The 144179-nt window shown below is 39.0% G+C and overlaps 3 protein-coding genes and 1 long non-coding RNA gene across 7 annotated transcripts in view; 2 read left to right on the top strand and 2 right to left on the bottom strand.

Moving 5' to 3' along the window:
• Window positions 1–39841: 39841 nt before the first annotated feature.
• On the bottom strand, window positions 39842–46401 carry NDUFS6 (NADH:ubiquinone oxidoreductase subunit S6). The gene is made up of 4 exons (XM_042869363.1): window positions 46223–46401; window positions 44027–44080; window positions 41014–41136; window positions 39842–39986 (listed from the first exon to the last, which is right to left on the bottom strand). The coding sequence occupies exons 1-4, from the start codon at window positions 46364–46366 to the stop codon at window positions 39921–39923; spliced, it is 387 nt and encodes a 128-aa protein (XP_042725297.1). The 5' UTR covers window positions 46367–46401; the 3' UTR covers window positions 39842–39920.
• A 41-nt stretch (window positions 46402–46442) lies between these two features.
• On the top strand, window positions 46443–47031 carry MRPL36 (mitochondrial ribosomal protein L36). The gene is made up of 2 exons (XM_042869364.1): window positions 46443–46514; window positions 46635–47031. Exon 2 carries the CDS (start codon window positions 46645–46647, stop codon window positions 46948–46950), a length of 306 nt encoding a protein of 101 aa, XP_042725298.1. The 5' UTR covers window positions 46443–46514; window positions 46635–46644; the 3' UTR covers window positions 46951–47031.
• Window positions 47032–63815: 16784 nt separating this feature from the next.
• On the bottom strand, window positions 63816–125274 carry LOC122179370. Of its 4 annotated transcripts, none has more exons than XR_006178672.1 (5): window positions 125154–125274; window positions 118997–119094; window positions 115429–115474; window positions 114741–114843; window positions 63816–63984 (listed from the first exon to the last, which is right to left on the bottom strand). It is a non-coding gene; the product is annotated as an uncharacterized LOC122179370 (long non-coding RNA). The 4 variants fall into 4 exon arrangements; XR_006178674.1 differs by lacking the exon at window positions 63816–63984 and adding an exon at window positions 89702–89835; XR_006178671.1 differs by lacking the exon at window positions 63816–63984 and adding an exon at window positions 113314–113334.
• Window positions 125275–137569: 12295 nt separating this feature from the next.
• LPCAT1 (lysophosphatidylcholine acyltransferase 1) overlaps window positions 137570–144179 on the top strand; it is a 60644-nt gene continuing 54034 nt past the window's right edge. Inside the window, 3 exon segments of the mRNA XM_042868900.1 lie at window positions 137570–137604; window positions 138657–138801; window positions 138803–139069. Of these exon segments, the coding sequence (XP_042724834.1) occupies window positions 137570–137604; window positions 138657–138801; window positions 138803–139069 (447 nt within the window).

The raw sequence follows: 144179 nt of genomic DNA, 5'->3' as shown, positions 1-144179 counted from the left end.
AAAGTCGTAGGCTGGCTCTGTGCCTAGTATGACCTCCACATCTCCTCCGAGTGACAACACTTCCCTTTAAGGCTCTCCAAAGGTCAAGGCAGATAACTTGTTGAGTCTTCCAGATACTTTCTTATCTGCAGCTCTTCCTCCTAAGCTCACACGGTAGAAGAAATATGCAAAACTGTGAAGGAGAATAATTCAGGCTTTATAAGGAATAACTTGCATTAGATCTATTGTATCTATCAAGTTTTTCCTTACTATACGATACTTACAACATCCAAGAGCACAGGTCACGAAAATCAGATATGTGTTCTATACAAGATTTCATGGCCCCTCTTCATCTTGCCCTAGTTAATTTGCAATTGAAAGCAACTTTCAAGCACTTAAAATGAGAGAGCTGGGGAATTAATGATATGGTGGTAAAGGAGTTCATTGTTATAAAAAGACCTGTAATATTTGTTTAACAACTGTTCACCTTTGAGAAAAAAATGTGAAAAAAATAATAATGATAGGCACAGTCTTTTATCCTGGTATTAGGCCAAAGATTTTTACGAAGAAATGTTGACATATGTGAGATTCACAGAGGTTAATAGATTTTTAAGACCAGAATATCTCTGGTTTTCTGTACGTTTTAGCTGTTTAACTTCATCTGTGTTTGTGCTTAAGAACGTGTGACTGACTGCAAATTATCCTTTGGGAAAGAAAAAAGAAAATGTGTTTTGGAAAAAAAAAAAAAAGAAAAAAGAAAAAAGAAAAACAAAAAAATACAATTTTGATTGAACTTTTGTAAAAGTTCAAATAAGAAAAAAAATGTTCTCACATCTTTCTATACACAGCGTTAAAATTTTGTATTCTGACTACTGCAGCTGGTGACATGGTCAGTCTTGTGTCTTGGCAGTCAAGTGCCATATTAAAAAGAAACATATTCTGTAGTTAGAGAATTATATGCAGGGCTCATACACACCTTGAGCTATGATTATCTAAGACACATTGAAAGCTTGAAGCTTTCGGTAGGCTTCTTTGTAAGGTGGAATTTCCTGACTGTAAAATCATTCCTGTAGCTCTTCTCTGAACACTCTCCAATCTTTTACCATGTGTTCTGAGGAACAGATATCAGACGGCATTTTGCTGGTGGTTTCAGTAACTTTGTGGGCAGAGATAATGCAGTTCTCTTCCTCTATTTTATTATTTCTTTCCTGTAAATCCAGGGACTCACACTAATTCTTTTGCCTGGACCATCAGATGAGAAAATATTTCCATTAAAAAAGTATTACCACCTTTTCAGGATCAGTGCTTCTTAAATTATTGTCTCCCTAATGTTAAGTCCTTTCTACCTCAAGGTGTTTGGGCTTGTGCTTAGTTATATTAAAATGCATGCTTTTTCTTTCCAGTTAACTAAATGCTACAGAGAATCCTATACAAATGACTCGTTGTCAGGATGTTTTCACCATTCCATCTGTTTTTATGGCACCTGCAAACCTTATCAACAATTATTTTATATTTTCTTATGTGCTTTTGTCAATGATTTATGGCCACACTGGTGCAAGAACTGGTCTGTGTGAGACCTTGGTGGAAACACACTGGATTATGATTCTGTAGTAATTACTTTGTTGGATATTTATCATTAGTATATCACATATCATATCATCTTATGATACTGAGAAATCTGCATGGTAATACGTGAAAAATTGTACAGACATTCAGTCTGATCAAGCTAATAAAGGTACCTTTAATCAGCCCGTCATCTCTTAGGAATAGAAATGAGGCTAGCAAAGACTATTTTATGTAAATAAAATATTTTTTTAAATGTCAATTGAAATTAATTATATCCCCATCTTTTATTTTTCATATCAGTTATTCAATTATTTTGGCAGACACAGTGTCATTTTTACAGGTCTATTCTCATTATTGCTTTTAAATAAAAATTTACTTGCAATCCTTTAGAACAGCCCTGACATTCTGAAATTTTAAAATGTTATCAGGAATGACCCTCACAATTATGTTATAAGTCTTGGATTCAAGTGGTCAGGACTCTATTATTTTGCTTACAAGAAAAAAAGGGGAAAAAAAGCCTTATTAAAATTGTCTGACTTGTTTCTGAATCCTATTTTATTCTAGGACTGAAAGAAACTGACATTGTTTCTTTCCTTCTGCTAAACAGAACTGCATCTGAGATGAGCATACTAGAGCCTTTTCCATTTAAACCAAATTGAAACAAGAAGTTGCAAAACCAGTTACCAACTCAGAAGGTAGCTGTGAGTTACATTACTGGCGCAGTGAATTCAGTAGTTCTTTCTCTGAAGCCACAAACGAGTGACCTGAGTCTCCAGCAGGTTTGGGTCTGGTTTTTGCCCTTTTGTAGAAGAAATTCAAGCAGGAGTGGGATTCAGCCAAATGTCCAACAGCCATAAATTCTACTTTTTGTCTTTTCTATATGTATTTATCTTTGTGTACTATAATGAAATATTTTCTTCTACCTTAAACATGATATAGAATTATAGAATCATAGAATCACAAGGTTGGAAAGGACCTACAAGATCATCTAGTCCAACCGTCTTCCCGTTACCCTTGCTACCTATACATGTATAAAACATTTTATATATACATACCAAAACATATTGCCAAAACATATGTTTTACTTTCTTTGTCAGTGCTGGAGAAGATTTGGGTCCAGAAGGCAAACTAAGTCTCACTAGTGGTTTTACCAGGGCTCCCAGCCCTGTTTCAGTCTTGTTCCTGTCCCTGTCCTGTGAGCATACATATTAAATACTTTATGCATCAAGTATCATAGGCAGATGGCCCTTGGGGCACAGGGGTCTCCTCCACTAACTACATTTTGTAGCCACTAACTTAGCAGGTATATATGTATTTAGTGAGGTATTGACTCGCGGTGCCACATTTTCTGCTCTGTAGTCGATACACAGAAAGGTTAAAAGCCTGTGGGTTTATATAAAAATTAAAATTTGCATTTTAAAAAGCTTCCACATACTTAAAGCTAATTTTCCTAGGGGACCTGTAAAACAATTTGGTGAAATTAAGTACCCATTGATTTCGATTCTGGAGGAGTTCTAAGCAGGCCAATTCCTACACAGAGTCATTACCCAGTGTGCATTTCTGAGTGTAAAGAGGACAATGGTTCAACAAGGAATGAAACCGAATTTCATGTTTTAACATTAGAGAGAGTAAGGAAGATCATGTATTAATTAAATAAAAGACTAAACAGGACAAACCTTTGGAACAACAGACATAACATTTAAGAATAAAATCAACATGGCAGGGTAAAGGTCGGAGAAGATCAAGTAAGACGCTAATAGTTGTGCTTTTTCCATTTTCTTATCGATCAATATTATGTTTTTCCCAGTGAAAATGCAACAGCAGAGTTATTGCTGACCTTTTCCTCACCCTTCCATTCCATATAAAATCACAGCAAAATAACAAACAACTTCATAAGCTGCAGATTTTTTTGAGACAAAAAATATGTGTCCAGAAAATCATTGTTTAAAACATGGAGAGAAAAATGTTCATATGGTAAAAAGCAATCCACTTCTCTTCTAATTGTGTGTGAAAAACTTTGTGCCAGCTAACGCATCTTCCTTGGAAAATTCAGGAACAAACTTTGCTAATAATTTAAGCAAGGGGGAAGAAATGGCCTCTCACTAACAAGAAGAAAAACACATGGAACACATATCTCAATTAGGAAGAAAATTGGACATTGGCATTGCTGTTATTATGTTTTTTTTTTCCTGAATTTAACACAATAATTATTGCCTATATTTCCTTTGAAAAATATAGGAAAAATCTTTCTGTAGAACTTCATGAAATTATGTACTAATAGGGACATGGATGGCCACAGTGAGCAAATCAATAAGAAAATTGTATTTTGCGTTCCAATGAAATGATACTTGCTTTCTATTTCTTGTCCCTGCCATCAGGAAGAATGACATAGAAAGTGAGGCAAAGAATAACAGAAAATTAAAATTAGGAAGCAATTTATTTACAGTGATTTCATTTACTCCAGAACAAGGGGAGTATTTTATCTCTTTTTATAGTCTTCTTTTGTTCTAGTTAAAATAAGATTAGGAAAAGAATGAAAGCTTAAATATGGAAAGCCCAAATGATTTATCATTATACGGATCAGCATAAAACACTGAGACACTATAACATAACTTAAAGAAACACTACTTTCAAGTGAAGAAAAAGGTATTCATATTATCTACTGTAAACTGTTTCCAGATCCACTGTAGAAATAACAATTTTAAAAACTAGCTAACTTGTTGAATTACACTCACAGTTGTCCTTTCAAACATATATACCAAAAACACAATCCAAACTTAATAGCTGCCTAGTAACATGTTATTTCCATTTCAAATGTGCATGGAGAGAAGATAATAACTGCTTCATACACAAATTAGATAATCTCAGGACTACCTGCAATGAAGTTTAGCTTGATGAACTGTATGGTCTGGTACTCAATAATGCAGTAAGGATATGTTTTGTTGCAGAATGCGATATGCTCACTAGATGTGCCTTTATGTGACATATGGGGTGTGGCAACTCGTAGACAAAGGAAGCCTCTATGTCTGCTTAAAAAATACAGCTATTTCACTTATTAAAAACCTCTAAAGAAAGGAAACACATAAGGTAACTTAAGCATCCATGAAAATCTCAGTAATATATCTTAGTTTTCAAAACCTTGTCATTGGCTAGTAAATTTAAGATGTGTACAGATAACAAATGCTTTGCAGGAGTTTAAAAGACATCATCAGTTCTCACAGATTTCTTTGAAGCACTGATACATGTGAAATCAGTTCTTAAGCCATGACTTAAAAAGATACGTGATTGCTGGGGAAACTTGTTAAGAAATGCAGGGTGCAGCCAACCTGGTTGTGTGACAAAGCTTGAAAATATGAATTCACTGTATTCAAGGGCTCAAAGTTCAGATGACAAATGCAGGGTCCCTAGATATATTATTTATTATTAAATCTCATTTGCTTCGCAATAATTTAATTGTTTTACAGATCAGAATTGTTATTTTTAAATACCTGCTTGCAGATATATAGAAACTAACCTAACAAAATGATAAAATGCCCCCATCACACCTTACTGGGAAAGACCAATTACCGTAGGCAGTCTGCAGCTCTCACTTGCTTGCTCTCCTTCTATTTGCTATCTTCATCTCTGCACCAAGCTGAAACAGAAGCCACTGCAACTTACAGAAAACCACACCTAAGGACAGGTTTCCTGTTAGCCCAGCAGTTTAACATTCACTTGAAACACTGGAAACTCACTGAAACTCGGAAACTTGAGACCACTTACATTAAGATCTGTACAAACAAGAAAACATCCAAATACATAAAACATTGTGATGGAGAACTGGGAAAATGCAGAACCTTTTGTACTCCTTTCATGCTATTTCTTGCTATTATGTCACTGTTTAAATCCCAATTTTTTCCATATTTTTAGCAATCTCCAGAATTCCACTATACTTGCAAGATGATACGAAAGCAAGTCACAACACCTTTATCTGGTGAGACAGTGGCTTTGTGAAAGATATTATTTGGAGGAGTATCAAACTCTAAAGGTAAATTTTTTTGGTCAGTAGGCTTCATACTGGTTCCAAAGTGTTTTCTTTCCTTCACAAAGTTACTGTGCAGGGACACATCTCCTGGGATGCTACAGTTTAGGAAGAAGCACGCTACTCCTTCCACTGAGTAAGGTGCACAAAAAAGCCATTTCCACAGTCAGGAAGAGCAATATTTCTACTTGGTGAGGGACTTCTGGTTGCCATAACACTGCCAGGGTTACAGCTCTCTCTGTACTGCTTCTTTCCCCCTGCATTTTCTCATCTGTTTTGGATATTTTAATTTCACTCTTTTCCTCTTCCTTCCTCATGAGGGTAGCCTTCTTTATTCCTTTCTTTCTGCATGACTGCCTTTCAACTTGTCATTTTTTTCATCTGTCCTCAGTAACAATGGCAAAATTAGGAAAAATATGTATTTTTCAAAGCTATCAGCTAGATTGGATATTTAGAAGCCCTCACAGGGCACACACAATAACCATGAAACTGATCATTGGGGATAGGTTGAGGCAAGGCAGAGCATCACTTGAGCTTGTGAAGATGGCTCAGGTGTCCACTGATCAGACAGGACTCAGCTGGAAGACCAGCTAAATTCCAATATTCATTGCTTCCCCTGCAGTTTAATTGGATTTGCAAAGAGACTAGAAAAGGATATGAGAACTGTGTTGTTCAGCATTGATTCAAACTATGAAGGAGATAAGCAATAGCTTCCCACAATTATTTTTCGCTATTTTCTTTGTTATTTTTGTGTAATTTGATGGTTATGTGTTTTTTATATTTCGTTTTTGTTTGCTTTCGCAATATATGTGCATTTACTTTCTCACAGAATTCCCATCACGTGTCAGAGAAATTCCTAATAGTGAAGATCACTGAGATGCAAATTCCCAAAATCCTGAAGTGGATAAGGTATTCCTGGGAAACCAAACAAAGCATTGCATTTTGAAAATGATCTCTTGAAATAACTGACAATTTTAACTCTTATTACTGTTGGTCGTAATGGGCTAATGAAGGCTAAGAAGGGGTAATGAGTGGAAGAGGAAAGTATATTTTGTACACTTAACATTTAACACAAGAATAAAGGATAAAACCTCAAATCCTGTCTTCCTCTCCTCCTCCCCCCCAAAAAAAACAGCAAAAGAGAAAAGCATTTTCCAAGAACAGAAAATGCAATGCAGCTGTTTGCAAGTGAGAAATCTAGTACGGTTGCTGTGTGCCCATCAATCAGTGGCTGAGATGAATCCATTTGTAAAAGTTAATAGAGCAAAGTATAATGAAAGACAAATTGGTGTCATTAGTCTAAACTTTATGGTTCAATTAAGCTAATAATATGCAGTAAAGCAAAAAGAATAATTAGAAATTATGATAAATATACATGGGTTTGTAAAAATATGACAAAACTTTACATATTTTGTTCTTCTTTTTGAATATACTATCTCTTTCTTTCTTTTCCTCTTTTTGATAGCTCTATACACAGTTGCCTTGGGGCATACACGAAAACTGCAAGATTTAAAACAGATAATTACTTGAAACCAAATAGTATTAAATATGCAACGTAAAATTTACAGTGAGAATTATCCTGAGAGTAGAACCAATTTGAGATTTTAGAAAATAAAAGGACATTTTAAGTTGGTTTTCTGAAATTACTGGTTTATCAGCTTTATGAACAGATATATTCTAAATATTTTATAAATAAGGATTATTATTCCACTCTCCAGACCTTCTAATATTTACAAAACATATATGATAAGCTAATCTATCTACAATGAGTCAAACCATTGATGTCTTCAATACATTTCTTTTTGGGAATGCATAAAGGAAAGAGAGCCTTTGCTATTTGACTATAAACTTCTGTCCTCCTCTATCCAGAAATCCAGGCAGAGAGGCAGGAAGTCAGGTCAGGAGATTTGCTTGCTGTTTAAACTGATTTTTCTCCCTAACCTCTGTCAAAGGTGTTCACAGAACTGATCTGATCCTGTGAAGATTTTTTACTCTATCGGGGCTTTCCAACGAGGCACACTGTCATCAAGTACCCTATTAGCAAAGGTTGGTCCTGTAAAACAACAGTTTTCTCAGCTCAGAAAAAACACTTATTACTTAAACATTCCTGTCTTCAGTAAGAGAACAGATTGGGTGCTATTGCTGTAAGCATAGATTGAGCAGATAAGGTTGGAATGAGTAGCTGAAGTTGTGACTTAGATAACAGAGAGCAAAAATTGATAAATATACCATCAGCCAAATCAACATTATTCTTAGTCTGAGACTTTAAGTTTATAATGCAATTTAAAATAAATATAGATAAATAGATAGTTAGATAGATAGATAGATGAATAGATAGGTAGGTAGGTAGGTAGGTAGGTAGGTAGATAGATAGATAGATAGATAGATAGATAGATAGATAGATAGATAAAGAAGTTATTAGGATGCCAGCAATCGTGTTGGGGGTTTTAAAAGATGGATGGGGACTTTGCATAAGCAGAATCAAACAAATTCTATAGAAATAACTCAAGTTTAACATGTATATTTAATCTGTATCTGACTCATTCTGCAGTTATTGGAACAGGAGGCTTTGTTCCATCTAAATAAGGAAGATCAACACTGGAAATGTGCAGCAAAAAGTTTATAGGAGAGAGGTCACTTCTGAAATGTGTTGTGAATGCTCCAGTGGGATTTTGTTAAGAGAGACATTGAGAAATCAACAACAGAAAAATAATTAAATCAAGTCTCTGAAGAACAAACTATTAATTTAAATGTTTTCTTCAAAATTTTCTGGGAGGGGGTAAAAAAAAACAAACAGAAAAAAGACCAAAAAACAAATAACCAAGTAAGCTCAAGCCCATTCATCAGGGTATTTTGATACATTTGACGAGCACAGAAGGAATGATTAGATCATCATCTTGGAGAAATTAAATATCACCCAACTTTAATTAATCAAACACCTTCCTTCAAGCGCCAGAATTGTGTGTTTCAGTTAGCAGAAGTCTGAGAACAGCAGAAACCAAGACACTACCAGGATGGGAAACTGATTAGATGTACACCCAATAAATGCTCAGTTACACTCACAGTAAATACACTGATTGCTCCAAAAGTAATGCCTCCTACTTATTTCCTTGGAAATGACAGTGGAAACGATGAGCACCATAACACTGTGTGATATGGAAAATTCTGATCTACAAAGCACTATTTTTCAATATAGCTACCACCATTAGCTATGTATTTTTTTGCCAGAATTGAACAAGATCCTCCATGCTGTGTTCGTAAAACTGCACCACTGGAAGTAACCCACTGTGGCAGCCACCACTGCTGAAACCACCCACAGGCTCACTGTGCTCACACCTACTCTTTGCTCTCCATCAACATTCAGAACGCATCGCTTAATGTCAGTAGATGCCAATTTTTCCCCACATGGAAGAATTCAATGATACATCTTTGCTTCATGCCTAATCCCATGTCAGAAGCTCCTCTGCTGCCATCTGTCACATGGTGACAAAATGCACTGGGATCTTTGTGGGAAGGTTCATCCTTTACTGCCATACCAACATCCACCTCTGAGGTCGTGGGCCAATATAACAAAATAGGAGGCATTACTTATAGAGCAGGCCTCATAAACAGTATTGTTTCAAGAAATGATGTCTGCTTCAGTAGGCTCTCAGGGTTCTTTTGTCAACAAGACTGTGAGCCCCTACTGTCAGAGATCTTTTTCACAATGAAATTCCTATTGCCAGTGAGAAGGTCACATCTCAAGCTTCTCTTCAAACAACCTGAGCAAGGTGAGCTCTGAAAGCTTCAGATTACAGGACCTGAATTTTTTTTTTACTCACATGGCCAACTATTTTGACAGACAACATCCTGAAAAAATGTCATGCTTTCCTCTCAAAATATCTAAGTATAAAAATCATCAGCTTCCATGAAAATTTTAGACTAGGTATAATGTTAACCACAATTTAGACTAGAAAGAAGTAAGATGTTGAGAGAGTCTTACTTATTTTATTCAGCATTTCCATTCTCTCACCTTCTAGATGGGTAAGTTAATTGCAACAACTCAATCTATCTCATATTCAAAACCTCTGCCATCATTTCTTTTTGTATGTTTGTCATTTGAAATTGTATAGCAGATTGTTTAGGCAAAGTTATTTGAACCTACGAAGTAACTCTTACCTACTGCAATCAGTAATCCAAATATTGTCTCACTCAAACTTCTAATTTCCATCTGTGATTGATTACTTAAGTATCAGAAGATGTTTGGGTACATTTCCCCTTCCTATTAGTTGAAAGACTGTCAAATTTACAAAGAGCTTCCTGCAATAGTTTCAATTAGAACTGAACAAATATTCTCCATATAACAATTCAGGAAATGCATTTCCATCGTCCTTCTTGCTGACTCTGGGGAAAGACCTTCAAATAGAGCTGGTGTATTGCTAGACAGAGGTGTTCTTCCCTTTCTTCCCACATACAGTTCACAGAAAATATACAGTTATCTGAAATATTTCATATTAAAAATTCAAAGTTTTTGAATGTTTTCACAAATTTTTCTTACCTGGGCTGGACAGGAACATCTCTGGGGAGAAACACTAACTACAATACAGAGGTAAGGATGACATGAACAATAGATACACGGGAAGGCAAGCATTGAGCCTGGAGGCTGTCTCTGAAACAGTTCAAAGAACAGAATCTCTTCCTGCAAGAAGTATTGGATGTGGCCTCCCTATGGATTTTCATTTACTAGAAATGAGGTTTTAATTCTTAGAATTAGAGAAAAAACAGAAAAGTTTGAAATTGATCCCGTTCTTCCACCTAACGTTGTAGAGTCTTGAAAGGATTCCTCTGAGAGCTGTGAGATGCATCATTCCTTTTAAGGAGATTTTGAATTTGCCTTGGAAGCACTCTTCCATTTCCCAATTTTTTTCCTAGAGAATATCAGTGTCATCCCAAGATAAGGTCTAGGACATTTTTTTTAAGAATAATTTAGCCAGTAGAATATTTAATGGAAAGGATAAGTGTTTAAGTTTTCCTGCTGTAAATTAGTAATGAATTTTCCAAACCATTTTCAGAGTACTTCCAGACATAAGAAGATCTCCATGAGCTTTTATCTTCAATTAAGCGAGCTGAAATTACAATCCCCTTGTTTATCAGAAACAGCACAGGCCCACCTGCCTCAGCTTGAGGACATCTAGAAGCTCACTAGCTTCTTCTATGACTCTACATCAAATACCAGTCATACCTAAGAAATCCCAGGGTTGCTTTGAGTATCTTTAGGAGACATAAAGTTCCTTCAAGGTATATGGAGAAGTTCCTCTAATTTGTGAAGATCTAGGCCCACCTTCTGTTTGTGCAGCAGGAAGGGCACTCAATGGTGATGGGAACAGCAAGAGCTCAGCAACAGTATTCCCTGGGCTACCAGGAAGTTCCATAAATGCCAGGCTATTTCTGGGATTGTTCAATCTAGAGAAGAGGGGGCCTGGGGAAGATCTTACTGCTCTCTGCAACAACAAAGGAGGTTGTAGCAAGGTGGGGATCAGTCTCTTTTCCCCTTCTGGCTAGAAATAGGACTAGAGGAAATGGCCCCAAGTTGCACTAGGGGAGGCTCATGTTGTATATTAGGAAAAATTTCTTCTCCAAAGAGTTGTGAGGTGCTGGAACAGGCTGCCCAGGGAGTTGGTGCAGTCATCGTCCCTGGAGGTGTTCAAAAAACATTTAGATGTTGTACTAAGGGACATAGTTTAGTGAGGAAATATTGGTGGTAGGTGGATGGTTGAACTTGATGATCTTGATGGTCTTTTCCAACCTTGGTGATTCTATGATTCTATTCTGGAGCAAAACTGGTGAGTAGAAAGAGTCAAAATGTTAATGGTAGCATGAGAAATGAATTGTCACAGAGAAGTCAGTATGATGTTTGACTGCCTAGACGAGCAGACAGAGCACTTGGTGGACAGAAAGGAAGGCCTGGAGTACATTTAATGGCTGTTTGATTACTATTCAAGCAGAAGTTTTAATGATGCCTTCCCCCTCCTTGCTAAATGCCTAAGCTCACAGACTCAGGCATGCTTTTTCATACCTATTCTGTGTCCAGAGGACTCCTTCTTTGTATAATTCAAAGCACAAACAGGAAGGTGTGTGCTACGTCACCTTCTGCTCAAGGGATCCCACAACAATCTGCTGAGGGCTATTGGGTGTCAACTTTGATCTTCAATGGATAAAAGAAGGGCTACACACTAGACACCCTAAAAACTGGTCCCCAGTCATAGTGGAAACTGTAAGAAACTCTTAGATAGAATTAGAGGAAGAAAAGAGTGTCTGACAGACAAAGAAAACCTCAGCACATTTCCATGGCTTTTTCCTGCGAATGCTCTTGTAAGGTCTCAGCTCCGTGCTCTGGCTGCTTGGACTGCTATTTGCAGCATGTACCTTTCCCCTTGGTTGTGTAGATACTGCTCAAAGAATCAGAATTTCAGCCAAAGTACATCCTCAAAAAGTCACTCATTGCTCCTGAGGCAGACAGGTGTCCTTATGTCCTTAGAAGGCCTCTCAAACACTGCAATCTGATATTAATGAAGGTGCCAGAGACCTCAGCCAGACAAGGCATACCGTAGGTGTGTATTTAATACTGGATGTAAATATATGCTTTGTAAGGGCTAATCTTCTTGTTGTTCCCTATTTCATTTCTGCATTTCAGCCAGGTCTGTACGTCTTTTCAAACAAATTACAAAAAATTTTCCCTGTTTGCCATTGTAGCGACACTTCCACAGAGCATGAAGAATTTCCTTGGCTTTTAATACTATAACAATACCTCAGTTTTAATTACTTGAACAAAAGGGTTTCAAGTCCATCAGAGTACCTTTCAAGGCCTGCAAAGATATTAACTGATTCCATAACCAATTACCTACATTTTCCTTTACTTATTGCAAATGTGACCTTTTGTTAGAATTTGATTGCAAGTTTCCTGCTGTGAGTATATAACTATCTGTGTGTCTGAAAACGGCTACCCTCCACTCATGTGATGACTGCTGTTAATTTTAATACACTTTGATGGCTGGAGAACAAATAAGTGTCTGTGACACAGAGCAGAGACATTTGAAGGTGGATAAACTTCCACTCTAATGAGTAGAAATCAGCAAGTAAAGGAGCCTTCCAGTGACAAACCAGAAGACCTTCAACCTAAGCAGGAAAAAGTATTTTTCAGTCTGGAAAGATTAAAAAAAAAATCCTACTTTCTGTTAATGGTAGAATAACGGGATGGTTCATAAAAATGACACAAATGAGAGAGAGTACATAAATAAATACTCTCAAGAGATAACATTTCTTTTATAAATTAAACTGTACAGGAGAAATATTTCAGAGAAACTACTGCAGCTATATCTTTGTATTACCTGTTGACAGTAATTCTCCGAGATACGAACAAAATTGGGTTGTAGAGCTGTGGGTGTTGTTTTTCCCCCATACTGCTACTGCATTACTGTTGCCTTTTCGTGTGTGTAGTATTTTTTCCTTAACTCCAAAAGCGATCCTTGGGCTAGACTCCCACCTCGGAAGAAAAATATACTGTCAGATTTGCTGGAGCCCAGAGGAGAGCAAAAATGAAAATGAAGAAGCTGAAAGAATTTGCTTGCAAGACAAGATTTAAAAAATGTTACATAACCCAATTAAGTAATGATCAAGGTGGCACACATTAATTCTTTATAAATATTGAAACAGTATGAAATCCTCAGAGTGAGAGGAATTAATAATCAATATTTGAGGGAGAAACGGGATATTGGAAAGTTGTAAATTATCTAAAAACAAGTAGAGAGGGTTATTTATTATATGGAAATTTTTAAACATTTTCCAAAGAAAATGAAGAAGAAACACTACCTGCTTATGTAGAAAGACTTTAAATTAAACTCCAGCTTTAGAATCTATATTCTTTTTTTAATTGTTATTCCCTCTGAAAATGCATAATTGCACACAGGGATTGTGTGCTGTATTGTGCAATACCAGGAGATAGATGAAAAAAGCTTACAGCAGTGCTTTTTCACTCTTCATTTTCTACATTTCCTCCACAGCTTGTGGGAAAATGCTGAACCCTTAATACAGGCTTTTACCATTATTATAACAGTTTGCAGATCATAGAAACAGCTCCTCTAAATAAATGTTTTAAAAATTAAAAAAAAAAAAAAAAAAAAAAAGGAGCAAAGAAAAACATTCTCTGAATTTATCCTTTCCTACTCAGTCACTATTGACTGGTTTCTCAAACTGATGAAACAATCAATTATTAGCCTATAGAATCACCTCTCCCTATGTTCTCAATCACCGATTAGAGAGTTTTGTATATCTGCAGGAAAAAAGAAACTAACAAACAAAAATAGTCTTCATCATATTGCTTCCCAAAAGAAATCCCATCTTTATCCTGGCTCCAGTATCTACCACTTGCCTTGACCATCACTCCTTCTCTTGTAGCTGACTTTTTCTGCTGCCACCATTAGCTAAATAAGGAGAGCACAGGCATTGCCTCTGTTTAAAATTCAAAGTGCTTCCCATTATAAGGGGTTTCTTTCCATAACAATAATTTTAGCTAAGCTCTTGACAATTCAGTTTGAAATTGTCCATGCCTGGTCAGGTAATTTTATCCTCATTGCTGGAAGAGAGAATTTCAACAAAGATAACACAGCTGAATCAAAGAGCCAGATGAACAAAACTACTGTGATGCTGATCCCAGCTCTTCCATCCAGTGACAGCGCCAGGGGATGCCCTGTAGTAGCTGACATTCTTCTCTGAAGGCAGTAAAAAGGTCTCAGACTTGCACTGTTGGCACACATTTGCAGAGCCATCCAAAACGGATGCTGTTTAGCTTCAGTCCTGGTCCTTAGAAGAAGGCTGCCTTTGGCCCATTACCTGAATAGGTAATGGGTAGGAGTTGGCATCCACCAAAATTGCATTTCTGCTCTTCTGGTGTTAAAAACCTGCCATGATAACAGCTCCCATGTAGCTCTTCAATTCAACCGACCCTAGGAGTGCTATTGCTTTGACGAATCGTCACAGAGCTTTCTAAGCCCCCTGCCTCGTGCAGTGAAATTCAGTCTCAGAAAAACACCCTAGTTTTTCTCTATGCATGAATATTCTCCCTTCCCCTTAATGCACAGGACCAGAGCACTCTAGATACCCTGTGCAGCTAAGCACTCAGAGGTTTTGGGAACAGAAAGCCACGCTCCAAAGCAGTACTACAATGGTAGGGATAATCTGATGGTAGTATGGCACTTGGGTGTAAGCTCACTGCCAGCTTGTATGCAGACTTGGCCTTCCTTTGCAGTGCAGTCAGCTTTGCAGTACACACATAGCATTTTGGAATACAAATTGACACAATTGTAATTGATCCAGGAGAGGAGGAAGAACAAGGTTTGTACTCAGCGACTAATTCTGACTGCAGTTAGCTCATCAAACAACAGACACAGGCAGAAGAGATCTGGCAGACAGACCCAAAGGCCTGGGCAATGTTTCCAAGAAGAATGACTGGTAACTAGTAGTTCCAGTCTGTCTTTCACCATTAAATCCTGCCCACCTGTTTCCTTCTGTTCCAGTCTTATTAATTTTCAAAGGGAAATTGCTCATACATTTCACCCTATCTGGCCTCTTAAAAATGAATTTATCATCATTTTGTTTTGTTTTAGTTTTGCTACATCACAACCTTCTAAAATTAATTACAAAAATATCAGTACATCCAGTAAGGATTAAGAACAAAGGAAAAGATGTATTTCCAGTACACACCTAACAAAATGCAGTCTTTCTATACTGAATCTTCAAAGCTGGACTGCGAACCATGAGGTTTCTTAATGCACAATAACAAGGAAAGCCTGATTTTTTTTGTATCAGTGGAAAAATGTCACTGGACTAGCTACTAGATGACAAGTGTTTTCAAACTAATTTACTTTTTACTCCTTTCTCTGCAACAAGAAACAATTTTAACCACCTTAAAAACTGAGAGAGCTCATTACATGAGTAGCCACTGGTCCCGCTGCTGAAGCAGAATGACAAGAGTAATCACATTGCTTTCAGAAGCCAGGGGCATCTCTGAAGACAGACGGGATGGGTGGGATTCAGTTGCCTAAAAACAGTCACCTCGTGCTAACTGAGTTGCCCTGGGGCAGTTAAAATAAACTCCTCTGGGCTGGCAGTTCTGCAGCAGGACTTCAGGGAAAGCCAGAGCTGCTCCCCTACAAAACTACAGATAGGGTTCAGGCAGGCTTAAAATGTCAGGGCCAGTTCCAAAAGTGATACCTGACACGTGTTTACGCGACTGAATCTTCCCCTCCTCCTTGAGTATTCATTATTCTGAACTGCTTGGAGTGCCTGGGGGCTGCAGCTCACCTTTCACTCCATTCATACCTGAAATTTGACTTTTTTTTCAGAGATTTCAGTGAAAACAAATCAAGCTCAAGCACTGAGAGAATTTGTTTCCCCAGTTATATAGCTGGGAAAGGATTAAAAAGACTTTCTGATTCTTTCTTTCTTTCTTTCTTTTTTAATTCTTCCCATGTTTCACAGAAATGATTGGATGTGCTAGCTGGCTTCTCACACCTCACTGGCCACATTGGCAGAGTGTGGTGAAATCCTTCCTGCAGCTTTTAGGGTGCGCTAACAGTTTTCAATCTCTTTAGAAATGAAATGCTCAAGACATGTAACTTTTCACAGAAGAAATAAAAGGTACGGAAATCTTTGCCATCTTATAATATTTGTTCAGTTGTGAGTGTTCTCATTTGAGAGGTGAAAGGCTTGCGCTGAAATATCTATTAATTTTGAAGCAAGGACTTTAGCTCAGTTCTCCTACTGTCCAGAAGACCACCCACAGCAGAAAAACATTGCAGAACTGCAGGTGCAGCCTTCCCAGGCTTGACAGAGCTGTTCCATCTCATGTTAATAATTAAATATTCATTGGAGCATGGACCAGAACCTGACTCTCCCACTTCCCAGGTGATAGCCCTAATTACATGCCTGTGTCATCAATCTCTGTCTCCGCTGTAATGAATTGTCATTATTTGTGTATACTGAAAGAGTTTTAACAGGGGAAATGGAGTATAGCTCTCTTTTCTCCTCCTCTGTCCTCTGAATATCCAGCAGTCAAGAGATTACAGTACTCCTGGCACAGATGAGGAGCTAGGCTTAAGTCTTTCTGAATTACACAGAGTAAAGAATCTGAGAGATGCACAGAGAATAGCACTAGTCGCTGCAAGAGAGCTCTTGAACCTCTTCCTTTCATTAAGCAGAGGGAGACTGAATCTGGTAATAGTATGATTGAAGTCATTATGAAGAAGGTTGCCAACCAGGTTAGCTGTGGGTGAGCTTCTGTGTATTCCCACTGGCCACTGAAATTGGGCTTAACAATTCTGTTAGTTCCTTATAAATAGAGTTAAGCACTAAAAGGCACCCAGGAATGCCTAAGTCTCTTTGCACATCTAGCCTGTTATCTACAGGATTATCCACAGAGGTATATATAATTTCCAATAATTTGCTAGTGGAAAGCAATATCAATAACTGATATTGCTCCTCTCTGCTCCTCACTACCCAGGTGCCATTATATAGCCCTTGACACTGACTTGAACAGCAGAAGGATTTCATGCTAATACTCACACAAAAGACCCTTCAGACTCTGCAGTCACATATTGCCTCCCCAGAACATTTTCTACAATGGAATACCACATTTTCATATCCATTACTCACATTCTCTGTTGTGTTTTCATAGAGTCATAGAGTCATAGAATATTTTGGGTTGGAAAGGATCTTTAAGATCATCTAGTTCCAATCCCCCTGCTATAGGCAGGGACACCTTCAGTAGACCAGATTGCTCAAAGCCCCATCCAGCCTTTCTCTGAATACCTCCAAGGGGGAAAGGGGGGGAGGGGGGGAAGCATCCACATCCTCTCAGTGTCTCCCCATCTTCACAGTAAAGAATTTTTTCCTAATATCTGGTCTAAATCTTCCCTCTTTCAGTTTAGAGCCATTTCCCTTCATCCTACATGCCATTATAAAAGGTTCCTCCCCATCTTCCCTGTAGGCCCCCTTCAGGTACAGGAGGGCCACTATAATGTCCCCCCCAGAGCCTTCCTTTGGAGAAGGGAAGAGAACTAGCAGTACTGAAATTGCTTGCACAGGCTTTAAATAGTCTGTTTTTATAATGCTCAGTAGGTGTTTCCCTAGAGCTTTCCATAGCTAGATGCCTCTTGAAATGCTGTGCAAGAGAATTAATCCGTCACAAGTTCAGAGTCTATTAGTGCTTACCTTTTCTTCAAGAAAACAAGTGAGATTAGAATGGATACACTTGCACTATTTATAATAGACACACTAATTCTGTGCATCCTCTGTACATGCAGAATTACCAACTCTACAGTGCAAAAAAGCATTTCCTATTACACTGCAGTCAAAGGAGAACACAGATATTTTAACATGAACATTAGCCTATTTAATACTGCAGCCTCTCCCTTTAATGCCTGAATGCTTTGGCAATTCAAGCTGCATCAGGGGCCAGTGCAGTCCCCGTGTGGCTAGGGGAGGCAAGGGACAGATGATGAGCTTTACGCCTTGCACACCTGATCATATGCTGGAGCATGATCCTTCTTGCACCACCATGCACCAGCCAGAACAAGGTTTTCACTTGCCATCTGTTACACGGTCCTAGGGATTCCCTTCAGCAATCTGTGTCTGCACCTTTTGACCGAGATACAAGGGACAAAATGCAGTGCTGTGCTGTGAATACTTACCTCCTACCACAGCAAGAAGCTGGAGATGGGGACTATTGCTCCCTTATCCCTGCCTGCAAATATTGACTGAATTCTATTACAGATAACATGTCCATGGCTAGTTTTATCTTCACACATTGGTCCTTCCCCATTGCATCTATTATGTTTGCCTTAAAAGTAATTACTATGTAGGCCAGCAGTAATTAAAACAGTACTTTAAAGAACCCATTCAGAGCTGTAATTTCTGAAAATGCTTCCATGTAAATCTTTTACACTCCAATTGTGCTCTTGCTAACAGCATTTACAACAGCGTCACCACAGTGAGTTATTCGAATTACTCTTAATTTCACACTAAAAACATGACGGGAGAGTCAGACTTTCTGAGACAGGCTATAGCACACTCAAAGGGAGAAAAACACTGAAGGCAAAACTGATATTTTTTTTTGTTAATGTCAGCACGTAAATGTCACACCATCATCCCAGCATAATCTTTGTCAATCTGAGATGTGCAGCAAAACAGGGTATAGAGATTTACAAGATTTTATGATACTAAGGAGTAAGTTCCACCTGCAGCTGGGTATGAGGGAGGTTATCACAGTGCTAGAGCTTGGTTCATGCATTTCCACAGCACTGAAGGTTGGGGAAAAGCCATGAGAACATCTATTAGGACTTAAGTGTGCTTTCTGTAGTACAGCTAAGAGCAGGAGATATCATCTCTATTTGCATAGGAGGAAGACAAACTACCTCTGATTATCACTGTTTCGTAATTAAGAAACTAAAAGCACAGCTATAATATCCCACACATAAATAAGAAAATATGATGAAAAAGAATAAATAAAAAAGGGAAGGAGTAATGATGGCTGAGCAGCTGACTAGGCATTTGTTCAGATTACATTCTGGTATAATTCTGGTACATCTGCTTTAACACATCATTATTATTGCGGTGGCTTGCTCTGCCATCTAGCAGGGATTTTAGGAACTACCAGCTCTTGGGAAGAATTGAAAAGGCATCACATCAGGACAAAAAGTTCTGGACTTTATAGAAAGCAAATACAAGCTGTTTGTTTTTTTTTGTTTGTTTGTTTGTTTGCTTTTGTTTTTTCCCTTCCCTAATATAACAATTTTTGAATGAAGAGTAGCTTCTGAGAAAATGGTCATCTACCTTTAGTTCTGTAATACAGACTGCGTTATATTGTGGAGCACTTTCACAAGTTAACCATGCATTGAGCATGAAAATATTTTTCTGCTAGTAGTCTCAAGTTTGATCATTTTTGTGGTATTTAAGAGAATCTACAGCTAGGTTTGCATGTATCATGCACTAACATTACTGTAACTGCACCTTTACTATGTTCATCTTGTTAATCCCTTCTCTGAACATTTTTCTGATGCTTCTTTGAATTGAATCCTTCGTGCTTTCATGCTCTTTTCTTTCCTCTCATCCCATTCCCTTTTTTCCTTTGTGTTTTTGAAATTAAAGTTATTTCCTATGAGAGCAGTGAGCATGACAACATATGGTATGGGGTGTCCCTTCGGTCCGTTGAGATCAGCTCCTGATTCTATCCTCTTTCACCTTCTTGTGTACTCCTAGCCTCCCTCTGTCTGGGCTGCATAAGAAGTAGAAAAGGCCTTGCTTTTTTGTAAGCACTGTTCAGCATCAACTGAACTAACTCTGTTTCCATCTCAATCTAAAACAGCACCATACAAGCTAATTATGAAGAAAATCAATTCTACCCCAGCCAAAAAATAATAAAGCTGCATTTTTCCCATTGCAGCCGTCAGGATCACCACTACCACCACAGACAGTTCAGAGAAGAAATTGCAGACATGCCATTTGTTACTGACTCCACCACTGTTTCCCCCATTCTTCTTGTTCAGCGGAATGGTGAGAAATAAAGGGCACAAGCTCCATCTAACCCAGCATGTGGCTGCAGCCTCACCCAGTCGTGTTGCTGACCACAGACGTTTTCTCTTTGGTCCCCCTGTGAAGACATTAAACCCTAGAGTGTGTATCAGCTGTGTCATGGTGCTACTTGATAGAATCCATATCTGCAGCCACATCTCATGCAATACTATCTAGAAATGCCAGGATCTATCCCCACCCTGCATCTATGATCTCCGGATTGTCAATTCACCCATCAAAAATATACGCACAGGAATTAAATATAGGCCTCTTGGCCACAGCAACACTCTCCAAGACACAAAGAAGAAGAGTTTTCTCACTGATTTTGAAGAAATACTCTACCAGACCTGAGGAAGAAGGGGGATCCAGTTGCTGGAATATCTTTGTCCCTTTCAGTATATGAGGAATCTTTAAATCTTACTCTATGACTGTCCTGAGTTGCTCGTTTCCCAGTCCAACCCTCTCTCTGGGCTAGACCAAATTCACTACCCGCCACTTGCTCTCTTGCCTGTACAAGTTACAGACAATACAATGGTTGTTAAATGGAGAATCTTAAAGAGTCTTCACTGACAATACCAGGACTCCCTCTTCCAGATTCATCATCCCACTGAGAAAATGCAGTGAATTTCTTTGAAATTCCAAGGCCAAGAGGGAGAAACTGGCTTGTAGCCTAAGGAAGAGATCAGAATCACAAAGGATTACACTACCCTGTCATCATGCTGCCATCTGATGAATCTGGGTAGGTACTGGCTCATATTTCCTGGCAAAGCACCATGGAAAAACACCTGTTGCGACCTTGGATGATTGGAGATTGCCAGGCACTTCCTGGAAGACTTCACTGATATCCAACTTTTATTTGCTTTGAAAATTTTAGCCTTATTCCTACCCCTCCTTTTTTAGTTGACTGACCACACAAGTTTGTTGCCGCGTTCTGGATCTCCCTACCATGTAGTCATTTATATTTCTTCCAACCTGAATAATCATAATCTAATTTTGCTTCATGCAGAACTTCTTTATTTCTGCCCAATGCTACTGTGAGACACCTTGCTACAGGATTATGCAGATGTTGTAAATTTACACAGGTTCAAAAAAGGATTGAACAAAGTGAAAAAAAATATGTATCTCCAGTGCTACTAGTTACAAATATATATGACACCAGGACATCCCTGAGCTACAAATAATAGTGACCCATTGCTAAACCCGGCCTAGACTCTGCATCTTAATATATTTTTACAACTCTTAAGTTTTACAGCCCTTGATAGTTTTGCACCATCAGGGAACATTTATAAACTACTTTTCATCCTCTTCGCCAGAATGCGTGTGTACAGTGCATGCTAATCCAGTTTTAAGCTGGACAAACTGAAAAATTTGACCTTCTAGAAAAGTAAGTTTTCCTCTTTCTTCTGGATGTTTTCAATATACAAGAGCATCACACAATAAATTCATTGTTTATGACCTTGCAGTGGTTGACATAATTCGAAGTACTGCAGGTCCTATGAAAGATGTGTGGTGAAATACTTACCTTCTGTGTCTTACCCACAAAGGCTGGATAAGATGACACAAAAAGTAGATTTATTATTTCAGTTTTTTTTTATGTGAGTTGTTTATAAGCAAGATGGGCAACAAACACCTCCCACAGAGATGACCTGGCATTACTTCAGCATTTCTGCACTCTCTGCAATGAGATCACAGCAGTGCAGCTGCAGAGAGCCAGGCAAGTTCCCTACCTAAACCCCAGAACCTACACCCACCATTAACTCATGCATAACAAACACTACTGATATCCCGCAGGCTCCCAGCAACATTCTGGAAGAGGGAAGAACAAGACCCTTCTTCTTTTGGACTGCTGCTCTACAGGGCTCAGGAGGAATGCCCCAGATGGCCATCACAGGCCTGAGATGGAGTGTCTCAGCCCAAGGATAAGAAGGCAATCAAATGGGTGCTTAAAGATGAACCAAACCCTCTGTGGAGATGCACAAAGCATAACAGGAGGTCAGTCAAAGAAGCAAGAGGAACAGCTGTTCCTCTGAAGAAGACTTCAATTCTGTCAGAAAGAAGTACTGGACTTCAGCATTAAGGTCCCTTTGAGATGCTTCATGAGTTTTTCCCAAGACTGGCAACAATAGTGCAACAACAATGAATGGGTAAAAAAAATGCTCTCCTCTCCTGTTTGGCACTTTGGGAACAGCATGCCAGCTTCTTTGATCCCCCCTGGTCACTCCAGTACAGGAAAGATACTAACGTGTGTGGTGTGGTCTCAGCCCTGAATTTTTAGGATGCTATGGAGTCCACGCACTGAGGCTCCACGAATAATTAATTGATCTGAAGGAAATCTATCTGAGCTGGGTTTTACTGGAAAACTTCATCCGTCCTTCCTCTCTCTTTCCCCCCTTTCTCCTTCCCCCATTGCCTTAGATCCAGTTTTTTAGACAGTAATAAGAATAATTGGCTTTTTCTTTTTTTTAACTGGAGTAAAATCATCACAACAAAAGCCATGGTACTGCCAAAATTTCTTCTGGTCAAGGATACTGTAGATTTAAGAGATCTGATTTTTTTAAAAAACAAGGTCACGTCCATAGAAATGTTAGGTAAACACAAAGTATTTGCCTGTCCAGAATTTAACGTATACAGTTTTAGACAAATTCCATTCTTTAAATTACTGTTACTTCTTATGTACATTTTCTGCTTTCAGCATATAGCTGACACTATTCTATTGTCCTTCATCTCTGATTTTCAACATTTACTACAGTTCTCAAAGGAAGAAGGTATATGCTCTAATATAATCTTATTATGCTTTAATATGAGCATAGTATGGAAACAAAAGTCCTGTGCCTGTGGTACTGTTTTAAGTTAAATCATTTTTCCTGATAGTATTGGCTTTGTGCACAACTGAAGTTTTGATATTCTCGTGCATACTGGGGGACAAGATGATATAAAAAACTGACATGAAAAACTGATCATTTATATAGAGATTAAGTTGTTATAACAGATCCAAAGACTCTTCCTAAATATTTTATGAGATTTTTATGCATTTGCAGAGTGATTGCTAAAATTTAATTTGTTTGGACTTTATCATTTTAAATTTTAAATAACTGCACAAAAATAAAAATTTAAATTTATCCTTGTCTAATAAATTAGTACAGTAATACTGATACTACCTCTCAGGATTCAAAATTCAGTTTAGCGTGACTAAAGAGGTCTTGTCAAATACGAATGGTCTGGCCATCTGTCGTTGCTAGAGACCATAACATGCTTGACATGGCTGAATTAAAGTTCTGTGCATAGTTTCCACAATGTAATTTAAGTTGCATTTTCAGTTTCAGACAGGTTTATCAGATTTTAAGCACACATGATATAAAAGCTTTTACTTTAATTGTAGCAGGGATATGCAGAGACACTTTACATCTTAATTGCATCCAATGAGTAAATTTAGAGTGATATTTTCACAAATTCAGCGCTGAACACTCAACACTGCCATAGCTTTTGCGTCTCTGGGTAGCAACTCAACTTTCAAGAAAGGACTGCATAAAGAAAGCATCAAAGAACTTCATTTTAAAAACCTTATCTTACCTTCTTTTAACAAACTGCATGTAAATAAAGCTGAGAGGTTCTTTGGGTGTCTAAAAGCAATTGCAGTCAATAGAACTTACATGAGTAATCACCTGAAAAAGTTGATATACGAGTGGTGGTGAAAGCTGATGACTTGTCCTTGGCACTTTCGAGTCTTCTCAGGCTTTCCTAGTTATGAATTAAAATATTTATAAGTGCCTAGGTAATCAGATGAATTCAGTGAAAAATAGATAACAAGTCCTTTGTGAAGTAGGGTCTGTATTTTAATGGTCTAGATCTCACTACAGCACTTTGTACTTTTCTCTGCAGAGTCAGGGCTGCTTCTGAAACACCCACCTTATAAAATAGCCCCTGAAGCTGCTGGGTTTTTTGTTTGGGGGGGGGGGGGGCCCCCACTGAACAACTCACACAACGTAGCCTTTTTTTCATAAGGTTAAGGATAATTTTTTTCTCTATGCCATTTAAAGCTAAAGAGTCAGGACCCAAATGGTATGTAAATGTCCAAGGCAAGATGCAGAATTGCAATACGCTTAAATTTAAAAATATAATCCCAAAATAACTTGCTCATCCATTACCTAGCTCTGGAATCATACATATTTTGCAGAAAACTTGTTTACTTTAACAGTCCCCAGGCACCTGGAACTATGCCTCTGTAGTACCCTAAGCCCAGCTGTCTGGAATAAGCATGCACTATTTCCTCCCCAGAGAGTTCATTATGAACCGATTTACCCATACAAGAAATACTCAACAAAAGATCAGGATCCACACAAAAATATTGTTGTAGAGGCCACTTTTCTTCTGCCACACTTTGAGGGCCCTCCACATTCCTGTGACACAGAAAATATATCACAGAATGGCTTGGGTTGGAAGAGAACTTAAAGCCCTATCCATTTCTAATGGCGCAGGCATGGCTGCTCCCCACAAGCTCATGCTGCCCAGTGCCCCATTCAACCTGGCTTTAAGCGCTTCCAGAGATGTAGCAGCTACAGCTTCTCTAGGCGACATGTGCCAAAGCCTCACTAGTTTCCACACTCCACACCCTCCAGAGCCTTATTTTCTCAGACTGAACAAGCCCAGCCCAACAGATCCTCATCCTTCCTGTGCTGGGAGCCCCGGGCCTGGACACAGTACTCCTGATAGGACCTCACGAGGGCAGAGCAGAGAGGAGCAATCACCTCCCTGTCCCTGCTGGCCACTCCTCTTCTGGTGCAGCCCAGGATACAGTCAGCCTTCTTGGCTGTAAGAGACACTGCTAGCTCACACCATTTTTCATTCACCAGGATTCCCAAGTCCTTCTCCACAGTGCTGCTCTTGGTCCCTTGCAAACTGCCGCTGATCCAGTCAAGCCTGAGACTTTCTGGTTTCAATAAAGCTTCACAAGATCCACGAAATTCCACTTTTGGGGCTCCCTGAGCCAATGTCTTCTCATGGAACTCTGGCTGTTGTTCTCAGTTTTCCTTTAAGATCCACTTAGAACTGACAGCACAAATTAAAACATAATCTCCAAGATGCTGTAGTGCTTGTGCATCTGATCTGATCCCACATGTGAAGAAAAAGAAAAATAAACAACAAAAAAATCCACACTTAATGTGCTCATAGAAACTTACCAGAAACACTGCATAATAGTTCCATCAAATAATTTATTCCTAGTCAGTTGACAAGAAATATGGCATTCCTGTTTCCTGGGAAGAATTTTACCTCAAATTATTACAATTTCTAGAAACTACAAGTAACTAATAGCAGGAGTCTACAAAGGAGATTCATTTTACTACTTCAAAGATGTGACACCCAGATTGATACTGCAGGCTTGGGGCAGAGTGGCTGGAAGCCCGTGTGGAGAGAAAGGATATGGGAATGTTAGCTAACAGGCAGCTGAAAGCAAGCCAGCAATATGCCCAGGTAAACCAGAAGGCCAACAGCATCCTGCCATCGTCCCCTTTGTACTTGTCACTGGTGAGATCACACCTTAAGTACTATGTTCACTTCTGGGCCTCACTCTAGAAGAAAAACATTGAGGCCCTGAAGCATGTCCAAAGGAGGGTAATGAAGCTGTGAGGCGTCTGGAATACAAGCCTTATGACTTGAGATTGTTTAGTTCAAAGGAGACTTAGGGGAGACCTTATATCTCTCTACAACTGCCTGAAAGGAGGTTGCAAAGAGATGGGAATCAGCCTCCTCCCCCAGGTAATCAGTGATGCTACAAGAGGTGTGGCCTTAATTTATACCCCAGGAGATTCAGACTGAATATTAAGAAGAAAAAAATTTCTTTGAGAGTGGTGAAGTATTGTAACAGGCTGCCCAGGGAAGTGGTGGAGTCATTATCCCCTGAGGTGTTCAAGAAACACACAGATGTGGCACTGAGGAACATTGTTAGTGGGCATGGTGGGGGGAGGGTGATGATCGTACCAGATGATACTAGACATCTCTTCCCATCTTAATGGTTCTATGATTCGATTAACTAGAGATTGTTTTATCTGTGACTTCTGGAGTGCGAAGAAGGGAATGAAACACAAAGACAACATAGATCCTTCTTTCAAGGTCATAAGAGTTTATGAGATAAATCTCTGCTGGTTTTAGTGGGAGAACTGTGCTGAGACTGCCAACTTAGCTGCAAAGCAGCTAACTCCAAGGCAAAAGGCAGACTGGCAGCGTCAGTGTGGCACTTCACCTGCTAATTAGCCTTGCTGCCTATGTTCAGATGTACAGGAGCAGAGTGGAGACTTAGACAGGGAACATTTTGTAAATCAGTGGTATGCTCTCATCTGGAAATTTATGTAAAGCACAATTTAACTCATTAAACATTTCTGGTAGTGTTGCAGGATGAAGGTTAACAATGAAAGGCAATGAGAATGATTAGTGCAAGAAAGTTCTTCAATGAGAAGTGGCTGGAATCACTAAGCCCAGCAAATAGAGGAAGAAGAACAGACACATGACAAACTACACCAAATTCATTGCAAGGGACTACATCGGGAGATTGATACTGAAATGTGAAATATTAAAAAGCACTTTCACTGCTGCTCTCACAACCAGCTTTTCAACTCCTTTGTATTTCCACTCTGGACTGTACATGAAGCAAGATTTATGTGGAATCAAAATGTCACATGACTATGAAAATCAAAATCAGAATTCAGATGCAGAAATGAGCCAAAGGAAACACAAATGTAATTGTAAGCTCTGTTCTAAGTCCTAAGTGCCATAAGCTATGACAAGTTAAAAACAAACAAACAAACAAACAAAAAAAAAACATAGATTCAGCAGGTAAGATAGATTTATTTATTTATTTATTTATTTGCTTGAAGCTTTAAGAAAACGACCAAAACCCAAAAGCACTACACGTAAGTATAGTAGTGACATTTCAGCATTTTCAGCTCAGAAATAGCAGTTCTGGCTTCTGGAACAGCATCCGTTTCTGCCTTGGCATTAGCAAAACCTAGAGTCTTCATTTGGTCATCTCTTTTGGACAGACCTGATGCCCCTAAGAGGAAATGAAAGGAGAGTAGCAGTTTTACCATTATAAAGGAATTAAGTTTTCCAGGGAAATTTAAAAGGCGCTTCTAGAACCTAAAGGCATTTCCACTTGAAAAGAAAAAATACAGTCAATGCATACAATAGCAGCGAGACTTTTTTTTTTCTTTCAGATAAATACCTAAAAGCATCCTCCAAGAGATCAAGAAATAATATCTTAAAATACAGGGGATTAGAACAAAGAATGCAGTAAAAGAAGGGAGAATGTTTCTAAAGTTGATGGGAAGTGGTGTTTGTAGAATGAAATAAAAAGAAATGAAGCAGTCTGCAGGTATGAAACATAGCTTCTTGATAAGGAATGCATGCACAAGTAGCCCACATAGACCAGGCCTCTGTCCAAAGGAGCAGAGTAGCATGCAAGTACTTCAATACTACTCACCTACTGTTAGACAGCCAAGGCTTCTCACTCCACCAACTAGGCTGCTTTGTGAACTGCTTTGCACTAGGTAGTGCAAAAAAACAAAACAAAACAAAAACCCACAACAGTGCTGATGCACAGTAATTTTTTTAGTTGTTGCTGTACAGAGCTTGCACAGCGTTAAGGTCTTCTGTTTCTTGAACTATCCCCCAAGTGAATAGTCTGGGAGTACACAAGAGTTTGGGAGTGGATACAACCAAGCAGATGACCCAGAATGACCAGAGGCATCCTGTCTTGTTTGTAGGAGCCAAGGGGTCCTCTGACCAGAGCCCAGAAGTTATCTCATGTTAGATAAGGGCAGTTGTTCCAGAAGGCTCTAAAGGGACCCACCGCTGCAAAAGCCGAGAAAATGAACAATACTGGCTGCACCTCTGTGAAAGCAGATTAAAGAAAGGGAAAACTGCTGCACAACAGCAGGTTGGGGAGTAGAGTGTGAAAAATGAGAGCAGCAGCCCTGCAGGCACCACGGTGAGTGCACAAAGACAGGAAATGCTCCAGGCATGCAACAGCAGCTCCCTGCAGCCCAAGAGAGGCCCGTGGAGGAGCAGGCCATCCTCCTGTAGCAGATCTCCCCATGCAAACATGGAGGAGCCCTGTGGGCAGCAGCAAGGCCTCAAGAATCTGCAGCCCATGGATACCCCCTCCCCAAGAGGACGCCTGTAAGAGGCCATGCTAATCTACATTGTTTTATTTCACCTAAATCAGGTAAACTTACATGTAGGTAGGTTAGAATACAAGGTTGGAACAAATCTTTGTCTCAAAATGCTTTAAGAATCAGAAAGTGTTTGAAGAACTCTAGAAGAGATTTTATGCCTAAGCAAACATGGCTACATTGCATGAAGATCTCAGTAAGAGGTTTTAGTACAGATACAGCAATTAGAGAAATAAGTCAGACCTGTAAAAGGTTTTTTTGCAGGACGTGTCACCAGAGGCACACACTGAAAAGTGAATATAAAACAAAAGCATAAGCATATCAGAAAGATAAGGTACAAAGCAAGATTTTGTTAACCGTGAACATTAACAGCAACAATTAGTTTATAGCTGTACTGACAGAAATGAGTATGTAGACTCATTAACTAGTAGGAGAAGTAGCATCACAAGTCTGAAGAAACTACTCATTTTCTTTTTTGTAAAGATTCAAGCAAAGAAATGATGACCACATTCAACAAGACCGGCCTTAAGGAGACAGAAGCAAGCCAGAAAATCAAAAGATCAGATGGTAAGGTCTTTGTAAAGAAAACAGACAGGGTGAACATCCTTAGACGATGCTCACTTGACCCTAGGAATCCACCAATATGATCTCCTAAGCATTAGCAATTATCCAAAGAACTCAAGGGACAGGAAAGGTCCTACAGGACCATTGTTCAAGCTTTCATTGAAGGCTACAATCTGTGGGCTCCAAGAGCTCCTACTTGAAAAACTGTGGATTTTTTATTTTTAGTCTAAGATGCTGCCTTTGGTACCATGTGAAGATATTTTATGTTTTAAGGAGTTACAAGAGAGAAACAGCAGTCTGACAGGCTCTGGATCAGATTTGAGAAGCATCCTATAATTGCCTGCTCTGCTTGCAACTGCTGCCTCTCCTGTTTACTACTCTCAACAGGAAGACCACAAAATGCTATAAAATAAGTTTTATTTTATTTAGATAATAAAAAAAACATATGGTAGAATATAGCAACTTAATACATTTGCTGTTTTCATCTTATGCTTGTTTTGCCTACTTTCACTTCCTTCTGTCAAACTTTATTTAGGGTGTTTTTGTGTGCGTATAGTCATGCCAAAGACTTACAGAGGGAGACTACTAAATCTGATTGCCTTGATCAGAATCCAAGACACGACTACCCTTGAACTTGCAACATTCTCTGTATTTGCACATAACCACAATTTACTTAGGTTATTTTTTCCAGGTAATTCTTAGTTACATAAAATGCACATTTTTACTGTTATATTTATATTTCCTGGTAACGTAATTTAAGACATAAAAAGAATGAATACAATTTTCTTTCTGAGGTAGCTGAGACAGTTTATTTTTAAATGGAATTTGCAAGTACCTCTATTTGTACCTGGCACTGAATGATTTCCAAAAATTCCTTCATGGAACATCTACAAATATTTCTTGTATGATGAACAAATTCAAACAAATAAAAACTTTTACTGAAAGCTTGCTACCTTCTAAATCCTCCTCTTTTCCTTAAATACTCACTAGCTATCACTTTCTTTCATTCACTTCTGCTTTCCCTAACCCAGTGAGTGCCACTGTCTCTAATTCTCCTTTGCTTCTGCTTTTATGTCACTTATCAGTGGCTTATGTCAGGATTTAAAGTGCTGTTAAGATGGAGCAGATGAGGTACAGATTTTATGATTTAAAATACTTTTGTCTTTGATGCCATTGCAAAAAGCTAGACTGGTTATATGAAAGGCTTACAGATATATGCATCTTTTAGGATCAAAGACACACACGCACATTTTTCTTGGCATTTTGTATTCAAAAGTAATGAAGTTGGACAGAAAATATTTCACAGGTGACCTACTGCCAAGAAGAATTTGAATTTTTTTTTGTCATTTTGATTTTACTAGGTCTCAAGATAAAAGAAAAGAACATTAAGAATAAGCCATTAAGTCACTTATCCAAACAGTCCTAAAGGAGCTTACTGCTAAAGTGAACTGCATTTCAGCATTTCCCTATCTGCTATAATGAATGATACATGAAACACTTTCGATAGCACCGGAATGATGAGCTGACAATGGGACTTTCCTTGGCTTCATTAGCAAGTGACCAAAGGAAAAAAAAAGTACTAGGAGTTTTGTTCCCCCAGACTTCACCATAATTGCTAGTAATCACATACATACTTTTACTTGGATGAATCAAGGTTCTTTCCCCATTTCTTAATAATGAAGGAAGTACTGCATCGTGTTCACTTTGTAACCAACTTGAGACTTACAAACATGAAATTAAACTGATCTATTTCTGAGAATGTTTTACAGATCTTGTGATTCTGTGATATAACAAAATCCCCACTTAGTGGATATTACTAACGGAGACTACAGTATATAAGAGTAGAGTGGAATTTTTAGGAAATAGCTTAGAATATACTTTCGTGATACTTTTGCTGCATGCACTCTAGATCCACCTCATAACTGATAATTTCTCAGAAAGAAAAGAAAAAGGTATTGGAATAATAAAACCTTATTTGGAAAATTAAGCCAGGATCCAAAGGAGTATGGCAGTTACAAAATTACAACACAAAGATCACATGCTTCGAGATCAGAAGTCAGCTGTAGTGTGAACATTCATATCTCCACACCCCATGACCACAAGTCATATGGTAATTCATAATTACCTTGACCATCCATGACCTTGGATGAAGGACAAGTAATACAGGACAGAATGTTTGACTTGTTCTTCCTCTTTGACTTGAATGGGTACAGCACAGCAGACCAACCAGATGCCCTGATTCACATTTTATTTCCTTTTCCCCCCATCATTTTTGTTCCAATAATGATATAGTAAGTCAGAGTTCATAAGAACTGCAAGTGTGTAATTGATTAACCAATGAAGGAAACAACTACAGTGACTCTGAGAGTCACTTTTTAAAATTCAATAGATAATAAACAAACGCTACCAAAAGTGCTAAAAAAACCTTTGTATATTGTTAGGGAGAGTTTCACTTGTCAGGAATTTAATGAAATTCTAGCTCACAGATTATTCCCACCTCTAAACACACATCCCAATATTTTAAAAGAAAACAATCAAAGGAGGGAAAAAAAAAAAAACAACTATTTTTCATCTGAAGTTTTCAGCACTTTTCAGCCAACCAAGAACTCTGGGTAAAATCTTGTTTTAAGGAGTAACAGATCACAGACACAAATAACTACACAAACTGTTATTCTATCTGACAATAACTGAAATTAAACAGTAAAAATAAATTAGTCACCCCTTAAAGAATAAAGGGCATAAGGAAAGATTCATACCTTAAGAGATGTAAGGCCATTAAATGTTTTGGATGTATCAGTACCAAAGTTCTACACTGAAGTTACACTTCTGTCATTAGACAAAATTAGAAAAAGCTAACCATACTTCAGTAAATTTATCACAAATGAGAAAATCTCTGCCAAACAAGGATGTTTCTCATCAGGTGAGACCTAACACCAAAGAAAATTATTATCCAGAATTGGAAGCAAATAAAACAAACAAACAAACAAACAAACATGTCTTATTATGCAAATATTTTTACAGGAGTAAAAATGACAGAGATAGAACTGTTCTAGTTTAGAACTGCTCTAGTTTGAGGATCATGAAGCGCACTGCCAATCTTGGCTGGACTGTCCTACCACACCCACCATATAGACCAGATTTGGCTCCTTCCAGCTTCCATCTGTTCAGGCTGATGAAAGATGGACCACATGGGCAACATTTTCCTAGCAACGATGCTGTCACAGCAGCTGTGAAACAGTGGGTCACCTCCATTGGTACAGATCTTCATTAGAGCGGCACGCAGGCTCTTGTTCATTGCTGGCAAAAATGCATAGCTAATTGTGGTGGCTATGTTGAAAAAGAGTGCTTTGTAGCTGAGAACTAGCTCTGTCAAATACTGTTGTTTTGCTCTTTGTATTGTAGTTGTCGTGGCAGAAAGTAGGAGGCATTATTTTCAGAGTGACCTATACACTTAAAGAAACCTTTCCAATTACTCTTACCATTAATAAGGACAGATGTTTCATCAACACTTTTCCCTACTGTCTTACGTTACCTTAAAGTGTCCTAATCTAATGACTTTTGACCTATACTAATTGGAATAAATATCAATCATTCCATGACTGTCCTTGAAGATGCTACTAGCCTACACATAATGAGATGCTGGAGCTACTTCATCAAAACCATAGAACATCTGAGAAAACACTGTAATCCAGAGAGCCACTTAAGATAGTAAGCAAAGCTTAGAAAAAGTACAAGTCCATTTATTATAGAATCTAGTATAATGTCAAGAACACCACAGAAGAAATATTGCCAAAAACAAAATTAGAGTGAATGGGGGACTTAATTTTAAACAGAAAGCAATCCTTTTTGATTTTCAACCCCAAACTGTAATGCAGGTTTCACTATGTTGTTTTAACTGGGAAGGTAAGAGCAGGTAGGAGGAAATCCTTCAACTGCCTACCTCTTAATGCTCTATTTTTTTGAATTTCTGTTTGTCCAGCTTTTTATTAAGCACTGGCCAGACTATGACAACTCCTTGTAAGTGATAAACATCAGGATTAGATATTTGCCTTTCTTTAGCAAAAGTAGCATTCAAGTCACCATCAGTCACTCAACTAGAGTATTTTTTTGTGGGAAAAAAAGTTGAAGTCCTTCCTGTACCTTATTCAGAAGGTCTGGAATGTATTTCATTATGTTCAAAGGAACCAGCATCTCTTTGGTGTAATACATGCTACTACAGATTGAGCATGGACTACTGCAATCATCCAATCATCTTTATAAAAGTTCATAGTGGTTTATAGGCACTGTCATTGTTTCAATTAATACACATTTTAGAAAATACCAACTCTAAAAATAGAATCAACAATGCTGTACAATCTATTGCAGTCCTTGGTAAACGATGCTCATGACTGAATCTGTCTGTCTTCATCTTCCTGCCACTACATCTTACCTTTTTTTCAGCCAGACTAAAGAGCCCATTATCAGAGCTTTGTTCTTTACACATGTACTGGTAGACCCTGATCAACTCAGCCCTTAACCTCATTTATGAGGAAGTGCAAAGATGAAGCTTGTTAAATCTTTCAATATACAACACATTTTCTACTCTTGTAATTAGTGCCATTGCTTTCTCTGAACTTTTCCTGATTTACCCACATTAATTAATGAACTACAGACCTCAAAAAGGACATAGTATTCAAGTACAGATAAAGGCATGCCAAATTAAGAAAGATATGCCTACTCAAAGAAGTTCTATTTATTCCACTAAACTTCACAAAAGCTGAGACAGAACTCACCTGTGAAGTCATATCTGATGATCACCACATCCCCCAGAGAAATATAGTAGTCAGCGTTTCCTATTACCTGAGGTCATATCAACGCTGATATTTATCTAGAATAAAAATATAACTCAGATAATTACAAGAAATGCAACTTTTTCCACAAATATGTACCTCTATTTTATTTTTTCTTTTAGATTTTATCCTTTGCTCCAGCCTCTGCTTGCTTAACAATCCTTCAACCATTCAATTCTCAAACCACCAGTAGCTATTACATTCATAGTATCAAAGGGGTGAGAAAGGACACCATCAGGAGTCTAAGAAATATACCTTCCCTTCCACCTAGAAATTTGCTACTCTTATTAAAGAGTACAGTTGGTCGCTCACACAAGATTTCCACTTCTAAACCAAAATACCATGGAGTACTATTAAATATAATCTTCATAGGAATCAGAGTATTTCATTAACACTTTCAGCTTTTTCAACCGCTACTACTAATTTCATCAAAAATACATCAAGCTAGTTTGAAGTGGCCTGGTTTTTCTGTAACTTGTGTTGATTGGCACTAATTACATAACATTTCTTTAATTCATTATTAATTAAGTCCCTTATTATTTTGCCCAGAAGTGATGTCAAACTGACAGACGTGTAATTATCCAGGTCATGCCTTTTACCCTCTATGAATGCTGGCACATTAGCCATTTTTCATTCTCTTCCTCACAAAGCTAATCAAAATACAATTTTAATGATCTAGGAAGCTCATTGGACAGTTCCATGAAAACTAACTATCTGGGCACACCAACTTAAAAACATCTAAATTTAGCAGCTATTAATTACCTGTTGCAATGTAATTGTTTTGTTGACTTCCTGTTACATAGTTACATAATAAACAGATACATTTTTTAATCTTTGTATCTTTTAACATCACTCAATTTTATCATATCCTTCTCACGTTAGATCAACACATCTGTTAAGACTCTGTTTCTAAAATAATTATGTGCCTCCTATTAGCCTTGATTACACACACTATTGGTCTTGTTTCACCTTTGTTTTCTTCCTTTTCTTTCAGCTTTTCACGATACACCTGCTTAGATTTATAGCCCTTCTAGCTATCCTCTGAATACGGGATTAGTTTCTAACAGTAGGACTCCCTCAGTGTGACTCTAGGCCACGTTTCCTTTAAGAACTCCCAATATATAGATTTTTTTAATCAACTTCTTTATTAAATCTGACCAGGAACTCTCAGAACCAGTTCATCATTTGTACAAACATCCATGGTATAACTTTTAAAATATCTGATCTACTTTTGCCAACCATTCAGGATTTTGTAGACCTCTATCATAACCCTAAACATGCTAAAAAACATTCCAGGCTACTTAGTCCATCCTTCTTCATACGCAAACCTTTCGTGTCTTTGTCTCATTTGCCCTTCCCTAAAATTTCTCCGATTATAATACTTAAAAAATATATATTATTTTTAATAGGAGGATCACAACTATATAGAAAAATACAAAGCATGGTTTTAAACTAAAATTTTACCTAATTTGAACTCCCACCCTTGAGCCTCAGAATCTGTTACTGAATCTGAAAATACCAGATTTCACCATGTTCAAGTTATAGGTACCAATTTGAAGTATTCTATACCTTCAGAGACACAGCTGTGTATCTATGTAGAAGAAACAAGAATCCTAATAAGCTCAAGGAAGTTTATAAATCAATCAATATATTAATAATACTATAGGTAAGAATATTCTACGTGTAGACAGGCAATAGCATCTTTCCTGATCTTCAAGCTAGTGCTTCCAGCTCGCCTTTATTACACAGAGAGAATGGCATTCAATTATCTTGATAATTAAAATTCAAAGCAACTCCCTTATTTGAGGTTCTGCTAATCTTTGATACTCCGACCTGTTTACAAATGCATTTTTCACATGCAAAACATTTCAGATTTCCTTTCAGCAGTTGATGCATGAGAACCAGGTTTCATAATGTCTAAAGCTGAAAAACTCCAAAGAGGGCCGCACAGTGCAAAGATTGAGGTACTTCCCAAAGTCTAATTAGGTACTAAATCACAGTTCCACCTCGAGCAGCAGGAGAAGATGCATCTTATTGAAGGGAAGAAAAAAAGATTACAAGTCCTTCCTGGAAGGAAAAAAATGCTTTACTTCCAAGTTTTCTTTGAAAGAGACTCTTTCTTACACATCAAAGTTCAGAAGAACATATATGGTCATTAAAATGATGTAAATTTTATTCTTACGTTCTTAGCTACATCTTCTGAAAGAAGCTATCTTGTCCCAAGCAAACATACTTACACAGGCCTCTACGTTATTTTCTCCCCTCTTCTCCAATAGAGAAAATAAATTTCAAAAGACAGTGACTAAGGCTTAGATAAAGTTAGCACAAATGGAAAATACTTGATGTTAAGATAAAAACACTATGTGAAGGTTAATAAAGATTATGCAGTATTTTGCCAAGTTGCAATGCCATGAGGTCTCGAATTTCCTATTAGATTTTTCATCTAAATGCGTAATTATTACAAGAATAGAGATTTCATTCTGATCATTAACCACTGTAGTGAACAGAGTTTTAGATTTCTTGATCCAGACAAGCTTAAAAGAAAATCTAGACAAACGACTGCTTCCTTAGATCATTTCAATGTATGCTTTAAACCTACTGATAGTTTCATTCTGCAGAAATTGCATTTTTGGTTCCTCTTACATAATCTGTTCTTTCACATGACAGCGTTTGGTTTGTCATCTCAATTTTTGACACCGGAATGCTAAGTATTTCAGATGGCAAAACGAGTATCAAGTCATTGGATGGCAATGCAGACCTGGAGTAATCAAGAATGACTGCAGAACTTTTAGGTGCAGAAAAATAAAGCTCCTGTTACTGTGCACCATATCTGAGCTCCATGAGCTGTTCTCAGCATGGCAAAAAACAGTCAGCACGTTCAACTTGCAACTTCACGCTGCAATCACTCAATAGAAAATTTGGAGACTTGTGATCTAGAAAGCCTGGAACAAAAGTTGCCACTACTTGGATGTGCATGTTCTTCCGTGCATCTTGTTGCACCAGCTGTTAAATGCTGAACAACGCTTGACAAAAAGAAAAGTATGTGAAAGTATCATCATCCAAATCAATGACATTTACAGCAAGGATATGTATTATGGTTTTGATTATACTTTTCTTGTTGTGATATATTGCTTCTGATGAAACTGCTATTCTTCCCTAATTACACAAGTTCTGGTGGGTGTCTGACAAGGCATAATAATTTACACCATAATATTCATGACAAGTTGAATACAAGGTCATTTCTACCCCAATCAATCCATTCCACTAGCAAGGCTGAATTGACAGATGCAATTTTCAACAATCCTTGGCTTCAGGTTTAGAGAACACACTCAGAGGCCACCACAAAAATTAAATTACTCTTAAAGCTTTGCAGATCAATAGCAGAGAACATACCAAAGAATCCCAACAATGCAGCTATTACAGAACTAAACATTTCTACTGCTATTACTGTATGCTGTATTTTATTTAATATTTGCACAGGAGGTGTAGGGGTGCTGTCTGCTAATTTTGAGAAGCACATTACAAGAGCAAACTCCAGAGTACAGTCAGATGCTCTATGATTCAAAGAAACTTTAAAAAGATGCACTTGCACATTAAAGTCAGTTAGATAAAATAGTGCTTTATACTTTTTACAGACTAACTAGACTCAGTCTATAAACCAATTTTTAGTTGCTTTTTTTAATTAGAGGATGGAGAATACTCCCTATTTTCATAGTATCTGAGCATACGTTATGGTTTGTACTATGGTAACTGGAACAAGAGTCTATACTTCCAACCTTGGAAGAAGTTATCTATGAAAAACAGAACAGTGACTGAGAATTCAGGTCTGTATGTTTTACTCCATACTGCCTTCTAATCAGAATTTTTGTCTAAGAAGCATAATTCTGCTTTAATAATTCAGTGTTTTAGTCTACAGTCATAAATCCATTTCCACACACATTCACTTGTAGCAACAATAATTTCTGGTTTCCCTCACTTTTTCTTCATGCTGATTAAAGTTGTTTTTTTCAGATATGTGGATGGTAGGACCTGAAGTGCAAGAGTCTTCATATAAATAGCCATGCACAACTAGATATGTAAACCTAGCCGCCAGGAAATATGTAGTGAAGTCTGGAGTTTTCCTATGACAATTGTCAGTGCAAAGTACAGACCTTCCCTGCTTCACCAGTGGAAATCGATAGCTCTACATGAAACAAGTACTTTAGGGAGAACAAGAACAGAATTCCATAGCTGAGACCAGTGGGAAGGGATTTGTCAAAGAGTCCTCAGCAGATGCCGTGCCAACTTAAACATTGTTAATTTATTATGAACAACAGTGACCCAAGTAGATAAATTATTCATAAGTAAAATCAAAGGCACAAAGAAGATGACCACATACAACAACGTATCTTTTTGCAGAGATGATAGCACATAAGTGAATTTCATCAGTCATGTACAGCAACATACTTATAAATCATTACCTCTTTAGCCTACATCATTACAAAGAATGAAGGCCAGTCTGATGATCACTGAAATGAGCAGCAATGGAAGTGACAAAGAAGAAAAGTGGAAAGAAATAGACAGGAAGATTAAGCTCTCTGACATGGAAGTTTGTTGCTTTTTTTTTTTTTTTTTTTTAAAAAAAAGAGGTGCATATGCATCTAAGGAACTGCAGTGATAGCCTGTAAGTATAACTTCTACAGACAGAATAGTTTACACCTTCCCTTAAGACTGATTGCAGTAGTTCAGCTTCATCTACAGATTGACACAAGTTAGTTTAGTAGCAATGATTTGATTTTATTCAACTTGACACCATTACCAATTTAGTTAAAGTAATATGAAGAGCAGCTTTAGTAGAATCTATCCCACTGAACTTCAACCAAGCAGCAACAACTGCCTGGGACCACTTCTCATTACTAGTTTAAAAAAAAAAGTCACCTGACAGCAAGAGATCAAAGCTCTCTCTGAAGCAGAAGTTCCCATCCTTCTCTGGGCACATATCTTATCTGAAAGTCATTCTGGAATGCTACAGAAATAAAATTAAGCAAGAAGGCAGCAGTGCAGAGCAATGAAGTTAGTGAGGGATCTGGAGCACAAGCCTCGTGAGGAGCAGCTGAGGGAGCTGGGATTGTTTAGTCTGGAGGAGGTTCAGGGTTGACCTTATTGCTCTGTACAACTACCTGAAGGGAGGTTGTGGTAAGGTGGGAGCCAGCCTCTTCTGCACAACTAAAGATAATATTAGATGGAATGGCCCCAAGTTGCACTAGGGGAGATTCAGGTTGGATGTTAGGAAATTCTTCTTCTCTGAGTGGTCAGGCGCTGGAATAGGCTGCCCATGGAGGTGGTGAAATCACCATCCTGGAGGTGTTCAAGAAATGTTTAGATGTTGTATTGAGTGACATGGTTTAGTGGATTCTATTCCATGGTTCTAAGATGATGTCCTTCAAACAGCCTAACACGGCCTCAGTGGCATTACACAGCCTGACAACTAACAGCCCCCACCTAACAAAATATTGGAGAAAAAGATGGTATCTGAAATGGAGCAGTAACTCTACTTTCTTGAACCTGATGAGACCAATTCCTAAAGTGGCTTCAAATGTGTGAAATCCAAGCAAAATTAGTTATTTATGTTCTAATCTTCTCATATGGAAGAGAAGTGCTTATATCCACACCCTTCAGCTCACACTTTTTATAAAATAAAGGAAGCACAGCTGCTTAATTCAAAGACCACAGTCTTGCTTCTGAGATACACATCTGTAAATGTTACAGTGCTGAATATTCTATTTTTCTATCGTTTTTATTTTTGAACATAGCTAGATTCAAAGCCATGAGCAAATTAACAGTGTCAAACAACACCAAAAAACAATATTCCAGGATAATCTACTGCCCAGTCATTTAAATCCAATTCAGTGTTCAAAAGAATACAAGTCCACTTGTCACAAACCACCTTTGCTGTAGTCTAATGCCACCTTCAAGTCCAAAAGAAGCCTGCCAAACAAGACACTTGTGCCATAAAAACAAAAATAAGTACCATACAGATAATATGCCTTTTAGGTCATCAATAATTATAAAGGTAGGTTTTAAAGATGTGCAGACTGGACTTTCCATAGTTAAGATAAACACAAATGTTCGTCTTGAGCTTTTAAGCACACTGTTTATTTATAGTTAAGCATTAACATCTTAACAGATATGTGCAAGCATGCAGGTAATCATTCAGTGATGTTTCTGTTTAAACTGAAGTCCACAGTAGCCACACGTTCCAGTCTTTGTGTCTTTGTCCTGCAAAAATATAAAAACACAGAAGCTGCTAGTTTCACTTTACAGAACTTTCTGCAGGTATTAGCATTCAAGATTTAAACTACAGATGTTGCAGAATTTGTCTGTTAACACAAAGATCTCAAAAGTAACAAAAGCTAAAGAATTCCTGAAGAAGAGTGCAATGCAGGGCAAAAGGAGTCAACAAATCAGCAGTGTGCTATAGACATTAACTTCCTAAGACTAAGAAAAGCTTCCAAGTTTGAATTAGGATATCAGAACATCTGCTTTGAAGAATGTAAAATGATTCATTATAAAATGCTTAGTTTGTTCAAATATAAATGTCTGTATTTGTAGTTGAGAGTTGCAACAACACTGCTGCTAAAGAACACTAGCGTCTCCCACTATCCTGAGTATTAAATACCAAAGTTTAGATGAGCAAGCAAAGACAAAGTCATCCACTGCAAGAGTTTGCCTGAGAACAAAACTTAATCAGCTGGAACTCTACTGAGTTCATTAGTAGTCTCAATGTTATTACTCCCCAGAAAGACACTGTATCACTACTGTCAAGGACAATAGAAAGATATAGGCCTTATTTCTTCATTGATTCTCTACAATGGAATCTTTCAATCTTCAGAACTACCAGGATTCTCATGAACTGAAAATACATTTCATTTAGTCCTTGAACTTGAAACACTCAGTATAAGCTGCATGATCCAAAATATGCAGCATTTAAACACCTAGACTAAGCGCCTTAAAACAGAGCAAGTATTTCTGCTTACAAGGCACTGCTTGTTCATAGTACTTTGCAGTTAACTTCTTTTTTCAGAAAAGAAAAAAACACCATTTCTAACAAATCAACATCACAAGAAAAATTTCTGGTAACTTCAAGCGGAAACTCTCTAACTTCTCTTAATTTTACATCAAGCGCTAAATAAAATGAGCTGCTCTGTAGTTACTCTTTTACTTTGTTCAATTAACATGCTAAAAGATCATCTTACAGATAAGAATTAACAAGTAAAACAGGCTATATGAAGAATAGCAATATTACCAAGTTTATGTACACTTTAGGATGTCCCAAAGCTCCACCACCTCCATCGCACGATATAATTCTGCTTTCAACCTCACTCACAGGCTGCTCTGCTATTAAATCAATTGCAAAATTCTTGTTCACCTGCAAGAGGGAAAACAAACAAAAAAAAAGCTTTTGAGTGGTAAAGTTAACCAAACAGAAAACAAGTGCTGTTTACTGTTTCCCCAAGTAGCTCCACTGCAGCCATCTAGAGAAGCTCCAAAATGTTTCCTTCCACCTTGCCCACAGCTGCAGCAATTTAGGTGGTGCTGTAAAATAGATCAGCAAATTGAAGATATTAAATGCAGCAAAAACCATCCCCTTTCCCTGACACAGTGCTCAGGCTTACAACATGACCTAGCCAGATTCAGCAAAGAGGTGAGCAGGAACAAGCAAGCAGCTGAAAATAGAAAATATTTAACTGATGCTGCCTCTGTACTGTACTTTTGCCACTAGATGATAAAACTGCAAAAAGACTCTGCGCTGATAAACTCAAAAATAACAGTGGGACAAGTAAGGTTAGGAGAGAAAACTGCCAATAGCTTAGAGCCTCCTATCATACAAGTTATTGCACCAGCACACATGAAGCTGAAAAAAACCATTACCATGGTGCCTAACAATTAGAAAAGCAAATTGTTCCAAATCAGAAACAAACAAAAAAAAAAACCATCTGAACATTATGCTGCTCTGTAAATTCACCTTATACAGAATTCCTGAATTGGATGTCACTGGCTGTAGGACTTTTACTTGAGCATGTCTACACAACTTGACAAATATAACCATTCCTTGAGTGTGTCAGAGGCATGCAGCTGAGTGACTTGCACCTGGGTAGAATCCATAGCATTTTTTTTTTTTCTTCCATTCAAGCTACCTTTGTCCAACGAGGTCACAAAACTATTTCTATCAAAGATAACGTTACACATACAAGTTTATTAAAAAAATATATGAAACCCCAAATAAGGCATTGTCTATTACACTGCATGTAAAATTCACTAACATGCAGGAATCTGAGTTTTAGGAAATTTTTTTTGTTAGTTAATCTCACAGCTTCAGCTGCTGCGCTGGCACAATAGGAAAGGTAGCGCTGAAGTGGAAGGTGTGTGTGGTATTAGATTCTCTGGTATCTTTGGGATTACACAAGAACAAGATTACACTGTTCTGACTGCAGCAGATGCAGTTTAATAGCTGCCATTCTCAGTCTTCTCACAGTGACTGTTTGAGATCCTTACCAGAGATCATTAATCCCCTGGTTCTCTACAGTTAAACATTCAAGACGCCGCATAGGGAACAATGATTTCAACTAAAACACATGGATTCCATTAGTCAAACAATTAGACTGACAGAACTGAAGGGACAATATACAAATAACCTGGACCTTGTCTCCTAGAGCCTGGCATGAGCTCAGAGAAACCATGTGCCAAACCAAGGCATGTAGTCAGACTTCATTGAGGACATGTGTAACCAAGGACTGCAGTCCAAATTGTGCAGCCATTGAGACCATTTGTCTGGTAAGTGCTCCAGTTTGATTAAGGAGAGCACATTAAGGAAAAGAGAACTGAGAAAGCACTATCATCAACTCAGCAGGCTAGCGTCAGAAACAAGACAGCATTAAGACTGTAGACACTTCTGCAAAGTTTCAACACCACCAGTCAAAAAGCATTTGGGAAACTACTAAGATAACCGTAAAGCCATGCAAATTTGATTCAGGCATCACGATTAAAACCAAGCATTTGATGGTGCTTAACAGACTTGCAGTTTGCCATTTGCTGGGAAAAGTGGAGCAAAGGATGAACTACAGAATTCCTTCATACAAAAAGTGAGACAGAAATAAACTGTTCACAAAAGCACATCAAGGGACCCACAGTCTCTAGAAAATTAAAGCCAAAGTGCATCTCCTACTAACACAGAAACAAACATGGCATTTGGAAAAGACTTCATCAGGATTCTCTCAGAAGTAAACTGCTTAATACATGTTCAGTGGCATTCTCATTTAACTATTTCCCATGTAGAATTCCTACTTTTGCTATGCAGTATGAGTTAAATAGCTCATATCTTATGAAACTCCTGAATGGAGGAAAATTCAACATAAAAACTCAAAAATATAGTTAAAATAATTAAGTTAATTAGAACGGTAATATTTACGTGTGAACACGTTAAAAATCTACCACATCTTAATGTCTTTTGTATGCATACATATTTACAGCATTAACACTAAGACATTAATGAGATATTCAGGTACTGGTGAACACCGACGAGTTAAAACAATATTTAATTCTCTCCTAAAGGCCAGCAAGTGAACAAGACCAGATAAAACATCTGAGGAAGTCTTTATTCAGCTTATTCCAGTTTTGAAATTTAACTGATAGTTTGGAAAAGAAGAAATATTAAAAACATGTTTGAAGGGCCTAACTTCAGTCAGTAACCAAGCAACGTCACGTCGCACAATCCCTACAGAAAAACAGGGCCAGGTATTTCTCACGAATAATACAACACTACTACATGTTGAGAACTTTCTGAATTTAGTTACTCTTAAAGGACACCTTTCTTAAACAGAGAGAATAATCAAGAGTTTTGGATTTCTTTGCTCTTCTTAAACGTGTAAGTCACAGAATTCTTGTTACCATAATTATGCATGGAAACATAACCATACTAGCATTGTGATTTCACTAAAATCTGAGTTTCTAGGACAAGTCACAGGTAACATATAACCTGAAATATCAAAATACACATTAAAAAAAAAATTACTGGTATCCTCAGTGTACTACTTACCCATAAGATAGTTTCAGTATTCAAAAATATGTCTAGTATGTGTTTTCTGGGTAGCTATTATTGATTATCTTTTATAATATGCAATGTTTTCCTGCCTAAAGACATTGTAAGCACATAAAAGATTGTCTAAAACTAAAACATGCTACAAATCCAAGTAATTGACAGGTAGTTCACATTAATAAAGTTATTCCCACTCCTCGGAGAGAAAGTAGTAGTAGGTTACCTCCTTTTGCCGTCCAACAAATCTAACTCTCCTGTAATCCTTTTCATCATACACCTGAAATATGAAGCAAACTTCATGTTATTTAAAAAGCCTTGACCACAAACAAAGCTTACAAAAGCTAAGAACACTATCATGATTAAATTATTTAAAGCGCTTCACAAGTTTCATCTTGCCAGCATGCACTGCACAGGAAAAAAAAAAACAACAATTCCCCTTTCTCCTCAAGAAAACATAGGTTGGAAAACAGAAGATAAGGGGTAGGAAGCAACAAGGCAGAGGTGGTTAAAGCTGGTAAATAGAAGCCTTAGCAATGACCAGAAACACCAACAGATTTATTACTTGTTCCTTGATCACAGTGTCATCTGGAAGGTGAACTGAACTACGAAACTTAAGTTTTATTTTTTTATGTATGTACACATATATATATGAATAAAATAAAACTTTCTAATATATATGAAAAACAGTCAAGTAGCCATATATATGGCCTTCCAACATCAACTGCACAGCCACACCTCTGTCAGAACTCCACAAAACATTACATGGCTCTCTCTAGTTGCCATACTCAGCTTGTATATATTTATTGAAGAATACAAGAAATGAACTTAAACAAGATTACCTCCTATCTGCCAACATGTTATTTTTGTTTTTTAACTACAATGCTTATGACTAAAAAAACATGCACACAAGTTTTGACTACGTAGCATCCAACAACAACGAATTCTATAGCATGCATTAAATAAGGAAGCATTCAACTCTACTGTAAGCCAGTTATCTGACAGAAATTGTATGCTGTCTGGATACTCTGGTTCATAACATTGCAAACATTTAATTTCCAAAGAACTTTCTCTGCATTTTTCATGGATCAACTTAAAGATTCAACCATCACCTAACAGGAATAGGTTGTCAAGAATTAAACGTGTTACAAGAAGGTTCTAATCAGAACTAATGAACTACAGAGTTGCAATAACTCAGAATTAATATCCAGGGTTTCTCTAAAAGTAATGCCTCCTGTTTAATTACACTGGCTCACAACATCTGAGGCAGATGTTGGTGGTACGGCAGTAGAAGCTCACAGAATCACAGAATGGTCAGGGTTGGAAGGGACCTCAAGGATCATGAATCTCCAAACCCCCTGCCACATGCAGGGCCACCAACCTTGCCATTTAATACTAGACCAGGCTGCCCAGGGCCCCATCCAACCTGGCCTTGAACACCTCCAGAGACGGGGCATCCACAACCTCTCTGGGAAGCCTGTTCCAGCACCTCACCACTCCCTCTGTTAAGAACTTCCCCCTGACATCCAACCTAAATCTTCCCTCCCTCAACTTAAAACCATTTCCCCTTGTCCTGCTGTTATCTATCTATCCTTTCAAAGAGCTGACTCCCCTCCTGAGTTGAACCTTCCTGACAATATTCCATTACATTTTCTCACTGTGTGACAGATGACAGCAGTGTGGCAGTCTGACAACACGGCATCTAACAAGGAAATGAAGATGAAGCGAGGACATGCCATCAAATTTCTCTATGAGGAAAAAGTAGCACCCACTGGCATTCGTGGATGCATGCTCACCGTTGATGGAGACCAAACAGTGCATAAGAACACAGTGAGGCAGTAGGTGCTGCGTTTCAGCACTGGCAACAGCAAATCACCTTGGCTGGTGCAGAGTTTTATGAGTTCAGCATGCAAACGTTCGTTCATCATTGGCCAAAATGCACAGCTAATAGTGGTGACTATACTGTTAAGTAGCTCTTTGTAGCTGAGAATCTGCTCTACCAAATATATTATCACACTCGTATCTGCTGTGGGTTCTACAGAAATAAATAAAGACATTCATTATGGAGTGACATACATACACTCAAAATAAAGGGAAACAAGTAGAAAATGCTTGCCTACGGAGTACTTTGTTCAGGCCACAAAAAAAGGGGATTTGCAAGATGGCTACATGAGCATAGAGGGAAAAAAAAAACCAACAACACAAGATCATGGATGGGTTCAGTCTATCCAAGGTTTCTGAGGGCAGAAAATGCAAACAGTGTAGCTTCGCAACGACATAAGATAAAAACGTTCCCTCAGCTACTGCCTGCCTGGCTCCACGCCCAAGAAAATCTAGAGCTCCCCGCACCCAGCCAGCTCCCTAGCGGGCTGCTCCCAGCCCTCAGCCTACAAGCACTAGACCCTCCGCCACAGCCCCTCACCTGCCCCGTGTGCGTCACCAGCTCGCCCGTGGCGGCAGCCCGCACACCATAGAACCGAATGGAGACGGCAGCAGCCTGACGGAGCAGCACCGACCGCCCCCAGGGCCGCAGCAAGCAGTGAAAGGTCGCCCAGGGCGCCGCCATCTTGAGCCCGCTTCGGCGGGCGGGCGCACACGCGTCCTCCGCCCCTTCTTCCGCCTGGTCTCGGCATTGCGCGTGCGCGCGGCTCACGCGGGAAGGAGCCCTCGGCCCGACGGGAAGAGGAGCGGTTGTCGTTCTTTGGGGCGGCGGGGTCGGTAACGGTCGGGCTGCGCGCGCTGCGCCTCACTGAAGGGAGGGAGAAGAGGGGCAGGGTGGAGCAGGGCGAGGAGCTGGTGGCGGTCGGTGCGCTCATAACTTGCTGTCCCCGCAGGGCGCGGATCATGCTGTCCTTCCTGGCCAGGGTCACCGCCGGGCCGCTCCGCTCGCTGGGCCGCTCGCCCTTGTGCTCGCTGGCGCCACCGTGGCGGATGGCGGCCATCCCCGTGCCGCTGTGCAGTGGGGAGACCGCCCGCAGGCGGGTACTGCTGGCCGGCCCGCCGCTGCCTGGGCTGCTGCAGCTCTGTGCGGGGCTGAAGACTAAAACGTCGATAAAAAGGCGCTGCAAGGACTGCTATATTGTTCGCCGCCGGGGCCGGCTGTACGTCTGCTGCAAGACCAATCCCCGGCACAAGCAACGGAAGCTGTAGCCCCGTGTGTGCGGCGCTCGTGAGTGGCTGGGAGTGTGTCCCAAAAGGGAGGAAAGCAATAAACGTGGTGCTTGCGTGCAAGGCCTTGAATTGTATGTACGTCCGTGTCACCGGGATCGCTCCCTCTTCCCTGGTTGTCCCAGCTGGCTGCTGGGGACAAATCAGAAAGTGACGGTGTTGGATCTTGGCTCTAAAAGCGAAGTAACCGAAATTTGTAGTGTAGCAGTCACTGCACTGACCCTGTTTCAAACCGCAGATGCTGAGAAATAACATGGAAAGACACAACTCCGGACCTCTTAATTTCTTAGCCTCAAAGTCTCTCTTACTATCAGCTTACTTTTAAGTTAGAGTGAAGTGAAATCCTCTGACTCAGAAATATATTTGTGCTTCATACCAAACAAAACAAAAATAAATATGGTTGATAGTGCCTTATTACAACACACTATAATTCTTCCATTAAGAAAACCTTAATGTTGAAAACTGGTTACAGAACCAACAGTATAAAATGTAGTTGGGCTCTATAGTGGGAAAAAAAATATGTTATACTGAAAGTTGATGTTTCAACTTTTGATTTATAGTGGGCTGCTCCTCCTGCTTCATTATGTTGTCCCACAGTGTGAGAGGTGGATGTTGGTGGTATGGCAGTAGAGATAGAACCTTCCCACCAGTATTCCGCTGCATTGAAAAAGTGTTTTCATGTCTTTCACTTCACTGTTGCCACTGCTGAAACCTTAATAAATGCATATTTCTACATTATACCCCATTTTGTCATACTGTTCCTTGTCTGTCTGTCTCACAGCATCAAAATGTAATGGAATATTTTTGAGAAGGTTCAGCCTCTACGGCCATACCATGCCAACATCTACCTCTAGTATTGTATTCCAGCATAGTAAAATAGGAGGCATTACTTTTGTAGTAATACTTTCCAAATGCTTGCGTGCTTAAATGTAAGCAGAAGAATTTCCTGGAAAATTTTACTCCTGCTTTAATGCACATTACCAATTAAGCAATCTAACTGGAGTCTTTAAAAGCTCTAATTTTCCAATTCAAGTTGACAGTTCCCTTTTATTTTAGGTGTCTGGTGTATATTTTCCTTTGGCAAAAAAGTCCCATATGTTGTAAACCCCTATAGTAGTTGATGAGTGTAGCTATTAAGATCCCTTTAAGGTAAACAGCATAAATAAGTTTAGAAAACCCAGTGATTTTCTCAACCCTTTTTCTAGATGATCATGGGGAATATGCTGGGACTGAGCCATGGGTTAAACGAGTTGCCCATCTGATGAAGTGAGTCTGTGAGATTTCTGGGGGAAGGTAATAGCCTCTCAAACAGTTCATCCAGCTCCATGATTCTGTCAGAAATAAAAGACTGGTGCCCTGTTAAAAGACAAATGTATGAGAATTGCTGAATCATGGCCTGAACCTCTGATTGACCACCTGAGGTGAGCAGTGAGTCAGCCCTGGGAGCACAGGTGAAGGCAATTCAGCTGCGCCACGGGAAGACCCCATTTAAGAGCTGACTACCAGTGGGGAAGGATCTCTTCTGGAGATCACTCCTCTTGGAGTCCTTTTGGTGAGCCCAGGACAAGGGTAAGCCTAACTTGTATATTTCTTAATTATAACATCTGTATATTCATTGATTATATAACGAATTGTGCTGGATTTCAGACTGAGCAGCGTTGAATGTTGAAAAGGGAGATCTGTAAGTTTGAATTGTTAGGGATAGGAGTAGCAATTGATCACAAGTTTGAATCACAATGTAGTTGCGTGTGGAATTCAGGGGCACGTTTACTCATATCAGCTTGGTATTTGTTAAATCCAGTCATAATTCCTCTCTGCAACAGGGAATGAAACTTATAGGTACAATTACTGTACTGGAGAGAGGTGCACAAAACACTATGCTTACATTTCCTCTTCAAGCCCAAAGCATTAGCTTAGGTTATTGTAGAATACAGACTCAGCAGCCTGTTTCAACAACTTATAATTAAGAAAAAATGTTTTTTCAATTAAAACTGTTGAATTTAGTGCTGGTCAAAAACTTAAAATTTGAAGTAATATCAATTGTTTGATACGGCTATGGATTATTCATGTGTCATCATCTGAATGGTCGATTTGTGATACCTGGGTGGAGGGTTCAAAAGAATGGAGTGTTTATGGCCATCATTTAGACAGTTTAGTTGGTACCACATACAGACTCTTGGAAAGAGGATTATAGGATTATAAACTAGAAGGCTTGGAATTGTGATTATACTCTGCCATTTACTTGCTCGATAATCTTGAAAAAGTGATTTTGCCTTTGTCTCTGTTTTTCTGTCTATTAATTGAGAGTACTGAATTTCATGTTTCTCAGTAGGCTTTTGTTGTTGATGATGCCCACAAATTGTTATAGAGGTAGAAAAATAAAGATTTCATATCTTTTTGTAATCTAGGTGATGTTGTGAAGGTGACTAGAGCTGGAGGAGCTGTGTGTTCATTTTTGGTTCATCCGACTACTACGAAGTCAGATGTCAGTTATGTCAGTCAGCCCTGTTGTTGATAGCTAAGGGTTTACATCTTCCATTGCAGACTTTCCAGGTGCTGTGTTACTTAATAGCTTTTTACAAAGATTAGGGTATTCAGCTGCTGCTTAAGCTGCTCAGGCCAAAAATGTAGTCCTGAAATACTAAAAATACCTATTGATATTAGTTCTATAATTGTATGATTTTTCTTTTTATTTCATTTTTTTTTTGCACAATGTTCTAAGGGCGGAAGATGAAAGGTAGGCAGTGATGAGAGGTGCAGTTAGACTGAAATGTGGTTTTGGGGGAAAATAGGACCCAATAGCATAAGAAGATGAATTCTTACACTAGGTAATGAATAAGACACGGGCTCCAATTACAGTTTCAGCCTCTAGTTTCTTGCTGATACTGTGTTAGGATACCCCTTCCAGTAATTCTTCATTCTTTAAATCCCCACAGTGGAGTGGGAGTGTGACAACTGATGTCTCCTGTGACTGTCTCCGTTGTACAGTTATGAAAATAATTTGCAGTTGTGAGTGACTGAACTTGCTTAATTCCTCAAAACTGTCCTAGGGAATGAGACTGTCACATTCTCGATACGTAACAGGTGGATGTGTATTTAGGTCAACTGGAGGATAAATTGTAGCACTCATGTATATTAATGACTGTCAGACTTTATGTGTATGGGAATTGCTGCATTGGTTGCTGAATACAGAACAATGGCTTGTCAGTAATGACAGGTGGGGAAGAAATCTTTGGGAAATGTAATACTGGGGGAGCTGTATCTGCTTGGATCAAGGAGGTACACACAGAGGTGAGCTGATTGACAGGTGACTTTCTGAGATTCTGACACCTCCGAAGTCTATTTCTCAGACTCAGTTAAAATAGTAGCTGTTTTTTGGTTCGGTATGCACCTTGTAGCTATTCCAAATATTTTATCATATATCGATTGGAAAATAAAAAAAAAGTACAAATGAAGGGCTAACTTTAAAGGTAGTTGCTCATGCTTTTATGAAGTACTAGCGTTTGGAAGCTTTCATTTGTAGGGAAATGAAATGTGTGATTGAACTGTCTGTAATATCTGTGAATCTAACTATGCAAAGAAAACAAAAAGTTGGAATTACAGATTTACAACAAGAAATACAAAAAACAAGTGCTCTTAATAAGGCATAAGGTGAGTAGCAGGCTGCTTTCTAGTAGGAAGCAATGTGAATGGATGCAACAGCGCCATGGGAGCATGTTCAGAATGTGTTCAGAGTAATGCCAAAGTCTTCCTCAAGTTTCAATGAACTCCATGCATTTGATATGAGATAGACTTCATTACCAAAACTTGGTGACGTATATCTGCAGCGTAAGCTCTTAAACTCTGAATCAGCAAGGCTGGACGTACTTTGTATGCACTGATGAAAACTATCAAATTACTTTTAAGGTACAAAATAAGAATGCATTTGTCCCATTCAATTTAATAAGGCTGATCATCCATTCAGATATTGATATTCATTCCATCACAGCCTATCAGATTATTCATTTAGACCTCAGAATCTGTACCAGTAGCTTAAATGTAGTTGAACATGATAGTCCTAGAAAGTGAAAGTGGGCTGACTTCCTTCTGGCTTGAAAGAATGATTTACATCACTACCCATGAGAGATTGTGCCCTCATCCATCCAATCTCTCCTGCTATCCAGGACAGGATTTTTCTTCTTGCAGGAATAGCTGAACTGCACAAGAAGCTGCTATTGAACTGTCACAGTTTCTGCCCAGTTTGTTTAGGAACGTGGTATTCTTTTACTTTTATACCTCTGGGAGATAAACTGCAGCGGTTTAGTTATTGCTCCATATCCCACTCATAGTGGAGGCAGAAATCTTTATAGGAGATTTATCACAGTGAGGACATTGAACCTGATCTAAAAATGATGAAAATGGGTATGGAGAGAATATTGGTACCCTAGATTAAGCTGTCACTTACTGGAGTTATCCACCAGCCTCCAGAAATGGAAAACTCACATTTCACTGAAAAGCTTGGGTGTCAAACTTTGAGCTCTGTTGCCTGTAAATGTGAATACAGTATTGAAATAGAACACTATTTTTCAAGAAAGAACCTGTTTTTATGTGCCATATTGTGCAAGAAGGCAAGGGGAAAAAGATGAACTGCGTACTTGGTGGAGCTGTTTGATCTAAAAATGCACGAGTTCCATTTGGTGATTGAAAGTGAGCGAAGAAGCAGATAGGAAATAATTTAAGCCTCTCTCTGAGATTAAAGATTGGTAACGGACAATGTCCAAATGAGACTACTTGTTCCTAGCCTTTTCCTCAAGTTTTAAAAGGGGTTTATCATGAGGAAAATAACTTGGGAAACTTTTTCTTTATAAAAGCAATGTCTGCAGTGTCTAAAATAGGTCACTTTCCTACAAATTTCAGGCTTCAGATAAGAACCATTGTAGTTAGATTGTGTGTCAAGTATTTTACTTTTGCTTTGAATGCTCATCCTGCTATTAAACGACATGTTGGTTTCAGGAGAGTTGTCTGGTCATTCATCCCAATCTGCAATTGCACTGTCACAAAGAGGGAACTTATATGATGTGTTTAAGTGAACTGCAGCCACAGTAAATACAAAACAGTAATTCCAGGGCTCAGTCTGAAGGCTGAAGAATTCCATGAGTCAAAAAGACAGAGCTGCAGCCAGAGAATGCAGAGCGGGTTGACCAGGTAGCTGGTCATGCAAATGTGAGTATGCTCGAAACACTATCACTTCCCTGTTAAAAATGTAACAGCTTTGCTTTGATATGCAGTTACTCAGTTTTCTGTCTTCCACTGTTGGAGTCATTTATTTTTTCTTCATAAGATACAGAGACTAAATTCAAGCCACTCTTGTCTTTCGGTAGGGTATTTAGATTAATCGTATTAATTTCTTCAGTGTAAAATATTTTTTTCTAGCCTCTGAATAATTATATTTCCTATATCTTTCCCCCACCGTTCCCCATTTCTTCTCTTATTTTTCCTTTTTTAAATGTACAGATATGGGACCTGTATCACTGAGGTTAAAATGCTCCTGAATTTTGTGCTTGCCAATCTTCTGCTTCTGTCATCTCTAAGATCAAATTAACACTACAATTTTCTGTTTAGAGTTCAGGTTTGTTGTCAGTTTTTTATGACCAGTTGAGACTGCTTCTCAAGGCACTGTTCTGTACTTATATCTGTAATATCCACTTGCCACCTACACATTTGAATGTAACTAAATAAAATTTTGATTACGTTGTGTATTGAGCAGCATAAAATCTTCCCTATGACTTCCCTGTAAATGTTACTTCTTGCTGATTTTATTACCCTGCATTTATCTGTCCTTGATCTAGATCACTCCTAGATCCCTGATGTAGTATATCACTTGTCCTTATACTTCTAAAAGCAAGTTCAGATGTCACGATAGTTTGCCACTTGCGCTTTCTGACATCTGTTCCTGGAGCAGTAGTTAATTCATACACACATTAGGTTTTCTTTGGATTTTTGAAACACAGGACACTTCCTGAGTCAGTTTGAAACATTCTGTTGTTGCTCCTGTGAATTGTTTGCTTGAACATCCGCACTGTGTACATGATGGACAGCTGCCAGGATGCTTTCATAGCTCAGATGACACTCAGAAACAGTTCCATTTCTAGACTGGTCTAACTTAAACATGCAGCCTGGCTCTTACAGCCCATCCTGTACTATTCCAGTCTGCCTTCATGTCTCCCAGGACTTCATGCCATGTCTTTACACTCAGTGTCATCTGATCAAAACACAGACATGGAGGACATGGAGGACTGTCTCATCACCCATCTCATTGTCTTGATCACACAGCAAAGAGGTTTTATTTTTTAAGGAACTTGAAATCTGTGGTGTGCATGATGTTCAAATGGGGCAGGAGGGAAAACAAGCCCAACTGGCAGCACAATCGGCTATGAGCAGCCCAGAAGACAAGCTGATTGTAGTGGAGGAACACTTCTGGCCTCTCGATATGTGGTAGAGCCCCTCTGAGTTTTGGCTGCATTCCTTGATACTGCTTGAAAAATTAAAGAGCAGAACTAAAAGCAGCTCACGTTAAGGCTTGTAGTGATGGCATAGTTGGATGCTCAACATCTGTTACAGAGGGGCAGGTCCAAGAACTGTAGTAGCAGGGGCCAAAATAGGAATTGCTGGTGTTAAGGGCTATCAAATTCAACATCTGGAGTCTCCGTAAGCAGTATGTGTTTGTACTGTCTCCAGTTCCTCCAAGAGAAGCTGCCTGTGAGTAGCGTGGTAACAAGCAGCTCTAGGCCAACTAAGTGAGAGAATGAGGACCCCTGAAAAAAAATCATAGAGGCAATTCCACCACCCTGCTATCCTCGCAACCACTTAAATAATTATTTAAGAAAATCTGTTACATTTTTGCTTGGAAAACTGTGTCTTCTGCCAGCACCATTCCTTGAAAGATATTGTAGAGCTGCCCTCCTCTTCCCAATCTTCTAACTCCACCTCTAAATTTTTTCAGGAGTTGTTTATACTTATGCTAGCATTATCTTTTATGTTTAATATTACTGTTACTGTGGATTTTACCCTCTTGATATTTATTTCTAGGTAGCTACCTAGAAATAAACCGTGTCCTTTCTCAATATTTGTTTCCCTTAGCTAACCAAGTTATTTTGATCTTTTCTCATGAAACAGAGTTTCAGCTCCTCTCTTCACCTTGATAGACCTTTTGTGTAACTTCTGAATTTGTGAGATAAGGTTTGTAAGGAGAAGTAATATATTTTATTAGATCACTGATACAGTTAGAAAAAATAGAAAAGCTTTTGGGTATACAAGTTATACTCACATACGCCCAAAGCTTACCAGATTTTTTTTCCAACTGTTTCAATTGTCTAATAAAAAATATTGTCTCTGCCTACAAGCATTTCCTCTCAAATGTTCTTAGACATTATTGACTACACCATACATCTTTTGAGTTAATCTTTTCTGAAATATTATATAGAATTCCATCCTCACAAATATTTCAAGATTTGCCGCTATGGCAGATGAATAGCTGCCTCTGTGTTTCTTGGAAACACCTGGTACATCTTAGGATTACCTTTGAACTTACAGGCCGGCTTATGTTGACGCCTCAACATCTGTACCTGAGACATTATTATGCACAGGTTTTGTCCTACAAGTAGTCAGCAGCCCACCTTCCTTCAGTTTGTGAGTGATGTTTTCTTTCTCTACCATATTCCTGTTTTCCTCCACTTTGGTTTCCTATTGCTACCTCACCTATGCAAGCATCTTGCTTTTTATGCTAGGTCATAAGAGACACCACTTGCTTTTCCTTTCAATAGAAGTTTGCTTTTTTGGCACACCCAGGCTTTTTTTAGCTTCCCAAAGTATAAAACCATAGAAAACTCTGTGCTCACTCAAGAGCTTTGATATCCTCCAAGTAGTATGTATGAGACAGTGAAAAGAGCCCTTCGTTACCTTTCAAAAATGTATGTGAATTTGAATACTGAAGTCCATTTGAAAATAAATACTATTTGTTGCGTTAAAAATATTTTTAAATCTCAGTAATACAGTAAAGCCTAGTCTAAACCCTATTGAAGTGAGAAGAAACTGAGCAACTTGAACAGCAAGAGTGAGATGTCATGCATGTGTTCCCAGAGAACACACCCTGCCCAAAGGCTTTCCCTGGAGGAGCAGGCATGGTGAGAGCTGAGATGCATGAAGCTCATCCAGTGGTTCATGCCCATGCAGAACAGCTTATCTAAGGGGGCAGAAGATCTGTCACTGACACAAAAGGTGCATTTCTGTTACAATTTTGAGAGGTGTTTTTTTTTTCCTCTCCAAAAGTCTTCCTGTTCTCTGCTCCGAATAATAGATAATCCGAACATTATATAATGAATAGGTGTCTCATATGTAGGAATGATATACTATGTAAGTATTGTGCATGCTCCTCTTGAACAGTCTCTTTTAAGTGATTTTTTTTTTTTTTTTTTTTTTTAGGAAATTTTATGCATGTTTGTATATGCAAAGATTTGGCTGGACTCACCAATCTTTTTTTTTCTTTTTTCTTTTTTTTTTTTTTTATAAACCAGCATAAGGTAGAATTTATTTACATAATGCAATGATCCATGAAGGTTACCATAACATCAAGGGACCATATTAACCGCTTGAATGGAATTCATTAGAAATTAACTACCACTTAAATTAATTTTCCCACATTCACAAGGCTGTAATGGTAGAAAAAGGAACCGTCCATCAGCATGTACTGACAGGAGAGCTGTCACTGCTTTTATTTATAGATGAATACATTAACCCATGAAGCAGCCTTTTTAGACCAAATCTTGAGCTTCTATATAAAAAAGCTCCTTCAGAAATCCAACCTCAGTTTAACAGGAACACATTCTGCCCAATACTTTTGCTGCTGGCTGTGTATTGTAGCCTTTTCATAAGAACAGTAGAAAAATCTGCTCCCAGAGTTCCCAAACCTCACACTGGTTTATTTTCAAGAGTTCATATTTTTAATGAGATTCCAGTTATCTTGTGTTATTACTATTGGGGAAACCTTATGAGCAAAAGATTATGGTCCTCTGAATTTTTTAGCTCTTACATGTGCAAAAGTGTCCATACGATGGGATGAAAGCTAATGAAACTGCACTGAAGTCTGACCAAGTACTATGAACAAATTTACTTCAGTACATTGCTGTAATTGATCTGAATCTAAGCTACAGTAAGAAGGAACTTTGTGGTACCTGCTAAGTGACCATAGTCACTACAAACGAATATGGCATTAGGGGGTGGAGTCATTACTAATACGTAAAGCTCGTACCTGAAATGTGCTTTTAGTTTCTTGAACAGCTTTTTCATGTGTGATTATATTTTATATATATATATATATATTTTTTTTTTTTTTCTTTTTTTGACAGAGGAACCTCAGTAAGGAAATGATAGGATTGTCAGTTTTCAAGAAACATCCTCTATCTTTGTCTTTTAATATTAAAATAACTGAAGGTCAATTTTACAAGCTTTTTAATTAGATGCTCTCATATCATACAACAGTGATGGTGTGTCACAGATGTGCCTGTATGCTAGCAATATTGGTCACTGAAGTGTTTCACTTTTGCTGCTGTCAAGAAAGAGAAAATATGAAAGTTATGGAGAATCAAATGGTATTGTGAGCACTTCCTTTCAGTTCTCCTCTACAGTTTCCAATGTGAAGGAAGCTTCCCCAGCCCCTGTGTCTTGTATGAGGACTTTGGAGGGCTTTCCTCAGGTTACCGCTGGCTTTTCTGTGATTTTATTGCTGTACTCAGACACTTGGAAAGCGTAAGAAATATATGAGCTTTTTCTGGGTTACTGACAAGTCCCTATATTCCAGGGAACTAAAGGCTGTCCTGTTACTCCAGCGATAAAATTGCATGTTGTTATCTTTTATGTTGTCCCCGCTCAACATATTCTTTTTAACAGCTTCTCAGAGGTACAGAGATGTTACATGCTCAGGGCTAAAAATATAAGCTGAGTAAATGAAGATAAGATCTTTTATAGACTTTGTCCCACAGTATATATGTGTTGTTTTCCATTTCATTTATTTAAGTATTGCTATACTATGCTGTCCAACTACACTGAATTCAAATCTTAGTGCCAATATTGCCTAAAATTATTATTTTTGCAGCTATGTCTCAACCTGACTCCACAAAGCCTTTTTCATGTTCATTTTTCTTATTTGGGTATAGTTATACTCTGGTCAGTTAAATCAAACATTTGTAAGTACTTCTACCAACGGCTTTGGGTGCTGTTGGTTTACAAACTGTGCACGTGAATCTCTCATATTCTTATGGAATGCTTGGAGCTGGGACCAGACTAATTCCTGTCCTTTCAAAGTAGTAACTGTCACCAGTCACAGCCTGTCACAACCTCTGATTATGTTAATATTCAATGGATTTATTACACTTACAATTTTTGCAGTTACTATTTTTCTAGTTCTACATTTTCTACATCTAGAATGTATTCTACATCTTCTACATGCAGAACAGGCCCTGCCTAATCCATGATGAGATGGTTTTGGATCTGTTCCGAAAGTGGACACTCACAAGTCCATGGGGCCAGATGGGACTGCACCCTAGAGTGCTGAGGGAGTTGGCAGATGTGATTGCTAAGCCACTCTCCATTGTTCTTCAACAGTCCTGGCTAACCAGGAATATCCTAGTGGACTGGAGACTGGCAGATGTGATGCCCATTTTCAAAAAGGGCTGGAAAGATCATCCTGGCAGCTACAGACCTATTAGTCTCACCTTGGTGCCGGGGAAGGTTATGGAACAGATAATCTTGGAGCCATCATGTACCAATTAAAGGTCAACCAGGCAATCAGGCCCAGTCAGCATGGGTTTTAGAATGGTAGATCTCGTCTGACAAATCTGATTTCATTCTATGACAAGCTGACCCACTTAGTGGATGAAGGTAAGGCTGTTGATGCAGTCTGTCTGGACTTCAGTAAAGCCTTTGACACTGTCCCTCACAGCATCTTCATGGAGATGCTGGCTGCCATGGCTTTTGGACGGGCGTACTCTCTGCTTGGTGAAACAGTGGTTTGATGGCTGGGCCCAAAGTGTTTTGGTCAATGGAGTTAAATTCACTTGGCAGCCAGTCTTGAGTGGTGTCCGCCAGGGTTTGGTACTGGGGCCACCCCTATTCAACATCTTTATTAATGATCTTGGTGAGGGGATTGAGTACACCCTCAGTAAGATGCAGACGACACCAAGTTGGGAGGGAGTGTTGATCTGATTGTGGGTATTAAGGCACTACAGAGGGACTTGGATAGACTAGATAGATGGGCCAAGGTAAGCTGTATGAGTTTCAATAGGGCCAAGTGCCGTGTCCCGCTGTTTGATCGCAATAACCCTAGGCAACTCTACAGGCTTGGGGAAGAGTGGCTGGAAAGCTGCCTGATGGAAAGGGACCTTGGGATACTGATGGACAGTCAGCTGAATATGAGCCAGCAGTGAGCCCACATGGCCAAGAAAGCCGATGGCATCTTGGCTTGAATCGGGAATGGTGTGGTAAGCACGACTAGGGAAGTAATCCTGTGCTTAGCAGTGATGAGGCCTCACCTTGAGCACTGTCTTCAGTTTTGGGCACCTAAGTATAGAAAGGACATTGAGGTGCTGGAGCAGGTCCAAAGAAAAGCAACAGGGCTGGTGAAGGGCTTGGAGAATATGCCCTATGAGGAGAGACTGAAAGAACTGGGACTGATTCTGGGGAAGAGGAGGCTGAGAGGAGACCTTATTGCTCTGCTCAAATACCCGAAAGGAGCTTACAGCGAGAATGTGGTTGGTCTCTTCTCACTGGTGACAGGTGACAGGATGAGGAGAAGTGGCCCCAAGTTGTGCCAGGGGAGGTTTAGGTTGGATATCAGGAAGAACTTCTTTACAGAAAGGGTTGTTAAGCAGTGGAATAGGCTTCCCAGGGAGGTGCTTGAATCACCATCCCTGAATGTGTTCAAAAATCGTTTGCAGGTGGTGTTCAGGAACATGATTTAGTGGAGAGTTGTTAGAGTTAGGGTAGTATGGTTAGGTTGTGGTTGGACTCAATGATCTTTAAGGTCTTTTCCAATCTGAGCAATTCTAAGATTCTATGATTTTATGTGACACTGCTTCTTAGTTTGTCTGATTTGTATACACTAATGTAGATATACATTACATACAACATGAATGACTCAGACAAACTAGAAAATTGTGCCGTTCTATGTAGTTCTCACCAGGGACTATGGTTAATTTGGTTAATTGATACAATATTGACTAAGTAATGATTCTCACTCCCGTCAACATCTTTACGTTTGTTAAATTCCCCTGCCTGATTCTGCTTTTCTACTTTATTTCCTTTTAAAATTTAAACATGTAAAAAGAAAAATCTCCTTGCAATTAATGCATTTCATCATTGAAGAACACTGAAATTAACTTTTATCCAATTAAATTTTTACGAGTATTTGCTATTGTCGACAGTAGTAAAAACTTCTGTTCCAGCCACATCAATAATAAATTCGGGAGCACATGCCTGAAATACTTCTGCACAATGCAAAGGAGTTGCTGCTATCCCATTGCTTCCCTCACAGCCATCTCGGTGATTCCCTTGGCGTTGGTTCGCCATTATTTTGTTGGCAGCATTTTGATTTCTGCATGGTTATGATTAACCTGTACAATGTGTTCCTCTTAATGCAAAGCTGTTTTTTTGTCCTTTCAATTCTACAAACTGGAAAAAGCACATAGCCGGGGGCCACACAGAATAATACCAGTGTCAAGCTTTAAAAAACGTATTTGTTTTGTGTCCTCTAAGGACAAATGACAGACATGTAAAAATGTTTTCTCTGTTTCTCTTTCAGGGAATACTTACTTTAGAATTAACTTCTGTCACAGAAAACATAATTTGAAGCATCTACTATATATTACTTCTGAGCATTTCTGCTATAAAGAAGGAAAATAGTACACTGTGTATGACAAGTGTGATTACAAGGTTATAGAATCTCCTTATGTTTCTCTTGCTGTTATGGTTTCTCCTTAAGAAAAGCTTGTCACTGAAAACAGAAATGAATTCTTCTTTTAAAAGATGCAAGTATATCACACTATCAAGTAGTACAGTGTAATGAATGTAATTTTTAATTGATTTATAATACTTTCAATTCCCATATCTCAAAAGCCCTCAGTATTCTACATGCAATCCAGTTATGTATCGCTTTTGAAATATTTCAGAGGAGGAAAGAGATTTTTATGATACATCCCTAGGTGCTCTGATCATCATACACGATGTAACAGATTTCTTCATAAATGCATTCCATCATTAATTTTGTCCTCCTCAAGATTCAGTCATCATGGCATACTTTTATTCATAAATATTGTTCTTTTACATACTTCCTCTGTCTTACCTATTTGTTAATTCTATTTCCCTGTGATATCAAGCATACTTCGTGCTTCATTGTCCAAGTTTTAGTTTCAGCTCCAGTATATTAAATGTTCCTACCCTTTTGCTCCATATTTTATTGTTGACGGCACAGAAGCGTTAAAAGCCTTTCTGAGGCAAAAAGAAAAATTAATGTTCTTAATGCACAATTCTCTTCCTTCGGAAACTTGATTGACCCCAAATTTTATGCCGTAGTTCAAAGAAAATAAAACTCATTCAAGACAAAAAGCATCTGAGCAACACTTCTAAAGTGAAGACATTATAAGCTATGTAGGTCACTTCAAAAGTAATGCCTTGCATTCATGGGAACTACTGCAGATACAGAGAGTACAATAACACTGTATAATAGATCAAATCTCAGCTACAAAACAATACTTTTCAACATAGCCACCACCACTAGCTATGCATTTTTGCCTGTGATGAACAAGAGCCTGCATGCCACACTTGTAAGAATCTGCACCAGCAGAGGTGAACCACTGTCACTGTCATCACTGCTGAAACACAGCATCACTTCACTATGTTCACATCTGCTATTTGGTCTCCATCAACGTTCAGCAAACATTTATCAATGTCAGTGAGTGCCATTTTTTTCCACGTAGTGGAATTCAATGACACACCTTTACTTCATCCACATTTCCATGTCAGACACCATTGTGTCAGACTGCTTTCTGCTGCCATCTGTCATATGGCAACATGTAGTGGATTATTCAACCTCTACTGCCTTACCACCAACATCTGCCTCTGAAACTGTAGACCAACAAATTATAACAGGAGCCATTACTTTCAGAGCAGCCCTTGTATCTCTTTTCTCCCTATTTTACATAACTATTGAAATACCAAGTCTTGGGTTCAACCAAATTTTGTGGGGAAAAACGGTGAAAAAAAGCTGTTAAAGAAAGAAACACCAAGAATCCCATCATGCAACAGCTTAGAAATGAGGAAAAGTTGACAATAAATAAATGATGAATAATGAAAGTGAATCCAAAGATAGCAGCAGACTTAAAATGATTTTAATATACTGGAAAAAAAATGCAAAATAACCAATTGCATAGATCTTAGTAATCAGTAGAAATGTTTTAAGCTAGAATGTGGAAAATGTAGATGTTATTTTTGTTGTGCCTTATTGTGTTTCCTTCAGAATTAGAAAATGTTATCTTCCTGATGGTACTGGATAGAGGAGAAGGATGTACGCATGTTCTTCCTGGTCACTGTCCCAGGACAGTAATTAAAAACCAAGAGGAAAGCAAAGATTTTTCTGTCTATAATAGTTGGCCTCATTAACGTATCAGCTACTCCTACTTTGATTTGATGGAATATCAAACAGGTTGTACTCTCTCTTACGGTCATTAGGCTTGGAGTGCTGCTTGCTGTGCATCCCAGGCCTCCAGCTTCTCTGCTGTGCTGTCACAAGGAGTAGCCATAGGTGCCTTGTTTATTGTTCAACCAACCTTTTTGAATGTACATAAAAATCAGATTTGTCAGTGAACAAAGCTGATTTTTGGGCAGGTTCAAAATAAATTTCTGTGGATATTAATACTGTTAAAAGTTCCTAGATCAGATCTCCTCCATATGACATACTAATGGTTTCCAGTATTTTGAGCCAGCAAATAAGGAATTGAAATAAATGGTTATATATAATTATGGCATCTCTTGCAAGACTAGGATATACAACTGGATGTTTTGGATCACTTTTACAGGGAATATTTGACCCACTTTAATGTTAAAATAAGAATTACTTCCCACAAATAAAAGGACTGTAAAATGAATTAAATGGCGTACTTGACTGTGCTCAGACCATCACATTTAGGTTTGGCATAGAGTTTGAAGCTATGTCGAAGATAAATGCCATCTGTTTGTTGCTGTAGAAATGCCTCTTCCTTTGGAGGCTCAGTGCTCTCCATTGATGAATCATAGAGCTTGTAGGGAGCAGAGTTCACAACTCTACTTTATCTTGAACTCATGCATCCGTCGAATACACCAGAAAAGAAAATTGTAGAAGTGCTTGGGTGGTCTTTCCATTTTGCTTTTATGTGACTGCATTTTAGTAATTAGTAATTTTGGAGAATAAACAAGATGACAAGTGCTTAACATCAGAAGGTATAAAGAAGGAATTCATCAGGGCTAGCAGCCTCCCACTGCCGTATCCCATTCACATTATCTCTGTCACACCATAATTGGAAGTTTAGGCAGTAGCTCTTTTATTTTTTACACAGCATAAAGTTATACAAATAACAAGCATTAAATAAGAAACATTGCACCACACTGAGATTAACAAAAGTAATAATGCTGACCTTGCTAGCACTCAAGACTTTTCAACCGCGAATAATCTTCCACCCTGTCAAGGAGGAGCAAGTCACCTAATCCTCTAGCATGTTCATGATAGAAGAATTACCACTCCTTCCCAATTAATCATTCTCTGAGACAGTTTTCTTACACTTGAAAAGAGTACTCCTTAGCCTTTTGCCAGCCAGTGTTGCCCTTGTACAGAGAAGAGCCAGCTAGAGGTCTCCTGAATTTGTTCCAGTGATAACCCTTGTGTTTCAGGTCTAGCATGGCCCGAAAGCCCCTTAAATGGCTTGCCGCAGCATATCTAAAGAGAAAGCATATCTAAACCTTTGTGAGGTTTTACACTGTTCAAAACTAACATCTCTTTGTAGTTTTTCTCAGTGTGCATTGGAGAGAGCTTGCCGTTTTACTATGGTATGAAGATTAATGACCCCTAAGAGGAGCCCTGTGGATTTCATTTGTATTCTCGTTGCTGTGTTTTCACACTTTCGGAGAGCGGAGCTGAACTTCTGAACCACTCCTTCAACCTTCTTAATTTGACAGTGATTTACCTCTCTCTTAATTTACACTGGAATATCATCAGCTGTGGCTATTTGTCGGTTACTCTGCTTATAAGGGGAAATCCTTGGTTCATTGCCACAGCACAAGGTCTCAGCACACCCGAATGTGTGAATGACTTTGACTGTGAAATCGGCAACTTTTTTGAGCTCATGTTAATACCTGAGTATACCTATAATAGCTGTCAGGTGCTTCACGTATTCTGTTTCCATTTCTCATTGAGGACCTAAGTCTCTAAATTCTTTCTCTTTCTCCCTGGAAGTATTCCATTTCCTGGAGAAGAAACTATGTTCAAGAGATGAAGCTGTCATCACTGTTTATATTTATACTCATGTGAGTTTTGAATATTAGAAAAGATGGAGTTCAAAGTTATGCCCAGTGAAAACCTTGTAAAGGCCAATGCAATTATACCTATAGCTAAGAATTTTTAGTGTACATCAAGAGTGTACATAGACATCATACCTCACTTCTGCCAAGCTGTACTCATTCTTACCTGAATATACTGACAGTGCTTCTGGAAACACTGGTTTCCAAACAAACAAGATGCAGCAACATCTGCAACTACAGCAAGCACTGAACTTTGCAGGATGGCATTTCATATTGGAGAACAAGTTAAAGCAGCATCTGACTCCTCAGTGCGTGTTACCAACTTTACAGAAGGGATGTTTGAGGACATTTCTACTGTGAGGCTTCTTGATACGCTTTTTGAGATCACGAAACACCAAAACACAGCTGTCAGCTGAAGGATGGTCTCAGTGCCAATAACTGTAACAGTAACAATGCATGTTGGAAAATAGATCAATTTGATTACACATCGTCATTTACAATCACCACTTGAGATCAATATACCGTGATTAATTCTTTCAGCAAGACTGGAAAAGAAAGGCAATGTGTCTCAACAGAGCAGCAGAAACAGCTGAAGGCAACTGACATCTACTGCAAACCCAATGGAGAAGAACCAAAGTTCCAACAAACTCCAGGCCAGGCACAATTGCTCTTCTACTGTGGTACCACCAAAGGAAATGTCCAGGGGCAGCACAGGCTGCTGGGTTTCCCCTTCTTGGGGAAAACTGAGGATCTTGCACGTAAGAAGCTTACTTGCATTATTTTTAAATGATTGTATTTTAAAAGCACTATGTCTTTAGTAAACGCTGCTCCCTTTAGAATAACAAAATCAATGGAAAAAATTAGTTAGCTGCTTCACATGATGTATGCCTTTCAAAATATAAGCTTAGCATTTGTGCTTGATGCTTTAGTAAACTTGGCAAGAAATTGAGAACAGAAAATCTGAAAGTGTGATTTTCTTTTAAACATTGTGCTCTTTTTTATTAATCTTAATTAGGCATAACACAAAATCAATGGCAACTTGAATTAAGAAATAGGATGTCAGAAAAAGATCTCTGGAAGAGCCCTTTGCATCAGAGGGATTCTGAAGGTATATCCCAGTAAGCAAAGGATAGCATGGGAGGCAGGGGTGTTTTGTTTGTTTGTTTGTTTCTTTATTTGTAATTTATGAGATTACAGATCATAGATTCAGAGGGACTGTGTAACAGTATAAGCACAGATCATGAGGAAATCTGGATCCAAACCAAAAATACTTCTAACTTGATAAAGCTTCTCTGTGTACTTTCAGTGAGCAGTGAAAGTCACAGAAGACACATCCACTAGCAGAAAATAAAATAAGATTTCCAATATACTGAATCACTATTGCTTCTTTAATGCGTTGTACCAGCACAGGCTAGGAATAGATTTATACTGTTAAAAATAGTAATAATGCCACAGTAAAGGCAAAATTATTCTGCAAATACTTCTTGTCTAGTCTAATAGGTAGAGAGCTGCAGCCTGCTTATGGTTAGCACAGGAATCCTTACATGTCTTGTTTTCCTTCTCATTGCTCTCTAGCCCTACAAATCTGTTTTCATTCTCCTTTCCTCTTCAAGTAGTTTGCCATCTCAAATAGGAAGAGCAGACTTGTGCAAGATGTTGGTTTAAAACCTTCCAGCCAAGGAAGGAGTAGATTCCAACTCTCATGCTGTGGGTGAATGTTTTTCTTACCAGATAAAAAGAGGTCTGTACCTAGCTTGGATTTTTTCTTAATGTGACCTCCTTTTGACAGAACATGTTTTAAGTGAATGTAGCTATATTTTTGGCTACAAATCCCAGCCTGCAGGGAGGCTTTGAGCCCACTCCTGGTTCACCTCCCAAGGGCAGGCAGGCAGCTGGTTTCAGTATTCTGCCCAAACAAGGGAACAAACAAGCAGAACTGACACAGGGAAGTACTCTATGGCTGGAGCAAAAACCACAGGAGGAAAGATCTTCACCCCTCAAAATGTACAAGGGCAAAGGCAGAGACATCTAAGAAGTTTAGTTATGTCGAGAATAAAGAAAGCCAAGTGTAGGGGATGGCAGCTAGCTTGCATTCTGCACAACTTTGCTTCAAACCTTCTGTCCTCTTTACGTGGGGGCCCAAAATGGCCAAGGTCAGATTGTGAGACTTGCCATCAGTTGCACAGACCAGTTTGTAACATTGGCTGTATGCAACAGAGAAAGCAACACCCCTCCATAAAATGGGAATGACAATTCTCTTTCCCTTCGAAATGTTTTGAAACATATGGATGAAAGTCTTAAACAGGAACTAAGCTCCCATTTTGAAACAAGCCTGCAATATTGTTTGCCTTCAAAGAAACAAAGGTTACATGTTCCAAAAGTTTGCACAGTAAGTACTTACAAGCTGCGCATTGTTTTTCATTTGCCAATGATTTGTTTTCTCGCGGAACAACTTCTTCTAAAATATTAAACATAGTCAAAGTGACTAATGCATTTTTTTAATCTAAGAATTGCTCAATTAAAAATTTAGAAGGCACGCAATTTTGATTTCTGCCGACAATAGTCAAAACTTGTGTATAAAGATTAATTACTTATAAAGCAAAACACATCTTTTAAAAAGTGACATTAAATTTGCATCTGCGCTGTATATTGGATTTTAGTTGACGGTCTACGCAAAGGACTTCTGGCAGACTTTGCATGGAGTTTTAAATGCATGATGTGGACTGTGAGTTGCTTGGAACAGGTAGAACTGAGAAACAAAATATTTTGTGCTGTTTGGTTTTTGTGCTGTACTCATGGGTATCTTACTCAACAATTTGGGAAGATACGCCACATTTTGAGTTTGCATTATGTTATTGGGAGTTGTTATCTTACAGGAAAAAAGATATTCATATTTCATATACATTTAGGCAACTGTTGTAACATTTCATACTGATTGTATTTGGTTGAGATGTCTAAGTCAGAAAAATATACATCTCTTTTACTATACCAAGAGTGCCCTCTAGAGTCTTATTGGGCCAAATTAGTCTCTGGTGCAACTCCTCTCTTCAGATCAGCTCTGAAATATGCACGTTTCTACGGGTCACATTATGCAGCAACCCAATCTGAACGCTACAGTGCTTGCTTGAAGAAGTGAATAATACAGTTCCAAGACAAAGATGGATTTTTTTTTCACTTACTAGGAGCTCTGATAATTCCTTACAAAAAATTGCTTGTAGCTTCTTTACTTCAGATATTTAGCATTCCAATCAAATCATAAAATATTAGGAAAATGATGAAAAAGAGAACAGTCTAAATCTCTTCCTAAAACCATGTGAGAGATGTATATGTCTATGAAAGATGACAGAAGGAATGCATACAGGATAAATGAACTAGGCTTGTGCTTGTTCTATCTTTACAAGTGTTAAAAAGCAGCACTTCTCCCCTCTGAGGGTTGGATTAAGCTTCCACTGAAGCCAATGGCAAACTTAAGTAATCAAGGAAACAGAATTATTGCACTGATTGCCAGAAGGGTTTGTATTCAGTTGTTAAATTAATAATGGGGATCTGGTTCAATAAGCAGTTGTGTTTCCCATTAACTTGTAGCTGCAGTGCTGCTTCTTATTACTTACCAATATATTATGCAAAAAAAGGCAGGGGGAAAAGGACAACTGTGAAGTAAACAGGCTAAAACAAAATGGTTTTAAAATCTATGATGCAAGGAAACAAAGTCAGCACACACTTTAAACTGTGTACCATTTATGTTGTTCAAAAAGAGAGACTTGTTTTCAGATCAGAAGAATGTAATTCTTAACTACAATTCTTTAACTCCAAGCATATAATAAAAATATTAAGTATTCCTTTTCTTCCTTTGAAGAACTGAATCTTCCCTTTTTGTCTGAGCTTCCAGTTCGAACGGCTGATTCAAACCAGGTTACATTTTGTCTTTATAAAACATTCTGAGGCAAACTGGGGATAAATAGCCTCAACAAGCCAACTGAAATACTCTTCACTTAGATGAAGTCAAGAGGGTTTGGCCCTATTGATGTTTACAGCAGATGCACATGAGGCTGAGACATGGTTTGTTGAATTATTAACTAGAATATACGCATATTCAATAGTGTTCTTTTATTCTGATCTTTCTAAAGGAAGAAGAAAATAATCAATTTGAATGATGGCACAGAAATTATAACTGATTCTTTTTCCACTATAATATTGTTGAGAACAACCCTCACCCTTAATTCATGTTCTGTTTTACGTAGTCTCAAGTCCTAGTAATGGAAGTGCACCATCACTTCTCACACCAGGGAGTTCTGAGGCCATTCCCTTGTGAAGAGAAGCTGGCAGTTATTCTTAGTCACCATGACTGCCACCTGCAAAGCTACAGGCAGTCACTTGGGTCAGCTAGAGCTGATTTCATGCACTGAGGCAGGGCACAAAGGGAAAAAAATATACACACAATACACAAAGATCTTTATTTTGTTTTGGTAGGTTGCACACAATATGGACAATATTTCATTTGTATAGCAAAAACTGACAATTTATAAGCCCATTGAGATACATAATAGACCTAAAACTGCAAAAGCAGCCACCAAATAAACTATTTTTTTCACCTACAGGAAATGATTGGAGCTCAATCTGAAGGCCAGTGCAAGTCAGTGCAAGTCTCTCCATTAACATGAATTGACATCTTACCTGTTCCCTCCTTATTCTGTTAATAATTTCTCCTTATTCCACATCTCCCCCATCTGATCATCACAGAACACAGAATGAAAGATCTGAAAGCATAATACATCTTCCTGTTATTCCAGGAAATCAGTTTTCATGTCACTTTCTTCTGTACTTCCCATTACAGTAACAGGAAAATATTCCAAATTTCTCACTGTCTCTATTAAATTAGAGTAAGTCTCCTATTACACTTGATAGTTTGGATCTTCATTCTCTGGCTATGCCTGGGAAATACCTGCAATCATTGCCAAAATAAAGATGTACTTTCATCTTCTAGGGAGCATTGCTTTTTTAATCTTCTCATTTTGTTGCCTTTAAACTGATCATTCCTTGAGGCCTCTCAAATGAGGCATTTTAAGCAGAAATCTCACCACTTTTGTTGAAAGTCACTTCAAATATTTTTTCCCCTCCTCAACCCATTACAACCATAGTTTCACAAATAACTGATAGTTCACTGGGTTTCGGTGCTAAACAAAGTGGCTGCTATATTTGGAATGTTCAGGAAGATAGGAAATGTTTTATGCAATCACCTGCATGAAAGGTTTGAGCTAGTTCTGTCTTTCATTGAAGAACTTCCTAACCATTAGCCTGTACTGCATGAGAAACAACTTTCCTATTTCTCCAGTCAAAAAAACCAGGCTCACTTGGTTGGAAAGCAGTGTGATAACAAATGAGATTATGAGCGCGTCTCCACTGCTTGATATCAAGGCAGCTTAATTGGGCTGTGCCGTGGTCATAGTGGTTATGGTGGTACTTTACCTGATGTTGAAAATGCTTGGTTATTATAGAAATGAGGCGCTGTAAGGAGGAAAATAGCTAAGGATTTGTCCTTTCTCCTTTGCACAAAAGTTCTTAGTGAATGCGACATTATTTAAGTGTAAGATTTATCATTTCTCCCCATAGTCAGAAAAAGGAGTTGTATGATCACGACCAGTTGCCAAAATAAATGGATGAAATATTGCAAATGAGGGTCCCTAGGCATTTCAGCTTCTCTGATCTGGAGATGCAGAAATCAGAGCACATTTCTGCTCTGTGCTTTGTATTGGCATGTTCCCATCCCTAGAGGCATTTAAGAGGCATGGATATGGCAGAAAGTGAGATGGCTTAATGATGGGATTCAGTAAGCCAGGTTGCTGGTTGGACTTGACGATCCTGAAGGTCTTTTTCAACTTAGATGATTTTAGGATTCTATGAGTTTAGTGCAAACAGGTGAACAGCTAGGTCAGGGACCCGGTCCAGTTGAAACCTTACAAAAAGGGTGATGAAATTTTGGGAAGATCAGCTTGCAGAACAGGTACATTTTAACCAGAAACTTCAGCTAGAAGTTAAACTACACACATGATATCTGTGAAGAAACATCACCAGAAGAGTTTTCAAATGGGAAAATCACACTTTCTCCCAGATTGCAATTGCTTTCCCATGTTCTTTCCAATACTAACTTTTCTAGATTAAACATGGTTGCTTCAAGAAGGGGAGGAAAATAACTTGAATATAGGAAGTAAGACCTTCTTCATTCTTCTATTTATTTTTTCCTTCCAGAGTACTTTCTGTTTAAGCAAGCATTTTTCTTTTTACATCTTAGCATTACCAAATTCACACTCTAACATCCATTACATGTACAAGAGTTATACTGTCTCTTCTGGAAAAAAATATTCCACTCAGTGTTGTGTAATTGACTGTCAAATACTACCTCATCTCTGATTACTGTTTAAAAATCTTATTGCCAGTCCTAGTGTAAGAGAGGGAGTGTCCTTTCCCAGTATGGTATGTCTACACATACAACTATCATAGTCTTTAAGCAGGCAGATGAGAGCACTAGAATTGTACGTGTCTGTGTGTCCATGCCTGGGTGTATTCATAATGACAGACATTCATGTATGTAAATTAAGTTAGAAAAGGAATTACATATATACATATATGTTTTTTCCTAGACTCTTAATTTCTTGTTCTTGCTACAAAATGTTGATGTCAGGTAAGGAGTAATACATATAAAATTCCTTCTATATAGCAAAACAACAATGCTACAGATAGTCTAAAATAAATACTGAATTTGGGATGAATTCTTCACACACAGTGCCCTAAAGGCATGACACCATCCTCAATGCTGTCCCAAACTGAAAATGAAAATACAAAGTGAATTTTTTCCCAGCACTGTCAATGAGTCTTGTTCGTTCTCACAACACACAAGATGTTGTATGTAGTTACACAGAAGGCATATCACTGGAGACAATGATGTGTATTGCATTGCTCTGACCTCCTCATAAGTCTGCACCAGTGGAACAGGGATTAAATCAGATCTTGGAATGATTAAAACACATATATCTGAAATTCATCTTGTGAAGACAGCTCAAAGTGACCACTTATAAACTCTTTGAGTTCTGAGGTATTCTGTCACAATGTCATGATCTCACTGGCTTTGACTCCACTTGCAGTAAAGAAGCTCTTTCTGAATTCATACAAACTCCTCAGTAAATTTTGAAATCTCTTCAGAATTTCCTTCAAGCTTCCTTCAAGATTTTTCTGAATAATTCCTTGTACACACTGTCATCCAGATAACAAATGCAATGTGCATCTTGTGTTACTTGTTCTACTGCTTTTCGTGTCCAAGGGATGCTCTGGTTACCCTCCTAGACTATCCTTTGTAGCTGCTAATGTCGTTACAGTCCCCACAGGTTCTCACAGTACCTTCACTGCATGAAAGGTCATCACATTGAGTCCTACAAACAATTCTGAGTTTGCAGTTTCTTCTGGTGCTTTCTCACAGACTGCCGTGGGTCTATTAAAAAAATACAGGAGCAGAAATATCAGCAAAAACTGGCCTCAGAGTTACTGCCTTCTACCAAATGTACATCTTTGCCTGACATTACCCCTATGCTTCTCATTCCAGGTTTGTAGCCAATTTTTAACTAGTGCAGAGCAAATTTCTCCACTACAAATAACTCCAGGATTTGCAGGAATTTTGTGCCTTTGATAATAAATGCCCTTTTCAGCCTAATTCCAACCCTATGAAAGAAACCATTTTTTTTTCCTTCAAAAATGTGCAGTGCCTTTATTCCTAGAAACACAGAGGAAGGTGCATTCTGTAGTCATTACTCTATTCCCATAAATAGAAATGTTCTTAAGTATGATTCTCTGAGACATAGGATCTTGACTCTTTGCCCTCAATAAAACAATTGCACCTTAAAACCAATTTAATAAATGCATGGGGTTTCATTTTAAAAGTTAGTTCTTTTTAACTGCAGCCCTTTCAGTGACAGACTTCTCTGGAGGAACCTTTTTCTAATTTCAGGTCTGAATGCCCTTACGGTCTTTTTATTTCTTTTTATGCTAACGTTGCCTTTTAATTTAAATAGATATTTCCCTTCACTATATTTACACCCTTAATATATTTATAGATTGCAATCACAACCTCCTCTGCACTGCAATCTACTTAGATAAACAAGTCAGCCTTCTGCAATGTCTTTTCCATAAGGATGGGTTTTCTGCTGTATTTCTGTCCTCTTAGCCTCTCTCTGCACCTGATCCTGTTAATTCAGGAGTCTTTTCACTTGATTTTTGTCCTTTTTTTTTTTTTTTTTTTTACACAAATTCAAATCATAATAGCTATAAGTGTGTTGATTTGTGATCACTAAACTGCATTTTTGTTCTGTTGTCTGTTTTGCCTAACTGTCCTTAACACTAACCAAAAGAAAGATGAAAGTGATATCATCCATTTTAGCAGTGAAACTTTGATGGAAGATGTTGTTTGCTTCCATACTAACATGAAATATCTATATATCTCTATATATCTTTATTGTCCATTTAGCTATTTTAATATTTTTGTAAAAGCTGTCCAAACCTCTGTTTCTTCTCAAGTCTACATTACATCTCTGTTCCCGACAGACATCACCACTGTTATGCTGCAGTAGGATTTGCACTGTAACAGATCATAGAGTCATAGAATCATAAAGTATCCCTAGTTGAAACGGACCCTCACAGGTAATCAAAGCCAAATCTTAGCCCTACACAGGATCACCCAACAATTAGACGGTGTGTCTGAGAGCATTGTCCAAACACTTCTTGAACTCTGACCAGCTCAGTGCCATGACCACAGAACTGGGCAGCCTGTTCCAGTGCCTAACCACCTTCTAATGAAGAAATTTTTCTAACACCCAACCTGTCCCACTCATGTCACAGCTCCGTGCTTATTAATACTGCCATTAAGTAAGACAATCTTAAAATGTAAGCACCATTTTTTCAACTTTCTCAACTCAGTCTCAGAAATGTTAAGGCTACAGGGAACAACGTTATGATCTCGATGTTCATCTTTCACCTGCAATGTAAGGTGCTGCAATTTGATCCACTTAACTCTCTCCCAAGATGGTTCCTGTATGACAGAAGATTATTTTTCAGGAATCCATAAATTTTGGATGTGAAGCTGGAGAATCTGTTTCTTCCAATGGTAATTTGAATCTCCTTATTTTTAACTTCAGTGTTTGATTCTATCATTCTTCAATGGAATTTTAAAAGTTGTTTTTTACCTGGTATTTTCTCACTTTAATAACACTCCATTCACATCCCCCCTCAGCCTTCTTTTGGATAGACTAACTGACTTATTTAAGTTTCTTATTTTACAGTATTTCTTCCAGCTCTTAAGTCTGTGACTCTTTCCTCCAATTTTTGTACATCCTTAAAACTAGGAACTGCATGAATCCAGACTGCTTTTACTATAACTTGCTCTTCTCCTATTCATTTATACAGAAAACAGCCTTATTAGATATTCTCTAGGGAAGTGCATAGGAAATTAGCAAATTGTTACTGCTATCAGCTTGTGAACACAAAGGGAGCATGCCCAGGTAAAATTAAAACAAACTAAAAAATAAAAAAGTTAAAAATCATACATTCTGGCTGGCATCATAGGAACTTGGGCCCTGCTCCCCACTCAAAAAAAAGCAAAACTTATATCACAAATTGTGTTGATTGTCTGTGTTGCCATGCTGCTGCAGTCTCCCTGAGATTTATTTTCACAGTTGTGTAAACACACATAGAGTTTCGCACACATCCACATGCAGAAGTACTGCTATTGCCTCAGGGGAGGAAGGAGCCTTGTGGAAATGGAAGGTAAAATGTAAGGGGTTTTCTCTCTCTGTTGTATAATCTGAGAGGAAAGTTAGCAACTAGATTTAGGAGCTAGACAACGTAGCAGTCTGCTGCTTGGCTGCACTGTTAACTATCCCACTCCTGGAAGAGAAATATTAATGTGGTCCCTGATAGGTGACTCACCTGAATGAAGGAAAAATACTATGACAGTAACAGCTAGCGAGTGTGAGTCAAAATTAATATTGCAGGATGAGATGTCTACTTTCTTGAATTTATAATTGCTCAGCAAGGAAAATATGAGATTATAGTTGTCAGATAGATAGTCCGCTTTTCCTGACTTAGTCTTGCTATCACTTTTGGTACCCAGATTTTGTTTGAAATTGAAATTCAAGAATTGCAAAATTCAATAGAGTTTTAAACTGTAATATTATTAAAATTAGTATAAACTAAGGTGAAAACATACAAAATACAAGTAAAGAGAACGTCAGAATAATCCTGAAACAGAAAACCGTTTGTCTGATGAATCTGTCTAATTGAATACTACGTTTGGATCCACCATTTTCTACCAAAGATAAGCTCTCAAAACTACAGTTTTACAAGAAGATAGCACTCTGGGCATCTCTCTTAGATTGAACAGGATAAAGAAATTGATATACGCAATAACATTTAAACCCTTCAGCAAGAAAAGTTGGCCACATGGATATTTTTTTACTCTTGGCCGTGTTTTTACCTTAAAAAGAAAAATGTTACTCTTTTTAGTATTTAGAACATTGTGTTTCCGTGTTCAGGTGCTTCAGAAACCTGCTCCCACACTGAAAATGCTTCATTGCTAACAAAATCTTAAAGATGCCCAACTGCTTCTAGTGGAAATGTGAGCTGGTAGCAAAGGTCTCCAACAGAGCCAAGAGCTTCTTCTTCCATAGACGTACCAACGTAGGGACTCAATGCAGAGCACAAGGGCAACCAGCGTTGTGATTTTTACCAGCCCTCTCTATGAGTTTTCTTTGAGTCTCTAAAGGCACCTGTGCAACCCCAAGTGTATCAGGGTGAAAGAAGGGAAGGTCAATGAAGACTGTTGAAGTTTGAGGAGAATATCCTTGCTTTAGTGGCTATATACAATACATTCTTCATTCTGCAGCTGTTGAAAAATCTCAGGAACAATAATGTTTTTGTCTGCTGCACTTTTCTATGTTTTCAAAGAAGCAACATGACTTACTTTATGTTTAACTGCAAAGTATAAGTGCGCTCCGTAACAAATAAATGTAAGCGGTGTAGGCTGGAGCCCTGGGACACATATTATTTATACATATCTTGTTGGTAACAGAACATAAATACTTCACTAAAGTCTCCATTTGTAATTTGTGCTGAACGTTTCTGAACATATGAAATATGAATTACATTTTGTAATGGCCCTTTGTGTTGAGGTCTAGCGGGAAAATATTTTTCTCCATGAGACAAAGTAAATTGCAATGATTCCTGAAGGGACTTGACTTTTGTACAAGAAAATACATTTAATCTGACATAGTTACTCTAATGATCTCTCATGTTATCTTTTATTGAACACAAAATGAGGTACAGCCATCAAAGTTTAGCATGCTACTGAGTGCACTATCATTAGATTACCAATATGGAGCTGAAGGGAATTGACTTAGTTCTGCATACTTTTAGGGACTCACAAGGTTAGGAGAATGGCCTGTACCACCCAATATTTAAGAGAAGAATGCGTTAAAAATGCTGTTTTAGAGATGTTTCCTCCAAAAGAAGTTAGAAACAGTGTTCTTTTTTTACAAGTGTGAGGAATTAAAGGATCTCATCAGAAGAGAGGACTAAGTGGGGATCTTGCCACTGCCTTCAACAGCCTACTGGGATGGTATGGAGGAGGCCAAGCCAGACTCTTCTCAAGGCTGGATAGCAAAAGGACAAGGGGCAACAGGCTTAAGTTGGAAGAAGAGAAATTCCAATTTAGTATTAGGAAAGCAATTTCACAGTGAAGTGATTCAACATCAGAGTGAGCTGCCCAGGGAGGCTGTGGAATTTCTCTGGGGAGATTCAAAACAAGGAAGGGCCAAACTCAACTCAATGAAACTTCAGATCTTCTTTCAAAGTCAGCCTTACTCTGAACAGGGTCCTGGACCAGATAACACCCAAGATGTCTGTTGTTATGTGATTCCATGTGATTCCATGCTCTTATTTTATCATAATTATAGTGTATTTCTTATTTCCTCTGTAAAACTGAGCGTGTTTATCTGTGACAGACAGCCTGAGGAATGCAAATGCAGTAGAAATCCAAATGAAGAATACAAAATAGCTATTGTCTTTTATTATAAATATTACTCACAACAATTCTTTATGGCTAAAATATGCTTCCAGTTAGTTCTGTCATAATGAATCTGCTTCAGTGGAGGGTTTTATTAGCTTTTAAGAGAATAACTGACAGCATAATCAGACTTTTTATTATTCTGATATTCTTAATATACAAATGATTGTTCTACATGAACATCATAACTGTTTTGCTATGTCCATGATATCTCTTTCTTCATCTGATTACTGTTGCTTATCTCAGCAGAGGATGAGAAAGCACTCTGGAGAAATGAAGGGGGTGGAGGGCGGAGAGGAGAATTGTAATGTATGTAAATGAAGCCTGCTGAAGCTACATTTTAGAGTCTTTTGTTTATTTTGCTTAGTTTGGCTTGGTTTATCTTTCTCCTTAAAGAGTGATCAGATATTCTTCCTCTTTTAATATTCTCATTTGCAAAGCTTTTACAAACAGCTTTTTTTTTTTTTTTTAACCCAGAAATATCAGCTTCGACATCAAAGCAAGCTCAGAGGAATCAGCTATGCAATGTGCATTGATTTTAGTTAAATTAGCACAGAAAAAAACTGTTCCTGATACTTGCAAAGGCCCTTTGCAAAACCTAACATCGTCTTTGACAGTGTACAACTTCTTTCCAGATTTTCGATGCTTTGAAAAATAATTTGTGAAACTATATAGCCTGTAGTGATGTTTGCAATAACATTAAAGATTAATCTCAGCTCAATCATGATACCATAATACAGAGCCTGGCAAAGGTTTGTGGCTTTGGAGTACATTACCATGCCTTCACATACCTGACTTTATTTCGTGTATGACAGTGGTAATGAATAATTTTAAGTTTATAAGGCTGGTTTTCATCATTATATCCTTTAAGCAACAATACTTTCACCTTTAATTTTTTGTGAATGCAGTTTTGAGGTGGAAATGGTTTGAGGTCTTTTCTATTTCATTATAAAGGATAAAGAAATCAATAAAGTATAAAAAAGTTTTCAAGAGCAGTAAGCCTGTCATCTTACACAGTCCAGACCCTCTGAGATGTTAGGAATAGTGAACACTTAGTCCGTGGTATCTTGACACAGCTTTTTGTAGTAGCTGATGTTCATCAGTTACTTTTCAAGATGTTAAGGAATGTCCAGGGCTGGGATGAACACTGAAGGAAACTGGAGAGGGGTAGGAAGCAGGTGTATTGGTTAAACAGGTACAGTAAATTGGGAGCTACACAGCTGTTGCTTAATTCTCTTTGCTTTGTTTTAGTAAATGTAATACGTCATTGAGGAGATCAAGGAAAAGTGTAAACCTCTCTATTTACATTGCAGTCTGCTTCCATTACAAAGTTGCATATTTTCTACACTGTAATATTCTTACTGACTACAGATTTTAATTCAGTGTTGCTCCATCTTAATCTGAAGGCAAAAGTGAGGTGTTTTGCATATTTTAAAAAGAACATAAAACATGGTGTACCTGTAATTCTGAAACAAACCTCATTTTTAAGCTAGACCCATGTTGGAGTTTTAATCATAAAACTACTCATTAATGTTTTTCTGAAATTTGAATATAAATTACAGTAACAACTATATTTTGTATTTCCTCCAAATTTCACTCACCAATGGCATGCAGAAGGGGTTCTAGTTAAAGCACTTAACATTAGTTAATGATAATGCCAAGCCCCACCTTCTGTTCCAACTTTACTTGCAGTTTTAAATCAAGTGATCCCCTGCTTCATAGGCCAGGCAATATAGTATAACCTGTGTCTACTGCAGACCGTTGCTCTCCATGCACTGAGGAAGTCATATCTGCCTTGGTACATGCCCATGGTCCCTTTTCCTGCTCACCAGCACATTTGAAAATATCACTGCCAAGGCTCATATGCTGTTGAACCAAACTCTGGAAGGAGACACATGGTTCTCTCTCCTTAGCACTCTTGTCTATACACTGCCCACAACTGCTGCACCTGCATTTGCTGCTTGTGGTCATGCCTGACGTCTTACACTGTCTCCATCCCATCAGCAGCCAGCTTCCTTCTCCACAACAGAGTATAGCTCAATGAAATGTGTCATGGGGTAGAGCCATTGGCCAAGACATGCAGGACACAGAATACTCCTATCAGAGACTTGGAGGTGCTGCAGGCCTCTGATTTCTGCGTGCCCACCAGCACCTGTCATCAGGGGCAGATCAGAAATATAAGATGTCCAGCTTACATGTGAGGCCAGTTAGCACTGAAAGAGCATCAGAGAGGAATTTCAGCAAACTTACGCCTTTTCATAAGTCAAAGAGCATCTAACTTACATCTGGTTTTCTCCTCTTTCTTTCTGTCTGTACTGACCTCACTCAGGCAATGTCAGTTCCTTTTCCTTCCCTTGTACATTATCCAGGCACACAGCTCGTCTTCATGGAAAAAAAAAAAAAGCTACATGCAAGCTTTTAATCAGGAGGTTGATCCCATTCCCAGAGCAGGTTTGAGAGCACTGACCATGCATTTCCAGGAGTCAGTATCGGGTTTTTTTCTTCACCCCTACCCACCTCCCACTCTAAATCCTGGAGCTTCCCAACACAGGCTGGTTCTGCTTTTGTTTTTCTTGCCAATGGATCCATGACTCCTTGAGAGCACCACTACCTTGGGGGTGATGGAATGGATGCAGGTGGTGCTTACGCTGAGCCCTGGAACTTTGAGGTTACATTACCATGGCATATGACTGGTGGCTGGCCATCTAGTGATGCTTCCCCTGAATATTTCCCTGGCTTCTTAAAATCTGTAGCACAGAAACATCACAGGCTACAGAAGATAGTAATTTTTTACCTTACATCCCCTGAGGAATTATTATTTCACAGCTTTGTCTTAAAAACATTTGTCATTTATACCATCCTGAGGCAAGTTCCAAAGTTTTAATGAACCTCAGCACATGCCCAGCACTTGGTTGCAGTATTAGTTTGGAAACCAAACACTTTATCTTCCTGTCTCATGACAATGACCCATTTAATTCCACAACAATCAAAAACAAAGTTCTTCTTTTTTAAATTTAATGAAATAAAAGATTTAATACAATGAGAACTTAATAGCTATTTTATGCTATTTGACATCCAGGAATAGTATTTAAAGCCACATGGTATTTTTCTGCAACAGTAACAGCCGAACAACACAAGCAGGACAAGGCTTTTAGGAATTAATATTTTTTATCAGGACAGATAGTGCACAAATACTGTTCTAATCTAAGATATTATAAATGATAATACTTACAAATCTTCTTGTTCCAACTGAACTGAGTATGAGTTAAAATGCTATAACCAAGGTCACTTTTAGGAATGCATTTGTAGCATTGGGTTTTTACTTTGAAATGGGACAGAATTTTCTGTCAATAAAGTGTAGCAGAGGGCAATATCTACAGAAATCCCTTTTACCATGAGTAAATCTAAGCTTAACTTTCCAGTGATGCAAAGGAGAATCCAGAAGTTTTCCTATCTCTTTCTATATGCCTTTCTGGGATGGAAATAACAAGGAACAGAAAGCTTGTGATTCATCACATACATGCAGAAAAAAATCTTGGATCTTGAAGCACCATCTTGCCACCAGATTCTAATTATCCAGTAAAGCATTCACCAGACTAACTCATATTTCCCAGCTTGGCCCAGTTCAGAATTCCCCCTTCTTGTCTACAGAGCATCTACACACAGATTCACCTGCATGTCATATTGTGTAACTCAAATTAAGCAGCTGTCTAAGACATTTGGGGCTGCAAATAGACAACTAGAGCAAATGATTAACATCCTAATGTTGGGATATTTTATTGAAAGTTCATAGTCCAGCAAGGAAATATTAATGAAACTTATCAGTTCTCTTACAGTTAGGCCCAAGCTGCCATCAAAAAGCCAAAATTTAGCTGTAGTAAAGCAGTTCTTCTATTTAAAATGATGACAAAATCAGCAATGCCATTAGAAGTAATAAAAAAATAATACTAAAGAGCTATTTAATTAATAACGTAGATTCTATATTAATAACATTATCTACCAAGAAACACAGATGTAACACAAAGGTATCAATATGGTTTTTATCATAATCTTATTTCAGGATAAAGACATATAATTTTAACTATCCAGCAGCAGCAAAAAATATCCTAACGGCTATTACAAATCCATTTCTTCCAGCTAACAGAATTTGTAAATGTTGACAAATAGCCAGAAGTGTAACATCTGGGGGCTTTAGTTGAATGGCAGAAGAGTAACATTTACTGAAATTTTCAGTTTATGTCATTGCTTTTAAGAGTATCTAGATTTTCAAAGCACTGCATGGAAAGCAATAGCTGACACCATTTTTAGTAGCTACTAGAACTGGAATGAAAATCTTGGGGTTAGGAAGAAAATCACTGATGTATAGATATTTTCAAAGGCAAAGTGGATTGATCTGAATAATTACAGCCTGTTGAGTCTGGTGTTGATACTAAGCCCAATAATATAGCCACTGATATTAAAATATTATAAAGAAATGGTTCTCTGATGTAGAACCAGTCTACATAAGTCAGCAGTACTTACTTGCTGTCAAAATAAGCTCAGATTACTTGACTTTGGAAAGGTTTTCCATCATAGAAGACCAACAGTGACCAAAAGCTAATCTTGAAATAAAGTGTCAGAGAAAGAGCTAGTGCTACCATAGTTTTGGAAAATAAATCTGACCTGACGCTGCATAACAATTGCTGGGGTTGGTCCACTGAAGAGTTGTGATGATACAAAAAAAATCAAGCAACAAACTGAGCAGAGTTTTTACATGCAAGTTAATTAAATCATTCTTCTTAGTGTATAATAAAGTACTAGGAATTAATACCTCTGATCTAAAATATCAGTGCAGGGAACTTTGTTACCAACCATAGTTTGGTCCTTTGCTATTTGATAATATCTAATACTTCTAACAAGACTGTGCATTTTTCCCCTCTGAATGCTTATAACTGGTCTTACAGTGCCTGTTCCTACAAATCACAGAATCACAGAATTGCTCAGGTTGGAAAAGACCTTAAAGATCATTGAGTCCAACCACAACCTAACCATACTACCCTAACTCTAACAACCCTCTGCTAAATCATGCACCACATCCAAACGGTTTTTGAACACATCCAGGGATGGTGACTCAACCACCTCCCTGGCGAGCCGATTCCAGTGCTTAACAACCCTTTCTGTAAAGAAGTTCTTCCTGATATCCAACCCAAACTTACCCTGGTGCAACTTGAGGCCATTTCCCCTCATCCTGTCAGCTGTCACCAGTGAGAAGAGACCAGCCCTGCTCTCACTGTAAGCATCTTTTAGATACTGGAAGAGAGCAGTAAGGTCTCCCCTCAGCCTCCTTTTCCCCAGACTGAACAGCTCCAAATGGAAGGATCTGAGCCATAAACACTTTCAAAGATGCTCATCATTCAAATAGACCAAAGGGATGCACTGCGGTGCCATATCTAAATGTTAGCTGTTTCTGCTGCTCCGATGCTTAAGCATAAAATATGCTTTAAGAAATAACAAGCCAAATGGTGTTCTGTTGGAACACTTCCCTGTGTAGTTGTTTTATTTGGGGGTTTGTTTGTTTTTGTTTTATTATTATTATTATTATTTTAGCTAACAGAAATATCAGGCTGGCTTAAAAATATAATCAAATTAGGTAGTGGAAATTGCTTTCCTGAGTGATGGAAAACTGAATCTTTTACAGAATGATTAGATTAGAGAAATAGCAGGAAGAAGGACAACAGCTATAAGAATTTCACCCAAAAGCTGCCAACTGGTACAAGGCAGGAGCTTTTTGTGTACTCTGCCTAATAAATCATGATTTTGAATCAAAAAATTTCACTCGTCATTCTTTCTTAGTACCAACAGAAACTTTAAAACAATATTACAAAGATTTCTCAAATAGAACTTGCCTCAAGAAAACAGTCTGATTTGTCCAGTGGGATATTCTCGGTGTCTATCTGTGCTGCAATTAAATGAGGCAAATGGCTCACAGTGTTCAGTTCAACTACTAGAAGTGCTCAACAGAGTAAGAATTTGCTTATCCTGAGTGATAAATATGTATTCTGACCCTCTGCTGTCTAGTAAAACACATAGAGGATGGATAACATTGCATGTAAATGCCTAATGACAAGTGCCAGGATTGATGTTACCAAGCCTTGCAGTGAGATAGACCTACTTGCTGCATATTCTGCTAATGGATCAAAAGAGGAATTGTACTTGCACATCGAGTTGTAGCAGAGGTTAATGCATCTTGTAGAGAAAATGAAGATCCCAATCTCCTAACAACAGCTCATAGGAAAACCTTCCTCTTTGACTCTTCCTGGGACAATTACGTCTAAAATCTAATTGTTGGGTTTTGCTTTAGTTCAAAATCTAACATGTCTACAATGTGTGCAAGCAGTTCACTGTTCAACAGAAATATCATTTGTTTTATTAATGGTATCTCATAAAAATTGATAAAATATGCATATGTATGTAAAGACACCACAAAGTCTCACTTACAAATTGCCTATTTATAAGCAGCCTTAAAATGCTTTGTGCAAAAGAGGCGGGCTTATACATAGCTTGTTCCAAAAGTAACGCTTACTATTTACTATAAAGGAAACTACAAGAGATACAAAGAGCACAATAACACTATCTGATAGAGAAAACTGTCAGCTAAAAAACAAAATGTTATAATATAATTACCACCATTACCTATGTATTTTTGCCAGTGATGAATAGGAGTCTACTGCTGTGCGTTTAAAAACTTGCCCCAGCAGAGGTGACCCCATCTTTCACAGCATCTACGACAAAGTCACAGCTAGGATAATGTTGTCCACACTGTCCAACTTTCACTGTGTTAACATCCACTGTTTGGTCTCCATAACATGGGAATACTGTCATGTTAGGTTGGTAATCAGACTATAATTTAAATAGTCCTGCAAGCCCCGGTGCCTCCTTACTTCAGATCTCATTTGTGTCACTCTTCTCTGCACAACTTCTAGTTTTATTATATCCTTTTTTGTGGTAGAGAGAGCCAGAACTGTTCACAGCACCCCAGAACACATTGGTGTTTTATATTATGACATGATAATGCTTTCTATTTTGTTTTCTGTTTCTATCCCAATAGTTCCCAACTGTCCCAACTTACTATTTTGATAATAACTGAGTACTGAGCAAATGTTTCCAGAAATCTGTCCACAAAATTCATTTCTGGCTAATAAATATTTTAAATAAACACATAAATAAACAACAAGCCCAGAAAATGGAACCAAAGCATAACAAAACAAAACCAGAATAACTAATCAAATCTGATTATCTACATGTACATGTGTAAAATTTCTCTTTGTCCATAGAAGAAAAGGAGAACCTTGTACAATGCAGTCCTTAAACTATGAATGACTTAATATTACTTCTATAATAGCTTTTCTATAAATTCGTTGTACCCATCTATCAACTGCTAATTCTTGAGTATCAAAGCTGTCATTCTAGATGTTTCATATGTACTGTCATCTGTTCTTTCTGCTCACACTATGAACTTACCAAAGTGAAACCATCCAATGAATCAAGAAAATCTCTTAGGTTTCTTTAGGGATGTTGATTTTAACTTCATACTTATGAATTTCCATTAGATACTCACAATCCACTCACAATCTTTTCTTGAGGACTCCAACATTTCCAATGTTTGCAAAAGACCTTCTTTGCAATTGAGTCATTGAGGGTGGGCAGATGCTTCTGGAATAATTTAATATAATTAAACTCAGATTAGACTTGTCATGAAATATTATTACCAGTATCTGGCTTTGCGCAGCTGGATGATGTCAGAAAGGTAGATATCATATAGAATATAATATATATATAATCTCATTACTGCACTGGGAGAACAGGTAGCAGGGGCTCAACCTTGTAAATCTGGGTGACTTCAGAGTATTCCTTGTTCCCACACCTGCATTTTCTTGATGTTATGGGCTGTGGGTTGAAGAGAGGTCTTGAACTTCAATTGAAGACGATAGCTTTCATCAAGGTTCCCAGAGTTAGTCTGACAAAATGCTATTCAAAATCATGTAGAATCTGCAGGGTTCTCAGTCAGCAGAGGAATACACCAAAATAGCTGCAGAAAACAGCTGAAATGTTCCTTATCATATGTTTTTCTGGCAAGTGAGGAGGAGGGAAAGTAACTGCTCAACTCCGTAAACTAGATATGTATAAGGACCCACATTGTTGCAAGGTTTCAACTATCTCTAATTATTTGTTTTTATGTATGTGATGGTGCTTATTGGTTCTGATTACATTGTGCTAAGCTTTGTACACATTCATAATAAATAACAGTCCTTTCCTCATGTCTGCTCACAAGAACCTTTGGTGCCCACCCCACTGATGATCATCCCTGTGAAGAATACAGCTAGACCTACCAAGGCCATCTAGTACTGCTAGCCAGTGAGACTGGATGATGCAAGAAATATCCAAGATAATCCTTATCATTAAGCTTCCACCAAACAAAGAGATCTTAGAAACCTCAAAAGGGGGGAAGAAAAATATACCTAGGGGAAAGTTGGTCACAGGAATCTGTAGGGATTTTTCTGAAATAAAGAATGTGATCATAAAACATATAAGATGCATGGCCAACTCACTCTTTGGAAGACGTTAAAAATTCACGTGGACTTAAACTAGACTATCAGAAAGAGTTGATAAGAAAACCACGCCATGATAATCAGTCATTGTACACAGGACTGGACACAGAACATAAGATCAAGTTGAAATTAAGGTTTGAAGACACACTAGACCTTGCGGATGCCAGACATTAATTTGTATCAAAACCAGTGGCCCTCTGTTAAACTGGTGAATGTACAGCCAGGCTTAATGACAATGTTGGAGTGACTGCTGCTGAACATGACAACAAGGCCCAGAACCTCTGTCATTTATTGATGGTTTTCTCTATCTTGACCTCTGCAAATAAGAAGAGAACATGGTTACACTGGCAGCGCCTAGATCAGGGAAACAAACAAAACTTGTTGGCAAAGACACCTGGAGGTTTCCATCATAGAAGGAGAGGTGTTATCTCAAAGAAAAGCAGCCCTCAGCAACTCTAAAGACTGCATTTGGATTCTCAATGAAACAATCTGCATTTGTAGAAAAAATTAGGAAGCAGAAGTGAGGGAAAAATTACATAATAATTCCATTGACAATCTTCATATACTTTCATTCTGGGACATTAAACCAAGCAGCATGTTCTAGCCTGCAGTGTTATGAATAAGAAGATGATTTTTGAAGAACTGAGCAATGTCTTTATAAGATAGAAAAGACTGAAGGAAAATCATCCCATCTGCAGAAAATGCTAGAATTAGGGAAATTTGATCTGAATTTTAGGAGCTTTCAGAATTCTGAGAGGCCTTTCAGAGGTTAAAACAAATTGTGTTGGCATACAATACACACTTTATTAAATTCACATGACTAGAGGGAGAAAATCTGCTTTTTGATACCTGCGTTTGTCCAAAGAAATGCCTTCAAAAAGGGATTACAGAAAGATTTAAAGGAAACAAAGTAAAAACAGCCATCCTATATATGTAAAATCTCATGAGCCTGCCAAAAGAAAAAAAAAAAAGATGCATTTTTCCTTGCATTTGTTTAGTTGAAAGCAAATTCCCTAAGCGTAGCTTGAAAATGTGAAATGGTTAAGAACTCCATTATCATTCATGCTTCAACAACTTCATTATGTACGCAGGCCCAGTCTTTTACAGGCTAAAAGAGCAATCCTGATCCATGCTGCATGCCATCTATAACGTAGCCTTGCTGAAATACCCATACCACTAACATCTGTCTTGTGCAATGCTTAAAGAAAAAAAAAAAGAAAAAAAAAGAGAGGGAAAGATTCCTTAGATAAAATGCACATAAGGATGACAGAAAAAGGAAAATACAAAAACCTATGACAGACAAATTTTATTAATGGATCAACCATATGTGTTCAGGGCATAATTAACTATTCACAGGTGAAATTAGCAGATAGGAGTGTCTGTCCTGAGCAAATTGAATAGACCATGATTATATCAATAGTTTTCAACCAGTGTCCCCTGGTTATCAAACTATCAAATAAATTTGTCCACTCTCTCTCTTTCTGGGAGGAGTGGGTTAGAAGGGAGGGAGAACTTTAATTATCCGGCCACGGTATATGGCAGGTCATTAATAAAACCTAGTTATCTAGCTGCAGGTTTTATAGTTTTACTGTTATCTATCTTTTATCTAAATAAACATTTGGAAAATGTCCTTAAAATTACTGGAGATACTTTGTCCCTTCTCCAATAGATATTTGAAAATGAAACTTTACTGGATTTTACTATACAATACATAGCATCACCTCAAAGGCTCCCACCTTTTTCCTCCTACCACTATAATGGAATTACAGAGTTTGGCGGTACATACAGTGATGGATCTAACCAACCTGCAAATGCAGATAAGGGTAAAATCACTTGATGGGTTAGTTCTCCTTAATGTATATTTACTCAGCCTTTATGTTATGTATGCATTTTTTACTTTCATGCCACATATATCAATGACAAATGTAAGAATTGAAAAGCTAGTAATAATATAAAAGAACTGATATTTTTTTCTCTATGGTGCAATTGCCAGAGACAGTATCTTTTCATTTGAATAAAGAATAGTAGGAAATTAATATTTTGGGGGCCCTGGTCCTGATTCTGCTCCAAGTAAATCCAATTTCTAAACCAAAGAATGACTTCTATGATACGATTTCTTTCCAATAATAAAATTCTTACTTATCATTTATAATGTATTTCTCAACAATGATGCTGCTTATAAAAGTGCGTAAATGTTTATTGTCTATTTATACAAGCTCATTATGTAATTAGCCCATGTAAAAATATTTCTTTGGAGGATAACCAATTTATATCTGTCCATCTGACAATTTTCAGAATTTTCTGTCTACAGGACATAACTTACATTTTATGACTTTTAATATTACCCTTTTTCTTTTCATTATAGATCTTCAGAAATGTCAATATTGTGGCATTCTATTAATTAAAAAAACCTCTTCCTTATCCAATAATTTGAGAGAGTTTTATATTCTAATACAATATTGTCATATACAATATTCCATAAATCTGTGAATACTTTCCTACAGTTTCTAGGTTCAAAACAAAACAAAACAAAACAAAACAAAACAAAAAAAAGGAGCAAAAAAGGAGTGAACAAAGGTTTGTGAAAGCAGCTTTATTCCTGCTTTCAAAAACTGTAAGCCTCAAGCAGTTATATTTGACATTTCATTGGTAGAATTACCAATTCTGATGAATGTGAGTAGGAGCACACTGATAGAGGACCAGCTGTTCGGATGGGAAATGAAAGATGAAACAGAGAAATGCCTTTAGAAGTAAATTGGGATTACAAAGAACCCACTGCATTTGTCCACTGTTAGACAGAAGAAGAAAAATCTAGTGATACCTCTTTATGTTCTTACACTTGCAGCACTACAATTCCTTTTTTAAAGCAATAGAATTACTCATGATTTAAAGAGAAAAGGTAGGGATGGGTGAAACAGTAAAGACTCTCCCATCTTGTTAAAAGTCAGTAGAAGTGAGAGATTGTGTTTGCAGAGTCCAGAAACCACAGGGGAGAGTAAAAGAGAGAGTGGACTTTGGGATGTCACACTTCTTTTTGAAGCATTTATATTCTTTTTCCAGATTGCAAATGGCAGTTCATACTTAAAACATAAAGTTCAGATAAACAAAAGTAGTAAATAAATTAGAACTTAATTATACTAAACTCCAATGAACTGTTAACTTGTTGAAGACTTAGGAGGGTTTTCTTACATATATAATACAGAAACACAGGTATTTGGAAAAGTGCATGGCGGTCATAAAAGGAAAGGAAAAAATATCCATAAGTGAGATAATAATAAAATAATTAGTTTCTGGTAATAATCTTGTAATTCTTTGTTGCCTAAGTTATTCATATTCATATTCCTTTATTTCTAGAAATACATCAGTCTGAAACATATTTTTAAATGATGATTATGCAATCCATTCTCATATCTTTTTCACTAATTGTATTTCAGTATTATTTTTATATTTTCTGTATTAACTGTACATTTTAAGCAAAGCTTTTCTTCCTTTGCAATTAAAGTTGCTCTGTTTTCCATACATTGGGCTTAGGTGGTGACATAATTAAAAAGTGATGCTTTGCACAGGCAGTATTGTACATAGTGAAAAATGGCAGCTATTTCCACACTTCACAGATCCAGCTGCTATAAGCATTAAAAATTACTTGAAACAAAAATTTATCGCATTGTGATTACAATGGATTGTGTTGTTATATATTAATTGAATTGTAAATTGCTGTTTTAAATTAAAACACAGCTTATTAGGAATGGCAAGAGAATAATAAGGGATGAAGTAATGTTTCACGTAATTGCCAAAATAAAATAAAAAATCTGAAGAGTGAGAGAAGAAAGTGTGTTCCAGACAAATACCTCTAATGAAAAATTGCCCTGGAGATGTTGATGGACTGTATGTTTTAGCTTCTTCTGTGAATAACAATCTTTAGTCTCAGAACTCAATGAGATTTCTGTAGCAAAACAACAATAGGAGTAATAATAATAATGATAATCACGATAATGATAACAACAACAACAACAACAATTATAATAATAATAATAATAAATACTTATTCTGGAGATGAACTACCTGCAGGGAAAAGAAAAAAAACCACCAATATTTTTACTAATATGGTATTTTTCCATGAGGGTTACATGAGGGTTCCACCATCACAGGAGAACAGAACCACTGCCTATTACATTTATGGAGGAAGTTGTAATGATTATAGGAAAATGGGGAGAATCACAGAACTGAAAGAGTTGGAAGGGATCTCTGCAGATCATCTGGTCCAAGCCCCTGCTAAAGCAGGTTCCCTACAATAGATTACACAGGAAAACATCCAGATGAGTCTTGAACATCTCCAGAGAAGGAGACTCCACAAGGTCTCTGGGCAGCCAGTTCCTGTGCTCTGTCACCCTCATAGTAAAGAAGTTTTTCCTCATGTTCATATGGAATTTCCTGTGTTCCAGTTTGTACCCATGCCCCTTGTACTGTTGCTTGGCACTGCTGAAAGATTCTAACCTCATCCACTTGACACCTGCTTGTTAGATATTTATAAACAGTGAAAACTGTAAACCCCTCTCAGCCTTCTCTTCTCCAGACTGAACAGACTGAAGGTCTCCCAGCCTTTCCTCATAAGAGAAAGGCTCCAAGCTCCTTATCATCTTTGTGGCCCTCTTCTCGACTCTCTCTAGGAGATCCCTGTCTTTCTTGAATTGAGGAGCCCACAACTGGACACAGTACACCAGATGTGGCTTCATCGGGCAGAATAGAGGGGAAGGATCCCTTCCCTCAACCTGCTTTAAGGGTTCGAGAAGATTCACTCAGAGCTCAGCCTAAGAACATCTAGAACATCTCCGCAACAGATACCTATAAGTAGGTATTTGCAAAACTAGTCATTCATACACGTTGCAAGCATTAAACTTTCACAAGAGTGCCTAGGTTTGATGTCACATTTGATTGATAGGCTTTAGTTCACCTGAAGCCTTTAAAATCCAGTTGCAGGTAAAGAAAGTGCTACTTGGTTTCTCCATAGTGTGGAAAAAATATATATATCAAAATTAAAAATGTATAAACTTTTGGAAAGAACATTGTGTCATTTGATATGTGGTTGTCCTAATGTATATTCATCAACTTCTCCCCTCTTTTTCACAATATTTTTATAGCATATAGTAGAATATTCCAAGTTGGAAGACATCCATAAGGATCACTGAGTCTAACTCCTTGTTCCCAACAATCAACCATATATCAGGTAGAATTTGAAGCTTGGTCCCTTACACTTCAGGTGCATAAAGATATTTAAAATCTAAAACTAAGGGAGAGAAGCTCCCTCTTACAGCACAAGGCAGATGGAAACACAGATAACGAGTTGGTTGGCACCTACTGTGACAGAAGGTAGATAAATGAAAGGGGCAAAAGTGCACATTTATTTTCAATTGCTTTTCAAATTCTGCTATATTTGAAGGGGGGTATCCACTTACATTGATGTATTTGATAAAGTTGAGAAAATTATGGTAATGGCAGTAATGTGTGAGAAGCACAGGCAATAAAACAATACTTGGACTTGCCCTTGATGAGCGATCGCTCTAACTTCATGCAAGGCTTCACCCCCAGGATGCAGAACTCCTACACAGAAGAAGAATTGGTTACTCCAGGGAAGGTGATTTTTCTACTTTAACAAGATCTGAATGTAGATATTCAGTGCTGCAGTATTCCTGTTAGGAGCTGAGCATGATGAAGAGCAGAAAGTTTCTGCAGTGTGGCAGAGGGAATCACTACCCAGAACTGCAAACCAGGCCTCCTAACACAAAGTGCTTAATGTTTTTTTGTCAGGATATATATCTAGCCCTGTAACTGCAGGAAAGTACAGAATGATGGTGCAGGAGATTTTTAGAACAGAGTTAATTTTCAGGATAGTACTTGTACTGTCAGAACACACTTTCATAATCTTAGAGGAATTAAATCTGGCTCTATTTACTCAAAACCAGAGTGTCACAGCATTTTGTTGGTATTGGTAGAAAAAAAAAAAGTGAAATTAGTCTAACAGAATATTTTCGATACAGACTGAAAAATGAATGCTTTATATAAGACCCAGGTGAAATGCCCCTGCAGAAATTACTACATACATTTCTAGCCACTCACTGTAAAATAACAAATAAATAAAATTATTTCAATAGGTGTAGGTACAAAAATGGTCAAAAACGTTGGTTGAGTGAGAAGGCAGTTGGGAATACAAGAAGAAATATAAAAGGGTGGCCTTTTTTAGCCTAGAAAAATGAGAAGCAAGAGGAGTTAAGACTGCATAAACTGAGCAGACGGCTATGTGCCTCAGAAGGAAATGAGCTACTAAAGCAGAAGACAGTACTAGCGTAAGAACAAATTAGTATAAACCAGTCATGAATAAAATTAGACCGGAAACTAGAAAAGGTTTTCTAAGTATCAGAGAAGAAAACAGCCTTCTAATATGTGTTGTGGGGGGAAAAACACCTATATAATGTTAAAACAGTCTCAAATGTGCTAATAAGGATTTCTGGTGTGGTTGCCTATAGCATGAAGGAATCTCTCAGTGCCCTTTCGTTTGCTACCAGTCTCTCATCCTATGTGGTTAAAATATTTGCTGAAAGATCAAAGAGAAATTAGTTCTTGGTTCTTCTAGATCAGAAGTCAACATTACAGTGTGATTTTCCTTTCTATTCCTTTATGGTTTCAATTTGAAAGATTCATCTTATGGATGTTGAAAATACCAAAGTCTTTCTTTCTATCACTGTGTACACCCTCTTGGTTCTTTTGCAGTTTAAAATGAAGGAAAAGTGACTTTAGAGCTGGTTTGGAGGAAATTTTGTTAATTTTTTTGTTAATTCCCTCTTCCTGTCTCTCAGTAGGGAAGGATATGAGACTGCTTTATTACCACCTATCTGTCCTCACCATCTCTTGTCTCTGTGCCCAATAATGCAAGCAGTCTCTTCTGGATGTCCCTGTTCATTATAATTGTCACTGTATGTGACTCTATACATCAGGTATTGCCTTCATCAGTAGCAGAATCCAACCATGTGTCTTGTTTGTCTGGACATGGTAATCACCTTTAACTATATTATTTTACACCACAGTTGATACAATCCTCAGCTGTTGACATATGCTCTTCTCTTTCAAGTACAGGAAAAGTGTCAAAATGTTCCTCTGACACTGTGCTACATCAAGCCTGAAAAATTAAGTCTTGGATACTCTCAGATAGCTTTACAGTTCAGTCAGAAATCTTTCCAGTTATTCTTTGTGATCCCCATGCCATTATCCTTTTAAAAACACTTAAATAAATGTATCTGCACAGCTGTATCTGTGACAGTAGCACTCATTCACCTCTAAGCCACAGGGAGAAAATGATTAAAATAAAAATATTACTTTAATGGAAGAGGAATAGGTAAAAATAGAAAATACAACATTATTAACCATATATTGTTGAGATACATACACAGGAAAGGCTTTTCTCACTCTAGAATGTGGAAAAGCCTGAGGCATCCTGTATTTACCATTAAAACTCAAGCACCCATTGCAAGTTTAGCATTACCTCCAGTGACCCAAGACAGCCCATGTGGATTTTAGCTAAGTTTCTCAGGAAAATCAAGCTTTTGTGGTCTGCCCCGTCCATCAGGCTGTCCCTCACACCACAGAGCACAGCACTCCCTGATAGCTTACATTCTGTCAGGCCATCAGATCCAAAACTGACACTTGAGAAAGTAGCCAGTATGGAGTGTGCATCACTGCATTACACCTATTCTCTGCTCCTGCAGCTTCCATTCTCAAGAATTGCACTATTTATAAGATCCGCTGGAGTCCAGAGGGAGACCTCTAATATGCACACAGAAAAAGAAGCTCTGGATCTAAACCTTTACCACTGAAGAACCACACTGCAATGGTGTGACAACATATTTCAAATTCAGCTTTCCTCACAGAGCGTAAAACCCAAAATATCTGCTAGATTATGTTTTAAATTTGAGTGGAGAATTGTATAAAAGTGAAAAATAAATTAAAAACAACAACAAAGTAAAATTATTGTCATAAATATAATATTTATCTTCTCAATATACATTTTATATTATAGGCACTATATTAGAAAATCAGTGCGTAGTTACAACTATCAGAAAATGCTCCCATACCTAAATAGAGTGGAATAATAATGCTCATACTGAAATTATACACTATGAAATCTGGAATTCACATTTAAACAATCAAATTAAAATGAAGCTTGAACTCACTGGTGACCAAAATACAGCAACATAGTAATGCAGGCCAAAATAGATTGGAGAATAATACTGACAATAACTGGAATTAATTAATAATATGCTAACAACAGAAAATCTATATGAATTACAATGCTACAATTTGAAAACATTTCCAAAACTCATGCACAGCAGGGAACTCAGCAGAGAATCTGCATGCCCTGTACCTAGTTAACTTTCAATAAGAATGTTCAGAGAATGAGGTAATAACAGGAAAAGCTCTTTGCTTCAGTGTTCACTGAAAACAAAATAAAGAAAGGAAGGAAGGTCACAGTGTGAAAACCTTCATTTCCAGGCAATATGCAAGAGAAGTTCCCTTAAATTGAAAATTCAGTAGGAAGTATTTTCAGCAAATCAATAAGATAACAAATAAAAGTTATCAGCAGTAGAATGTGCCCACTGCTGAGTACTAACAAAATATAAACATGAAATTGCTAAACCATAACTATGATATGATGAACTGTTTAAACTGGGCTCAATAACAGGGAAACAAAAGGTGACAAATCTGGTAACAAGTATTTAAAAAGAATGATCCAATAAACAAGAGGCTGACAGCTGTACAAGAAAAATGATAGGAATTAGAATAAGTAACAATATTGGAGAGAACATGGATAAATGTTGTGCAGTGGAAAGACAGATCTTTGCAAATCAAGCTATAGACCCTTAATTTGTTGGAGTTCTTTGAAGGAGGAAAAAGTGTGTGCCTAGGGCTCTCCTAAGTGACAAGATGTTAAGATTGCCAAAATGCTTTCGTCAAAGTTCTCCACCAAACACTTGTAAAGAATGCAACTGATAGGATTTGGTGGACTGGATGAGAGGTTGTTCAAGGCCCTCAGCCCCTCAGGCAAGCGCAAATTTTATAAGCCCAAGTAACTGTATGGCTAAGGTGACATTTTGCCCCAAGAACCAAGTAGAGATCTACTTTATCTGAATGATGGTCTCAACAGTCCTTTGGAAAGCGTAAGAGGACACTGGTGCCAGTGAAAAAATAACCGTATTTTCACTACCTCCCAACTCCAGCTTTGGCAAAAGGAATTTAGCAGTATTGGTTCCCTCAGTGCGGAAGAGATGCTGGCACACTTTTGTTTTTCCAAAGCAGTGAGGAAAATTGTCAAGATCATCAAGAACAAGAGCTGGGCACAAAGCCTGGATGTGGTCTGTGAGGTCCTCACAAGTCTGCAGCCAAAACACTGCTGAAGATTAAACCAAGCTTGACCTGAGCAGCTCTAATGATGGCAAGTCATGGGCCATGTACTGGTACTGAAATGGTACTGAAGAGGTACTCAAGTCTACCTGACCCAACTCACTGATTAAATTATTATTCACAGATCAGTCCACAAAACTCTCTAGTGTGAATTCAAATTTTCACTTCTATAATTCCCTATGGCAGTGCATTCTAAAATTTAAACACTTTGCTTAAAACTATTCCTGACAACTTCCCTAGGTTGTCACTGTGTTCTCTGGAGATGATAATCATAGGATCACATAGTGGTTTGGGTTGGAAGGGCCCTTTAAGATCACCTAGTTCCAACCCCCTGCTATAGGCAGGGGCACCTTTCTCTAACCAGGTTGCTCAAAGCCCCATCCATCCTGGCCTTCAATGCTTCCAGGGATGGGGCATCCACAACCTCACTGGGCAACCTGTTCCAGTGTCTCACTACCTTCACAGTAAAGAATTTCTTCCTCATAACTTGTTTAAACATACTCTCTGCCAATTTAAAGTCATTTCTCCTCATCCTGTCACTACATGCTCTTATAAAAAGTCCTTTCCCAGCTTTCTTGTAGCTCAAGAATGAGGAGTCAGAAGTAAGATCTGATGGCATACCCACATATTCAACTCAGCCTGGGACACAGCCTTGGTTTGAACTCCTCTTTAATGTGAAAAATTGCCAGGGGATCCTGGTCCGTGTAAAATTATGTTCAGTAGGTAGATGTGAGGAGTTGCCAGCCCTCACAGCCCCTGCAAAGCCCTCACCCTGCAGTTTGAGACCTATGGATCTCCAGATGAGTGCGCGCAAGACATCTCCCCACCACTGTGGCTTTAGCAGCTGCAGTATTCACATGAGGCCACTCACAAGCCAGTGGTAAAGCCCAGTGGCAGATACTAATAGCAGCAGCCTCTTTCCATTTCTCAAGTCCATTTTAAATTAATAAGAATGTTCTCCTTCTGTTTTTCATCCACAAAGAGACCCCCTTCGCATATTAATTTAATGTTAAATTGATGGATTAAATTATACCAAGCTCAAAATCAATTCTGCACATATTCATTAGAACGAACTAAATCCCTTAGTAAGGATAAAGCACAGAAAATGCATTTAGAGACACTGATAAGTCCAGGTCCATTATATGTCATTTTAAACAAAGAGCAAAAAAAAGCCCCTTTGGAGACGCTCTATCAGCTATTAAACAGAGACATCGCATGCACAGGGAGATTGATGATTAGCATTTCCATTCTCAGAACGGCTCTCCCTGGGCTGATGATAACAAGTAAATGCCTCTTCATGTCTTTGTCACAGTTCACAGAGAAGCAGATGCCTAGACTAAGCTTTCCTCCTTTGTCTTTCCTTGTGCAATCAGTTAACAAGTGCAAAAGCACAACACTTTCCAGTATTTGCTGGAATTCTTTCATCTCTAGAAGTATCAGGCTGCGATTTTACCTCTTTTTCCTGTACTGGTCATTGCACTTCTGTAGGCCCTCCCTGTTCTAAGCTCATAGCGTCACTCACTAGCATGGCAGGTCTCCCATTTGGGAGCATGGGACAGGCCATGCCTGCTGGCCTGGAGAACCTTTCAGTCTACAGAAAGCCAAGCCCAAACCACATGTGCCTCTCGAGCTTTTGGCATTCCAACACACAGCTTTGAATCTGAGACCGGATTTTATAGATAGCTCCTGTCCCTAAAACTGAGTTTTCTGCATGTGAGAATTTCAGAAACTTGTACATATTTGCATCTAAGATCAGTTTCCTACTTCAATTTTACAAAGTATGAGATGTTGTTTTGTTCTGTTTTTTAAGATTTTGGCTTACTCTGCTATCAGGGACTGTCAGGAAAGAAATCACAGAATCACAGAATTGTAGGGGTTGGAAGGGACCTCCAGAGATCATCGAGTCCAACCCCCCTGCCAAAGCAGGTTAATATATAAAAACATTAATAAACATAAATAACATTATACATTCTTGAGGAAAACTGCTTCATTTGAAGTAAACCTTCAAGTAGGCAGGACAGCCCAACCTTTCTTCTGCTTGACAACTGGAAGTGTTCTCAAATAGCCAATGAAAGAAAGAGGGGAAACGGAGTGCTTCAAGTCATGCATTTTCCAGATCTAGTCCCCACAGACTGCCTTGCCTTGGTTTGAGCTCTAGGGAGTGGGTTAACCTCTTTTGTTTTAAGCACAGATTCACAACACTTGATTTCACAAAACTAGTAGTACTGTACCTCTATCCTGTCTTATTCTTTTAGTCCCTACAGCCTCTCCACTAAAAAAGGTCGTGGATCGTTATCAAAATTTATTGTGTTTTCCTATTCATGTTTATTTTTTAAATCTAAAGTGCAATGATTTCTAGCATAAAGGGGAAGAAAGAAGTTTGCAACTTTGTGCAAGTTAGCATAACCAAATGATAAAAACATTACTAAAATTATTATTATTATTATTATTGTTATTTTCAGAACATTAGTAAATTCAATGGATCTGATCTCATTTTACCTGTCCATTCATAGTGATCAGTCACACAGGTCATTATGCATGAAGATAGGAAATGAAAAGAGAGAGTTCTGCATGCCTTAAAACAAATCACCGAGTGGTTATAAAGATCTTACTTCAGTATATGAGAACTTAAATTTTGGAAAGGAAAAGCAAAACAACTTTTTGATTAGGTGGACACTTTTAGAAAACTGTGTTGAGTGTCCACTGTTGGGTAGTATGTGAGATGAAGTATCAAAATTCTCAACCCAGTTTTCTCTGTAATCCCTGCTGTACAAAGTGAAATTGTGACAGATGGTTGCTGTACTCATTACTCCTTTATTCACAATGAGTAATGATTTACCATTAGATCACACTAAAAAGAATGTATCTGTCCTTGTAACAAGGCTTACTCAGTGTAACTATAGGATGTGGTCTTTATTTTATCAGAGTCTTATATTTTGAATCCATAAATTTGGGCTAATAGTGTTCATTTACCCATATGACCAAAACTACAGGCAACTTGAATTTAATACATTTACCTTCAGATACTGGGGAAAAAAAAAATATATATATATATATATATATATATATATATATATAATGTTAAATTGATGGATTAAATTATACCAAGCTCAAAATCAATTCTGCACATATTCATTAGAATATATATATATAAGGAACAATATTAGGGAACAAAGATCTGTACTGTAGATAGGATGGAAGTCTCTATGTTTGACCTTAGTGCAAGAAAAAAGTGAACTTCTGCCTTACAATAAATATGCCTGTGAAATTCCAGTTCAAAATAATATTTACGACTAAGGTGAGAATACTTTGTTCCATACTTAATCCAAGACCATGGGGTTTCATGGCATATTTTGTATCACTAAATGGAAATTCTGATTTATTATTACTTTTGTTCTTTTTAACTGAGAAAAACTCTTATTTTCCAATGATAAAGCGTATTTTGTACTTTCCATTTTTTATTTTGAGAATTGCCAAAAATAATCCATGCAAAATGTGATATTACAATATTATAATGGATATTATAATGCATTCAAAATAATGCTCACTGCAATACACCTATTGATTTGTAACACTTGAATTGTACAGGAAAAGCAAGTGTTTTTGCAAGAGAGTTAAATTTCCATTTACAAAAAATATCTACTCATGATCTTATGTCTCGCCATTAATACTTCAGTGTTTCTTTCAAGTGAGTAAATACAATGTTTTTCTAAACATACAGTCTTTGTTGCTACACTGTGAGGGCTGCTAATCACTTGGAACTGTCTTGGTTAGACAGCTGCCATTAAAACCATTGGAGTTGAATAACCAATTTCAGCACTTGGTGACAGGAGAAAGAATGAGTTGAGGGCTGTTTTTTGGCTCCTCCCTCACCTCACCCACCTCTCAAAAAATCTGCTCTGAAATCTTACTGCTACACTTCAAAGGACTTGCAATTTTATACGATGCTCTTCTTTTCCTCTTCTGCATATGTCATCTCCCATTTATGCCCCATATTAGACACATAGTTGCCTGCTCCCTTTTTCTCTCACACTAAACAGAAGCCACTGTCCATGAGGTACTGATCTATGAAGGACTTAGAAAGGCAAGAGATACTCTATGTGTAATGCCCACAAGAAGTAAATCTTTATGGAATTTTTCAGAGTTGCAGTCGTAAGAAGACAAAGAAGGGAGAAGGGAGATATGAGAGAAAAGGTTAATAAAAAAAAGAGAGAGAGAGAAAAAAAAGAAGAGGAAAAAACCATTTTTTCCTTGCCTAACTTTCCCACAGAACACTACTTAGAGTTGTTACTTTTTGTTGTTGTTGTTGAGTTCTTCTCATTTAAAATAGATTGGGATTAATGTTCTTTGTATCTTCATCAAATGACATTGACAGTGGGATTGGGTGCATCCTCAGCAAATTTGGAGACTACGCCAATAGCAATCCAATAACATCTCATAAAAATCCAATTTCAGGAGTTACTTCCAACCAGTCATTGCAGGCTGCTATGAGTTGCATTCAGAACAGCTACAAGTATTTATAAACAAGGTTTGAAGAATTTGGCACAGCTCATAGGATTTTTACAGTAACAGCAACAAAGCTTCTTAAGAATGAGTAAGTCTGAGTATCAGACTGTGTGGCAAGAAGTGTGCATGCAGATTTGGGAACCCAGCAGCAGGCTGCTCCCTTTGGAAACCTTAGCCTAACTAAAAGTCCTTCTGTCTCATGTAAAATAAATTGGTAGAATACATGAAAACTTAGAGGGAGGGCCTTATACGCTCTAATAAAATTAGGACAAAGTTGTGTTGCAAGGATCCATGAATCCTACTGCAGTGTTAGCTCATTCTATCTTTTGAAATGCCCATTTTTGCTTTTCTCCCCTACCTAAACATAAAAATCTTGGTTCAAACCCGGGAAACTCTCTGGTAATAAATATTTTCACCAACTGATTTTTGTTGGTTTTTTTTTTTTAGCATACTTTTTTTCCCCATATCTTTTGTAAGTAACCTGGTTCTGCAAGCGATAGTAGAGGTAACACTCTTCTTGTGCTGAACTGCTTAATGTTGAGTGAATAAGTTCTTTCCTGGCTGGGACTTTCCAGCTTCACATCTGCCTCTGAGCTGAACACTGCACCCACACAGCTCTTCACTATGCAACAGGGGGAACGTTCCTGTTTTGAGTCCAGAAAGATAGGGGGGATTCCGCTGTGATTTGTTGCTCATGGGTTGTGTGGTCACATTTGAGGAAGGAGAGACTCTAGATCCTGCTGCAGAGATTACTTATGTCATTTATTCATTGCACATGCAAGTTAGAAAGTGAATTTAGTCAGTGTGGCACACATTGACTCTTCTTTTCTACTACATGAATACCATAATCATTCATCCACAGAGCCGTGTCTTATGCTCTGGCCCAGTTAAATCCTAAATAGTCAAGTCACTTCAACAGGAATAGTTAACAATACAAAGCTGATGGGGGGAGAGCAAAGAGTGAAATACATGGGCAAAGGAGAGAGAGAGAGGGGTGTCCCTTGAGCTTCCGGATGGAAGGGAGGCAGCAGTATCTCACTTGCTTCAGGTTTCTTACAGTTTAGAAAGCCACCAGCCTGACTGAAACAAAGCTGGAATTAGACACTCCTAGTGCACAGAGACTGTGGAAGGGCTTTCTTATCCTTGTATTTCTGTTCTGGTGTTGTAGGGGAGGAGAGGAGCTTCCCAGACTGCTGGTGTCTAAATTTAATTTTCTTCCTTTTCTAACAATTCCAGAATACCTTCAATAGTTGAGCTTTTTAACATTTGCTGGAAAGTTTCTAATTCTTTGACTGTTGCACAGACCTTTGATGAGTGCCTGCAGATGTACGTAGGTGCATCACACCAAAGCGATGCATAACCTCACTGGGATATTAATACATTAGCCTCTCCTGATAAGCTTAAACTAAAGCTAACATGTATGTTTATTACATATAAAAGAGAAAAAAAAAGCTGATTAAATCCCTACAAGTTGGAAATGTTAATGATCAGATGCTGCACTGCCTGCATCCCTCTACTGCTCCAACCGCCACATTCTTTCTAAAATCACGTTTTCAGTTTTAAGCATCATAATGCTTGTAAATATGCTATTGAGCGAATGACTTGGAGCAGTCTGAACTAAAACCATAAAATCTGAGAGGTGTAATGAGCAGAGCAGTGGACCAACAGCGGAGATTTTGTTTCTATTACAACTTAATTTGTAACGAGGGTAAAGTATGTGATTGAACTTGGGTCTTCATAGCATTTTTAGGATATCGTGATAAGATTTTCTATCTCGTTATACCTCTGAAATGAAATTTGCACTCTGAGTTTCTTGAGAAGTTTTGACTTTTCATCTTGTCTCTAAATGAGAATTCTTAGGCTGTAACAGCAAAAGTATTTGCAGTGATTAGGCATAGCGTTGGGAAGAAGCATAAAATTCATCTCCATTTTTGCTAATGCCAGAATCATAATATATAATTGTTTGCTGTAGTATTTTTCCTATTTCTATGCCTGTGATGTATATGATGGATGCAGAAATCTTAAAAACAGGTTAAAAATCAGCTTATATTAAAGTAAAGAATACACTATTTCTGAGATTGTGTTTTTTTACCTTTAGGAGCTCATATGCATTTATTGGTCCACTCTCTCAAGTACATTTCTGAGTGATACAGCTACTAATTTCCAAAAGCAGGGTAACCGTCGATTGATTCTGACAGTTAATTTCCTGATTCAATCCTGACTGTAATCACAGTGATTTGATGCATCACTTGTTGGCAGGAACATGATTCAGTATTCAATTGTAATGCAATGTTTTGATGAAAAGTTCTCCATACAGTAAAATATAATTGCAGTACAATGCATTTAACTGCCCACTGCTATTGCAAGCATATGTTGTTTTAGGATTTCTCCTAGGAAAGGTACTTAGTCAAACATACTGAATGATAATAACTGCTCCTACATCAGGACAGAGCTAACATTGTAGTCACTTAATGTAGATTAATTTAACTAGTGCTAATGCATGTAAAAAATAATTAACCAGAGGTTCAATATGTATAAACCGTATGCTTTAGCCCTTAGAACAGAAGTAGCTAATAAAAATAAATCCTGTAAAGTTCGCTCACTGTTCAGTAGACCTTAGTAAAAAGTAAAGGATTTCTGAGGATCGTTACTCAAGGACAACTTTAGCATCAGTCAGCATCTTCTGTTCATCACTGGAATGGCAACATTCATGCAGATTTGGAACATTCTTTGTTTGCAGTAACAAAATCTTTGCCTTATACTCTTCTTATCTATGAATTGTTTCCAAGAAACCTTCTGATAAACTATAATGAAAAAAAATTAACTGCTCTGAGATGTTGATACTGAGTACCTGAGAGTGTGAAGATAGCAAGTATTATTTAAGCAGTCTGTTTCTCCAGTATAGTCCATCCAATATTAGATACATCCAACAGTGTAGTGTCAATGTTCACCCAGTCCCAGACACACATTTTTATATTTTCTAAATATTTTATACTTTCTAAACTCGAAGGTTTTCATTTGGATAATTCTCTTTCAGAATATTAAAAAAAAAAAAAAAGAGTAAATATAGGTGCAAATCTGCCTAACATCTCTTCAGTATTTGTACTGTGCATAGATGCCTTTGCAGACTAACCTTAACTTCAGCAGTTATGGGGCTGCATCTTTTGCTAGAGCATACAAGCCGCTTTGCATCGGTGTAAGATCAGGGCCTATATATTTTATTTAGGAAAAAAATTATGAAGTGAATTATCTTAATAAATGCTGAAGAGTCTAGAGAAAGATGTATCACGGGTTGAAGAGGCAAAGCTAATGAGGTATGACAGCTCAACTTTCCCGGAATATGCCTAGGGTATCCCCTCAAGAAGTAGATGATTTCAAAATCAACATCCTTGAGTGAGCTTTTGCATAAGCTTTACCTTTCTCCTCCTAAGTGTTACAGGGGAAAAAAGTTAAGTGTCTGTAAAAGCAAATAAAGAGAAATTTTAAGGGCAGATGAAGAGATCCAACAGTGTGTTCCCAGAGGAAATGTGAAAGGAGAGCACAAATGAATCTTTCTGTAGGCAAATGGAAATGAAATTTTGTCTGGTTTAACTAGCACTGGGTATAGCTAGTACTCACAAGAATATCCTGGTGCCAGCTTGTCTATAGCTATCAGTACTTATACACTGCAGTTAGTGTGGATGTGACAGGCAAAGAATGCTGTGTAGTAGAAAAAAATGTTAGCTAGCTTCTGTCTGGTACCTTTTGTGGGAGAACAACAGCCATGGGGCTGCAGAAACAGTGTAGTAGAAAGAGAAAATCAGCTTGAAATCAGAAATAACCATCCAAAATGAAGTATAATAGAAAATTAAAAGGAAGTATTCTGTGCCGCGCAGGAAAATTGAACAATTCCAGTTGGCCACTGGTCTCAAGCTTCTGCAGACCCTGATAACTGATAAATGGCTCAGTCCTGGCCACCAGCCACCAGCAGATCCATCTTGCTGATATTCTTGCATGAGAAATACATGAAGATATTTGCAGAGGTGCTGATTTGGCAAAAAATGAAAAGTTTTCACATATACCTGCTCAGTTTTGTAGAACTGCAGCACCAGAAGTTAACCAGCCACTGCCCATTTCTCAATCATTTACATCTGCTGTAAGAAGAGTTAATATGCAGAATACTATTAGAATAATTCATCAACCTGAAACCCATGACTCAAGCATAGCCTCAGAAATAATAAGATATACTTCAGTTTAATATAAATTACACTTAACTGCATTGAAAACTTCATAATCATCTAATTTAAAGCACAGCACCACAGGGGAAAAATCTTTCCAGACAGCTATTTAGAGTAGTTTTCTCTGACATTAGCAGAGATGGAAACTGATGGAATGGATCTAAATGCCTCCTTCCAAGCCACTGACTCTAATGAAGATCCCAAATCAACTTCCAACTAAGCACCTTCCAGTTATAATGTCGAATTGCATTTCAGTCATTTTTTATAAAATATGAGAAATTTAATTGAGGCATTCCATCACCAGACTATAGTAACATATCAAAAGGAGCTATTAAAACCATAGCACAATCTGCTCCAGAAGAAGACTTTGAGAAATGAGAAATTTCTGAGCATCTGAAACACTGTGGCTCCTGGTGAGCAAGCCCTGAGTTCAGCGTTTGTCACACCAGGCTGTAAGGACTACCTGAGAACTCTACTGAGAACTCTCATTAGGATTGCAGCATGGGTTTCTTTGGTAAACAAACAAACAAAATGATAAATGCTTTCAGAACTGTTTCCTTTATGAGATACTATTGAAAACAGTACATTATGAAAGTAGAATGTTTTAAATACAATGGTTTCTATCAGCATACGGAGGTAGATCCTTCAGGGCCTGAGAAAACCTTAGCAGGACTCAGTGCTAAAAGCCATCCCTTCACTCTAGGAAGGCCATTGGAGGCAGCTGTTATCAGACAGCAAGCAGTGACTGCCCTCTGAAGAAGAATGACTGAGGGGAAAGCAGAAGGGGAAGGCTTTGCTGGCAGGCACCTTCTATATGGCCATGCAAAAACACATTGCTCTGAAATATTTTGTGTTGCTTGAATATAGATGCAAGTCTTCTTACAAGATGGAAAACTAAGGTTTCTGTTGTGTTTTTTTCTTCTATGTGGAGCAAGCAACTTGCAAATTACTGAGCACAGTGCTCAGTGGAAAGTCCAGGGCATATTAACAAATATGCCACATCATCAGTGTCTTACTATTAAATAGTAGTTGTATATTCCAAGTGCAACTTGGGGGTGTGTGAAGGATAACACAGATGGTTTGATCCCAAATGTGTATGGCTTTCAGGAGCTGGAGTGGAACTAGTTGGCACTTTGGCTGTGCCACTGGTGTTAAGGCATAGGGTTATATATGTGTGTGGGGAGAATGGCTGGCCTGTGTTGCTCCTTCATGTAGGCAGACATAGCTGGGTAAATATGTAAGCATACACAAAAATATGTATTTCCTGTATACATATGAATATATAGCAGCATTAAGTTTAAGGATCTGAATAGCATAAATTTACCAGTCACATAGAATTTTATTTCACATGAGATAGATTACCTTCACTCTTTCAACCCTGACATTTGTGTCTTAATCGAAATGAAAGTGACGTAGACATTTATTAGGAAAATATCTCTGCAGTGCGTTCAGATAAAAGTTTGCACAGAAGCAATTATAGGTAATGCAGCACTAAAATTCTGTCTTGAATGCTGGAATAGTCTTACTTTAAAAAATCTGTTTTAACGCCAGTTCATACCAGTTTCGGAAAACCGGGGTTGTGGGAACATACCCAGGAGCGTGCTTTGGCTACAGTAGCGCCCTTTTCCATGCAGGGAAATGAAAAAGAAGCGAATCTCGCAGGCTGCAGGGCTGTGCCGACGCCATTCCCCGGCCCAAGAGCTCCACCATTTGGCGGCCGGGGACACTGCGGGACTGAGCTGCTGAGGCTGCGGCGGGTCGGGGAATAATGCGGGCCGGGAGAGCGGCGGAAGGACGGCAAGGACTTCGGGTTCGGTCCAGAGGGCGGTTGGGATTTCAACCAGGTACGCATTGAAGGGATTGAGGTTTTCCTTCAGTTTCCTATAGAGCGTGTGCCTATGCAGGTAACGTGCTTTGTGAGGAGGTCAAGACTGACCTCAAGTGGGAACTTCTCCAGGCTGTGGGGTGAGGGAGCTGGGAGAGTCAGGAGCAAAGGAGGGGACAGTCACGTCCCTGCCTCTGCAGGAGGGACCCATACTGGCCTCTCTACACGGTATTCTGATTAATGCTGATCATAGAATCGATTGAGTCAGAAGGGACCCTTAAAGGCCATCAAGTCCAACTCCCCTGCAATGAACAGGGATGCCTGCAGCAGGTCAGGGTGCTCAGAGCCCCATCCAGGCTTTGAGTATCTCCAGGGATAGGGCATCCACCACCTCTCTGTGCAACCTGTGCCAGTGTCTCACCGTTCTTACCATAACAAACTTCTTCCTTATATCCAGTCTAAATCTCCTCTTTTAGTTCCTGAAGCATTACTGCTGTATGTTTGTGTATTTGTGTGTATGTGTGGACATGCACGTGTGCAACAGAGATGTGTGTGTGTGTGTTTAGAGCTCTGTGTATATCATTGGGTAAGTATGGATATTATCATCTTCCTACAGAGCGTGCCCTGTGTTATCTATCACATATTACATACGACAGGGCATGTTTTATATGAGCCAGTTTCCATTCAGAGTCTACAGTTGCTTTGAGTAGTGCTCATTCTTAAATACTTAGATGCTGGTGCAGCTGAGGCCATGCTGCCAAAGGACTCCCTGCCATGGCCGTGGCCCTCTCCCAGATGATGGCATCTCATGGCACGCAAGCATATAATGCACTCATTCTTTTTAGGGCACAACTGAAAGTATTCCTGAAATACACATCAGTGATTCCAAAAGGGTACTTTTGTGATAAGAATGGATCACAAAACTGTGATTTGGAATAGATTCAAAAAGTTGCCATGCATTTGGAAACCTTTTGCTACAGTAAGGAGCTGAAGAAATTCTGAAGAATTGCAAAAGCTTTTACAAGGAAAATGAGAATGTTCCTGACGCCGAATTATCTGCTGCATAATTAAAGACATGATAAATGTTTTCTTTGGGCACTTACTAATGAAACACATTTAAAAATCTGTAAAATCACAGAAGAATTGTAGTACAAATACATTAATAATTAAGAAACCTTAATACTCTGGTAAGGAAACAAATGTTATCCGTTTGATAATATTCACAGGTGTTGAATTGCTTAAAATAATAGCAATGGCTGTGATATGAATTTAAAAACAAATTTTTTTTTAATGCCTCTTTATAAACAAGCTGCAAACTTCTGGTATCCTGGAAAGAAAGTTTCCAGTGATTTCTAGAGAATGTTGAATGTAGTGAGGACACCTCAATTGCTTTGTCAATCTAGTGCAGGAAACAGACAGCAACAGCGTCTCATACTTTTTATTTGCACCTTCATGCCAGAACATGCTGATATTTTTTTATACATACAGCATAGATTTAGAGTTTTTCTCACAAGACTGGCATGTCAGTTCAACTTTCAGAGCATAGTATCAGAATAATGCATTTGTTACCAAAACTTACTAACAAATAAATCAGAATATTTCTAGAGTCATATTCCATTGTGATTTTTTTTTCACTCTGGGGAGAAGAAGAAGGGTGGAATGTCACACTGTTGTGACAAATGAAGATGACCCGAGCCCTTGTGCTTTTATGATCTGTCAATATCTTTCTGGTAATAATATGCCCATAACTGAACACAGCATTGCAAGAACATGTTGTGCATCCTAAAACCATATAAAGGAAGATTATTAGCTTCTTGCTCCAATAGATGATGATAGGGTGTCTGGTGGATGCAACCCAAAATCACATTGACCTTTTTTCACACGCGCAACATATTGGAAGCTCATGTCTCATTTGTTACTTAATATCCCTTGGGATTTTTAAAAATTGGACTGGAAAAATTACAAGGAAAACTACTGCAATGAATCTCACCGGCAAATGGATGGGATTTTGATTTTAAAGGATCCTTTCCATCCTGAGTATTGTTGTTATCTTTAAATGCTTTTTCAAGACAATCAAAATATATTGAATGCCATTTATTTTATTTCCAGTTGATGGCTTCATATGACCCAAATCCTCACTGCATTTCTAATTATAGGTTGGACGTAAAATCAAGGATACTTTTTCAGTGCATGAAGTAAGCAGGAGCTGGTTGTAGATTTGCAAAGAACGCAGAGGGAAGATGTAAGCAGCAAGTAAACAATTTTTCAAAAATTACAACAGTTAGATATGTAAACAAAAGAAGCTGCAAATTAACTGAAGAGCCAGGCAACATAATTAAAGGGACTGTATGCTTTCTAAATTTAGTTAAGTGAGTGCTCATCACAATTAGCTGCTATTGCTGAACTTGGAGCATTAAACACAGGTCTGTTGCCTTGTTGAATGGTACAAGATACTGTTGCCCTAACTTTGTTTCACTAAAGGGAGTATGTAATGCAGCTGGAATGCTAATGGGTGACATGTTGCATGGACGAGGAAGCAGGTTATCATATTCACAGCACTGACAACTCAAAGTGTTGTGTGATACTAAACAACAATACCTACTTGACTAGCACGATAGCACTAGAAAAGCCAAGCCCTGAAGTGTAACTAAGATATGTCATGCAGAGAAAGTGGATTAAGTTCAAAAAGAAATGTCCTGAATACAAAAAGAAAGCCTCCTGAACGACAAGATTCAGTGTAGGTATTATAAATGTGGAATAACAAAACAGTAGATGCATCTTATCTCTGCAGTTACAACTGCAGTGTTCAGTCCCATCTACTTTCATATTGATATCTTTGCAAATACCATTCTCTTGGGGAACAGAAAATAAGAGACACAGGTCCATAAAGCAGACAAAATGGTGAGATTCTCGTTACAATGCATCACTTAATGTTTTGTGAAAGCTAAAAATATACAGTCTTTGCAAATGCTCTAAACTTATGTTCTTCGTATGTATAATTTAGATACAATAGTTCCTTTTTCCTGAGACAGAAGTGCAGGTTTTTATGTTGTTCTACAACAAAGGCTTGTAGTTCAACAGGGAACACACTCTCCTTTGTGCTTTACATGCTTATATGAATCCAGACTTCAGTAATTTGCACCTACTCACGTGTTTTTCTCACAGAGACGAAATGCTCAGCAAAACCCTGTTTGAATGATGACTAATTATCATTAAAACTGCAGTAGTCATTAGTGGGAAAGTATTATAACACACAATGTTTTCTCAGTAAAAGAAGGATCAGGGTCTCCTCCCTGCTCTCACGCTAAGATTAAGGATGCCTGCACCATCCTCACAGAAGTTTGCATGATCTGAATTTAAATATCCCCAAAGAGGGAGGCTTTCTGGTGTCCAGGTGGAGTTTTCTTCCAGGCTTTCAGTAGTGTTAGTGGGCAAAAGTTTTTCCTATTCTAAGTTGTGGCTGCTGATGTGCAATTTGAACTGCTTATTCTCATACAGCTCCCCATGCTTCTCCTGTTTTCCCTGTAGTCACCTTCTGCTCATTTAAAGGTTGTCAGCAAAGTTTAGTGCTGCCTTCTAGTATTTAGGCTGCCCTTGTTTCTTCAGACTCCCTTCATAGGTTATATTTTACAGACCTCTGATTTTCCCATTTCTTTCTCCAGTTTGACAGGACACGCATCAATTCCAGATTATGTCTCTCCTCTTCGTACCCACTGCAAGCTTCATAGCCATGTTCTTTATCCCGTTTTCTAGGTCATCCTCTGTGAAAATATCAAGCAACTATGGGTGCAAATTGGGTCTTGTCCCTTCAGCAGTTAAATTGGTGGTAAACAATATTTGAGCATAGTTCTGCAAACATTTTCTACTCCTTTATTGTAATTTGTCCAGACTGTAACTGAACCATGGGAAACAGTGACAGAAGACATCGACTACCTCTCATCCAACTTGGAGATTTATGATCTTCCTAGAGAAGTTTAACAAATTAACACAATCTTTCTGACAAATCTGCACTGTTTGTAATTTTATCGTTTATATAGAGATGCTTACATGTATTGCTTGCAACATTTTATTTTTCGCTAATTCAATTTAAGCTGACTTTTCTGACATAACCCCACTTCTCTTTTTTTTTCTCTTCTTTTTTTCCTCACATCTTTTCTTCTTCATCACATCATGACTTAGTGAAATTGTTCTTACTTTGCTGTACTGTTTCCCTGTACAGGACTTTTTCTGTTTGATGCTGTTAATATTGGTCCTCACAGAGCAGTTGCTGTCTCTGCCACTGCTACTAATCTTCCTGAAACTCACTGCCTGCATGTTGTGATTCTTCCTCCATCCTTTTGAAGGGATTATGGACTCTTTTCACTGAGTCATCTTTCACCATCAGCTCTGCAGCCAGCTCCTCCCTGCTTGTGAGGATCATCCTTTGGAGACCCCTCTGCTACTTGTCTTTTCTGTCATCCAAAATAAGATATCTGGCTCATGTTCTCAGGGAGAGCTAGGCAGTTCTCTTCTAGCTGTAGCTGTCTCACTTGTTAAAAAACAAGTTATCTTCAGATTGCTGCTTTGAATGATTTTGCCCATTGCTCATCCAGGTCTTGCTGTACAAGCTTTGAAGCTTGTAGCAGATTTCCCCTATGAAAGTACATGTATGCTTGTCCCTTCTGCCACCACATGAAGATTGCTTACAGCACGTCAGCCAGGCTCCCAGGGCAAGGGCTTCAACATGTTTTGCCAAAGTCTTTCTCTTATCTGTTCTTACAGGGCAAGCCTTTTATATTACTAGGCTAATTGATGCCACTGTAAGACAGAGACAACAACGTGAGGTGATCTAATACATTCACCACCCTTTTCTCTCACAACAGCTGCTTTCAGGACTCAGGATGTCATTTGGACCAACTCCTATCTGATGCCTGGCAGTGGTATCATACTGAGCCAAGGGCCTTCCCCACCTTTCTCTCCACAGCCACAGCATGTCCCCCTCAGCCATTCCCATTTCCTAATTCCCCCTCACACTCCTCCTCCAGCAGCTGCTCTGAGTTCTGCTTCCACCAGCACAGAGCCCTCTGCTTGTCAACACTAGAAGAGAAATTGCCTTGTTCTGTTTTTGTGAACAGCAAAATAAGGCTTGGCCCATACTACTGAGGATACAGAGGGATCAAGTTCTGACTGTGTGAATTATTCCACAACTCTGTCACATTAAGTAAATCATCATTTTGGACTTTTATTAAAATTTCACTATTTCTGTTTATTTGTCTGATTTCTTGTGTTAGTTAACAAGCATCTTGAGATGACCTGCTGTCCTCTTCCTTATTGTTTCCAGTGTAGTAATGAAGTAAATGTACACCTTAGCATTGTATGCACTTACCTGGTTCACTTTGAATCATACTAGTAGGCTTAATGCATCTGTTCTGTATCTTATAAAATGCTTTTCTCCCTAGATTAGTAAGCTGATGTGTAAAATTGCCCACTTCTTTTATTTGTGAAGTAAACCTTGCTCGTTGGCTTTTGGAACAACAACTCATCTCCAGAAAAACCAAAAACATGGTTGCCAACACTAGAATTAAAACTAGAATTGTCTACAAGGTGCCTGCAACCCTGCCAGTGCCTTGACTGCAGAGAGCGGTGAGAACAACATTTTGTTCCCACATCTATGCCCTGCTAGAGCATCAGAATCATTTCAGCTCAGCCTTAGGCCTTTCCCAACCAACACCAACATGAGTGTTCACAAGAATGTGCCACATGAAGTACTGACGGGGTAGACAGCTGAGCTTTGGTAACTGCTCAGCATCATCTCCCCTTCTCTTTGCACTCAGTAGCCTACAGCTGCTGATCCTTATACCCATTCCTTTGGGAACCCATCTACCACTAGATGGTGGTAGAGCCCATCAACCACCATTGCCTTTGTGTATCTCCTGGAAATGCTAATAATCATGTCGTCCCCAGTGCATGTGTTTTCTCGCTTTATATTTGGGTACGGATGCTCACTGCCTCACTCACAGTATTGCATAGATGTGCTTGGTTTCAGCTGGATGTAACTGTCATAGAATCATAGAACCACTAAGGCTGGAAAAGACCACATCTAGTCCAACCTCCAACCCATCCCTCAACCTTGCCCACTAACCCACATTGGCACATCCACATGTTTCTTGAACACCTCTAGGGACAGTGACTCGAGCACCACCCTGGACAGCCTATTCCAAAACCTGACCACTCTTTCAGAGAATACAATTTTGACAACATCCAACCTGAGCCTGGTACAACTTAAGGCCGTTACCTCTCATCCTATTGCTGTTACCTGGCAGAAGAGGCCAACCACCACCTCACTACAACCTCCTTTCAGGGAGCTGCAAAGAGCAGCCTCCCCTGAGCCTCCTCCTGTCCAGACTCAACAACCCCAGTTCTCTCAGCTGCTCCCCATAACACTTGTGCTCCAGACCCTTCAGTTTTGTTGCCCTTATTTGTAGGTGAATGTGGCCGTCACTTGACCTCCTCTACTGAAATGGTGAATGACAAATAGCCATTGCTTCCTCAAAAAACTTCTGGTTTTCTAAAGAAGCTCTGTGTTGTTTTTCTTCCTGGACAAATTTCACATGGCTCCATGTGGTTTGTCAGCTTCATGCACTCCAAAAATAGAATCATAAATGTAGTAAAATTTATCTCATTCAGATTTCAAAAGTAAAATATCTGCAAGAAGCAGCAGAGAAACAGAGGCTCTGATAAATCTCATTTATCTTTCTAAAAAGGGAGAATAAAAGTCAATGAAACAAATAAAAAAATAAAATATGGAAAATAAAAAGAGGTAGCAATAACTTCTGGATTTTCATTTTTGCATTTTTATGTATGCTGCTGAATACAATATAAATATATTGAACAGTTGCTGTTTTCTGACAGGACTTATATTTCAGGTCCTTTTGTAACACAGCAAGTCACTCCAGAGCAGGTAAGCGTGGTGGTGAAAAATTGTTTCTTGGGTGACTGCAGCCAACAGCCATATGCCTCATAAATCTGAGGTTAAATAAAACTCTTGGTGCTCGGCTGCAGCAAGGGAGTAACCCCACCTTCCAGAGGCACCACGTACTGCTACACCATACACGGTCAAGCCCAGCTCCACATCTGGCAGCTGTGAGGTGCTCTGTTCTTCAGCCATGATTAATTTACCCAGGATGTTAAATTGGCCCAGTGTTTTCAAAAGAGCTTGTCGTGGGTATGCAGCTGGTAGAGGGCATGTATAGCCAGCGTAATACAGTGCAGCTCCATACTCTAGTGTCACCCACATGAAGCCAGCACACCTATATGGAACAGGGAAGTACACTGCCACCATACAGACCCAAAGTCCCCTTCCCGGTACAGCCACACTTGAGCATGTATGAGGATTAGTTCAGCTCAGCATTGTACATATATAGTTTCTTTCCCTTGGAGTGCAAGAGTCACAAAGATCTTCACAGTGCTGTATAAGGCAGCTCCCCACAGAGCTGGATATGCTGCCTTCTCACAGTGGCAAAATGACTTCTCTCAGCTCTTTTGTGTAGCAAATGCAGGAGTAGCATCTGCTTTTTACCATTGTTACCGAGCACCAGTTATAACCAAGGAGACCCCTGTCAAAATGTACTTAGGATACAATTTATGCCTCAGATTGTTGACATACCTTGTCAAATAATGGATTTATATCCCACTGATTTGATGTATGAAGTCAACCTGATTTATAAGTCATGCCACTTTGTATGCTATTGCATTCATTTAAGAGTCATCAAACTGATTTATGCCTTGAGCTTTTGAATTATAAATCACACTGGTATTCTGCATTTCCTGTAACTTATTTGTAATCCAGCACTTTTTACATTGGTTGTAATCTTTGATTTACTAACTTGTCTATGAAAATGGGGGAAAAAAAACGATGACATGCATGATGAGCCCATGCCCTAGTCTGTACTTGCAATGCACACTGCACCTTCAGAACCAGCCTGTTTCAGTGGCCGAGGCAAAACTACTCAAGTCCTATCTTTTGCATATCCACATCACACACAATCCCACAAGCCCTTCTGCAGTCCTGCTAAGGTCATTGCCTAATTTAAGCCAGTACTTCTGAGGCTGGACTTGTGTGGCCCACTGATCCCCTACTGGTCTGATTGAACCTGATAGCCCCAGAGGACAAACAGCCAGCAGCCATTCACACAGGCTCAGGATGCACGAGGTGAGCCTAAGGTGTCTTCTTCTGGGGTGAGCTATGTGTCCTTCTGAAACCCAGACACTGTTCATTAGGTTTCAGTGACTATTTTCCAAGCTTATTTTTAATCTGATACTTCTTACTTGAGGCACAGGGGTTCCTCCACCATATGAAGAACACAGCTTTGCTATGCTGGGAAAATCAATGTCTTGAGTATCCCCATATAAAATCTGAATTTACTCATCCCCCAAGCATGATGTGGCCATCGGTTTTTCTCTCACAGAACCATGTGCTGTGGCCACTGGAATTATTGTGCTGTTCTGCAACCTTACATAGAAGCAATTAAACACACAAAGAATGCCCTCACAAGGGATTAACCCCTCTTGTAGGGCAAAGACAGCTCAGCATCATTCTCTTGGACTTCTGCTCTGTTCCTCTGTTTCCACATGCTTCTTACTGCAAAATTTCAGCTAATCATGGGAGCTGAGGCCACTCACAGTTCCATGGTTATACAACTCTGTATGAATGCATAACAATAGAGGAGCAAAGGCTAACAGGTCTCACAGGGAAAGGGCTATCAAGTCCAACTGGGCACAGAGAAAGAGTGCTAACACAATGCTTGAAGCCCAGAAAAACAGCAAGCCATGAAAACCAGAGGTTTTTACTGGGGATAGTGATCAACTAGAATTGCACAGTTCAGATGTTGTGTGAGTTACTGCCTGAATATTTTGGTTGTGATTTCTGCTTGTTAAAACTCCATGCATTTAAAAGAGGTAAAGAGGTAATAGTCAACAGTCTAAAAGACAAAATAAAAGGAATGCTTGCATCAAATTCAGGTACAATTATCTTTCCTGAGTTTTCTATTTAACATAGATGTAAAGTTCAGCAGGTTGCTGGAGGTGAAGATCTCTCTTCCTCGTAATACTTCTTGGGAGCTAGGATGTGAAACAGGCATGCCTTTGTATAATGTATATTAATCTGTATATGAACTGAGATCTCTTCTGCTGTTGTACCCTGAGTCTCTATATTGGTCAGGTATCTACTTGCAGGGAAATGGGTTGTGTCACTCATTTTAGCTTTATCCATTATATTTTAGAATGAGTTGGGATATTTTAATGCCAACAGGTTACAAACGCACGCTCAGCTATAACAACTCATGTTCAAAGCAATGAAAAGGAAACCTCTCTCATCAATAACAGCTGGGTATTTCTTTATACAAAATAACAAAATTGTTCATATGAGTAAGAAATGCCAAAGCCCTGAGGCAAGCACCCACTGCCCTTGTCCCACTGTTCACAGTGTGGGATGTGGCTCTCAGCCCTCCTAGAGCAGCCACGTTTTTTGACCACGCATGAGGGTAAGCACTGTTGGCAAAGCTACAGAAATATCTTTACAGAGGAACACATTTAGTTCTGTATTTGAATCGTGTGATTAACCATGCATGGGAGCACTGACCAAAAAATATAAGTGCCAAAATTTCTCTTCCAAAGAATGAAACTGCTGTTGAGGTATCATTATTGCTACTGCCATTTTCACTCCTACAGGCTGCTTCTGCGAATGCTTAGAGTATCAGGAGTTTGGAAGTAGAGAGACTGTGAGTGACACACACCAACCCTCTACATATTCCTGGGAAACCAGGCACACTTAAGAAAAATACACAGCAGTAATGGCCTTGGTGTACATATCGTCCCTGTTGGTGCTGAGCATCCTGTGATGCTTTCCACGGGAGAGAGGCACACACCACATCTGCACAGTGACCTCCAACTGTTTGCTGATGTTTTGGTATGATAGAATCATAGAATATCCGGAATTGAAGGGACCCATAACGATCATTGAGTCCAACTCCTGATCGTAATCATAGAATCATAGAATAACAGAATGGCTTAGGTTGGAGGGGATCTTAAAGCTCACCCAGCCCCACTCTGTGCCGTGGGCAGGGCTGCCCCCCACCAATCAGGCTGCCCAGGGCTCCATCCAGCCTGGCTTTGATTTCCTCCAAGTATGGGGCACCACAGCTTCTCTGGGCAGATGTGCCAGCTCCTCACCACCCTCTGAGGAAAGAATCTCTTCCTAACATCCAACCTAAATCTCTCCTCTTTTAGTTTAAGGCCATTCCCCTTTGTCCTGTGTCTCTCAGTCCATCTGCCAATGCAGGGCCATGCTGAAGTTTTTTGAGTGGGAAACAACTGGTGAATTCAGAACATGACTGAGGATGCCAGGAAAACAAACAAACAAACAAACAAAAAAAACTGGTTTCCAAAGGGAAGCCATACATACAAGCAATTACCAAGGAGGGGATTTCCAAAACAGAAAAAGTAGATAAAACAGAAGCAGCACTGACCTGGGTGGTTTCTCAGACACAATATTTCACTCTTCCTTTTTCTGCAGAAGTGTTTTGGGGTGGCTGTTGCTTCCAGGAGTTTTCTGATTGGTGTTGTCTAAAGCTTTCAATGAGAAGAGGAAAACTCTGAGTCACCATTTATTACTTTAGGATATAAGAAGAAAATCTCTTCCCATCTCTGTCTCTGAAAGCTGGTGTTTTGGGCTCCTTTTGGTTAGCTGCCAATGTCAGCATTTGTAGGAACAGCAGTGACATAAGAATAACTGCTCTGAAAGGTAAGCGACCTCCTGGAGCAGATGTCCAAATACTTTCAAGATAAATTATTCAGCCAGAAGAAACATATCTGTCAGTGACTACACTGATAATTTTCATTCTCCACTCTTTGTTGAAGCACTGGTCTAGAAATCACAGCTTGAGAAGCTCTGAGTAGAATTGCAAACTGTTGTCACAGTTGTCAGTGTTTCTCTTCTGTACTGGTATCTTGCTCTTCCCCTGCATAGTACTGAATTTGACTTGGACTTTCTGAAATCAAAGGAATATGACTAGATGGTGTTCTACACAGTCTTCTAATTTTTTTTAAACCAATAACCAGTTCAGTCTTGGTATAATGGCCAGCTTTGAAAGAGCAAAGTCCTTAAGGAGCTAGAAACATGATTATTTCCCTACTTTGACCTCTGCATATACTCACCTCTTGAGGTGGAGTCATTCCCTGGGAGCCATGTATTGACACAGACCTAAGATTTCCAAAAAAATGCATTATCCAACACACAAATATCAATTTTCGTCATTCTGTAGGGGAAGCTTTTTGAAATTCAGAGTCCAAAAATGCCATTAACAAAATTCCAGGAGCAAATTTTACAGAGTAAACACTTAATGCACAATATATTACAACAAATAATCTGCATTCTTGCACAAGTCCATCACCAAAATACAAGACAATTGAGTAAAATGAAATATTTTACAGGCTGTGCCTTGCCAGGCCAAGAAAAACTGAAATGTATCCAATGCTTGCAAGCATCAATCGGTTTGCTCAGCTGTCACGGCCGCCATCATTGTGTTTTATAGGACTGTAGCAAACATATTCCTATCAGTAGTGCTACTTCAATAAACAAACAAAAAAAGTGCTTATTGACATAAAAGCCTGATTGAAGAATTGATACTGAGTTCTCAAAGCTGTCTGTAAATTCTGCGTGCGATAGGTTCGTGGTGATACTTCACCCTCCTGGCTGGATCCAGCAGGATGCCAACAGTTGGCAGCTATGCTTCAGCCGGGCTCCAAGCTCATTTTTGAGCTCGTTGCCTGCCAGAGCTGGAACATCTCGCTCAAAACATGCCATGTCACCAGTGGATGACAAGATGTTCCTTCCCACCTAGAAATAGTCATCCTTTCCTGCTGGCTGTGGTACAAGGTGATGAGAAAACAAGTTCAGCCACTAATATTTGCCACTGTGGTTATATCATTGACCTCAATGACACCGTTATCCCCTGAGTGGGCACCTGAGCATCGAAACCTAAAACACCCTGAAGACAGCACTGCCAGCCTGGGTCTTTTTTAAGGCTACAATGATGGTGAAAGGCATAGCGGGGGAAGATGTGTGATGAGTAGCTGAGGTCCCCTGGTTTGCTTAGCATAGAGCAGAGGAGCTGAGGGAAGGCCTCGTGGGGGCTGCAGCTCCTCAGAAGGAGCGGAGGGGCAGCGCTGAGCTCTGATCTCTGTGACAGCAAAGGGGCCCGAGGGAACGGCATGGAGCCGCATCAGGGGAGGGGCAGCTGGGGGTCAGGGAGAGGTCTGCACCACAGGGCGTTCAGGTGGCACTGAGCCAGCCTTGAGGAGGCTCAGTGAGACCAGCCAGCCAAAAGATACCATCTCACTACAGCTTTTAAAGCAGGATTTATTGGGATTTGGCACAAAATGTCGGTGCAAGGCAACTTGTCGGGTATGTAAGTCTTCTTAGTGAATGACGCAAATTGTCAATACAAGTATTTAAACAGTCCTCTGTAGGGCAGGTCCCTCCCTCAGACAGCCGCACCCTGCCCCTCTCTCCCCCTGACCAGGCTCACTGCCCTTAGGCAGCAGCAGCCACCCCTCCCTGCACAGGATTCCTGTCCAACAGCACCTGCAGACCACATACAGCCTGCATTTTTTCTCCAATCTCTTGGTTTTGCAGCAAGTACTGTATCACAATGCTCTCTGGCCACTCAAAGCCATGCCCAGCATGCTGGATTCTTTCATATATCAGATCACTTATCTGTAGGTATCTCCTGCTCAGCTTCCCATTTCTTGCTCAGTGTAATACTTAGATAAGATGTTCCACTCATCATTATTGCTGTTAAAAGGTTGAGTCTTTAACTCCTATCAGCCCTTCTGACTGCTTGCCATCTGATTTAACAAGCCTCCTGACATGGGGGATTTAAATCCTCATTGTGTCTTCAGCCTATAACACTGTGTTTAAGCTGACACAATCATCTTTTAACAGCCAAGAATTCACTGGGAGGAAATCCCAGTATGTGTCCACAGTTGGCAATGACAAATTTTTACTTTAGCCATTAACAAATAATCAAAAGTCTCTTATATACAAATGATAATGGTCATGGAAGAGACTCCTGTACCCAGAATAAAGAAATAGTGGTGAATTATCCCAAAGACGAATAAACTGGATTTACTGTATGTAAGTATGTGCAACTTCTCCTGGATGACTCCAGTGTCATGTCAATACATGCTATACCAGTACAATTACAATTACATGCAATACCTGTACAATTACAGGTCAGAAGGGCAAGTGAGCTGAAACAAAAGATAAACAGCAACTGTAAATGGGGCATTTCCAGACTTGTGCTTACCGAGCCAAAACTATTCTTTTTACCACATTGGTATGCAAATGTATTGAGTTAGCCCTACATTCTGCCTCCAGCACAAGAAAGATGTGGAGCTGTTGGAGTGGGTGCAGAGAAGGGCCTCAAAGGTAATCACAGGGCTGGAGCATCTCTCCTATGAGAAAGGTCGAGGGTTTTGAGTTTGTTCAGCTTGGAGAAGAGAAGGCTCTGGGGAAACATCATTGCATCCTTTCAGTACTTGAAGAGAACTTACAAGTGGGAGGGGTACCAAATTTTAAGTGGTCTAATAGTGATAGGATAAGGGGGAATGGCTTTAAACTACAAGAAGGAAAATTCATATTAGATGTTAGGAAATAAATTCTTCTCTCAGAAGGAGGTGAGGCACCGGAGAACCCAGAGAACTCGTGGATGTCCCATCCCTGGAGGCATGCAAGGCCAGATTGGATAGGGCCCTAGGCAGCCTGATCCAAAGCCTGGTTTAGTGGTCCAACCTGGCAGGGGGATTGGAACTGGATGGGCTTTAAGACTCTTTCCAACCTAAGCCATTCTATGGTTCTGTGACTTTCCTGAGGAAAAATCAGCTGGTAAAACTTCTTTTTGCACCACTCAGCCAAGTTTCACACATCTCTGCTAAGTCTGAGCAGAATTTGGTGTGACAAAAAGAAGCTGCCAAATTTCATGAGGCGAACAATGCAAAATTGCTCAGTGTATATCTATACTCTATCTGCATGAGTTTGTAGCCTTACAGCTACTGGAATGAATGCAGCACTCTGTCATTTGGTGTCTGCTGGCAGACTGAGGTATGTTTATGTGCAGCGGCACTTGTCTGCCCAGCTATGGCTGTCTAGGAAGGGAATAGCTTACATTCCCTGGAAAAACCCCAGTGATGATGTAGCTAGCTGCTACATGGAGATATCCTTCCAATAGTGTTGTCAGAGTACAGGAAAGAGCATTAAAGATTGCTTCATTCTCTGATGTGCGTAGCCTGGATGAATGGAAAGAAAAGTTTCTCTTATGTAAACATGAATTAAGTATGGACAGAGGAGAGCGTGTGCCAGCACTAGATCCCAGTCTTGTGCAAAAGACACTACTCATTCCAAGTGTCCCCCCAGTCCCTCCAGAAATGACACTGGGAAAGGGTGGTCTGTAAGGCAGCCCAGAAGGAGCTTCTCCTTTCCATTATTGTCTCTTCCTTCAGGGGCCAAGAGAACCAAAATATACATCATTCTTCTCCAAGGCTTAATATAACAATGGCCCCAAGCCCGTGTGATCATGGGTCATGAAATACTCTTTTCTGTACTTGACCCATTCACTTAAGCAGATGACAGTGATAGTTCTGATTTCTTTAGATAACTCTATGACTCCACATAGTTTTTTGTGAGTTTAACACAAAGACAGAAACTGAATTTTGAGACAGGTACCTGAAATCATGAGAAGATGCTGTCTTGGTTGAATTCTTGTAGCAAGTGGCACCAAGTATGTCTGAAATGTTGGGCATGTTTATGAGGATATATGGAGTCTGTCAAAGTGAGAAGCAAGAGGTTAAAGTGAGGTAGTGTGCTGGAAGACCATTCCTAAAACTTTCCTACAGCTGTGTCTACGCTTTCTGTGAGGTTCAATGCCTTCAGTGACTTATTCTTATACAAAGCATGGTTAGTAGCATCACAGTTTCACTGATGAGACTATTTTGTGGATCAGGATCATAAAGAAGCCCTAATGAGTAAAACCGATGTAAAAACCAACCCTGCCTTCATGATAGATTTTGGTTCCATTACTCACCCACAAGGCTGCAGAGTCTGTATTATTTGAATACACAAGGCAGCTTGAGAGTAAGGTTCTACCTGAAACACCTTGTCTTCTCTTTAAGGGTATGAAGGGTCATGTGTAGCTTTCAAATATAGGTCCTTCCTGGAGTGTGGAAGAGTGGATCACAGGTCACTCACAAAGCTGTTATTTTGTGGTCTGAAGAAATAACCTTGTCTAAGTAAAACAAGTCTCATAAGGCAGAAATGAAAGAAAGAAAGAAAAACATAACACAAAGAGATGGTGTATGCAGTGCTCTGAAAGGAAACAAGGCATGTGTGTGTCTGAAAAAGACTTGGAAAGGGACTTGATAAAGCTGTCATTTTCCTAGAAAAGTCAACATGATGCAAAATTTGGGTAAATGATGTTTCTTTTTGTGAAATGTCAATATTTGTAACAGTAATACAATTGAGAGGAAATATCATGTTTATATCACTGAATTGGATAATCATACCTTTGATTTTCTGCTTTTTTTTTTTTTTTTTTTTTTTTTTGTATCTACTGTTCAATGGGAGAGACTGAACTGGGAACAGGTGACTTACTAAGTGGCTGAAAGTCCATCAAGCAAAACAGAAAACCCAGGCTGGAATTTTGTAATAACTTTTTCCAAAAATTTCTAAAGAAATGTGCTTGGTAAGGCTCTGGGTATTTGTAAGAGTGCATTTTCAAACAGTCGTTCCCAGAAAGAGGTTGGAGATCTGGGAAGCGTAGTTACAGACACACAACAGCTATTCGTGTTGTTAATGCAGAGAATATCACAGATTCATGAGGAAACCCTGGAGCAAAACAGTTAATAATATCGTGTAAACATTTTCCATACAGAGGTCACATATGACTGACACACAGTACTACCGATTTGATAAAACACTTTTGTAGACTAAAACAACATAAGCCAGGCTGTCACTCATCTGAGCCTTAGCCTCAGGGCTTATTTAAGATATAGAAATGGAAACGAAGTGTATTTTAGTGATACTCTTTCATGTTTCTCTTCCCCTGGTGCTGGAAGGACTGGTAGGAGTTCAGTACATGTTGGAGGAAATTGTGGTACCTATTGGTGAATGACACTGCTATTTGTATTCTGTGCCCTACATGACCCAATCAATTCTCTGTTGTAATAAACACCACTGCCTGACTAAAGAATTTAACCTGAGAAATACTGAACCTGAAACAAATGTCATTTGACCTAGATTGGATTTTTTGTTTGTTTGTTCATTAAAATTGCTCATAAGGTTCCATTTCCTGAGGCAAGCCAAGGGTGAGAGAAAGCAAATATACGCATCTGAACATAATCCTTGATGATCTTATATTGAAATGCTTGTGCCATACATCTTAATTATCACGTTGTACTCAAACATTCAAATTAACAGTTCCAACAAGGTATATTCAGAAATATCAAACCTTATTTAAAAAGACATTCTACGTATATTTCTACTGTATAAAGTACTTATATACTATATCAAGCAGTCTGCATCCACCCGGGAGTTAGAAATGATGTGTTTGCTCCTAAACTAAGAGCTTAGATCTTTTTGACAGAAGACTATTTTTTTGTCTTCTCTTATCCTTTTTGTAAAAAAGCTTTAACTTTTTTTTACTTCAATTGAGTGGTTTTATTGCAGTTAGCTATCTGGATCAAGAGTTTCCTTGCTATTTCTGTTACAATCAGTTTCTCTGGATGTTTTTGCTCATTCAACATTTTGTTTAAGATAAGAACAGAATATTACTGAAACTGAGCTAGCTAGTGACTAAAACAAATGTATTTGTCCCAGTCCTTTCTAATGCCAGTATCTAGAAAAGTTCAGAACACTCCCATTTATATCAACTTGCAGACTGATTGGCTAACCTATCTTAGTGAAGGAAGTCTCAAGTCTGGCTGACTGGTATGTGAGCAAAATAAATACCTGCCACCTGCTCCAGCATTCTAAGGAACCGTTAGTTGAAAAAACAAGCCCAGGTGCATTCTAGAAGGCCAAAAAAAACACCAAGACCTTCCCAGTGATAATGAAGTATATAATTAAAACTATCAGAAAATTACATTTGTAACTGGATAGTGTATGGGACTATACTTCTTTAAGCCTAATTTTCAAATAACATCAGTACTTTCAAGCACCAAAGATGTATGGACAAGTCCTTTCCACACTGACACCACTAAGAGAGCAATGCTTACACCAGAAAAGGAGCCTCGGCTTTATAAGAATATTGAGATAACTCCCTCTCTGGATGAGCTCTCATTGATATTCTTGTCATCCCCTATCTAGACTCAGATCTCAAAGACAGATGTTTGGATGAAGAAGATGGAAATTGTTTCAGGCTTATAGTCGGAAATCAGGAAGTGTGATAAACAGAGAGCTATCAGCATTAACAGAGTGGGGAAACAGAAAACTCACGTACATAGAGATCTACTTTTCAAAAGAACAACGAGCCTTTTCAATCCTTAGCCTGTAATATTATACCACATTGTGGTTCTATCACAAAGACTAAAAATGTAAAAAATATATATATATACATATAGATAATTATACTATTCAAAGTTGTATTAATACATATTCTTTTAAAAGTTAATGAAATACAGATATGTATAACTTACAGTTCTTTTAGGGTTGATTAATAGGCATTTTTAATACAAATTTCATGTGGTTTTGGAAAAAAAGAGTTGGCTTTCACTCATAAAAACAATGGTATCCTGCAACAACTCTCCAGACAAAATAAACCTGTGAAATGAATAGCTGTTCTTATTTAAAAGGACCAACTGATAGCCTAGAGCAGTAATAAAAGTATATACCGCATCATTTTTCACTTGTTGCTCATCCGAAAAGATCTCCAGTTCACACAGAGTCGTTGAGAATCAGACAGGATTCTAAAGATCAGTCAAAGCCTAGTATGCTTCATTAGTAGAGTTTAGGAAGCAGTAATTAAAAGCATGCAAGTTGTAATACACTGCTGCAGGATTAAGCAGAATGACGGATGTCATTATGTCACTTTCAGAAAAATTCCACTTTCTTTCAATACTGGTATAAATCTGCAGTAATTCTCCTTGCTTGAATATAGCAGCTCAAGTTGGATGATAGCAGAGAATAAAATGTAGGCCATTGTCTTTTATCATTATTCACATCTCCTGGCCATCAATCCCAGTGCTTTTTTTTCAAAAGTAATAACATCAAAAGAAGTGATCACTGTCCATATATAGTACTGCTAAACCAAGGACTTTTTTGTGTATGTGATTATGCAGTATCAGTCTTTGTAATGTATAAATGAAAGCTACAAACCACAGAAAGGAGACTTCTTCTAGGTATCTATTCATATTTGTTATTAAACTTCCTCCAGTATTAGACAGCCATTTGTTTCTGAGAAAATACAAGGTCCACATCCACTGGAAATATGTTTGCTAACAGACCAGATGGAACAGGATAAACATTAATTATGTAATTGTTAAACTCCACGAGGATCAGCTAAGCTGCAATTTGTCATTCTGGTTTTGAATAGTTCATGGTAATGTCTCTGATTACATAAATTGATGCTGGCTCTCACATTAATGGTATTTTTACTTTGGAGCAATGAAGGACAAGAAAGGATTTTCTCTCTAGAATCTTTTAGGGGCAGGTTTTCTACTGAAACACTGTTTTCCTAGAAAAATTTTTACAGGAGATTTAAATTGAAATGATATATATATACTTTTTTTTTATATATATATATAACTACTCAGTACTTGCAAGTCTCCACTTCACTCTAATGCAGAACTTATATTTTACTGTAGGAAATCTCCTTGCTCTTTTGGGTTCTCCCCTTGACTCCCCTGCCTGCACCCGATCCGAAAACGAAGATGCATGAAGATGCATGTGGGAAGAAGAACAACGTTACTGTGTTTTGGGTTGCACTATAAAGAGAATGAAAAATTAGTGTAATAAAAAAATCAACTCTTTCCTGAAGTTTTTAAGTTCCAGAGCTCCATAACTTGGAGGAGCAGATCTCAAACTGCAGTGAGAGCAGAATGCACTTCAGTAATAAGTCTGTGAATGAATAAGTCCATGAGATGAAGAGTAAAGAAATCACAAAGATCACATTTCCTTTATAATAAAGAGACACAGTGACACTGCACTGTCATTTGCAGTGCATAATTTGGAGATGGCTCAAAGCTTCAAAAACTTATTCAGAAGCTCCAGAAAATGCCTCTGAGAGAGAAAGAGTGAGACTCTCAGTCTCTTTAACTTATCAAAGAAGACTGAGGAGAAATAATTACAGAATGCAATTATCTCCATGAGGGAAAACCACTAACGCAAGGATTAAGCAGCTTTTAAACTGGCAGTGAAAAGTGAAATGAGAACTAAAGGCTGAAATCGAAACCCTGACAAATCTGTGTTACTAAATAGGCAGAATAATTTAATGGGTATAGTAGTTTACCTCTGAAACACAGCAATAGAGAAAGTAGCAGGTTATCCATCTCTCCTGGTCTTCAAATTAGCTATCCTGCACTAAAACATGAAGGAACTATGGTTTCTTAATGAAGCAATTATAAAAGAAATGTTAGCAGGTACAAAACAGGCTTCTTGTAATCTCCCTCTGTGAAATGACCAGACTGCTTCAGGGGAAAGTCAAATGTATACAAACACAAGACCAGCTTGGAAGAGGCTCCTTAAAGCACAAATTTTGCAAGGCTGTGGACAAATCAAATCAGACCTTAAATATAAGTAGTACAAGTTCAATTTTTACAAATAACTTTCAGGTTTAACTGCTCTGCACAGAAGCTCAGGCAAAAAGGATTTCCACAGCCCAGAGTATTCAGCAAAAACTACTGACATTGCTGAGATGATCGTTTTCAAATATGTACAAAATGACTGCAGCTTCATATCCATATTCCTACGTTAGTTGAACAGTCTTGATTAAAATTTCAAAAGAAAATAAGATTTTAGATTCAAAAAAGAAGTGTTAATCTTCATGGAGGCATTAATCTTTTTTGAACATTAAGACAATTTCCTAGTATATTGATTGAAATAGAAACAATCTGAAACAATCTGAAATAGAAAGCAATTATATGGATTGAGAAGATATTTTTAAATAGTGGAAATACATCAGATTTTGAAAACCAGTTAATTTTTGAAAACTTTTTTTTTCCTGATTTTTTTCACGTAGCTTTAAAATGCAAAAATCAGAGACTGGTCTGATCCAGAGTCAGACACAGCCACTTACAGACACTAATGTGCATTCGTACACATGGGTCAGATGCAAGTAGCAGAGTTTGGCTTCATGTTTGCAAATTGCATTTTTTTCTTTTTTTGTTTCCCTAAAATTCAGCTGTTATAATGTAAAGCTTATTAGATTTTCTCCTTATTATTAACCTGGAGGTCCTCCAGCCTCCTCCCTGCTCCCTTTCTTATTCATTTTTATACTTCTAACCTGATGCAATCTGCCTGCAGGGGCAAATACAGTTATCTCCTTCTAAATTAAAATTGTAACTCATTTGGTACAGTTTACACAAGGCCTCAGCTTTGACACATGCAATTACATTGAACATAAGAGGAACATGATTGCTGAGAGCCACCAGAAATAGAGTTTAATCAGAGAACATGGACTTGTTCCAACAAATTTATAATTTCTCCACTTGCTACTCTTTTATGTTCCTGGGTGTTCAGATAATTAGAAACACTGGTTTCTTTGCTTCCCAAGAGGCCAAGGAAAGCAAAATTCCTTCTTTTACATTAACAAGATAAATTTATAATACAAACAATCCATAACTTTGTTGTTGAAACGACAAATACATAAAACATTAATTTTAGTACTTACAGAATGTTGCAAATAATTAGGTCTGTAGTTTTTGTATGTATCTCACAACATAGACTTATGTGAATTAATTACCCATTCAGACGGACAGCTCGGTCTGCCAGCTCTTAGTCATGTAAGAACACTTAGGTATCTCCTATAGCCTGCCTGAAAAGGCAAGTTTTAAGGTAGGTCTTGTGTGAGGTTCCCTTCTTGTGCTATTGTTGTGAAATGCCTCTTCAGCAGAGGGGATCAGATTGCAGGTCTGGAAAAAAACTGAGATGTTAAGGAGGCAGATCCAGTTCTGCTTCTCATGCTTTGAGATTCGCTCTGAAAAGGACTTTACATTTATTTGGTCAAGTTCATTGAAATGTAGAGCTGCACAAACAGAGACACTTCTTGCTGTAATTTGGAAAAAAAGATGCACACTTCGGTCAAAGGATGCCCTGGGTGATGGCACTGTATTCTGCTGAGGATAGGGTAGAATCATAGAATCACAGAATGGTTTGAGATGGAAGGGACCCTTAAAGATGTTCTAGTGCAACTCTCCTGCAATGAACAGGGACACCTACAGCAGATCGGGGTGCTCAGAGCCCTGTCCAGCCTGACTGTGATCGTCTCCAGGGATGGGGCATCCATCATATCTCCAGACATCTCTGACTGCTTATGACTTGATTTCTGTTACACATATGAACCATGAAACATAAATTAATAGACGTGCAACATTTCAGGATTTTGCAGTCTGTTTATTGTGGTCTGAATGCATTCTTTTAAATTATATTTTAATGTCAAGTTTTCCTGGGTTATGAACAGGCCTCTGAGAGGTCTATGGATCAAGTATGGAGTGAGGTTACAGAAAATACAGAAAATACAGTGAAGAAAATGTATGGCTTACAATGTGCTCTGCAGTACAGACACAGTCTAGATCCGGCTTCCTTTAAAAGATGCCACCTGTTTTCTATTTCTCCTGTTGTGTTAGCCATTAACTTTGCTGCCATGGGCACAATTCAGACTTACAAGGTCAGGGCTCGGACAGCAGCAGCTGGTGTTTCAAATGGCTCTCCTTTTTTCCCAAGGCAGTCAGCTTAGATGTGACAACATGTGACCAGGATATACCAAATTCACCAAAAGATAGACTTTCCTGTCCCTGACACACTTTTGCTGTATAGATAACACTGCAAAATGATAAAGATGGAAGTGAACTGTGAGACAGTTACTGAAAGAAAGAAAAGCATCTGGAAAAACAACAAACAGAAGGAAAAAAAAAAGAGGGAAAATGGATTATACAGATATTGTTGCTGAGATTGTCCTCTTTTGGAACTTCCTCAGAGGACATCTTCAGCAAACTGCTTAACCAAAAAGTGTGTTATTAAAAACGTAACTTAGGCAACAGTTGCAGTTACCAAATTTATTAAGAAATGGCAAAGTAGAGGCTAACAAGTTGGTACCATCACATTTGTATAAGTCTGCAATGGCTGAGTCCATCTCCAAGGCATTTCTTTTATTTGGCCCCAGGAATGATTGGAGCCTTGGTGAGTGCTCCTCTGCTTTTTTCTCTCAAGCCTCTTTGGTTTCATCTCAGCCTGTTGTGGGAAGATTCAGCCTAGGATCCCCACACCACATCTTCAGGACTGGAACTGTAGCACAAAGCACTGTAGTATTTGCTATTACAGGAGCTGCTCTCAGATGTGTCATTGTTGGTGCAAGGACACAGGGAGCAGGAACCTGCGGCCAGAAGCAAGATCAGGGAAGAGGAAGAGGAAAGAGAGAACTGTGACAGCCCTGATGGGTCTGCCTTGCATTGCAGTGCAAATAGCCCCAAATCAGCCAAAATTTCACCGCAGTCTTATGCCCCAGGGAAGTTTAGAACTGGAGAGCGGCGTTCTGATAACATGCAAAGAGAGCAAGAGCTGACCATGAGCAATTACACAACATCCTGGATGAAGAAAGGACAGTCTGTTCTCTGTCTCTTTCAGCATGTGAAGCAAAAGCCATCAAATACATTTAGTAGGAGCCAAGTTCAAAACAAACAAAAGGGAGAGGCTCCTCACACAGCCCATACTAGAGCCAGGAAACTCCTCACCCAAGAGTCTGCAGATGCAAGTCCACTGAGACTCAAGTGCAAGCTGCAGAAGTACTTAAAACTTCCCCTGGATGTTATAAAAGAGACTACAGCAATCTTAAGAAGTATTCTTCACTGAGGAAGTTCCAAAAGAGGACTATATTTGCTTTTGTTGCTCCAAAGCCCCCTGCTTTTGGACACTGTTGAAGATGGCTTAGTGGGTTTGATGGGCATGATCTGTGCCAGCCCAGCCACTCCACCAATCTTAACCCGGATCAGTCCCACTAGCCTCCAGTCTCTGGCAGATGGGATGCTTCCAAGCCCAAGACCTCAGCTGAACTTCTGTCTACAACAGCCATTGCTAGACCTACCCTCCAAAAATAGGCCTAATTCATTTTTTAACACGTTCCCGGTCTTTGTGACATATTGTGACAGTAGAGCAATGAATTCTAAAATTAGTGCATAAGCTGTGTATAGAGGCACTTTGTCTTTCTTATTTTAAACTTGCCACTTTGTGCCCTCATTGAAAACTGTCTACTTGGCACATTGGAAGACAGTAAAAACATGGAGAAGATACTATATTCTCTCTCATATGTCCATGCAACTCTTTTCCTGCTTGGAGCAGTTCATTTATTTATATTTGTCTACAACTCAGTGCAAAATTTTACTCATAAAATATTAAAAAATATGTATCTTATGAAGTATCTTTGACAGTTTAATATGGAATTCTTCTACAGCTAGCATGTATGCATAGGAATTTAAAGGATAAACATTTATCTCTATAGATGATTTGCATTTCCTATTATGGTGTTCTCTTGTGCCGAGTTTTCACCAAATATAGACTCTTTACATTTATACTAGACTGTTCCGCACCCTTCTGTCCTAGTTCATACATTCTCAGGCATATAAATTGAATGTAAGGGAGTAGGTTAAGGCACTGAGTACTGTAATGTGAAGGTGAAAACACCAAACTTTGAGTGTAGCAGTGGAGAAATACACAGCACTTAAAAAGAAAGGACTATAAAGAAGGATATACTGTACTTTTTGTTGGTCAGAAGAAAAAAAAAAAAAAAAAAAAAAAAAAAAAAAAAAAAAAAGATAGCAATAGTGGCTAGATAAGAATGGGGATGGACTAAAAACACTTTTAAAATTTCATTTACAAGCCCACACTGAAACTATTCTCTTGTGTTTGTAAATAGAAACAAGTCTGCGTTTACACTTCTGTGAAAATCTACCTTCCTTTGGAAGCAGGGTTTGAATTTTTTTCTGGGCCAGCACAGGTTGCCACTAGATGGTGTGCTAGACTTAAAAAAGACATAAATGGATGAATGTATGCAATGCAAGGGGAGAATCGAATTGTCTCACGGCCATGAGAACCCCCCCCCCCCCCCACATGCGAAGTGGCTTCTTGCAGATCACAACCGACCTCCCACAGACTTAGACTGTACTAATTTTCTCTTTCCTCATGTCTCCTAGGAATTCATGAATGATTTTTTTTCCATTTTATTCTCTGCTTCCTACAACATCACCTCCCTGTCTGTAAGCACTCTGCCTGGAAATCACATGCAAGCAAGGATATAGCAAGAAATATCAAGAACTATGAAACTCATTGAATTTGGTGCAACAACAACAACAACAACAAATTCTGTCCATCCAATCATTGGATTTTTGTTGTAAAAAAATAATAATAATCAGCCTCTGAAGAAAAAGGTTTGAAACCAAAACTTGTTCATTCTGTGGCTTACAATTAAAAGTTGCCGTATATAAAGACTGGCTAACAAAATATACTGGACAAAAAACAACAAATGTCTGTTGTAAAATTTTTCCTTGTGTTTTTATTGCAAAATACAATGCAGTTGATACTTTTCTATCAGGAAATAATACTAACAGCAGTACTGAGTGAAGAGCACCTTGTCTGTGTAAGATATATTTGGGTGTGCGTGGAAGAACACAAGATACCACAGGTCACTTGGTCTTAAGCTTTCGCAAGGGAAAATAAAACTGCAGGTTTTGTCTGTGGTCTCCAGTATATTTAGCCAGTTCCTGTACAGTAATTGATGTGAGACCAAGAACTGAAAATATGGTGTATGCATATGCATGAATGTATTTGAAACATCTTTTCCTGATACCCAGAGGAGGATCAGGCTGGCTATCAGGAAAGGTTTCTTTGCCAGAAAGTGCTGGGGCACAGGAACAGGCTCTCCAGGGCAGTGGTTACAGCCCCAAGCTTGCTGGAGTTGAAGAAGCATTTGGACAAAGCTCTCAGCCATATGGCCTGATTTTTGAGTTGTCCTGTGTGGAGCCAGTTGGACTCAATGATCCTCATGGGTCTCTTCCAACTCAGGATGTTCTGTGATTCTATGATTCTATGAATTATAACTATATATTATAATTTTATATATATGAAGAAGTTGTAAAGCTTCTGCTTAAGTGGGATGCTATTGAGTCATAATTTTTGCATCCTGAGAAACAAATCAATGGCTAGGAATTTAGCATTCATCACTAAGGCAAGTGTTAAGCCAGCGGTGTCCCCCCCATGCATTCTGTGGCTTCTGTCATAACTTGCTTTGGGAATAGCAGTATGGAAGATTGTCTTCATTATATCAGATGGCAAAAGACAGAAAACTGATGGCAGAAAAGAGGAAAAGTTACAGAAACAAAATTTTCTCCCATTTTCTGAAGAATCCTGACAAGCAGTTAGAAATAAGGGGGAAATTATTTACAGTGAAGGTGGAGTTTATCCAAACAAATAGCTGTCTTCTGAGAAATCTCTGTTTAAGTTATTGTAATTTGACTTAACAAATGCTTCATGTTGAAACAGGCTCACTGATACTACTGGGCAGCTACTAGCAGGTTCGCCTACTACTTTGAGGGCAGTTGAGCCCTGAATTACATCTCTGCTCAGCTCCTGTCATGTTTTGCTTCTTCTCTGTGACGCTGACTGTGACCATTTTCAGAATCTTCAGACACTGACATGCTTCCTCTGCAGTTCATTATTTTAACTTCTTAGCCAAAGAGGTGAAGTCCACCACTTCTGGAGCACTGGCCATTCAAGCAAAACACTACATGACTGTCTAGGTTGATTTCTACAACTTATGCCCCAAATCTCAGACAGTGACTTTGGCATTAATTTCAATTTCTGTCTAGAAAGATGCCTAAGCCTTTGAATGTTTAATCATTTCTTTTTCTCTACTCATTCCCAAATCTCTAAAACTCTGGGAAAACAGCCTGAGCAAACCAGTATCAGCACAGTACAAGGAAAAAGCTGATAATAGAGAGCTCCTGCTAACAGGTAAGTGGGTACCTGGTGCCAGCTTTTTATACCTTACATAACTGACATAAAAAATCAGTTACCTTCTGGCAAAAGCCAATAAGAATGTGTTAAAATCTGAGTACAAGAATAGTATAGAAAAGGCATTCAAAATAATTACTAGATTTTTAATTTTCACATTAAATTAATACATTCTGTTTTGCTGTTCTTTCTTGTTTTTCATCATGGCTTACTGGTGCAAAACATTTAAACGTTACCCTAGCAAAAAATATTCTGTTCAAAGAATTGCCTTTTTATTGGTGAATTTAAGAAAAGCTGTAGAAAAGCTAAGTACAATCAACCATACTAATTAACCACTCAATTCTCCAACGTCTAGGAATCATCCAGAGCATGAGTAAGAATAGTTAAATCATACTGAGCTCATCCAAGAGCCTATCTAAATTTAACTACTGTATCATGTTAATGAGAGATACAATGCCCTGTGTCCACAAGCAGATGGTGTTAGCCCACATTAATAAACTCAGTGGAGAACTTAATATGCTTAGATTTAGATGGGTTATTCCACAGGATGACACAGCTGATGACGCATCCTGAAGCAACATATCTGTATTTGGCAGTTCTTTATCTCTGTGCTTCTGGCTATGCCGTCTGCTCTCCCTGCGCCCTGCCTGGCCTCTGGGTTATCCTGATGGGCACATAAACATGTGCAGCCCTTTGTTGGTCTTATCTGTGGAAGCCAAATTGTTGCACAGCCATATGTAATATTTTTACTTGCATGATCCTTGGATTTCACTGACCTCAGGGAAGATCTGTGTATTCATCTGTTTTTGGAGAGAGGTCAGTGTATGCCCATTCTGTATACATCTATACCTCCCCATACACATACCACATATTTTCCTTTTTCTCTCACTCCAACATATGCACTTGCTTTGAGTCCCTCTTCTCCCAGCAGAGCGGGGCTAGGTACACAAGTGAGAAAAATGTGGCTGCCTGATTCTGCCTTGCCCTGCCTCATCTGAGGGCTGCAGCTGCCAGGGCAGGGGCATGAACTGGGCATAAAGCCACTGGCACTACTATGAGTCCCATATGGTCTCATTTTCACTACTGGCTGTGCTTTTGCTCCCCTAATATTCTGCTTCTGAAGGCAACAGATTGGGTCTGGACGTTCTTGCCCAGGGATCTCTTGGCAGATCATCCTTTTTGCATTTCCAAAACCATAAAATATTTGTATGCTATGTTTTGCGTATTTAACCACTGTTAATGTCTTGCAGTAAGTAAATATTTAAAACATATTAAATAATAGACCTTACTACCTCAGAAAAATTAAATGAAGCACTTAATGTGATTGTAAAGTGGTATTTGATGTGATTGAACCATGGTAATAATTTTACCAGGGCTGCTTCTAGTAAATTCATTTATATGAATTTGATGCACCTTACCAGAAACATACAAAATTATTTTTCCCACTATTTCATTATACAAATAATGCACAGAGCTTCCTAAAATAAATCTTTTCTATACCGCTTCACTTATCTCCTGAATAATGCTAACCTAGTGTTTTCTAAATAAAGGTTACCTAATATAAAGCCTCTGTAAATACATACTCTAACTTAGAAATGAGAAATCAGAGGAAGCATGTGAAGAAAAAACACCCGTGTAAACTAAAAGTTCAAACGTGCTGGAATTCAAAATGTATTTTCATAAGTTATTTTCTTATTTGCACAATGGCATAAGCGTAAAGTCTGCAGAAAGCTTAAGATGTTCTTATGTAGTTTATATAATACGATCTGGAATATGGAAAATGTTGACTTGGTACTTAGTGTTTGGACTTGCAGAAATTACCATAATAGTATTATGGAGGTTTTGCTGCTGTACAGTTGGGCATAGGTTTTGGCACAAACTGAGGAAAATTGCTTCTTTCAAGAATAGAATTTGATGAGCACGCATATTCTACTTGCTAACAACACGCATACCAGAAAAGATACAAAAAATAATTTCAGGATTTCATTCCCTACCTTGCAAGATTATCTTCTGTTAGTGACAGAGACTTTTTGATATTCAGGGAAAGAAGAGGGAGAAGTATGAAGGTGAAAAAGTAGTTAACATAGACGTGGAAGTCTACAAGCACAGTTCAGCACTGAAAATATTTGCTGCTTTAATTTGTACCCAGTACACATTATTGCACTATATTTTCATCTTCATATACCATGTGTGTGTGGCCATCTACATACATTGCTCCAAAAGTGATGCTTCCTATATATTTCTATTGACTCTACAGCTGATACAAAGAGCACAATAACACTATTATATGATAAAGCAAATTCTCAGCTACAAAACATGATTTTTCAACATAGTCAACACCATTAAACATGTATTTTCACCAGTGATGCAAAGTCTCCACGCTGCACTCAAAAAAATCTGCACCAGTAGAGGTGATCCACTGCTTCACAGCTACTATAATGGCATTATTGTTAGGAAAATGTTGCCCACACCGTTCATTTTTCATCAGTTCAAAAAAAATGGAAGTCAGAAGGTGCCAAATCTGGACTATACAAAGGGTGTGGAAGGAGGACCAGCCAAGACTGGCAATGTACCACATGATTTCAAACTGGTATGGGGCCTGAGCTAATTGTGTTGCAAGAGAAAGGCTGTATTCTTCTTCAAACTGACTGGAAGTTTAAGCTTTGGCTCAATCAGTGTTGCAATGTAGTGATCAGAGTCGATAGTTTGTCTGGGTTCCAGAAAATACAGAAGGATAACTAGTTTTTTATCCCAACAGTGCACATCATTTTATCCACCGAGGGCTGCATCTTCAACTTTTTCTGCAATGGGGAATTCATATGTTGTCATTTCATGGACTGGACTGCTGTTTTGAGATGAGACACCACATCTCATCACTGGTAATGATGCGATCCAGGAAACTGTTGTCTTCAGCCTCATATCAGTTCCATAGGTCCTGAGGAACTTGTATACTGTGTTCCTTATTTTTCTCTGTGAGCATTCGTGGAGCCCACCTAGCACAAACTCTGTGATATTCCACCATTGCCACCATTGTTTCCAATGCATCGAAGCCATTATTTCCTGGTTATCCACTGATTCTCACAGATGAGCTGATTGAGACACTCCTCATTTCATGGTGTGACAGCTGTGTGTGGCTGTCCAGAACATCATTGACTTTCACATCACTGCTGCCACTGCTAAAACACAGCTCTCACCACCTCACTGTGTACGCATCCACTCTTTGATCTCCATTGATGTTCAACAAGCATTAATGAATGCCAATGGGTGCCATTTTTTGCACATGGAGGAATTCAGTTATGCACCTTTGCTTCATATATACTTCCACGTCAGACATCATTTGGTCAGATTGCCCCACTGCTGCCATCTGTCACACAGCAACAAAATTTTGTTGAATATTGGTGAGAAGGTTCAACCTCTACTGCCATGCCACCATCTGCTTCTAACTTTGTGGGCCACAATAATAAAAATAGGAAGCATTGCTTTTGGAGCAGTCCTCAAATAAGGATGATTTTTTCAAGTAAAAACTGAGAATCTAATCTGCATGTGAACCATGTCTAAAAACCAATATATATAAAGGTACTACTATGAGAGCCTCAGTAGCTTCTTCCTTCTCAGTTTTACTCTACAAACAACAGGGAGGAATAAAATAAGATGTGGAAGCTCTTGAGTAATTATGGCATCATCTCTCACAGACTTCATCCCTGGATGGCCTAATCACCATCCAGTTGCATTTGTCACATGCTGTTCTTTCAGTCCTCTTCATTCCTAAATGAAACTCATAAGTTTTATTGACTGAACCACTTACTGAACGCCAGTGTTCTTCTTCTGTATGAACAGCGTATCGAAGACCAGGCTAAAAACATGCTGTGAACACACAATGGAGAGTAATCAAGTGAGATGCAGATCTCAGACCCCAGAGCAATCTGCATTACAGTCTTGGACTTTTGAAAATGTTGAACAAGGCTTCAGTTTTCCCAACTTTCTTTCCATTAACTGGTGAAGGATGGAATCAGCAGAAAGTGTTTCTTGGGCTCAGTCACCTTCTTAGCACTGTCTCCTGTGGCATACAGGAGCAGGATTTATCATTGTATCATGGAACCATAGAATATCTTGAGTTGGAAGAGACACACGAGGATTACTGAGTCCAGTTCCGGTCTGCATATAGGATATGCATATATATATTGCCAAATGATATATATATTGCTAAAATTCAAATCCTATGTCTGAGAGTGTTCTTCAAACACCTCTTGAGCTCTGGTAGGCTTGGTGCCCTGGGGAGCCTATTCCAGTGCTTGACCACTTTCTTAGTGAAGAACCTTTTCCTAACATGCAATCTAACTGTCCCCTGACACAGATCCATGACATTCCCTTGGTTCTGTTGCTGTCACCAAAGAGATCAGCACCTGCCTCTCTGCCTCTGTCTCCTACTCTCTGGACTGAACCTACCAAGTGACCTCAACCACTCCTAGTACCTCTTGCACTCTGGACCCTTCAACATCTTTGTAGCCTTTCTTTGAAGACTCTCTAATAGTTTGAAATCCTTCTTGTATCATAATGCCCAAAACTGCACACTGCTCAAAGTTGAGGTTACACCAGCAAAGCAAAGTGGGACAGTCCCTTCCCTCACCCTGCTGGCAGTGCCAGGCCTGATGCACCCCAGAGTACCATTGGCCCTTTTGGCTGCCAGGGCACACTTCTGATTCAGATTCAACTTCCTTCAGCCCCCAGATCCCTTCCTGCAGGACTGCTCTCCAGCTCTCATTCACCAGTCCGTATGTACACCCAGGGTTGCCCCATTCGAGGTGCAGAATCTGGTACTTATTCTTGTTAAACTTCATATGGTTGGTAGTTGTCCAGTCCTCTCATTTTTCAAGATCTCAAGATGTATGCACTGAGTGTGTACAGCTTAGTGCCTAGAAAAGGCTTTATGGCACCTAGTATCTCTGCCTCTGCTTCAGCTCTCAGGAGACATCATCTCATGGGAGCCAATGAGTTTGTTCTCAATCTCTGAAACCAACACTGGGAATCTTGAGTTGGAAAACACATGTCAAAGTAAGAGAACATTTCTTAAATTACATTTCCTAATAATTTGAGAATTAGATCTAATCTTTTGGGTTAGCTTTTTGTTTTTGTTTTTGGATTCTGGGGGGAGAGGTGGGGTAGGGAAGAGGTTGGGGTTTTTTTTTTTGGTCACAAATTCTTCTAATTTCTTCAGGCTGACAAATCTAAGACTATACAGCACTATCAAAACAAGAAATCACTGTTCTTCCCACAGATTTGCCACTAGGTCCTGCATTCTTTATTGATTCAAGAAAGTAAGGTGGATTCCACACTCCCTCACAGATCAGAAGAAAAACATAAGCATATTATTATTACAAAATCTGTATTACTGCCAGTATTAAACATAAATACATTTGATTTTTATTTTCATGGAATACATCGGTTTTCAAATATATTTTGAATCTGTCTTTATATTTAAACATTGAATATATTTGCATCAAGAATCATGAGGTAAAAATAAGAAAAAATACTGGAAAGAAAAACGAATATGTGAAATCAACTGTAAAAATGTTGTTTTAAGGGCAGAGGTGTGATAGAAGTGTGCTTGAGCATTTATCAGCTGATTTTGTCAAACGGCCATTAAGGTCAAGGACCATCTTAAAAATCAAAGCAAGGACTTTTTCTAGGAGTGAAATTATATTATTATTTTTAAATAAAGTTTAGTGCTGTGGTCAACATATTTGCTCTTTTATGAACATTTATTTGATATATTTTAGAGAAAGACACTTCAGTTCAGCAGTTAAATATTGAATATTCCTTTTCCAACTTCAGGGTTCACAGAGGCATGTTTCATAATGAATATTTGTGTGCTTTTTATATGTGAGTCATCTTATTTGTACAGCTCCCTATAAATCATCTGAATGAGTGACAGAAAGGACCAATTAGAGCTTTTGTGCACTGTGGTAGAATGGCACTTAGATGTTTGTGCAATCTCATTTCAATAGTTTCAGGTTCCACAGTTTCCCTGAGGAGATTATTTGAGAGCTTACCGCAATTTATTCTCATGATAGTCAGCTTCAACATTTCCTTTTCCAATTGTATCATAATACTCTTACATCCAACATTATGTATTACGCATTTTCTCCTCCTATGAAGCAAGTTAGGTTCCATAAATCCTGCAATAAATTGGTCACCTCTTCCTATGTCCTTGTATGTCCTTATTAGATGAGCTTTATAACACGAGTGCCTTGACAGCAACATCATGGTTAGGGCTCCTTTGTGATTTGCACAAAAAGTAACAGTCAGACCTCGATGTTATAGCCATACTTCATTCAATCATCTAATTAATTCACAAGAAAAAAATATTTCTTATTGACTAAGTATTTGGGTTACGGAACAACTAACCGCCTAAATCCAGCGGTTTTGGATTGGTTTGCTGATAGCTGATAGCAAACCAATATATACATTATAAAACACTGCTCATTTTTATGCACACTTGCACAGTGTTAGCTCTGTTTTCTTGGGGTCATATAATAACCATCCAGGAGCAAGTTTCATCATGCATCTCTGAAAGGATCCAGGCAAGCTTTCCAGTTCACTGCACAGAAAAGAGTATTGTCAGATAAGCATGCTTTATTCTGTCCTGTCAGTCCACCCCCCACCCTCATGTTTACTGTATGCCAAATTGGTGTGCTTGCAGACCCCAAGCCTGCCTTCTTTATTCAAGCCCTACCATGAGATTGCCCCTGCGCTAAGGTTCATGCTCAGTTCCTTCCATTCCTGGGGGAATTTTTTTACACAAAACCTTTAATGTCAAAGCCACACTTGTTCCTCTAGTATTACTCATTCATACACATGTAAATCGATTTACTGTACACAAATACCATTAGTACAACCCAACAATCATATCAGATATCCTGCGCTGGGACCTTATCTGCAAGTTTGTTTCAAGAAGTTTGTTTGAAGCTTTTAGACAATCCAAGTCCGAGGCTCCCATTCCAGAAGCATGGCTTATACTGCTTGGAAATACACATGTATTTGACTGTATAATCTGCTTGAAAGTGTTAATTTTACTAGGCAGTCCAGATGATGCTGCAGTTGCTCTCACAGCAGTTTACCAGGTAACAGTTTAGCACCTCCACAGATCTCATTAACAGCGAGGGTTTTTTTGATCTTTGGTACAAATCTTTGAAAGGCACCAGGAAACTCCCAAATCACAATGGCTAGATTTTCAACATTCCTGGTCTTTCAAAAGTAAATAACTGTCTGTGTAACGTTTAAATGATACTGCAGATACAGCATTAACCATCAGAAATGCACATAGAATATCCCCAGTTGGAAGTGGCCCTTAAGGATCACCAAGTCAGGCTTCTTGAGATGGCAAGACATTGATCATAGGACTTAGAGACAGTTCTGCACTTCTAAGACTAATGATTACAAACAGCAAAGGTGTTACAGATTTATATTTACTTTTATGTGTAAGGTCATCATTGTTCTGTAACACCTATGAGATGTTCAACACTAACAGCATCAATAAATATTTCTTCATCAACTGTCTTACATATCTTTGGTACTGTTTGATTTGTGGTTGGAGTCAACAGCGAAGGGCTGTGTCAGACACCCAGCTGGATTTCTTGAAATCTGGCACAACACCAGAGCTTTATGAAATACAAAGGAAGTTCTTGAGAACTAAAGATTTATTAAGATCCAACCTTAGCTATTTCCTTATCCGACTCTTTCAAGATCCGAGGGTGCAAATGAGAGGGAAGGGAAAGAAAAAAACAGCCTAGGCTTGCTTGAAGCAAAAGGTCCACAGCACATCTGGAAGCATCTCCTAATGCCTCGTGCTGCTTGTCGGCAGGGAGACGCCGGCCCCACGCTACCTCTCTCCCGTTCCGTTACTGCCAGCGTGAAAGAACCGTCTTCGCCTCAGAGGGATTGCCCTTATCCCTTTCTTCCCGTTTTCCGACACTCTGTCTCGCGGTGCCCAGCAGAGAGCTTTCCTACAGCCCGCAGCACCACACGCACGGGGCGAGAGGGTAGCGGGTCCGCCCGAGATGCAGCCCCTCGGCCTGGGCCCCACGCGAGGACCTCGGCCGTTGCCCCCCGATGCCGCCGAGGGGTTGGGGCGGCCTTAGCTCTGTCCCCGGCGGCGGGAGGTCCCTGTGAGAAGCGTAACCGTCGCTGCGGGCGGCGGCACGAGGCGAGGAGAAAGCGCACCCCCGCCTCATACCCCCACCCCCCCCGCAATCCTCCCAACTGACGCGGAAACCGGCGCCGGCCGAGCAGCTGTAGCCGGCGCGCAGGACGCATGCGCGGCCCCCAGGAGGGCGGGGGCCGGCGCCTAGCGGGGAGCGAGCCGCCGCCGCTGCCCGCCGCCGCCACCGCCGCCTGCGGAGCAGCGGTCTCCGCGCAGCGCCCTCGCTCTTTTCCTTCCCTCTTTCTCTCTCCTCGCGGCCCTTCCCCGCCATGAGGCTGAGCAGCCGCGGCCGGGGATGCTGCGTGGCCGGCAGCCGGGAGCGCGGGCCGCCGCCGCGGAGCCCCTTCGTGCACCAGCTGCGCTTCAGCCCCCTGGAGAAAACCAAGGTGGGGGTGCGCGGGCTCGGCCCCGCTGCGACGTGAGCTGGGCGGCGGGCGGGGGCGGCTCTGCGAGGGGGCGGTGGGGTGCGCGCAGCCGGGCGGGGGCGAGGCCGTGAGGAGAGGGCGCGGGGTGCGCCTTGACTTCGCTGCCGCTTCTCCTCTTCGCTCCACAATTATCATTTTTTTTCTATCGTTATTACGTGGGAGGTGTGGGGGAGCGCTCCTGTAGACGCTCCCTCTTCCATTGTCGAGCTGAGGGATGCGCACCGAAGGATCCCGCCGCTCCGAAGTTTGGCCCCGCGTAAAGAACGCCGGCGGCGAGGTTTGCGCGCTGTGCGGGAGGCGGCGGGAAGCGGTGTGGAAGTGGCGGCACGGATGGGAACCCCCATCCGCCTTTGCCGCCTCCCCGCAGGGTTAGCAGGGGGTGGGTGGCCCTGGCGGGGGCTTTTGAGAGGATCTGGGTCGCTGCCTGGGTGGAGGAACGCCACGAAGGGCTCCTCGGGTAGGAACCGGCCAGCCGTGTTACTTCCATCGTGGTAGCACTTGAGGAACGTTCGTTTAAAGCTGTTGTTTTGGGTGCCTGAAGCCTACGGTGCCTGCAGCACCACACGCATATCAACGCAGAAATTAAGATCTGCTGCTATTGAACCTGTCACATCAAGGCTCTTTGGAGCCAACCTGAATTTAATTTCTCTTTGGATTGGAGTTCGTTGTTGCTTTGCCTGATTGTTGTCTGGGCCCTGAGGACAAGACACATACGGCCTGATTTACAAAACGTTGGAATGTGCCCCGCGTTAAGTACCTGACAGCTAAGGAATTCGTAGCAGGCTGCAATGGAAAGGATTCTTACTTGTTTTTTAATCGAGACGGACCAACGCTGAATTCAGTGGTTGCTGATAAATTGTTTCAACAGGGAAAGGAGGTTTATGTCATTTGTCTCATTCAATTTATACCTGGAGCTTCTTCAATAAATCACAAGGTTGTAATGATTTCAGCATAACCCTGTCTCATCCTTTATGCCACGGTCTCTGTGTAATTAATGAGTTAGAAGTCTGTAACGGTGCAGAGGGAAGCGAAGGTAGCATGTGGTCTTGCGCATTCTGATTGTTTTGTTATATGAGATACAATGTTTTACTTTGCATTGTCGATGTATCTTTCTAATGCAACTGTCTGCTTGTTTACTTACAAGGAATTTTAGATGGACGATCAGGAGGGCAGAGCAGTGGTTTCATAGTATTTCCAGTCTCCTATGAGCTACTGGCATTGTTGATCTGTTTGTCATAACAGATCTTCAGCCACTTCAACTCGGTGACCGCTTGTAGAGCATACCTCCCTCCTTATGTAGGCTGCTCTGGACATCTGTATCATATGTGAGCTTTGCCACTGGGTTTCAAAGGTTTATTTCCAATGAAAGCTGTTATCTGTGTTTAAAGCTCTGTAGTCTTTTGCAGTGTGCAGACCAAAGGAACAGCCTCATCAAAGCATGGCTCAGTTTTGCTTTTAAAGTGAACGTTATAGGTGCACAGTGGTACAAAGTCATTTAACCTGGACTTTCTCATAATCTTATTTCTGCATTTCTATGAGGAAGAATCATGCAAGATGACATACAGAACTGTGACAGAGTTTATTTGCTGTAATGATTCTCTCCTAGCCTCTTTTCTTAATTAATAAAATGGTTATGCTTGAATTAGAAGCTGCTAAAGGAGAGCTATGAAACTATTTCACTTGCGTGAAATGCTGCTCTCCCAGAAAAAGAGGCTTCTTGAACAGGGAGGCTCCTTCACAGTCAATTACAGCAGTGTGCATTCTCCTTCACGCAGTCCTGGCCCGTCACTAAGAGTTCAGCATGAAGTATTACAGCTGAACTCACTTCCTGTTCAGCTGGAGGCGCAGACTGTGCCACAGGTTTCTCTGTCAGCTCTGTGAATCTAACAGGGCTCAGTTCTGGGTCTGCGCAGCCTAATCAGAGAAGGCCAGGAATGTGTGGGGACTGGAGGTTTCGTGGAGGTAGTGGGGAAAGAGGACTGGGAGACAAGACTGCTTTGTCTGAGGGACTGTTGCCTGTGGCTGATGGACTATCGGATAGATCCATTATCTTCACTGCCACCTCATCCCGTGCTCTGCAAGAGGTTGGATTAACTTTTTTGCTTTTTAATGCAAATCGAAGTAAATGCCTCTTGAAACACTTCAGCCTGAGACTGGGCATGAAGAAGTGGAAAATAAATGGACCAAACAACCACAAAGAGGGAAAAGAAGGGCAAAAATAATCCATTTGAGAACTAAGAAATTGTTCAGATCTCTTTATTGGTTTCATAAAAACTGGAGGTAACAATGTAAAAACATTGCATGTCATAATTCCTGTAGAAATTATGATTATTTGGCCCTAATCTGAGAATAACAGTGGAATAATTTCTGAAGCTACATGTTTTATTTTCAATACTACCAGGAAAAGATTCTTTCTGGAAGAAAGGTAGACAGACATGGCTTCATTAATCACAAGTTTCATTCATCCGAATATGTTCTGGACAGGTATCTTGTAAGTCAGATGTTGTTCCTAGTTAGTCCTAGTGTTACAGAACAGGCAGAAGCATACTGAAGCTCTCACAGAGCATTTGTAGCTTTATTTTCCTGCTGCTTTAAAACTCAATATGGTTCCATCTTTCTTGCTTCCAGTATTTCTGGCCGTTATTGCACTAGTGCTGGTGTTCCTCTGGTGTCTTGGTGAGCCGATTTGGCTCATTAAAACAGCAGACTGTTGTGTTTTTCTGTGGTCTGATTGTTTCTCTTTTGTTTTGCTGGGATTGCTTTTCTTCAGTTTAATGAGCTGCGTTGGCTCACTGCAAGCTCAGATGAGTGCTAGAACTGACCCAAGGGGAGTGTGAACAGGACCACCCTCTTTAGCAGCGATGATCGGTTAGGTTGGCTTAGTCACACATGAAAATATCTACTCCTGTTATTATCTCCATAAATATGTCAATCAGGGCACTTGCAGAGTGGGAAAGCAGGTGGTAAGAGAAGTGTTGAAGGATAAATTTCTCACTCTTTCAGTGCCATCCTTGTTGAGATGGATTTTAGTTAGTGAAAAAGTGAAAGTGTGGGGCAAGATTAGTCTCTGACATATTTAAAAAGAAAAAAAAAATCAGAGTGAACATGCAGTTCACTGGTCTGTTTTCCTTTGGCTTTGTAGTAATTCGTGGAATTTTTTTTTTGTGAATAAGCTACTTAATGATTCCCACTGTATTGTTAATTTCAAAGATGCATCTCTTTCAACTTTTTAATGAGAGGTATGATGTTGACATTCAAGAGACGGGAAACTGAGACAATCACAAAAAGGAAGTTTACTCTGATTCTCAGGCTCGGTGCTTAGATATGTAGGACCTGATGGTGTAGAGAACTTACAAAGGATCTAAGTTTGTATCTGATACCTTCATTTTAAATTCTTACTCAAATCAGAATGTGGGGCTTCTGAACAAGGAACACATGATACCTTTTTAGTCTAAGAGACTTACCTGGAGACAAACTAGATCTTTGTGACCTTCTCAGGCAGCCTTCTTCTACCAGCTTTAAGGCTATCCTCTTCCTTTCTGTTGCCCGTGGGACTCCCACAGCATACCTCTCAACTTGTTAAAAACTAACTAGAATCCTTCAGAATAAAAGACATTAATTGAGCTGTAGTCAAAGAAGAAAATTGGTCATGAGCTGCACCCCCTAAGGTAAAGATCCAAATGGATCTTGAGTTTTCTTTAAAATGTAAATATCTGTGTTTTTTAGGTACGTATGAATGATATTTACAAGAATTCATAATATTAATAACAAATATGTCTGTGTGGCTGAGTGTACTGAATATGTAGAAGTAATGATCACTGTCTAAGACCAGACACTCTGAAACTAAGACACCTGTACAAGGCCGGACCAGGAGCGCAGCATGTCTCCTTCATTTGATCTCTGGTAACAACCAGCAGGGACGGGATCTTCCCAGGTTTTAGGGGACTGAAGCTTTCTTACTCAGGAGGATGTCTGAATGCACTCTGAACTGTTTTGCAAATGCTTGTGTCCTTCCTGATTCCAAACCTTCTTCAGGGGCTGAATGTAGTCCTTCTCTCTCCTAGCAAACTTCTTATGCTGACAGGTATTTCACTGCCACCTGCTTAAAAAAAAAAAAAAAAAGAAGAGAGCAGGGGTCACAGTGGGTATGTGGAACTGCTGCTTGTTTGCTTGCTCTATCCAGCACTGCTCTCTCCAGACACAGAAGACCAAGAGACCTTTTCTACACATTTATGACATCGTTCAAGATCTTGTGGATGCAGCAGCCGTTTCTCTTCTGCTGTGTGGCTCTGAAGTGAACATGATACAAAAGATGCTGTGCACATACAATTGACTGTACAGGTCACTCCCAGTCAGTCAACTGCCCTTTTGTAACTAACCAGAGAAGGAGACTTGGAGGAGTGGGAGGGAGAGTGCATGAATCTCAGGGAACTGTGTCCTCACCTGCATTTTCCTCTTTATTTTTTTCCTCCACAGCTGGTCCTTTCCTTCTGAGGAACCTGGGAGGCAGCTGCTCTCTTTTCTTCAGTTTGCAGATAAATACTCCCCTATTTTCTGAGTTTTCTTGAGTCTCCTGAACTGTTTGAACCCTTGATTGTCTCTAGTTTTTTTTTTCTTATTATTGCTTCAAATCAATACTTGTGTCTGTGTTTCTCATTCTCCTCATCCAACCTCATTTGCAAATTCAGATCTTGCTTGTCATTTTTTCTTCTCATGCAGCTGCTAGAACTCTTATGTTTCTTTGCGCTCATCTATTTCTTCCCTCTTTCCCCACAGTCTGAGTGAAGCTTTATTAAACAGCTGAGGTGACTTAATTGCTCACTGCTACCAGAAGTGGTGGTCTTGTCTGTGGGCTGTTCTGACTACTGCTACTTAAGGAAGTTAAACTGTTTTATTTGAGGAAAATATTGTATCCAAGGGGAAAAAAATGTTTTTCTGATGCGGCAAGCTGAAGCAATTCACCTTGAAACTGGAATCTTGTTTTGAGTTATGAGATGATGGTGCCAGTCCAAACCATTATTGTAAAATCTAGCTAAAATGAGTGGGCTACCTAGGAAACAGGGAGCTCAGG

This window comes from Lagopus leucura, unplaced genomic scaffold, assembly GCF_019238085.1.
Source record: "Lagopus leucura isolate 7727_CA_CO unplaced genomic scaffold, USGS_WTPT01 Super-Scaffold_100002, whole genome shotgun sequence".
Classification (NCBI taxonomy): Eukaryota; Metazoa; Chordata; class Aves; order Galliformes; family Phasianidae; genus Lagopus; species Lagopus leucura.
This window is presented reverse-complemented; position numbering and strand designations above follow the sequence as displayed.

Coding starts and splice junctions, on each gene's coding strand:
- NDUFS6 (XM_042869363.1), bottom strand. CDS start 46,366: ATGGCGGCGCCCTGGGCGACCTTTCACTGCTTGCTGCGGCCCTGGGGG. Junction 44,081..46,222: donor TGGTGACGCACACGGGGCAG/GTGAGGGGCTGT, acceptor TTCATATTTCAG/GTGTATGATGAAAAGGATTA. Junction 41,137..44,026: donor TTGTTGGACGGCAAAAGGAG/GTAACCTACTAC, acceptor TCCCTCTTGCAG/GTGAACAAGAATTTTGCAAT.
- MRPL36 (XM_042869364.1), top strand. CDS start 46,645: ATGCTGTCCTTCCTGGCCAGGGTCACCGCCGGGCCGCTCCGCTCGCTG.